Here is a 103,747-nt window from a genome sequence, read left to right as displayed (position 1 = left end):
TGGTGCTCTGGGCTATTTCACACAAAAGAGCCCCACAAACAGGGCTGGTTGATGATAAACCAATTAATACCATATTTCAAACTGCATAAACATTACAAGTTACAGTACTTACAATCTTTATCAGTACCCTTGTAGACAATAAATGTGGATATACACACACACACACACACACATTACAGTATGTGGGTGTGTATGTGTACATTATCTCTAGGGGTAGGTGCTATGGACTATTTCATACACAAGAGCACCCACAAACAGGGCTGGTTGATGATAAACCAATGAATACATTATTTCTAACCGCATAAACATTACAAGTTACAGTACTTACAATCTTTATCAGAACTCTTATAGTCAATAAATGTGGATATGGAGAAGGGAGAGAGAAAGAAAAGGGAGAGAGAAGGGAAAGGGAGAGAGAAGGAAAAGGGAGAGAGAAGAAAGGGAGATAGAAGGAAAAGGGAGAGAGAAGGAAAAGGAAGAGAGAATGGAGAGACAAGGGAGAGGTAGAAACAAGGGAGAGGGAGCGACAAGGAAAGGGAGAGAGAAGGGATAGGGAGAGAGAAGGGAGAGGGAGAGAGAATGGAGTGACACGGGAGAGAGGAGGGAGAGAGAAGGAGAGAGAAGGGAGAGAGAAGGAGAGAGAAGGAAAAGGGAGGGGAAAGGAAAAGGGAGAGAGAAGGAAGAGGGAGAGAGAAGGAAGATGGAGAGAGAAGGAAGAGGAGAGAGAGAAGGAAGAGGGAGAGAGAAGGAAGAGGGAGAGAGAAGGAAGAGGGAGAGAGAAGGAAGAGGGAGAGAGAATGGAGAGACAAGGGAGAGGTAGAAACAAGGGAGAGTGAGCGACAAGGAATAGGGAGAGAGAAGGAAGAGGGAGAGAGAGAAGGGAGAGAGAGAGAGAAGGGAGAGAAAGAGAGTGATGAGGGAGTGACAAGGAAAAGGGAGAGAGAAGGGAGAGGGAGAGAGAAGGGAGAGGGAGAGAGGAGAGAGAGAAGGGAGAGAGAGAGAAGGGAGAGGGAGAGACAGACAGAAGGAAGAGGGTGAGAGAGAAGGGAAAGGGAGAGAGAGAGAAGGGAGAGGGAGAGAGAGAGGTAGAGGGAATTATGAGGGAGTTATAAGGAGAGGGAGAGAGAAGGGAGGGGGAGAGAGAGAGAGAGAAGGGAGTGGAGAGAGAGAGAAGGGAGAGGGAGAGCGAAGGAAAGGGGAGGGGAAAGGAAAAGGGAGAGAATGGAGAGACAAGGAAAAGGGAGAGAGATTGGAAAGGGAGAGAGAAGGAAGAGGGAGAGAGAAGGAAGAGGGAGAGAGAAGGAAGAGGGAGAGAGAAGGGATAGGGAGAGAGAAGGGAGAGAGAAGGCAGAGGGATAGAGAAGGGAGTGAGAAAGGGGAGAGAGAAAGAAAAGGGAGAGAGAAGGGAAAGGGAGAGAGAAGGAAAAGGGAGAGAGAAGGAAAGGGAGAGAGAATGGAGAGACAAGGGAGAGGGAGAGACAAGGAAAGGGAGAGAGAAGGGATAGGGAGAGAGAAGGGGGTGACAAGGAAGAGAGGAGGGAGAGAGAAGGAGAGGGAGAGAGAAGGAAAAGGGAGGGGAAAGGAAAAGGGAGAGAGAATGGAAAGGGAGAGAGAAGGAAGAGGGAGAGAGAAGGAAGATGGAGAGAGAAGGAAGAGGGAGAGAGAAAGAAGAGGGAGAGAGAAGGAAGAGGGAGAGAGAAGGAAGAGGGAGAGAGAAGGAAGAGGGAGAGAGAAGGAAGAGGAGAGAGAATGGAGAGACAAGGGAGGTAGAAACAAGGGAGAGGGAGCGACAAGGGATAGGGAGAGAGAAGGAAGAGGGAGAGAGAGAAGGGATAGGGAGAGAGAGAAGGGATAGGGAGAGAGAGAAGGGATACGGAGAGAGAGAAGGTAGATGTAGAGAGAAGGGAGATGGAGAAGAAGGAAGATGGAGAAGGGAGAGAGAGAGAGAGAGAGAGAGAGAGAGAGAGAGATAGAGATAGAGAGAGAGAGAGAGAGAGAGAGAGAGAGAGAAGAGAGAGAGAGAGAGAGAGAGAGAGAGAGAGAGAGAGAGAGAGAGGGAGAGAGAGTGACAAGGAAAAGGGAGAGAGAAGGGAGAGGGAGAGAGAAGGGAGAGGGAGAGAGGAGAGAGAAGGGCGAGAGAGAGAAGAGAGAGGGAGAGACAGAGAGAAGGAAGAGGGTGAGAGAGAAAGGAATGGTTGAGAGAGAGAAGGGAGAGGGAGAGGGAATGACGAGGGAGTTATAAGGGAGAGGGAGAGAGAAGGGAGGGGGAGAGAGAGAAGGGAGAGGGAGAGAGAGAGAGAAGGAGAGGGAGAGGTTGAGAATGGAAAGAGAGAGAAGGGAAAGGGAGAGAGAGAAGGGAGGTCAGGTGTTCAGGATATCCAAGCTTCAACACAGATGCTTTAATCAGTCCCTGCTTCAGCACAGGTGGCTCAATCAGGGTCTCTGTCTTCAAACAAGCCTCTGTTTGAGCCACTTGTGCTGAAGCTGGAAAATCCTGAAATTCAGACATGTTTCGTGGCTTAAGGACTTGAGTTGAGCAGCCATGTGTTCAAATTCTATTATACTTTTTATTTACATTTGCATCTAGAGTACTCTTTAGAAGCGGTTTGTCTCACTTCAGAGTGGCTAGGATAGGCCGCAAAAGCCATTGAGGTTTACAGGGAAAAAAAGAGGCATAACAAACTAAGGCTGCCATCTCTTTATATCACAAGGTTACTCAGCAAACTTAACAGAAAAAACACAGAGAATACACAGAACTATGCAAAGAGCCACCCACAAACAGGGCTGGTTGATGATAAACCAATGAATACCATATTTCAAACCAAAGAAAAATTAACATGTACAGTATTTAAAGTACGTGAATGTGACCGCAATCACCATTATGAATAGGTATATAGGATCAAACGACAGGTGCTCAAGGGGTATAGATATAATGTTTATCAGAGTTGATCAAAAAAGATTTGATCAGAAGAGTTCCCCTTATATACAGCACTCTATTGTCATTCGTATGGTAAAGGTAGACAACAATTGGTCTTGCAGTATATTACTGCAGATCTGTCAGGTTGGCCAGAATCACTGCGGATATCAGAAAATAATAAAATTTTATTAATTCTACATAGATAATTAAAAACACATATACATGATTAAAAATCCCTTTTTGTGGCTGATATGTAAATAGGATGAGGATTATTTGGATCTATTGCCATATATCATCATATCATGACTCTCAGAGTAATAACAGCAGGTCTGTAATTGATTTGTATGTGGCTAGCTAGCAAACAAATTGGTCTTGCAGTATATTACTGCAGATCTGTCAGGTTGGCCAGAATCACTGCGGATATCAGAAAATAATAAAATTTTATTAATTCTACATAGATAATTAAAAACACATATACATTATTAAAAATCCCTTTTTGTGGCTGATATGTAAATAGGATGAGGATTATTTGAATCTATTGCCATATATCATCATATCATGACTCTCAGAGTAATAACAGCAGGTCTGTAATTGATTTGCATGTGGCTAGCTAGCAAACAAATTGGTCTTGCAGTATATTACTGCAGATCTGTCAGGTTGGCCAGAATCACTGCGGATATCAGAAAATAATAAAATTTTATTAATTCTACATAGATAATTAAAAACACATATACATTATTAAAAATCCCTTTTTGTGGCTGATATGTAAATAGGATGAGGATTATTTGGATCTCTTGCCATATATCATCATATCATGACTCTCAGAGTAATAACAGCAGGTCTGTAATTGATTTGTATGTGGCTAGCTAGCAAACAAATGTTGGCAAAAATCACAGTTTGAGATCATATCATAACTCACAGAGTAATAACAGCAGGTCTGTAAATGTTTTGTATGTTATTAACTCGCAGATAGATACTTGCAAAATTCACCATTCAAACCACAATCACTGTCTAACATATATACTGGTATTGCTGCTCTGAATAGATAATTTACAGGGCAACTCTTCTGATCAAATCTTTTTTGATCAACTGATAAACATTTACAGTATTTACAATCTTTATCAGAACTCTTATAGAGACAATAAAAAGTGGATATATATACACACACACACACACACACACACACAAACACACACACACACACACACACACACAAACACACACACACACACACACACACTACAGTATGTGGGTGTGTATGTGTGTATATTATCTCTAGGGGTAGTTGCTCTGGGCTATTTCATACACAAGAGCCCCACAAACAGGGGTGGTTGAGCCTTTCAGGTACAGACACATCTCAAATAAACACTGATACCTTATGAATATTTCTCTATTAAACAGAAAGTAATCAGCAGCTTTGTGCTTTTTCAGTAACAGACCCTCTTTAATCACAGAAGATTCCCAGAGATAAAAAAATAAAGCAACTTACTGTATTTGAGACACACACCACTCGGTTAAACACTTTGAATTGAAGCCCAGGCCCATCTGACATCACATGATCAGTGACCAATTAGAGAATTTGTAGCAGAGACAAAAAAACTACAGTGCCCATGAAGCTTTGCTGCAAACTCATCCTGGAGTTCAAGAGTTTACAATGATTGATGTCTTACAACTGGGAGTGAGACAAATTGTAACAAAAACTAAATGTATCTATTCTGCTTATTGTAATGTCAGTGTGTGTGTCTGAGGTCCAGGGATATGTCATTTAATTGTGTGTGTGTGTGTGTATGTGTGTGTGTCATCTTAAATCAATCTATTCTTAACAAATAAAAATATTTTACATGTACTAATTCTCTAATTTCTTTTAATTCACTATGAATTGACTGAATTATTTTAGTATTTTTCTCTCCGCTCTTAATTATTGCTTAATTATATATTTTTTCATGTTTGTGGTTCTGAATCCACACATTAGGAAGTATAGACAGTTGCTTTCTTTCTTGCTTGCTTTCTTGCTCTCTTGCACTCTTGCACTCTTGCACTCTTGCACTCTTGCACTCTTGTGGAGAGGGAGTGGCTCAGTGAGTAAAAGACACTGAGTGGCACTGAGAGTTTGAAGCCTGGGGCCTGGTTCAATTCCTGGTGTCAGATCCTTGTGACCTTGGGCAAGTCACTTTATCTCCCTGTGCCTCAGGCACCAAAAACATAGATTGTAAGCTCCATGGGGCAGGGACCTATATTATATTATTATAAATTATATTATTATATTATTGAGCATTTCCCATTTTAAATGCAAAATTACTAACTAATATGTTTTTCTCCTTGTGCTATGAAATGCCTTATTTGAATCCAAAACTCATTGTATGAGGATAGACGCCATTGATTTTTCTTTCATTATTGCACATATGAATGTACAGCTGCAGCAGCAGCGGCCTTTATTCGAACACTTCACGCTGTGTATACTTCAGAATACCCATGTAGTGGCACGTGATCTCTTCCAACCTTCCCGCCTTATCACCCACTATCACTGCTTACTGAATAGCAGTAGGCATTAAGTGCTTGATAAGTGGCTTATGAACGCTTACTGCATAGGCGTGTGTGTGTGTCTGTGTCTATCTGAGGTACTGAGATACAGTAGGTCATTTAATTGTGTGTGTGTGTGCATGTACAAACTAAAAAAAAGTAACAGTGTTATTATAGCAATTACCAGTGTTACAAATATAGAAGTGCAAATAGCTAAAATGTAAGGAATCTACCGTTTTTTTAAAAAAGGGGGGGACTATTCCATTGTGCATTTCACTTAATGTGACTTATTACCTTGCAATTAGATTTCTAGATATCTCTTGTATTTTCTAGGGTTACTCTTTGGGAGTATGTGTGAGAGCAAGAGACGGGTTGAGTGAAAGAAATAGAGTGGGAGTCAGGGTGAAAAAATGGAGAGAAGGGAAAGTGAGAGAGAAGGGAATGTGAGATAGAAGGGAAAATGAGAGAGAAGGGAGAGGGAGAGAGAAGGGAGAGGGAGAGAGAGCAGAGGTAAAGAGTGGTGTTTAAAGCGGGGGCAGTTTTAGTCGGGGAAGTAAGGCAAGGGTCATATCGAGAGAGATAAAGGGGGAGTGAGTGATAAAGGGAGAGAGAAAGGGGGAGAGAATGAGCTCTTAAAACAGGACTGCTTTAATGTTTTTAAAGCCTAAGAAATCAGATCAACATACACTGAAAATGAAGGATTTTTTAAAACCGATCGAATTGGCAGAACCAGACTGAAACAGCTTCGTACAAAGCCTTTTTAGATACAGATTGGACATGCGAGAAGGGCTTGCAGCATAGCAAACCATGCCAATTCGCATCTACTGTAGAGTGCTCTTTCGAAGTGATTTGTCTCACTTCAGAGTTTCTAGACTAGGCCGCAAAATCCTTTACGGTGTACAGGAAAAAAGAGACATAAAATACCAAGTCTATTTCAAAACAATGAATGCAACTTAAAGACTCAACATATCTGGCTGATGAATGCAAGGGTTAAACCTGGGAATACTATATTTTCAGTGTGACATGACCCTATTAAGATGCATTTCTCAAGGTTTACAAGTTACTGTATGGTTATTTTGCTGTTTAAAGTTTTTCTACCTTTTTTTGTTTAATTTCTTGAAATTACCTATGTACTGGTAGGAAGATAAATGTTTGAACAGGGGTTCTCAACTCCAGTACTCAAGCCTGTCCAACAGGTCAGGTTTTCAGGATATCCCACCTTAAGCACATGTGGTTCCATCAGGGGCTCAGTTTTCAACCAAGCCTCTGATTGAGCCAAGATATATGACACATATTACTAATGCAGGAATAAGTCATCAGAAATAGGCCCCTTGTTCAAAACAATATAACCATTTTCTCCTGGGATGTTGGAAGCATTAATATGCCTGATGACGCCATATGCTGGGCACAATGACCGAGATAGCAGCTGAGAGAAAGAGCAGAGAATGTAATAGTGTTTAAAATTGTTTCCCAATAGCTCAGATATAGCGATCAGTGAAAGAACAGTGTCCCATCAGCCGTGGCTGGACTGGATGTCTTGCTCACAAGTGCTATGTAATGTGGAAAAATGTTGCACACCAAAAATCAAAATAAATCTGAGATACTAATACCAGTGGGAGTCCGAGTGAAAAAATGGAGAGAAGGGAGAGTGAGAGAGAAGGGAGCGAGAAGGGAGTGGGAGAGGGAGAAGAGGTAGAGAGAGGTGATTAAAGATTGATTAGTTTGAGTCAGGGGAAGTGAGGCAAGGGTCATATAGAAGGAGATAAAGGGGGAGTGAGTGATAAAGGGAGAGAGAAAAGTTGAGAGATAAAGGGGGAGAGAATGAGCACTAAAAACAGGACTGCTATAACGTCTTGAAAGCCTAAGAAATCAGATCAACATACATAGACCTGAAAATGGAGGATTTTTTAAACCGATCGAATTGGCAGAACCAGACTGAAACAGCTTCTTATCAGCCGTCTACCACTGAGATGTATATTCTTTCAGTGGTAGAGAATGTATCATACCCTCCATTAGCAGTGTCTGATTACAATGGCTGCAGTGAAAGAAGTTAGGGTTAGGGTATCCTGAAAACCTGGCCTGTTTGCGGCTCTCGAGGACTGGAACTGTGCAGGCCTGGCTTACAGCATAGCAAAGTAGGCCAATTCACATAAAGAGAGCTATTTAGAAGTGGTTTGCCTCACTTCAGAGTTACTAGAATAGGCCACAAAATCCTTTGCGGTGTACAGGAAAAAAGAGGCATAACATACCAAGGCTGCCATCTCTTAATATTACAAGGTTACTAGATGCTCTGCAGAATTTTATAAATGCAGTAATTAATTGAAGCCAACTAAAGTGTCACTAATTTTAAATATCTTGGCATTTGGTTTCACTCCCATTTAAAATTTGAGTTGCATATTGATAATCTGACATCCAAAATCATTGCCAAACTGGGTGTACTTTATAGGAACAAATCCTCCCTAGGCCAAGGTGCATGATGGGTTAACTTTTGTATCTTACAGACATGCTTAAATGTAGTTAGTACTGCATTGCTGTGAACAGGACACATAGTGGAAAGTTACCTTAATTAAGAGAAACTCTCCAGAGTTGTATGGGAGTCTCCTGGGCCCTCCCCTAGGTCATGCTTATAGTGCCAGCAACGCGACTGGCGAAGTGACGGGTGACGTCACCTGCGAAAGTTATAATTTAACTTTCGGGGATGTCGCTGGCGACATGGGCATTGATTGGTTCAGAGGCTGTCACATGTGGCGACAGCCTCTGAAAAATCTGATTTCCCCAGCTCCAAATTTTGAGTCGCCAGCGTTACTCCCGTCGCGTCGCACTTACTATAAGCGCTGCCTAACTGGGATGTATACTGAATGCCTGGATGTGTTCTCTGACATATTTGTACAGCAGAGAAATGTGCCAGACTCTCAACTGTGGCAAAGCTGATAGTATACTCAGGACTGCGTGCAGTAAAAATTGATCACATAATAGCAACTATTGGGAGTCCCCTGGTTGTTGATGACATCATGAGCGCTATCCTGAGTGTCATAGAATGCTGAAATATATCCAAAGCTATGTATCCAATAAATTGAGCAGAAAGAGATAGGGGAAACTGTCCAAGCATTGCTGGAGTCAGAGGTAATATGGACCGCAGCCAGTTTGTTCAACTATCTGGGCTGTGGAAATACCAGATGGGTAGTGTAGGGTGGCTGTGCACTGTAGAACCCTAAACACAGTAGTGCCACTGTTGGTCGCTGTCATCGCTGACGTAGTTACTTTGGTGGAACATATGCTGTGAAGTATGTATATACAATTATACCAAGGTACAAAAATAGGAGAATGAGAAAAGGAACATAGAGTAGTACGTCTTTGGCTAAGAGAAGAAGAAACCACTTGATTGTCTCTCTCTCTCTCTCTCTCTTTTTATATATATATAAAAATATAAAAAAGTGTAAAATGGGGGGGTTTGCGAGGTGTGAAATAGGCCTTGCAACACTACCATTTGAGTAAAAGTTGTGCCCTAAAAAAAATGTCATGGTAGGTGTGCTATGGGGTAGGGAGGGGGGCCTGATCCTTGCATTTGTCCTGGGCCCCAAGATTTCTGCTGGCGGCCCTACTGACAAGGGATTCCTCAAATTGGGCCCAGCAGAAGCTACTTCCCAAGCAAGCAATTGCCTTTTTATATTATTTGTTCTGCTTTTTACTATTATCAGTATATATATGTAACATCGCCAAAAGAAGGGTCGTGCGGTCACTGCTGGATTTCATCTCCTGTCTGCACCGCTGATAAGAGGCATAGAGGAATTTGTGAGGGCGGACCCTCGCTCTCGCAGAGGGGAGGGGTTTGATGTCTGTCTGTGTGTGTGTGTGTGTGTGAGAGGGAGAGAGAGAGTGTGTGTGTAAGAGGGAGAGTGTGTGTGTGTGTGTGTGTGTGTGTGTGTGTGTGTGTGTGTGTCACCCACCCTGTTTCCCTCTGTCTCACTTTCTGTCGCCCTCTGTCTCACTTTCTGTCACCCTCTGTCTCACTTTCTGTCACCCTCTGTTTCCCCCTGTCACCCTCTGTCTCACCCTGTCACCCTCTGTCTCACCCTGTCACCCTGTGTCACACCATGTCACCCATTTTCTCCCTGTCAACCTCTGTATCTCTCGGTATCACCCTGTCATTCTCTGTCTCACCCTGTCACCCTCTGCCTCACCCTGTCACCCTCTGCCTCACCCTATCTCACACACTCTCTGTGTCTCACACACTCTCTGTGTCTCACACACTCTCTGTGTCTCACACACTCTCTGTGTCACACACACACGCACACTCTCTCTGTGTCACACACACACTCTTAACAAGGACTAATTGTAGTATAATGTAATACAATAAATAAACATGTCAAAAACGAATGTTGTTCTTACTAGGAATTTATTCAATTTTTTTTAAAGCGGGCCTGGGGCGGGGCTAGGTGATGAGTAGATTTTTTTGTTCAGCGAGTAGATTTTTGGGTGATTTGTCAACCACAATATATATATATATATATGTAAGGGGGCCACTCCCGGCTTCCCTGATGTTCCTTTGCCCCTTGCCTTACCCCTGTGGCAGTGGGGGAAGGGGATGGCGACTTTTCCCAGTTGGCGCCGCTATCTGTGCCGGCGCCGTCGGGGGCCCTGATGCTCGAGCATGCGCAGATAGCCACAGCGGCCATGTTGTGTTTGGTGCGAGGTTCGCGCAATACGCAGAGGTTGGCAAGGGTAGTGGTGGCCATTACAAGTGTACAGGAGATCTGGTAGGTTGCGCAGGTGCAGTTATGTGTAGCGGTGGCCACTACAGCTTTGCACAGGTGCAGTAGAGACCGCGCACACAGTCCCCATAGGAAAGAGGTTCTGAGTGGACTACATCCCCCAGCAGCCTCTGGTGAATGCCCTATGTTCCCTGTCACCTGCAACCAACCAGCCACTGAGACTTGCAGATTCTCTGCAGCAGGGAATTTGATACATTGTTTTGTGCAGTCAGGAAGCAGACTGGGAAGCACGTGAGTGAGTGAGACTTAGGGGACAAAGGGGGAAAGAAGGTGGGCAGAGAGCTGCGAGATTCTGCCCTAGGCCAGAAATCCCCAGGCTAGAGTTGAGGCCCTGACTTCCCACTAGTGAGGGTGGGTGGTCACAGGGACAGGCCCTAGTACAGGAACCTGTCACTTTAGAGAGAGAGAGAAGTGAAGGAAGCAGAGACTGTCGCAGCACCATTACAGAGGTTTAGGATCAGACCTCTTCAAGCACAGCAGCAACCAACCGGGTGGGATCGCCCTGGAAGGTAACCCTGACGTATCTTCACCGTCGGATCCTTTGCGAAGTCTGTTTGCAGGTCCTAGCGCTGGAGCGCTCGGCAGGTAACATCCATAAGTGCACCAACTATAAATCAGTACATAGTGGCTGTGCAGTCACACACACACATACCTTACTTTGGGGGTGGGGTTGTGGTGTGGGGAGTTGGACATGGTGTGGGTACACGGTGAGGGGTTGCATCCTGCGAGACACGTGAGTTACTGTGTCTCCTAGAAGAGAGACACTTAATGTATGACATGCATAGTTATGTTACTGTTAGAAAAGTCACTGTTCTTTTATATGCTGTGTGCGTGATATTATATTATTGTTCTGTGAGGAACAACTCCCGCTCTGCTTGGAGCCATCACAGGTGGAGGCGCTGCACCATATAGTATTGTTCAGGAGGATACACCCCAGGCTCTTATTGGCGGAGGCTCAGGCCTCCTGTGAGCCTCACAGGTAAAGCACCACACTGGGTAATACATATAGCTCCCCTCACATGCACCCTATCTGCGATTGGGTGGGGGAATATGGGTTACATATATATATATATATATATATATATATATATATATATATATATATATATATATATATATAGTACCGACACACTTTATTCGAGTGTGGCCGGTACCGCAAGCCGGGAGATTTCCCGGCTTGCTAGTGGCCGCCCCTCGGCGTGCCGCGCGTCATAGACGCGCGGTCACGTGTCTTCGGGAGCGTGCGCCCCCTGCACGCGCGTCCAGGGGCTCCCCGAGGGAGCCCTGGTGTCCCGCGATCGCGGGACAGCGGCAGGGGGTTCCGGGGGACCCGGCGGACCCGGCAGCGGTAGGGAGAGCGCCCCGATCGGAGGGCGCTCTTCCGCTGCTTCGGCGCGCGCCCGTCACTCTCGGGCGCGCGCCAGGCTACTGCTGCGGCCAAGAACGGGCAAATACTCGAATAAACTTGGCCGCAGCAGTATATATATATATATATATATATATATATATATATATATATATACAGTGGTTGACAAATCACCAAAAAATCTACTCGCCACACAAAAAAATCTACTCGCCACCTAGTACCAAACGTGTGCTGCTTGGGCCAATATTTACTCGCCCGGGGGTTAAATCCACTCGCCCGGGGCGAGCAAATGTATAGGTTTGTCGAACACTGTATATATATATATATATATATATATATATATATATATACTTATTATTAGGCTATAACTGCAGCACTGATTATTGTGCTACCTAGTTCTTGTTGGTTCTTAATAGATTGCTATGAGGGATATTGTTATATGCACTTATGATATAATACACCTCATTTAGCAATCAGGACGCCACACTCCATATATTTTAGCACCCTCCCCATCAGTTACATATGTTGCTGGTACCATGGTTTTTTACCTCACTACTTCTTATTGGGACTCACACTGGTACTGTCATTTAGCGCATGAATATTTATTTTGTTCTAACAAAATTAACACAGTATAGGAAAATATGCATTTGTCAGAGGGAAAGGCCAATAATCTGGAGTCAGGTCACCCTAATGTATATTAAAAATAAACACAGGCCTGTCTGATACTCCCTGATATTATAAAGTAAAGAGGCCACTCTATAATAAATATTTACACAGGCCTTTTTAAGTCTGTCCCTAATAATCTGTAATCAGGAGGTCATTATAAGTGTTAAAACAGTAGTGGTACTGTGATATTAAAGTGACAATCCCATACAAGTTTAATTCAGCCCAAATCCACACAATAATGTTAATAAATGCATTATAAATATCACATGACCATATGTATACTGTCTTAGTTCATGGCTGTGTTATTACATCATTACATGTGTAATTAAATCCGTGACATTCTCAGGCTCCCCCCTTCTGTGACAATCATACAGCCGGGCCGTTACATTGCAACACACTAATCCCGCCCCTAGTGACATCACGTGATCAGTAACCAGTCAGAGAAGCTAAAAGGCAAAGAACTACATTTCCCACAATGCACCTCGTGGAGTGTGGCTAGCAGCTACACCTTCTCTCACTAGTTTGTCTCCTGCGAGCTTCCGTACACAGCGTCTTGTTAGAGTGGGGCGTGGACATGTGTAAACTTCAATGGTGGGAAAATGAGACAGTTTTAGCTGCTAGCTGAGCAGTGGTACAGCGCTCTGTAGAAGGCGCTCTCAGTCGGGGAGTTAAGTCACAGAGGTAAAAGGAAGGGTTCTGCATAGGCCCTGTTTTCCTGTGTGAAGCTGTGCTGGAGCCTGCTTCTCTCCCACTCAGAGCTCCCAGGCAATTGCTGAAGAATCAGGTTGTATTCTTTCTTTTTTTTTTCATTTATTCTTTATTTTTTGGTATACTTTGGTGTGGATCTGTGGGGGAGTATGCTGTGAGTATACAGTGGTTTTTGTAGAGGGTTTGGGTGGTTTTTTTCAGGTTTAAAAACCGTTTTTGTTTTCACCCAGAGGCTGCTGTATTTCAACCCAGCAAAGCTGCAATTTGGCTGGCAGGAATTGCAGTCTCAACCCCTCTTCCCTCCCCCACCTCTGGTTGTTTTTTACTTCCAGTTTTCACTTTAATTTAAAGCCTGATTTCTTTCTTTTTCATTTGCAATTGAGAGCTCTGTGTCTTACTTTAAAACCTTCTTTTTTGTGTATGGTTTCTTGTAAGAGAGAGAGAGTTAAATAATTAAGGGGAGAAGATTTCAGCAGGTTTTAAAAGCTGTTTTCATTCCCTCCCTGTGCAGAGAGATAGTTAATTGCTTCTTAAAAGAAACAGTTACCTCCCTGCATCTCTCTCCCTAAGCACTATTTCCTCCCCTTACTTAGAGGCTTATTTCATCATGCCTGGGGGGAACAGGACTAGTGCAGCAACAGGGGCCACACCTGGACATCGGACTCCTAAAACTGGGGCCCTTAGGAGTAACAACCATAGCCCAAGGCCTGGTACTTCCAGTGCCCTGGCCACACCTCCCCCAGCTCCTCTTGTCAGTTTAACCCCTGCAGTCCCAGGTTCAACTTGGGTGCAGGTGGCAGCTGCAGGCGTCGGCCCCGGCAATAACAATGCTGGGGCCACACCCTGTCTGAGCAGGAAGCTTGGGGTGAGATGCCCAATGTCACCTGGCCTTAGCATGGAGATTTATGTTAGGGCTGTGGCAGACGTTGTGGGTCCCTCTGCTGTGGTGGCGGCCAGCAAGATGTACGGGAAGGGCATTTTCTTTCTCCGTACGCTGGCTGCCACGCACACCCTGGTGCAGAAAGGCATCAGTGTAGGGGGGACCTACATCCCCGTAGAGCCCATGGAGGGGTTAGGCACTAGGATTATTCTCTCCAATGTGCCCCCCTTCATCCCAGATAGCCTCATGCGGCTGCACCTGCAAGTCCTGGGAGACATTAAGTCTCCCATAACAAAAATTCCGCTGGGCTGCAGGGATAGAGCGCTGAGGCACGTGCTCTCATTTAGGCGGCAGGTACAAGTGCAGCTGCCGGGGAGCACAGAATCTGTGGAGGGTTCTTTTAGGGTGCCGTACGAGGGCATAATGTACACAGTGTTCTATGGCACGGAGGGAATTAGATGTTATCTGTGCAAGGAGCTGGGGCACACTCGTAGGAGTTGCCCCAAAGGGAACAGAGGACCTATCCCAACTCCTACACCCACCCCTCCCTCTGCCAAGACACCCCGTACCACTGTGCCCACCACAGCGGGGCCCTCAGGGGCCCAGGTCCCTCCTGGGACCACAAGAGATGTCGCTGTCCCATCTGGAACAGTGACTTCTGCACCTCTCCCTGGAGAGCGGAGAGGAGAGGGGGTCGCCCTGGAGCGACCACCCTCTGTTATCATTGTCTCCCCCCAGGGGGAAATATCCTGTGCCGTTGCGCCCACCGCGGCGGAGCCCTTGGGGGCCCAGCCCCCCCCTGGGACCACAGCAGATGTCGCTGCCCCATCTCGGGCGGTGACATCTGCACCTCTCCCCAAAGAACAGAGGGAGAAAGGAAAGCCCTTGAGGGCCCAGGCCCCCCCTGGGACCACAGAAGATGTCGCTGGCCCATCTCGGGCGGTGACATCTACACCTCTCCCCCAAGAAAAGAGAGAGAAAGGAAAGCCCTTGAGGGCCCAGGCCCCCCCTGGGACCACAGAAGATGTCACTGGCCCATCTCAAACAGTGACATCTGAACCTCTCCCCAAAGAACAGAGGGAGAAGGAAAAGACCTCAAGGGCCCAGGTCCCCCCTGGGATCACAGAAGATGTCACTGCCTCAACTCAAACAGTGACATCTGAACCTCTCCCCCCTACAAAAAGGGAGAAAGGAAAAGTCACCCCACAACAGTCACCCTCTGTTGTCGCTGTCCCCCCCCAAGAACACCTTACCCCCAATTTAAGCACCGTACAGAGTGTGGGGGAGCAGGAGGAAGCTCCTGTTATGGAGGTAGCGGCAATCTCTCCTGGGGAATCAATCCCTAGAAAGAGCAAATTTAAAACAAATAAGAGGGTGATTGAGGAGGTAGAGGAGGGTGAACCGTATTACGTTTACCCTCTGAAGTCTCTGAAGCGGGACGTAACATCAGTTCCGTACAAGGTGGTCCTGTCCAGACCACTAGTTACGAGTAGCCAGTGTAAACCAGATCCCACACACGTACAGCCCCCCCCCCTCGAATTTCTGGAGGGAATACAACTGAAGGTACCCGGCGTCTCTGGGGTGGAAGGCCAAAATGCTCAGCAGCATGAGGCCTTGCCCATAGATATAGACGTTGGGGTGCCTCTCAACGCCCCTCCCGGTTGGAGAGCATCCCCAGGAGAATTGTGCTTTGGTGAATTTGCCTTGCCGAGTGCACCTATCTTTGGAGCCAGCCAAGATCCCCCTCCGGCTGTACCGCCTTCGAGTGTTGCACCTGAGGCGGAGTCAGGTTTTGCGTCACCAGAAGTAGGGGATGGGATAGGGCTGACCCCCATGGTTGAGGATGGAGAGGGGGAGGCAGGTGTAGGTAGGGATGCTTTAGTGAGCACTTCGGATTTCAACTGGAGGCTATCTGACATGAGCCCTCTTAGTGGGGAGTTTTGGTCTTTGTCAAAGATGACTGCCAAGCTAGACTCTCTCCTTGGGGTGCCTACAGAAGAGTGCCCTCCCGTGATTGAGGCGAAGGCCCCTAACATTCCGTTTACTTACACGGCGATAGAGGAGACCAGGAGGGTAATGGGTACCTTTTTGGTTCACAAGGTCACTCCAGAAACCGCTGCCTCTGCCATGCCACCACCAGATACCCCTGAACATCCTATCCCGGGGTTGGAAGTGGAGGATTTAGTGGACCCCCTCGTGGAAACACCGAAGGGGGAACCCACTGTAGAACTGAGAGAGACCCCCGCAGGGGAGGGTGAGGGTCTTAAGCCTTTCAGTCAACAGGAGCTTAGGGAGTTGGGGCTCAGTGAGGAGTCTTCTGGCACCGTGGAGTCGGTGGACTATTTGACCCCTGTTATCCCTGCCAAGGAGCTAGATGCTTTCCTAGAGGATACCCTCTGCAAGCATAAAAACTTTAAGGTGAAGTTGGCCCTTGAGAAGTGGAAAGATGCCTCGGTCATTCTCCACTCTCTCGGAGCTTACATCAGGGCCAACCACAAGGCCAAAATCTCTGGGGCTATCCATATTCGGGTCCTGAAGTTTGAAAAAGTGATGCGAGACCACGTAAAGGCTTCTCAGGGTATAGTACCCTGAGCACCTGTGGGGAACCAAAAAACTCCTGATTACCAATGGCGTTAAGCATCGGTACGCTAAATGTTAACGGCTGTAAGGATGGGTTTCGCAGGTTCCAGGTACTCTCCTTCTTGCAGAAGGGGAAGTATTCTGTGAGTTTCCTGCAGGAAACCCATACCACTCCAGAGGCTGAAGCCAGCTGGCATTTGGAGTGGCGAGGCAGTGTCTTCTTCAGCCATCTCACTTCAACATCTAGTGGGGTGGTGACCCTGTTCTCTGAGTCCTTTCAACCAGAGCTGCTGCTTGCCAAAGCTGTTGTTCCAGGTCGCCTGTTGCATATCAGGGTCCGACACGAGGACTACACGTTTAATTTCCTGAACGTGTATGCTCCTGCCACCGGACCCCTGAGAAGGCAGTTCTTCGTCAGAATGTCTGAATACCTGGAGACAGTCGACGCGGACGAATACGTGGTGCTCGGGGGTGATTTTAACTGTACCCTCGAGGCTCGGAAGGACCGGAATGGTCAGGAGCCACACCCGTGTTCTGCGTCGGCCTTGCGGGAGGTCATCACCCGCTACTCCTTGGTAGACGTCTGGCGAGAACAACATCCTGAGGCATCCACTGAGTTCACCCATGTTAGGGTGTTTAGGGGTGAACGGATGTCCTGGTCCCGGATCGACAGACTGTATATTTCCAGCCACAGCCTGTCGCGAGCCCAGTCCAGTACTATTAGGCTGGCGCCGTTTTCGGACCACAATTGTGCGTCCGTGACGCTGATGCTGCTACCTGCAGCACCTTCGGCCGCTTATTGGCATTTCAACAATTCGTTGTTGGAGGACAAGGGGTTTGCGACGTCGGTCAGAGACTTTTGGATGGCCTGGAGAGGTTGCAGGTCAGACTTTGCCACGTTAGAGCAGTGGTGGGACGTGGGCAAGGTTCATCTGCGCCTCGTATGTCAGGAATACACCAGAGGTGCCAGCGGGCGGCGCGATGCTGAGATCGAGGCCCTCAGGGAGGAGGTGCTCGATCTCGAGAAGCGGCTGTCTGTGGCGGGAGACCAATACCTGCAGAGTATGTACATGGAGAGGAAGTGCGCTCTCCGGGAATTGGAAGATCGGAGAGCTCGGGGGGCGTATGTGCGATCCCGCATCAACTTCCTTCGAGAGATGGATCGCGGGTCGCGCCTCTTCTACACGCTGGAGAAAAAGAGGGGAAACCGTAGACATATCACATGCCTGTTGGCAGAGGACGGTACCCCTCTGACTGACCCGGAGAGCATCCGGGACAGAACCCGGAGATTCTATGTAGATCTTTTCTCTCCGGAGTCCATCCAGCCAGATAAATGCAGGGTCTTATGGGAGGGGCTTCCCACGGTTGGTGAGGATGGAAGGGAGCGGCTTGAGTTACCTTTGACTCTGGCCGAGCTCTCTGAAGCCCTCAGTCTCATGTCCCGCGGAAAAGCGCCGGGGCTAGACGGGCTGACTGTGGAGTTCTTCCGGTTTTTCTGGGAGATGCTGGGACCTGATTTCACCGAGGTCCTAGCCGAAGCCCTGGAGATCGGTGAGATGCCACTTTCGTGTCGGCGGGCAATACTGTCTTTGCTGCCGAAGAAGGGGGATCTCCGTCAGATCTCTAATTGGCGACCGGTCTCACTGCTCAGCACGGACTATAAGATCGTAGCCAAAGCGCTTTCGCTGAGGCTCAAGTCCGTACTAGCAGAGGTGATTCACCCTGACCAGTCCTATACTGTCCCGGGCCGGAGCATTCATGACAACATTTTTCTGGTCCGGGACCTGATGCATTACGCACAGAGGACTGGTCTATCACTCGCCTTCCTGTCCCTAGATCAGGAGAAGGCGTTTGACAGAGTGGATCACCGTTACCTTATGCAGACCCTGCGGGCGTTTGGCTTCGGCCCACAATTTGTGGGCTTTCTCCAGATGCTGTACGCTTCTGCAGAGTGTCTGGTGAAGATTAACTGGTCCCTGACGGCACCTTTTGTGTTTGGTCGGGGAGTGCGTCAAGGGTGCCCCCTGTCTGGGCAACTGTACGCGCTGGCCATTGAGCCCTTCCTCTGCCTACTGAGGAAGAGGCTTACCGGGCTGGTGCTGCAGGAGCCCGACATGCGGGTAGTCCTGTCGGCTTATGCCGATGATGTGCTCCTCGTGGCCCAGGACCTAGATGATCTAGAGCGGGCACAGGAGTGTCAAGAGGTCTACACCGCGGCCTCTTCTGCTCGGATCAACTGGTCCAAGTGCTCCGGCATCTTGGTGGGTCCCTTAAAGGTGGACTCTTTGCCCCCCACGTTTCGTAATATCTCGTGGGGGAGCGATACTCTCAAGTATCTGGGAGTCTACCTGTCTGCTGCAGAGGACCCTGCCCCAGAAAACTTCAGTGATCTTGAAGAACGGGTCATTGCTCGTCTGGGGTCATGGGTGTATCTGTCGAGAATGCTTTCCCTTAGGGGAAGAACCCTGGTGATTAATCAGCTAGTGGCCAGTCAGCTTTGGCACCGGCTGATAGCCATGGGTCCGACCCCCGAATTTATCAACAAGATCCAGAGGAAGTTGATGGATTTTCTCTGGATGGGGAAGCATTGGGTCTCTGTGGGAGTTGCGTGTCTCCCTTTGGAGGAGGGTGGACAGGGAGTGGTGTGTGTCCGCTCCCAGTTACACACTTTCCGCCTCCAATACCTGCAGAGATACCTATTCGCAGATCCGTCTCCGCAGTGGTGCCAGCTGGCAACCTTTTTCTTTCGCCAGCTGCGCAATATGAGGTATGACCGGCAACTCTTTTTCATCAGGCCCGAGGGTTTAGGTAGAAACCTCTCGGAGCTGCCGGCATACTATCGGGACTTACTGAAGGCCTGGAAACTGGTCTCCGCGACCAGGAAGGAACAGGCGGTGGGGGTTGATTTCCTCGCCGAGCCCTTGCTGTATAATCCAGCAGTGGGGGCTCGGATGTTGGATTCACCCTCTATTTGCCGCCGGCTAATCCTGGCGCAGGTGACCAGAGTCGGGGATCTCCTGGACTATGAGCGGCGGGATTGGGTAGGGGCAGAGGTGCTCGCGCCCCGTATGGGGCTGCGTAGTGCCCGCGTCCCTCGTCGTTTGATCCAGGAGATTAAAGATGCCATACACCCCGACTCCCGCACCTTCATTGAGGGGGTATTGCAGACCGGAGAGCCTTGTCATCCTTTCAACTTCGGCTCTCCGGATCTTTGCGTGGAACCAAGGTCACGGCAACCCCCTCGGGCTCTTCTCTCCCCCAACCTCAGCAAGTTGGGGGAAATGTCCCCGGCATGTTTCCGCGGCATGCCGAGGAAAGTCCTGTATTCTCTGGTGCTCCATATAGTGCATTACCTCGCCCTTGTCACCCGCCCAGACACCATCTGGAGGCGGGTATTCCCAGCGAACGAGGATGAGAGACCCCGGTGGAGGGAACTCTATTCATCTTTGGTTCCCCGTCCCGCCGGGGATTTGAGTTGGAGAGTCCTCCACGGAGCACTGAGCACAGGAGAGTATTTGGCACACTTCACGGACTCCCCCGCCACCTGTCCCTTCTGTGGCGAGCGGGAGTCCGTATATCACATTTATTCGAGTTGTGCCAGACTGCAACCCCTCTTTTCCTTCTTGAGGAGCTTGCTCCTGCTGTTCTGGTTGCACTTCTCACCTCATCTTTTTATTTTTGGGTGCCCAGTGTCCCGGGACAATAAGCCTAGGGATCTCCTGGTCAACCTGCTCCTGGCATTGGCTAAGGTAGCCATTTGTAAAACCAGGAAGCAGTGTTTGGAGGGGGGGGTCCCGACAAACATCGTGGTCATGTTCCGGGCGCTGGTGCACTCCCGTATTCGGGCAGAGTACTCGTACGCCGAGTCTACTGGGACGGTTTCAGAGTTTGCCTCCCAGTGGGCGTTAGGCGGGGTGCTTTGCTCGGTATCCACCAATCAGGGTTCTTCAGATTTAACCCTTCTGTTTTAAGTGCACTTCATCAGTGCACTTGTTGGGTTCATTTCATTTTTGTTTGACTGGTTTATCTTTGTTCTACTTGGTAACAAGTAGAATTGCTGTTCAACTGAATTGGCCGGCTTCGCCGGCCAATCAGTTTCAAACCAGATCAAAATAGACTCACTAGTTTGTCTCCTGCGAGCTTCCGTACACAGCGTCTTGTTAGAGTGGGGCGTGGACATGTGTAAACTTCAATGGTGGGAAAATGAGACAGTTTTAGCTGCTAGCTGAGCAGTGGTACAGCGCTCTGTAGAAGGCGCTCTCAGTCGGGTGAGTGATTTTTCAATGTGTGTGTTTATTTTATTTCATTTCTCATTTTACTTTCACTTTAAGTACTGCATGCTTATTTTTTTCTGTGGGCATTTAGGGATTTAAGTGCTCTGTGAGCCGAGTCCTCCATTGAAGGAGGAGCTATGAGGCCAACCTATCACAGCTACTGTACCATCTTCAGTTGCTTTCAGTATACTGATTAATCCACGGCACAGAATATGCAACTTCAAATACATCTATCAACTGTCTATATGTTAAGCCCCCGGACAAAGCATTTGCTTGTTAGTTATACACTAGTTTCATACAAGCACTTCACACAGGGGGCTTCAACTTAGGTAGTACTTGACCGGCCGGTCTGAGTGTTCTCATTTCCATATATTTCTTGCCTCTACACTTTATTTACATACTTTGTACTTATTACTGCAGTGTAGCATTTTCCCCCACACCTTAAGGTTCAGTTTATAACAGCTTTGTAGGTCACCACTGCTCCTCATTTTAACCATTTATGTGTATGTGATTAATAAACCTTTATTGATACAATTTGTGTATGATTCTTTTTTTCTGTGTTAGTTTTCATATGTGTGTGTGTGTGTGTGTGTGTGTGTGTGTGTGTGTGTGTGTGTGTGTGTGTATATATGTATATATTTATGTATATATATTTGTGTGTGTGTGACCTTGGGCAAGTCACTTCATATCCTCTGTGCCTCAGGCACCAATGTCATAGATTGTAAGCTCTATGGGGCAGGGACTTGTGTCTGCAAAATGTCTCTGTATAGCGCTACGTAAAACTAGCAGCGCTTTAAAAGAACATGCTGTTATTATTATTATATATAAATGTGTATGTATTTATTTATATAGCACTATTAATGTATATAGCGTTTCACAGTAGTAATACATGTGAAAATCCTATAAATAACAAATACAAATATCAGGTCATGGGAATAAGTGATTTGGACATAAAAGTAACATTTCGGAAGTGTGGACAACTAATACATCTTGTAGATTGCCTTTACAGTGTGATGTCATTGATTCAGTAGATTGTGTGCAGACCAGGACTGCAGTACAGTGTCACTCACATGGATGACTTGCGTGGTAGAAGCTCAAGAACAAGGATGTCAAACTCCAGTCCTCGAGGGCAGCAAACAGGCCAGGTTTTCAGGATATCCCTACTGAAAACCTGGCCTGTTTGGGACCCTCGAGGACTGGAGTTTGACATGCATGCTCTAGACGGAGCACAGCTGTGGGTGGGAGGTGGATTTGCTTTGCATCAAATGGTTTGGAGCAAGGTTTATTGTATGTATTATCATAATAACAATGCAATGCTTAACTTTTATTTCAGGAGGGATGACTGCAGAACAGAAGTGAATATTGAAGCCATGTGTTCCTTTTCTTGCAAAAGAGAAAATTTGAAGGACAGTTGAACAGAATGAAAATTACTACACAGAGACAGATAAGCAATGTGTATATTTCTCATTTACCATTTAGTATTTGTCGTTTTATTGACTCCACACAATCCGGCTGCTACGGGTTTCACATTGAACATTTTCATCTCTACTCTACCCCTTCCTGTGATCTGAACCATGCAAGTTTTCATTGATTCAATACATCATGAGTAGAGTGTGGCTACAGTATGAAGTAAAGACCCAAGGACCACATCTACTACCATTCATAACAAGAACATGTGCAGTAGCGCACAGCTGCAGTTCTATGTGATTGTTATGAAAGGTTGAGGTGGTTCAATTCTATGAATCTGGAGTGGGATGGATCCTGTTTGCATCACATGGTTTCATCTAGGCCAGTAGATTATATAACTCTCAGTACAGGTTACACATGGCATCAGTATTAGTGATGTAAAGAGGAGGAAAGCTTCAATGTGGAGAACAAAGCCAAGTAATGTTGAAGTTACTCCTTTTACCATTTACTTGGTCAGTCTGTACTGTCTACTCCCCACACAGCTGCTAAGGGTCTTCCATTTTAAATACTTTCACCTCCTATTCTGCACTGCTTTGCTGCCCATTATTTAGAGATGCGTTCCAGTCATGTTTACCACTCTGAATCTCTCTGCAGTCATTGATTCAGCACATCATGGGTAGAGCATGGCTACAGATACAGAAAGCTTTTATTATTTTACCGGCTGATCATCCATAATATTGCATTAAAACATAGAATATCACTTAATTTCCAAAAGATTCAGTGATGCTGATAATGCAGAATCTCACAACATTTCCCATCATAATGCCATAATGCACCAGAGGAAGAAATAATCCTTGCTATATCTGTACATTGTGTGACGTATTACCTCCATGACCATTGAGAGCAAGTACATCTTCTGTATAGAGCGGCTGTGTTATGATGCAGTTATTGATCATCATTGACATAATCACAAGAATCTTATGCAAAGGGAAATTGTCCGCAGCGAAGTGAGATGTGTGCCTGTTTTAAGTCCTCCAGCTTAACGCCCCTACACCTCCCACTACACAGACATACTTACTTATGCATACACTGACATCTGGCATACCTACACACACCCCAGGGCCACTTCCTTCCCCTGATGTCAGGGAGAGGATTGGCATGCAGAGTGCAGTAAGTCTCCACGTTACTCTGGCCAACAGTCTTGGCCTACCCCCAGCATCTGTCACCCACAACATCTGTTCCCTCCTTGTAAAGTGCTGAACTATCTCACCTGGGTCAGTGCTATAGCTGATCACAGTGCCCGATCATGATGTCACTGTGACAGGCAGCAGTGCAGATTGACCGGTCAATCAATGCAGTGCCGCACCATATGCACTAAATGAGATTTCCGTGCCCCCTGTCAGGTTACTCCCTGGGCAGTGACCCTGCTCACCCCCTCCCCTAGTTCCACCTCTGACCACAATTATCTCTCTTGGAGAGTGTAGCAAATTGGTGTTGGTGGAATCTCACCTCTGCCATGCATGGTCACAATCTGGGCACAGGACCCAAATAGTGGGCAATGTGGCACTTCTTACAGTAGAGAATAAGTAAATATATTCTTTACTTGTGTATTAAGGACCTTATTTGCATTAAAATTCAGTCCCCATGGGACCAAGACTTTCTGGCTTACTGAACAAAGTGGAATTGTTTCGTAGAGGGTGGAGAATTGTATTTTATCTGAAATTACCCCCTCTGCACAAAATACAAACAATTATACACATACATGTACCTTGTGGAAGTTGTTGCCCTCTATCTTCCTGTGGTCTCTCCCTGTTTCTCACCGTGCCTCCTCCCATTTCCTTGCACCTCTGCGTCTCCGCATATATCCCTATACTCAGAGCCGGCTCCGGTCAGTGACATGGGATGCCCAAATATGAGCATATCCATACATGGGCATCCATGCCACTGACCGGAGCCCACTCTGTTGCGGATATGGAGAGAGACTGGGAGATTTACATCCCCTTATAATTCATATGGTGCATAGTACCGGCACGTATTGTTTTACCGTTACTGTGTACCTTCCTACTTTCACACTGGTACAGTATGTGCTGCAGTGGGACTGAGAGGGATATATTGGTAACACATAGTTATTGTTGGGGGAATTCAATCCATTTTGAAAATAGTAATGCAATGTTTTATACTTTTTTTTTTGCAGTAATGAAGAATGAAAAAGTTCTGTTAAAATTGAATTGGAGGTGAACTGGAATCATCATCAACTCTGCACCAGTGTGAATTGATGTTCTTTAATGTTCTGATAAGGTACATGCAACATCTCTTCCTCAACCCCTACACCACTCTCTGCCTCTTGCCTCTCTCTCTCCACCTCCCTGCTAAGCGTATTAACCCATCTAATGTAATCCACATTCCATGTCTCACTTTACTCTTCACTTCTCACGTGCCCTCTGGAATGTCTGCTCTCTGACTAACAAGGTCTATTTGTACATGACCTCTTCTGCTCTCATCATCCACCACTTCTCATTCCCCTCACCCCTGTCCTACTCGATACCTCAGCTTAATTGAACTCTCTCCTCTGACATCTACCCTTATCTCTAACCTCTCCTCACTTTCTGCTTAAACTAACTATCTTGTTAACTTTTACAATGCTATCATCTCCTCCTCCTCCCTCCTCCCTCCTCCATTATATATTTATATGCCCCTTCTAGGCTCTGACACACTCATCCCTCTAAGGCCATGATTATCATGGGCACATGCTTGGTCATCCACAGTGCGTGCGAGCGATGCAGAGCCGCCTCGGACCTCAGTGCAGGGATTGCTGCATACCCCAGCATCTGTCACCCACAAACAATACACACACTAATACTCCCCACAATACACACTATAATACCTCCTCAATACTAATCTCTCCAATAATATTATAGCTCCAAACACAATATACACAACACCCTTACACAAGATACACAATCTAGTACTCTCCTCTGCACCTCTACACACAATATAATACTCCCACACACACAATATACACACTACCCTCCTACCCCCATAAAATACAACCAATAATACACACACACTTTGTGGATGTTGGGACCAGCTCCCGGCATGCACCAGTGAAAGAGAGAGGCCAGCAGAAGCTCGGAAGAACTCCCTCTCTCCATCCGTGCCTCCCTCCGTTTCCCATCTTCTCCCTGTCTCTCTCCCTCCCTTTCCTTGCATCTCCCTGCGTCTTTACGTATACCCAGTCAGTGACGGCTCTGGTCACGTGATGCCTTAATATGGGCTTATCCATATATGTTCATCCACGTCACTAATGTGATGCCCGCACTGTTGCGGAGCTGGTACTTACGACGCGCACTTATTGTTTTATCAGTACTGCGTACCTGACTCTACCGGCCTACTTTCAACACTAGTACAATAAGTGCTTCACTACGAGTGAGTGGGGAATATTGGCATCACACAGTCACTGTTGAATATGCCATTCAATCCATTTTGAAAATAGTAATGCAATGTGGTTTTGTTTTGTTTGCTTTTTGCAGTAATGAAGAATGGATAAGTTATATTAAAATTAAATTGGAGGGGAACTGGATTCAGCATTTCATCATGAACTCTGCACTTGTGAGAATTTACCTTCTTGAATGCCCTGAGAGGTACACGCAACTTTAAGACTATAATCTGCTGTGCAAGCTTTCGTGCTATACCTCCCCCTCAGGTTTTGATTTATACATTTGCTCCCTCAAGTCATGTCCTCTAATATTTGAAAGCTCTCTCCTAGCATTTTCTCTCTACCACAGAACGTCATCCCAATGTAACCTCTCTCTTGTTCTCTCTGCTTGCTGTTTCCTCACTTTTCTGTTAAACTTTTCTAATTTCTCTAACTTCCACACTCCTGCTTTTATCCACATGTTCTCCTCTTTCCTTCCCCTACCTTTGCATGTGTCTACACACTGCACCATTTGTACAGACCTCTATTGCAGCTATTTCTGCACTGCTCAATGAAAAGCACTCATGTACATCCTATTCTCTGCGCCCCCTCTCTCTCTGCGCCCCCTCTCTCTCTGCGCCCCCTCTCTCTCTGCGCCCCCTCTCTCTCTGCGCCCCCTCTCTCTCTGCGCCCCCTCTCTCTCTGCGCCCCCTCTCTCTCTGCGCCCCCTCTCTCTCTGCGCCCCCTCTCTCTCTGCGCCCCCTCTCTCTCTGCGCCCCCTCTCTCTCTGCGCCCCCTCTCTCTCTGCGCCCCCTCTCTCTCTGCGCCCCCTCTCTCTCTGCGCCCCCTCTCTCTCTGCGCCCCCTCTCTCTCTGCGCCCCCTCTCTCTCTGCGCCCCCTCTCTCTCTGCGCCCCCTCTCTCTCTGCGCCCCCTCTCTCTCTGCGCCCCCTCTCTCTCTGCGCCCCCTCTCTCTCTGCGCCCCCTCTCTCTCTGCGCCCCCTCTCTCTCTGCGCCCCCTCTCTCTGCGCCCCCTCTCTCTGCGCCTATCTGTCTCATTCTCTCTACGTCCCTCTCTCTCTACATAGAGCTATCTCTGTCTCTCTCTACACCTATCTCTGTGTCTCCTTCTATGTTTGCTGATGTGTGGGATATCTCTTATAATCTTGAACCTGCTCATATACACATCGGGCCTCCCTGCCTCTGCCTCCCTGCTAAGAGTGTTAACCTATCTAATGTAATCCACATTCCTTTCCTTACTTTTCTCTTCCCTTCTCCTATGCCATCTGGAATGTCCGTTCTCTGACTAACAAGGCTCTAGTTGTACATGACCTCTTCTGCTCTCATCATTCACAATCAGTCATTCCCCTCACCCCATCTTACCTGTCCCACTGATTTGCCTCTGCTTAATTAAACTCTCCTCTGACATCTACTCTAACCTCTCTGCTCTCTCTCTCTTTCCGCTTAAACTAACAATCTTATTAACTCTTACAATGCTATCCTCCTATCTATATGCCCCCTCTAGGCTCTGACACACTTGTCCCTCTAGCCCACACCCTTGGCTAAATTCCCAAACATGTTCATCACACTTCCACTCGCTGTTCTTAATGCCTATGAAGGAAATCACACAATTGATATTTGATTTTTCTACAGTAAAAATGTCTCCAGTCCTGTATAAAGCTGCTCTCTGGGGCCAAACCACACTACTTTTTTTTCACATTCATCAACACTCAAATTTAATTTACGCTGTCTTTTTTCCCCCTGTATTTGACTCCCTCCACTAACCTTCTCCTCACACTTGCCATCCTTCCTTCACTTCTCCTCAAGCATTTGACTACTTCAGAGGCAAGGTGGATGCCACCCACAAGGAGATTCCTTCTGTCCCTTCCCCCTTCTCTCCTTCTACCTAATTCTCCTTCTGCATTTGACTCCTTTTCTTCTCTTACAGAGCTGGAAGCTAATCATCTTCTCTTCTCCCTCTACCACATGCCCTCTAGATCGTATCCCCTCACACCTTACTGCATCTCTTAGTCCCCACTCTCACCCACATCTTCAATTCCTCCCTATTCTCTGGCTCTTTACCCTCTTACTTTAAGCCTGTAGTGGTCACTTTTTTCTCAGAAACAACCTACACCCTATGTGCCTTACTAACTACCGCCCTGTATCCCTCCTGCTGTTTGTCTCCTAATTGCTAGAATGTCAACATTCTTAAATCACATGCCCTCCTGGATCCTTTACAACCTGCCTTTCGTACAGCTCGTTCTACAGACTGTGCTTAAAGCAAATTCCCAAGGTCACTTTTCCCTACTAATCCTACTTGATCTATCTGCTGCGTTTGATGCTCTCAATCACTCTCCTCCTTCATATTCTAAACTCTCTCTTGGTATCCGTAACACAGTTCTATCCTGGTTTTCATCATAACTTTCCTGTCACACATTCTCCATCTCTGTTGCTAACATGTCTTCGTCTTCTATTGATCTGTCTGTGGGTATACATCAGGGCTCTGTTCTGAGATCTCTCTTTCTCTCTACATACTATCATTTGGTGACCTCATCAACTCTTTGTGACAATCCTATAAATAACAAATACAAATATCAGGTCATGGGAATAAGTGATTTGGACATAAAAGTAACATTTCGGAAGTGTGGACAACTAATACATCTTGTAGATTGCCTTTACAGTGTGATGTCATTGATTCAGTAGATTGTGTGCAGACCAGGACTGCAGTACAGTGTCACTCACATGGATGACTTGCGTGGTAGAAGCTCAAGAACAAGGATGTCAAACTCCAGTCCTCGAGGGCAGCAAACAGGCCAGGTTTTCAGGATATCCCTACTGAAAACCTGGCCTGTTTGGGACCCTCGAGGACTGGAGTTTGACATGCATGCTCTAGAAGGAGCACAGCTGTGGGTGGGAGGTGGATTTGCTTTGCATCAAATGGTTTGGAGCAAGGTTTATTGTATGTATTATCATAATAACAATGCAATGCTTAACTTTTATTTCAGGAGGGATGACTGCAGAACAGAAGTGAATATTGAAGCCATGTGTTCCTTTTCTTGCAAAAGAGAAAATTTGAAGGACAGTTGAAGAGAAGGAAAATTACTACACAGAGACAGATAAGCAATGTGTATATTTCTCATTTACCATTTAGTATTTGTCGTTTTATTGACTCCACACAATCCGGCTGCTACGGGTTTCACATTGAATATTTTCATCTCTACTCTACCCCTTCCTGTGATCTGAACCATGCAAGTTTTCGTTGATTCAATACATCATGAGTAGAGGGTGGCTACAGTATGAAGTAAAGACCCAAGGACCACATCTACTACCATTCATAACAAGAACATGTGCAGTAGCGCACAGCTGCAGTTCTATGTGATTGTTATGAAAGGTTAAGGTGGTTCAATTCTATGAATCTGGAGTGGGATGGATCCTGTTTGCATCATATGGTTTCATCTAGGCCAGTAGATTATATAACTCTCAGTACAGGTTACACATGGCATCAGTATTAGTGATTTAAAGAGGAGGAAAGCTTCAATGTGGAGAACAAAGCCAAGTAATGTTGAAGTTACTCCTTTTACCATTTACTTGGTCAGTCTGTACTGTCTACTCCCCACACAGCTGCTAAGGATCTTCCATTTTAAATACTTTCACCTCCTATTCTGCACTGCTTTGCTGCCCATTATTCAGAGATGCGTTCCAGTCATGTTTACCACTCTGAATCTCTCTGCAGTCATTGGTTCAGCACATCATGGGTAGAGCATGGCTACAGATACAGCAAGCTATTATTATTTTACCGGCTGATCACCCATAATATTGCATTAAAACATAGAATATCACTTAATTTCCAAAAGATTCAGTGATGCTGATAATGCAGAATCTCACAACATTTCCCATCATAATGCCTTAATGCACCAGTGGGAGAAATAATCCTTGCTATATCTGTACATTGTGTGACGTATTACCTCCATGACCATTGAGAGCAAGTACATCTTCTGTATAGAGCGGCTGTGTTATGATGCAGTTATTGATCATCATTGACATAATCACAAGAATCTTATGCAAAGGGAAATTGTCCGCAGCGAAGTGAGATTTCAGCCCCCAAACGTCTGTAATATTAATGCAATGTCTTACTTTTGTTGCAGTGAACACTGAAGAGACGGATCTACTACAACACTGTACAGGATGAGCATACGCTACAAGCAGCAAAATTATCTTGCAGTTGACAGTATGTTGTTCTGGTAATGTGCACAATTATTATTTATGGGCTACACACCACAGTGCTGGACATATTCTGTTAACTTCAACTCTACTCCTAACATGGAGATGTCTTCCTGGTGTTACTGATTCAGTACATCATATGCACAGTGTGGTTATGATATGATGGATTGATTTAATGAACCCACCAACCAATGATGACATCTGCATCATCTTCTGTAAAGTGCAGCTACAGCATGATATTATCAGCATTTGGTGCGGTATAATCAGAGGTATCTATGTGCTTTTGTGCCTGTTTTAAGTCCTCCAGCTTAACGCCCCTACACCTCCCACTACACAGGCATACTTACTTATGCATACACTGACATCTGGCATACCTACACACACCCCAGGGCCACTTCCTTCCCCTGATGTCAGGGAGAGGATGGGCATGCAGAGTGCAGTAAGTCTCCACGTTACTCTGGCCAACAGTCTTGGCCTACCTCCAGCATCTGTCACCCACAACATCTGTTCCCTCCTTGTAAAGTGCTGAACTATCTCACCTGGGTCAGTGCTATAGCTGATCACAGTGCCCGATCAGGATGTCACTGTGACAGGCAGCAGTGCAGATTGACCGGTCAATCAATGCAGTGCCGCAACATATGCACTAAATGAGATTTCCGTGCCCCCAGTCAGGTTACTCCCTGGGCAGTGACCCTGCTCACACCCTCCCCTAGTTCCACCTCTGATCACAATTATCTCTCTTGGAGAGTGTAGCAAATTGGAGTTGGGGGAATCTCACCTCTGCCATGCATGGTCACAATCTGGGCACAGGACCCAAATAGTGGGCAATGTGGCACTTCTTACAGTAGAGAATAAGTAACTTTATTCTTTACTTGTGTATTAAGGACCTTATTTGCATTAAATTCAGTCCACATGGGACCAAGACTTTCTGGCTTACTGAACAAAGTGGAATTGTTTCGTAGAGGGTGGAGAATTGTATTTTATCTGAAATTACCCCCTCTGCACAAAATACAAACAATTATACCCATACAAGTACCTTGTGGAAGTTGTTGCCCTCTATCTTCCTGTGGTCTCTCCCTGTTTCTCACCGTGCCTCCTCCCATTTCCTTGCACCTCTGCGTCTCCGCATATATCCCTATACTCAGAGCCGGCTCCGGTCAGTGACATGGGATGCCCAAATATGAGCATACCCATATATGGGCATCCATGCCACTGACCGGAGCCCGCTCTGTTGCGGATATGGAGAGAGACTGGGAGATTTACATCCCCTTATAATTCATATGGTGCATAGTACCGGCACGTATTGTTTTACCGGTACTGTGTACCTTCCTACTTTCACACTGGTACAGTATATGCTGCAGTGGGACTGAGAGGGATATATTGGTAACACATAGTCATTGTTGGGGGAATTCAATCCATTTTGAAAATAGTAATGCAATGTTTTATACTTTTTTTTTTGCAGTAATGAAGAATGAAAAAGTTCTGTTAAAATTGAATTGGAGGTGAACTGGAATCATCATCAACTCTGCACCAGTGTGAATTGATGTTCTTTAATGTTCTGATAAGGTACATGCAACATCTCTTCCTCAACCCCTACACCACTCTCTGCCTCTTGCCTCTCTCTCTCCACCTCCCTGCTAAGCGTATTAACCCATCTAATGTAATCCACATTCCATGTCTCACTTTACTCTTCACTTCTCACGTGCCCTCTGGAATGTCTGCTCTCTGACTAACAAGGTCTATTTGTACATGACCTCTTCTGCTCTCATCATCCACCACTTCTCATTCCCCTCACCCCTGTCCTACTCGATACCTCAGCTTAATTGAACTCTCTCCTCTGACATCTACCCTTATCTCTAACCTCTCCTCACTTTCTGCTTAAACTAACTATCTTGTTAACTTTTACAATGCTATCATCTCCTCCTCCCTCCTCCTCCTTCCTCCTCCCTCCTCCATTATATATATATACCCCTTCTAGGCTCTGACACACTCATCCCTCTAAGGCCATGATTATCATGGGCACATGCTTGGTCGTCCACAGTGCGTGCGAGCGATGCAGAGCCGCCTCGGACCTCAGTGCAGGGATTGCTGCATACCCCCAGCATCTGTCACCCACAAACAATACACACACTAATACTCCCCACAATACACACTATAATACCTCCTCAATACTAATCTCCCCAATAATATTATAGCTCCAAACACAATATACACAACACCCTTACACAAGATACACAATCTAGTACTCTCCTCTGCACCTCTACACACAATATAATACTCCCACACACACAATATACACACTACCCTCCTACCCCCATAAAATACAACCAATAATACACACACACTTTGTGGATGTTGGGACCAGCTCCCGGCATGCACCAGTGAAAGAGAGAGGCCCGCAGAAGCTCGGAAGAACTCCCTCCATCCGTGCCTTCCTCCGTTTCACATCTTCTCCCTGTCTCTCTCCCTCCCTTTCCTTGCATCTCCCTGCGTCTTTACGTATACCCAGTCAGTGACGGCTCTGGTCACGTGATGCCTTAATATGGGCTTATCCATATATGTTCATCCACGTCACTAATGTGATGCCCGCACTGTTGCGGAGCTGGTACTTACGACGGGCACTTATTGTTTTATCAGTACTGCGTACCTGACTCTACCGGCCTACTTTCAACACTAGTACAATATGTGCTTCACTACGAGTGAGTGGGGAATATTGGCATCACACAGTCACTGTTGAATATGCCATTCAATCCATTTTGAAAATAGTAATGCAATGTGGTTTTGTTTTGTTTGCTTTTTGCAGTAATGAAGAATGGAAAAGTTATATTAAAATTAAATTGGAGGGGGACTAGATTCAGCATTTCATCATGAACTCTGCACTTGTGAGAATTTAACTTCTTGAATACCCTGACAGGTACACGCAACATTAAGACTATAATCTGCTGTGCAAGCTTTCGTGCTATACCTCCCCCTCAGGTTTTGATTTATACATTTGCTCCCTCAATTCATGTCCTCTAATATTTGAAAGCTCTCTCCTAGCATTTTCTCTTTACCACAGAACGTCATCCCAATGTAACCTCTCTCTTGTTCTTTCTGCTTGCTGTTTCCTCACTCCTCTGTTAAACTTTTCTAATTTCTCTAACTTCCACACTCCTGCTTTTATCCACATGTTCTCCTCTTTCCTTCCCCTACCTTTGCATGTGTCTACACACTGCACCATTTGTACAGACCTCTATTGCAGCTATTTCTGCACTGCTCAATGAAAAGCACTCTTTAATATCCTATTCTCTGTGCCCCCTCTCTCTGCGCCCCCTCTTTTGGCGCCTCCTCTCTCTGCGCCCCCTCTCTCTGCGCCTATCTGTCTCATTCTCTCTACGTCCCTCTCTCTCTACATAGAGCTATCTCTGTCTCTCTCTACACCCATCTCTGTGTCTCCTTCTATGTTTGCTGATGTGTGGGATATCTCTTATAATCTTGAACCTGCTCATATACACATCGGGCCTCCCTGCCTCTGCCTCCCTGCTAAGAGTGTTAACCTATCTAATGTAATCCACATTCCTTTCCTTACTTTTCTCTTCCCTTCTCCTATGCCATCTGGAATGTCCGTTCTCTGACTAACAAGGCTCTAGTTGTACATGACCTCTTCTGCTCTCATCATTCACAATCAGTCATTCCCCTCACCCCATCTTACCTGTCCCACTGATTTGCCTCTGCTTAATTAAACTCTCCTCTGACATCTACTCTAACCTCTCTGCTCTCTCTCTCTTTCCGCTTAAACTAACAATCTTATTAACTCTTACAATGCTATCCTCCTATCTATATGCCCCCTCTAGGCTCTGACACACTTGTCCCTCTAGCCCACACCCTTGGCTAAATTCCCAAACATGTTCATCACACTTCCACTCGCTGTTCTTAATGCCTATGAAGGAAATCACACAATTGATATTTGATTTTTCTACAGTAAAAATGTCTCCAGTCCTGTATAAAGCTGCTCTCTGGGGCCAAACCACACTACTTTTTTTTCACATTCATCAACACTCAAATTTAATTTACGCTGTCTTTTTTCCCCCTGTATTTGACTCCCTCCACTAACCTTCTCCTCACACTTGCCATCCTTCCTTCACTTCTCCTCAAGCATTTGACTACTTCAGAGGCAAGGTGGATGCCACCCACAAGGAGATTCCTTCTGTCCCTTCCCCCTTCTCTCCTTCTACCTAATTCTCCTTCTGCATTTGACTCCTTTTCTTCTCTTACAGAGCTGGAAGCTAATCATCTTCTCTTCTCCCTCTACCACATGCCCTCTAGATCGTATCCCCTCACACCTTACTGCATCTCTTAGTCCCCACTCTCACCCACATCTTCAATTCCTCCCTATTCTCTGGCTCTTTACCCTCTTACTTTAAGCCTGTAGTGGTCACCCTTTTCTCAGAAACAACCTACACCCTATGTGCCTTACTAACTACCGCCCTGTATCCCTCCTGCTGTTTGTCTCCTAATTGCTAGAATGTCAACATTCTTAAATCACATGCCCTCCTGGATCCTTTACAACCTGCCTTTCGTACAGCTCGTTCTACAGACTGTGCTTAAAGCAAATTCCCAAGGTCACTTTTCCCTACTAATCCTACTTGATCTATCTGCTGCGTTTGATGCTCTCAATCACTCTCCTCCTTCATATTCTAAACTCTCTCTTGGTATCCGTAACACAGTTCTATCCTGGTTTTCATCATAACTTTCCTGTCACACATTCTCCATCTCTGTTGCTAACATGTCTTCGTCTTCTATTGATCTGTCTGTGGGTATACATCAGGGCTCTGTTCTGAGATCTCTCTTTCTCTCTACATACTATCATTTGGTGACCTCATCAACTCTTTGTGACAATCCTATAAATAACAAATACAAATATCAGGTCATGGGAATAAGTGATTTGGACATAAAAGTAACATTTCGGAAGTGTGGACAACTAATACATCTTGTAGATTGCCTTTACAGTGTGATGTCATTGATTCAGTAGATTGTGTGCAGACCAGGACTGCAGTACAGTGTCACTCACATGGATGACTTGCGTGGTAGAAGCTCAAGAACAAGGATGTCAAACTCCAGTCCTCGAGGGCAGCAAACAGGCCAGGTTTTCAGGATATCCCTACTGAAAACCTGGCCTGTTTGGGACCCTCGAGGACTGGAGTTTGACATGCATGCTCTAGAAGGAGCACAGCTGTGGGTGGGAGGTGGATTTGCTTTGCATCAAATGGTTTGGAGCAAGGTTTATTGTATGTATTATCATAATAACAATGCAATGCTTAACTTTTATTTCAGGAGGGATGACTGCAGAACAGAAGTGAATATTGAAGCCATGTGTTCCTTTTCTTGCAAAAGAGAAAATTTGAAGGACAGTTGAAGAGAAGGAAAATTACTACACAGAGACAGATAAGCAATGTGTATATTTCTCATTTACCATTTAGTATTTGTCGTTTTATTGACTCCACACAATCCGGCTGCTACGGGTTTCACATTGAATATTTTCATCTCTACTCTACCCCTTCCTGTGATCTGAACCATGCAAGTTTTCGTTGATTCAATACATCATGAGTAGAGGGTGGCTACAGTATGAAGTAAAGACCCAAGGACCACATCTACTACCATTCATAACAAGAACATGTGCAGTAGCGCACAGCTGCAGTTCTATGTGATTGTTATGAAAGGTTAAGGTGGTTCAATTCTATGAATCTGGAGTGGGATGGATCCTGTTTGCATCATATGGTTTCATCTAGGCCAGTAGATTATATAACTCTCAGTACAGGTTACACATGGCATCAGTATTAGTGATTTAAAGAGGAGGAAAGCTTCAATGTGGAGAACAAAGCCAAGTAATGTTGAAGTTACTCCTTTTACCATTTACTTGGTCAGTCTGTACTGTCTACTCCCCACACAGCTGCTAAGGATCTTCCATTTTAAATACTTTCACCTCCTATTCTGCACTGCTTTGCTGCCCATTATTCAGAGATGCGTTCCAGTCATGTTTAGCACTCTGAATCTCTCTGCAGTCATTGGTTCAGCACATCATGGGTAGAGCATGGCTACAGATACAGCAAGCTATTATTATTTTACCGGCTGATCATCCATAATATTGCATTAAAACATAGAATATCACTTAATTTCCAAAAGATTCAGTGATGCTGATAATGCAGAATCTCACAACATTTCCCATCATAATGCCATAATGCACCAGTGGGAGAAATAATCCTTGCTATATCTGTACATTGTGTGACGTATTACCTCCATGACCATTGAGAGCAAGTACATCTTCTGTATAGAGCGGCTGTGTTATGATGCAGTTATTGATCATCATTGACATAATCACAAGAATCTTATGCAAAGGGAAATTGTCCGCAGCGAAGTGAGATTTCAGCCCCCAAACGTCTGTAATATTAATGCAATGTCTTACTTTTGTTGCAGTGAACACTGAAGAGACGGATCTACTACAACACTGTACAGGATGAGCATACGCTACAAGCAGCAAAATGATCTTGCAGTTGACAGTATGTTGTTCTGGTAATGTGCACAATTATTATTTATGGGCTACACACCACAGTGCTGGACATATTCTGTTAACTTCAACTCTACTCCTAACATGGAGATGTCTTCCTGGTGTTACTGATTCAGTACATCATATGCACAGTGTGGTTATGATATGATGGATTGATTTAATGAACCCACCAACCAATGATGACATCTGCATCATCTTCTGTAAAGTGCAGCTACAGCATGATATTATCAGCATTTGGTGCGGTATAATCAGAGGTATCTATGTGCTTTTGTGCCTGTTTTAAGTCCTCCAGCTTAACGCCCCTACACCTCCCACTACACAGGCATACTTACTTATGCATACACTGACATCTGGCATACCTACACACACCCCAGGGCCACTTCCTTCCCCTGATGTCAGGGAGAGGATGGGCATGCAGAGTGCAGTAAGTCTCCACGTTACTCTGGCCAACAGTCTTGGCCTACCTCCAGCATCTGTCACCCACAACATCTGTTCCCTCCTTGTAAAGTGCTGAACTATCTCACCTGGGTCAGTGCTATAGCTGATCACAGTGCCCGATCAGGATGTCACTGTGACAGGCAGCAGTGCAGATTGACCGGTCAATCAATGCAGTGCCGCAACATATGCACTAAATGAGATTTCCGTGCCCCCAGTCAGGTTACTCCCTGGGCAGTGACCCTGCTCACACCCTCCCCTAGTTCCACCTCTGATCACAATTATCTCTCTTGGAGAGTGTAGCAAATTGGAGTTGGGGGAATCTCACCTCTGCCATGCATGGTCACAATCTGGGCACAGGACCCAAATAGTGGGCAATGTGGCACTTCTTACAGTAGAGAATAAGTAACTTTATTCTTTACTTGTGTATTAAGGACCTTATTTGCATTAAATTCAGTCCACATGGGACCAAGACTTTCTGGCTTACTGAACAAAGTGGAATTGTTTCGTAGAGGGTGGAGAATTGTATTTTATCTGAAATTACCCCCTCTGCACAAAATACAAACAATTATACCCATACAAGTACCTTGTGGAAGTTGTTGCCCTCTATCTTCCTGTGGTCTCTCCCTGTTTCTCACCGTGCCTCCTCCCATTTCCTTGCACCTCTGCGGCTCCGCATATATCCCTATACTCAGAGCCGGCTCCGGTCAGTGACATGGGATGCCCAAATATGAGCATACCCATATATGGGCATCCATGCCACTGACCGGAGCCCGCTCTGTTGCGGATATGGAGAGAGACTGGGAGATTTACATCCCCTTATAATTCATATGGTGCATAGTACCGGCACGTATTGTTTTACCGGTACTGTGTACCTTCCTACTTTCACACTGGTACAGTATATGCTGCAGTGGGACTGAGAGGGATATATTGGTAACACATAGTCATTGTTGGGGGAATTCAATCCATTTTGAAAATAGTAATGAAATGTTTTTTACTTTTCTTTTTTTTCAGTAATGAAGAATGAAACATTTCTGTTAAAATTGAATTGGAGGTGAACTGGATTCATCATCAACTCTGCACCAGTGTGAATTGATGTTCTTTAATGTTCTGATAAGGTACATGCAACATCTCTTCCTCAACCCCTGCACCACTCTCTGCCTCTTGCCTCTCTCTCTCCACCTCCCTGCTAAGCGTATTAACCCATCTAATGTAATCCACATTCCATGTCTCACTTTACTCTTCACTTCTCACGTGCCCTCTGGAATGACTGCTCTCTGACTAACAAGGTCTATTTGTACATGACCTCTTCTGCTCTCATCATCCACCACCTCTCATTCCCCTCACCCCTGTCCTACTCGATACCTCAGCTTAATTGAACTCTCTCCTCTGACATCTACCCTTATCTCTAACCTCTCCTCACTTTCTGCTTAAACTAACTATCTTGTTAACTTTTACAATGCTATCATCTCCTCCTCCCTCCTCCTCCTTCCTCCTCCCTCCTCCATTATATATATATACCCCTTCTAGGCTCTGACACACTCATCCCTCTAAGGCCATGATTATCATGGGCACATGCTTGGTCGTCCACAGTGCGTGCGAGCGATGCAGAGCCGCCTCGGACCTCAGTGCAGGGATTGCTGCATACCCCCAGCATCTGTCACCCACAAACAATACACACACTAATACTCCCCACAATACACACTATAATACCTCCTCAATACTAATCTCCCCAATAATATTATAGCTCCAAACACAATATACACAACACCCTTACACAAGATACACAATCTAGTACTCTCCTCTGCACCTCTACACACAATATAATACTCCCACACACACAATATACACACTACCCTCCTACCCCCATAAAATACAACCAATAATACACACACACTTTGTGGATGTTGGGACCAGCTCCCGGCATGCACCAGTGAAAGAGAGAGGCCCGCAGAAGCTCGGAAGAACTCCCTCCATCCGTGCCTTCCTCCGTTTCACATCTTCTCCCTGTCTCTCTCCCTCCCTTTCCTTGCATCTCCCTGCGTCTTTACGTATACCCAGTCAGTGACGGCTCTGGTCACGTGATGCCTTAATATGGGCTTATCCATATATGTTCATCCACGTCACTAATGTGATGCCCGCACTGTTGCGGAGCTGGTACTTACGACGGGCACTTATTGTTTTATCAGTACTGCGTACCTGACTCTACCGGCCTACTTTCAACACTAGTACAATATGTGCTTCACTACGAGTGAGTGGGGAATATTGGCATCACACAGTCACTGTTGAATATGCCATTCAATCCATTTTGAAAATAGTAATGCAATGTGGTTTTGTTTTGTTTGCTTTTTGCAGTAATGAAGAATGGAAAAGTTATATTAAAATTAAATTGGAGGGGGACTAGATTCAGCATTTCATCATGAACTCTGCACTGGTGAGAATTTAACTTCTTGAATACCCTGACAGGTACACGCAACATTAAGACTATAATCTGCTGTGCAAGCTTTCGTGCTATACCTCCCCCTCAGGTTTTGATTTATACATTTGCTCCCTCAATTCATGTCCTCTAATATTTGAAAGCTCTCTCCTAGCATTTTCTCTTTACCACAGAACGTCATCCCAATGTAACCTCTCTCTTGTTCTTTCTGCTTGCTGTTTCCTCACTCCTCTGTTAAACTTTTCTAATTTCTCTAACTTCCACACTCCTGCTTTTATCCACATGTTCTCCTCTTTCCTTCCCCTACCTTTGCATGTGTCTACACACTGCACCATTTGTACAGACCTCTATTGCAGCTATTTCTGCACTGCTCAATGAAAAGCACTCTTTAATATCCTATTCTCTGTGCCCCCTCTCTCTGCGCCCCCTCTTTTGGCGCCTCCTCTCTCTGCGCCCCCTCTCTCTGCGCCTATCTGTCTCATTCTCTCTACGTCCCTCTCTCTCTACATAGAGCTATCTCTGTCTCTCTCTACACCCATCTCTGTGTCTCCTTCTATGTTTGCTGATGTGTGGGATATCTCTTATAATCTTGAACCTGCTCATATACACATCGGGCCTCCCTGCCTCTGCCTCCCTGCTAAGAGTGTTAACCTATCTAATGTAATCCACATTCCTTTCCTTACTTTTCTCTTCCCTTCTCCTATGCCATCTGGAATGTCCGTTCTCTGACTAACAAGGCTCTAGTTGTACATGACCTCTTCTGCTCTCATCATTCACAATCAGTCATTCCCCTCACCCCATCTTACCTGTCCCACTGATTTGCCTCTGCTTAATTAAACTCTCCTCTGACATCTACTCTAACCTCTCTGCTCTCTCTCTCTTTCCGCTTAAACTAACAATCTTATTAACTCTTACAATGCTATCCTCCTATCTATATGCCCCCTCTAGGCTCTGACACACTTGTCCCTCTAGCCCACACCCTTGGCTAAATTCCCAAACATGTTCATCACACTTCCACTCGCTGTTCTTAATGCCTATGAAGGAAATCACACAATTGATATTTGATTTTTCTACAGTAAAAATGTCTCCAGTCCTGTATAAAGCTGCTCTCTGGGGCCAAACCACACTACTTTTTTTTCACATTCATCAACACTCAAATTTAATTTACGCTGTCTTTTTTCCCCCTGTATTTGACTCCCTCCACTAACCTTCTCCTCACACTTGCCATCCTTCCTTCACTTCTCCTCAAGCATTTGACTACTTCAGAGGCAAGGTGGATGCCACCCACAAGGAGATTCCTTCTGTCCCTTCCCCCTTCTCTCCTTCTACCTAATTCTCCTTCTGCATTTGACTCCTTTTCTTCTCTTACAGAGCTGGAAGCTAATCATCTTCTCTTTTCCCTCTACCACATGCCCTCTAGATCGTATCCCCTCACACCTTACTGCATCTCTTAGTCCCCACTCTCACCCACATCTTCAATTCCTCCCTATTCTCTGGCTCTTTACCCTCTTACTTTAAGCCTGTAGTGGTCACCCTTTTCTCAGAAACAACCTACACCCTATGTGCCTTACTAACTACCGCCCTGTATCCCTCCTGCTGTTTGTCTCCTAATTGCTAGAATGTCAACATTCTTAAATCACATTCCCTCCTGGATCCTTTACAACCTGCCTTTCGTACAGCTCGTTCTACAGACTGTGCTTAAAGCAAATTCCCAAGGTCACTTTTCCCTACTAATCCTACTTGATCTATCTGCTGCGTTTGATGCTCTCAATCACTCTCCTCCTTCATATTCTAAACTCTCTCTTGGTATCCGTAACACAGTTCTATCCTGGTTTTCATCATAACTTTCCTGTCACACATTCTCCATCTCTGTTGCTAACATGTCTTCGTCTTCTATTGATCTGTCTGTGGGTATACATCAGGGCTCTGTTCTGAGATCTCTCTTTCTCTCTACATACTATCATTTGGTGACCTCATCAACTCTTTGTGACAATCCTATAAATAACAAATACAAATATCAGGTCATGGGAATAAGTGATTTGGACATAAAAGTAACATTTCGGAAGTGTGGACAACTAATACATCTTGTAGATTGCCTTTACAGTGTGATGTCATTGATTCAGTAGATTGTGTGCAGACCAGGACTGCAGTACAGTGTCACTCACATGGATGACTTGCGTGGTAGAAGCTCAAGAACAAGGATGTCAAACTCCAGTCCTCGAGGGCAGCAAACAGGCCAGGTTTTCAGGATATCCCTACTGAAAACCTGGCCTGTTTGGGACCCTCGAGGACTGGAGTTTGACATGCATGCTCTAGAAGGAGCACAGCTGTGGGTGGGAGGTGGATTTGCTTTGCATCAAATGGTTTGGAGCAAGGTTTATTGTATGTATTATCATAATAACAATGCAATGCTTAACTTTTATTTCAGGAGGGATGACTGCAGAACAGAAGTGAATATTGAAGCCATGTGTTCCTTTTCTTGCAAAAGAGAAAATTTGAAGGACAGTTGAAGAGAAGGAAAATTACTACACAGAGACAGATAAGCAATGTGTATATTTCTCATTTACCATTTAGTATTTGTCGTTTTATTGACTCCACACAATCCGGCTGCTACGGGTTTCACATTGAATATTTTCATCTCTACTCTACCCCTTCCTGTGATCTGAACCATGCAAGTTTTCGTTGATTCAATACATCATGAGTAGAGGGTGGCTACAGTATGAAGTAAAGACCCAAGGACCACATCTACTACCATTCATAACAAGAACATGTGCAGTAGCGCACAGCTGCAGTTCTATGTGATTGTTATGAAAGGTTGAGGTGGTTCAATTCTATGAATCTGGAGTGGGATGGATCCTGTTTGCATCATATGGTTTCATCTAGGCCAGTAGATTATATAACTCTCAGTACAGGTTACACATGGCATCAGTATTAGTGATTTAAAGAGGAGGAAAGCTTCAATGTGGAGAACAAAGCCAAGTAATGTTGAAGTTACTCCTTTTACCATTTACTTGGTCAGTCTGTACTGTCTACTCTCCACACAGCTGCTAAGGATCTTCCATTTTAAATACTTTCACCTCCTATTCTGCACTGCTTTGCTGCCCATTATTCAGAGATGCGTTCCAGTCATGTTTAGCACTCTGAATCTCTCTGCAGTCATTGGTTCAGCACATCATGGGTAGAGCATGGCTACAGATACAGCAAGCTATTATTATTTTACCGGCTGATCACCCATAATATTGCATTAAAACATAGAATATCACTTAATTTCCAAAAGATTCAGTGATGCTGATAATGCAGAATCTCACAACATTTCCCATCATAATGCCATAATGCACAAGTGGGAGAAATAATCCTTGCTATATCTGTACATTGTGTGACGTATTCCCTCCATGACCAATGAGAGCAAGTACATCTTCTGTATAGAGCGGCTGTGTTATGATGCAGTTATTGATCATCATTGACATAATCACAAGAATCTTATGCAAAGGGAAATTGTCCGCAGCGAAGTGAGATTTCAGCCCCCAAACGTCTGTAATATTAATGCAATGTCTTACTTTTGTTGCAGTGAACACTGAAGAGACGGATCTACTACAACACTGTACAGGATGAGCATATGCTACAAGCAGCAAAATGATCTTGCAGTTGACAGTATGTTGTTCTGGTAATGTGCACAATTATTATTTATGGGCTACACACCACAGTGCTGGACATATTCTGTTAACTTCAACTCTACTCCTAACATGGAGATGTCTTCCTGGTGTTACTGATTCAGTACATCATATGCACAGTGTGGTTATGATATGATGGATTGATTTAATGAACCCACCAACCAATGATGACATCTGCATCATCTTCTGTAAAGTGCAGCTACAGCATGATATTATCAGCATTTGGTGCGGTATAATCAGAGGTATCTATGTGCTTTTGTGCCTGTTTTAAGTCCTCCAGCTTAACGCCCCTACACCTCCCACTACACAGGCATACTTACTTATGCATACACTGACATCTGGCATACCTACACACACCCCAGGGCCACTTCCTTCCCCTGATGTCAGGGAGAGGATGGGCATGCAGAGTGCAGTAAGTCTCCACGTTACTCTGGCCAACAGTCTTGGCCTACCTCCAGCATCTGTCACCCACAACATCTGTTCCCTCCTTGTAAAGTGCTGAACTATCTCACCTGGGTCAGTGCTATAGCTGATCACAGTGCCCGATCAGGATGTCACTGTGACAGGCAGCAGTGCAGATTGACCGGTCAATCAATGCAGTGCCGCAACATATGCACTAAATGAGATTTCCGTGCCCCCAGTCAGGTTACTCCCTGGGCAGTGACCCTGCTCACACCCTCCCCTAGTTCCACCTCTGATCACAATTATCTCTCTTGGAGAGTGTAGCAAATTGGAGTTGGGGGAATCTCACCTCTGCCATGCATGGTCACAATCTGGGCACAGGACCCAAATAGTGGGCAATGTGGCACTTCTTACAGTAGAGAATAAGTAACTTTATTCTTTACTTGTGTATTAAGGACCTTATTTGCATTAAATTCAGTCCACACGGGACCAAGACTTTCTGGCTTACTGAACAAAGTGGAATTGTTTCGTAGAGGGTGGAGAATTGTATTTTATCTGAAATTACCCCCTCTGCACAAAATACAAACAATTATACCCATACAAGTACCTTGTGGAAGTTGTTGCCCTCTATCTTCCTGTGGTCTCTCCCTGTTTCTCACCGTGCCTCCTCCCATTTCCTTGCACCTCTGCGTCTCCGCATATATCCCTATACTCAGAGCCGGCTCCGGTCAGTGACATGGGATGCCCAAATATGAGCATACCCATATATGGGCATCCATGCCACTGACCGGAGCCCGCTCTGTTGCGGATATGGAGAGAGACTGGGAGATTTACATCCCCTTATAATTCATATGGTGCATAGTACCGGCACGTATTGTTTTACCGGTACTGTGTACCTTCCTACTTTCACACTGGTACAGTATATGCTGCAGTGGGACTGAGAGGGATATATTGGTAACACATAGTCATTGTTGGGGGAATTCAATCCATTTTGAAAATAGTAATGAAATGTTTTTTACTTTTCTTTTTTTTCAGTAATGAAGAATGAAACATTTCTGTTAAAATTGAATTGGAGGTGAACTGGATTCATCATCAACTCTGCACCAGTGTGAATTGATGTTCTTTAATGTTCTGATAAGGTACATGCAACATCTCTTCCTCAACCCCTGCACCACTCTCTGCCTCTTGCCTCTCTCTCTCCACCTCCCTGCTAAGCGTATTAACCCATCTAATGTAATCCACATTCCATGTCTCACTTTACTCTTCACTTCTCACGTGCCCTCTGGAATGACTGCTCTCTGACTAACAAGGTCTATTTGTACATGACCTCTTCTGCTCTCATCATCCACCACCTCTCATTCCCCTCACCCCTGTCCTACTCGATACCTCAGCTTAATTGAACTCTCTCCTCTGACATCTACCCTTATCTCTAACCTCTCCTCACTTTCTGCTTAAACTAACTATCTTGTTAACTTTTACAATGCTATCATCTCCTCCTCCTCCTCCTCCCTCCTCCATCATATATATGCCCCTTCTAGGCTCTGACACACTCATCCCTCTAAGGCCATGATTATCATGGGCACATGCTTGGTCATCCACAGTGTGTGCGAGCGATGCAGAGCCGCCTCGGACCTCAGTGCAGGGATTGCTGCATACCCCCAGCATCTGTCACCCACAAACAATACACACACTAATACTCCCCACAATACACACTATAATACCTCCTCAATACTAATCTCCCCAATAATATTATAGCTCCAAACACAATATACACAACACCCTTACACAAGATACACAATCTAGTACTCTCCTCTGCACCTCTACACACAATATAATACTCCCACACACACAATATACACACTACCCTCCTACCCCCATAAAATACAACCAATAATACACACACACTTTGTGGATGTTGGGACCAGCTCCCGGCATGCACCAGTGAAAGAGAGAGGCCCGCAGAAGCTCGGAAGAACTCCCTCCATCCGTGCCTTCCTCCGTTTCACATCTTCTCCCTGTCTCTCTCCCTCCCTTTCCTTGCATCTCCCTGCGTCTTTACGTATACCCAGTCAGTGACGGCTCTGGTCACGTGCTGCCTTAATATGGGCTTATCCATATATGTTCATCCACATCACTAATGTGATGCCCGCACTGTTGCGGAGCTGGTACTTACGACGGGCACTTATTGTTTTATCAGTACTGCGTACCTGACTCTACCGGCCTACTTTCAACACTAGTACAATATGTGCTTCACTACGAGTGAGTGGGGAATATTGGCATCACACAGTCACTGTTGAATATGCCATTCAATCCATTTTGAAAATAGTAATGCAATGTGGTTTTGTTTTGTTTGCTTTTTGCAGTAATGAAGAATGGAAAAGTTATATTAAAATTAAATTGGAGGGGGACTAGATTCAGCATTTCATCATGAACTCTGCACTTGTGAGAATTTAACTTCTTGAATACCCTGACAGGTACACGCAACATTAAGACTATAATCTGCTGTGCAAGCTTTCGTGCTATACCTCCCCCTCAGGTTTTGATTTATACATTTGCTCCCTCAATTCATGTCCTCTAATATTTGAAAGCTCTCTCCTAGCATTTTCTCTTTACCACAGAACGTCATCCCAATGTAACCTCTCTCTTGTTCTTTCTGCTTGCTGTTTCCTCACTCCTCTGTTAAACTTTTCTAATTTCTCTAACTTCCACACTCCTGCTTTTATCCACATGTTCTCCTCTTTCCTTCCCCTACCTTTGCATGTGTCTACACACTGCACCATTTGTACAGACCTCTATTGCAGCTATTTCTGCACTGCTCAATGAAAAGCACTCTTTAATATCCTATTCTCTGTGCCCCCTCTCTCTGCGCCCCCTCTTTTGGCGCCTCCTCTCTCTGCGCCCCCTCTCTCTGCGCCTATCTGTCTCATTCTCTCTACGTCCCTCTCTCTCTACATAGAGCTATCTCTGTCTCTCTCTACACCTATCTCTGTGTCTCCTTCTATGTTTGCTGAAGTGTGGGATATCTCTTATAATCTTGAACCTGCTCATATACACATCGGGCCTCCCTGCCTCTGCCTCCCTGCTAAGAGTGTTAACCTATCTAATGTAATCCACATTCCTTTCCTTACTTTTCTCTTCCCTTCTCCTATGCCATCTGGAATGTCCGTTCTCTGACTAACAAGGCTCTAGTTGTACATGACCTCTTCTGCTCTCATCATTCACAATCAGTCATTCCCCTCACCCCATCTTACCTGTCCCACTGATTTGCCTCTGCTTAATTAAACTCTCCTCTGACATCTACTCTAACCTCTCTGCTCTCTCTCTCTTTCCGCTTAAACTAACAATCTTATTAACTCTTACAATGCTATCCTCCTATCTATATGCCCCCTCTAGGCTCTGACACACTTGTCCCTCTAGCCCACACCCTTGGCTAAATTCCCAAACATGTTCATCACACTTCCACTCGCTGTTCTTAATGCCTATGAAGGAAATCACACAATTGATATTTGATTTTTCTACAGTAAAAATGTCTCCAGTCCTGTATAAAGCTGCTCTCTGGGGCCAAACCACACTACTTTTTTTTCACATTCATCAACACTCAAATTTAATTTACGCTGTCTTTTTTTCCCTGTATTTGACTCCCTCCACTAACCTTCTCCTCACACTTGCCATCCTTCCTTCACTTCTCCTCAAGCATTTGACTACTTCAGAGGCAAGGTGGATGCCACCCACAAGGAGATTCCTTCTGTCCCTTCCCCCTTCTCTCCTTCTACCTAATTCTCCTTCTGCATTTGACTCCTTTTCTTCTCTTACAGAGCTGGAAGCTAATCATCTTCTCTTCTCCCTCTACCACATGCCCTCTAGATCGTATCCCCTCACACCTTACTGCATCTCTTAGTCCCCACTCTCACCCACATCTTCAATTCCTCCCTATTCTCTGGCTCTTTACCCTCTTACTTTAAGCCTGTAGTGGTCACCCTTTTCTCAGAAACAACCTACACCCTATGTACCTTACTAACTACCGCCCTGTATCCCTCCTGCTGTTTGTCTCCTAATTGCTAGAATGTCAACATTCTTAAATCACATGCCCTCCTGGATCCTTTACAACCTGCCTTTCGTACAGCTCGTTCTACAGACTGTGCTTAAAGCAAATTCCCAAGGTCACTTTTCCCTACTAATCCTACTTGATCTATCTGCTGCGTTTGATGCTCTCAATCACTCTCCTCCTTCATATTCTAAACTCTCTCTTGGTATCCGTAACACAGTTCTATCCTGGTTTTCATCATAACTTTCCTGTCACACATTCTCCATCTCTGTTGCTAACATGTCTTCGTCTTCTATTGATCTGTCTGTGGGTATACATCAGGGCTCTGTTCTGAGATCTCTCTTTCTCTCTACATACTATCATTTGGTGACCTCATCAACTCTTTGTGACAATCCTATAAATAACAAATACAAATATCAGGTCATGGGAATAAGTGATTTGGACATAAAAGTAACATTTCGGAAGTGTGGACAACTAATACATCTTGTAGATTGCCTTTACAGTGTGATGTCATTGATTCAGTAGAGTGTGTGCAGACCAGGACTGCAGTACAGTGTCACTCACATGGATGACTTGCGTGGTAGAAGCTCAAGAACAAGGATGTCAAACTCCAGTCCTCGAGGACAGCAAACAGGCCAGGTTTTCAGGATATCCCTACTGAAAACCTGGCCTGTTTGGGACCCTCGAGGACTGGAGTTTGACATGCATGCTCTAGAAGGAGCACAGCTGTGGGTGGGAGGTGGATTTGCTTTGCATGAAATGGTTTGGAGCAAGGTTTATTGTATGTATTATCATAATAACAATGCAATGCTTAACTTTTATTTCAGGAGGGATGACTGCAGAACAGAAGTGAATATTGAAGCCATGTGTTCCTTTTCTTGCAAAAGAGAAAATTTGAAGGACAGTTGAAGAGAAGGAAAATTACTACACAGAGACAGATAAGCAATGTGTATATTTCTCATTTACCATTTAGTATTTGTCGTTTTATTGACTCCACACAATCCGGCTGCTACGGGTTTCACATTGAATATTTTCATCTCTACTCTACCCCTTCCTGTGATCTGAACCATGCAAGTTTTCGTTGATTCAATACATCATGAGTAGAGGGTGGCTACAGTATGAAGTAAAGACCCAAGGACCACATCTACTACCATTCATAACAAGAACATGTGCAGTAGCGCACAGCTGCAGTTCTATGTGATTGTTATGAAAGGTTGAGGTGGTTCAATTCTATGAATCTGGAGTGGGATGGATCCTGTTTGCATCATATGGTTTCATCTAGGCCAGTAGATTATATAACTCTCAGTACAGGTTACACATGGCATCAGTATTAGTGATTTAAAGAGGAGGAAAGCTTCAATGTGGAGAACAAAGCCAAGTAATGTTGAAGTTACTCCTTTTACCATTTACTTGGTCAGTCTGTACTGTCTACTCTCCACACAGCTGCTAAGGATCTTCCATTTTAAATACTTTCACCTCCTATTCTGCACTGCTTTGCTGCCCATTATTCAGAGATGCGTTCCAGTCATGTTTAGCACTCTGAATCTCTCTGCAGTCATTGGTTCAGCACATCATGGGTAGAGCATGGCTACAGATACAGCAAGCTATTATTATTTTACCGGCTGATCACCCATAATATTGCATTAAAACATAGAATATCACTTAATTTCCAAAAGATTCAGTGATGCTGATAATGCAGAATCTCACAACATTTCCCATCATAATGCCTTAATGCACCAGTGGGAGAAATAATCCTTGCTATATCTGTACATTGTGTGACGTATTACCTCCATGACCATTGAGAGCAAGTACATCTTCTGTATAGAGCGGCTGTGTTATGATGCAGTTATTGATCATCATTGACATAATCACAAGAATCTTATGCAAAGGGAAATTGTCCGCAGCGAAGTGAGATTTCAGCCCCCAAACGTCTGTAATATTAATGCAATGTCTTACTTTTGTTGCAGTGAACACTGAAGAGACGGATCTACTACAACACTGTACAGGATGAGCATACGCTACAAGCAGCAAAATGATCTTGCAGTTGACAGTATGTTGTTCTGGTAATGTGCACAATTATTATTTATGGGCTACACACCACAGTGCTGGACATATTCTGTTAACTTCAACTCTACTCCTAACATGGAGATGTCTTCCTGGTGTTACTGATTCAGTACATCATATGCACAGTGTGGTTATGATATGATGGATTGATTTAATGAACCCACCAACCAATGATGACATCTGCATCATCTTCTGTAAAGTGCAGCTACAGCATGATATTATCAGCATTTGGTGCGGTATAATCAGAGGTATCTATGTGCTTTTGTGCCTGTTTTAAGTCCTCCAGCTTAACGCCCCTACACCTCCCACTACACAGGCATACTTACTTATGCATACACTGACATCTGGCATACCTACACACACCCCAGGGCCACTTCCTTCCCCTGATGTCAGGGAGAGGATGGGCATGCAGAGTGCAGTAAGTCTCCACGTTACTCTGGCCAACAGTCTTGGCCTACCTCCAGCATCTGTCACCCACAACATCTGTTCCCTCCTTGTAAAGTGCTGAACTATCTCACCTGGGTCAGTGCTATAGCTGATCACAGTGCCCGATCAGGATGTCACTGTGACAGGCAGCAGTGCAGATTGACCGGTCAATCAATGCAGTGCCGCAACATATGCACTAAATGAGATTTCCGTGCCCCCAGTCAGGTTACTCCCTGGGCAGTGACCCTGCTCACACCCTCCCCTAGTTCCACCTCTGATCACAATTATCTCTCTTGGAGAGTGTAGCAAATTGGAGTTGGGGGAATCTCACCTCTGCCATGCATGGTCACAATCTGGGCACAGGACCCAAATAGTGGGCAATGTGGCACTTCTTACAGTAGAGAATAAGTAACTTTATTCTTTACTTGTGTATTAAGGACCTTATTTGCATTAAATTCAGTCCACATGGGACCAAGACTTTCTGGCTTACTGAACAAAGTGGAATTGTTTCGTAGAGGGTGGAGAATTGTATTTTATCTGAAATTACCCCCTCTGCACAAAATACAAACAATTATACCCATACAAGTACCTTGTGGAAGTTGTTGCCCTCTATCTTCCTGTGGTCTCTCCCTGTTTCTCACCGTGCCTCCTCCCATTTCCTTGCACCTCTGCGTCTCCGCATATATCCCTATACTCAGAGCCGGCTCCGGTCAGTGACATGGGATGCCCAAATATGAGCATACCCATATATGGGCATCCATGCCACTGACCGGAGCCCGCTCTGTTGCGGATATGGAGAGAGACTGGGAGATTTACATCCCCTTATAATTCTTATGGTTCATAGTACCGGCACGTATTGTTTTACCGGTACTGTGTACCTTCCTACTTTCACACTGGTACAGTATATGCTGCAGTGGGACTGAGAGGGATATATTGGTAACACATAGTCATTGTTGGGGGAATTCAATCCATTTTGAAAATAGTAATGAAATGTTTTTTACTTTTCTTTTTTTTCAGTAATGAAGAATGAAACATTTCTGTTAAAATTGAATTGGAGGTGAACTGGATTCATCATCAACTCTGCACCAGTGTGAATTGATGTTCTTTAATGTTCTGATAAGGTACATGCAACATCTCTTCCTCAACCCCTGCACCACTCTCTGCCTCTTGCCTCTCTCTCTCCACCTCCCTGCTAAGCGTATTAACCCATCTAATGTAATCCACATTCCATGTCTCACTTTACTCTTCACTTCTCACGTGCCCTCTGGAATGACTGCTCTCTGACTAACAAGGTCTATTTGTACATGACCTCTTCTGCTCTCATCATCCACCACCTCTCATTCCCCTCACCCCTGTCCTACTCGATACCTCAGCTTAATTGAACTCTCTCCTCTGACATCTACCCTTATCTCTAACCTCTCCTCACTTTCTGCTTAAACTAACTATCTTGTTAACTTTTACAATGCTATCATCTCCTCCTCCTCCCTCCTCCTCCTCCCTCCTCCATCATATATATGCCCCTTCTAGGCTCTGACACACTCATCCCTCTAAGGCCATGATTATCATGGGCACATGCTTGGTCATCCACAGTGTGTGCGAGCGATGCAGAGCCGCCTCGGACCTCAGTGCAGGGATTGCTGCATACCCCCAGCATCTGTCACCCACAAACAATACACACACTAATACTCCCCACAATACACACTATAATACCTCCTCAATACTAATCTCCCCAATAATATTATAGCTCCAAACACAATATACACAACACCCTTACACAAGATACACAATCTAGTACTCTCCTCTGCACCTCTACACACAATATAATACTCCCACACACACAATATACACACTACCCTCCTACCCCCATAAAATACAACCAATAATACACACACACTTTGTGGATGTTGGGACCAGCTCCCGGCATGCACCAGTGAAAGAGAGAGGCCCGCAGAAGCTCGGAAGAACTCCCTCCATCCGTGCCTTCCTCCGTTTCACATCTTCTCCCTGTCTCTCTCCCTCCCTTTCCTTGCATCTCCCTGCGTCTTTACGTATACCCAGTCAGTGACGGCTCTGGTCACGTGATGCCTTAATATGGGCTTATCCATATATGTTCATCCACGTCACTAATGTGATGCCCGCACTGTTGCGGAGCTGGTACTTACGACGGGCACTTATTGTTTTATCAGTACTGCGTACCTGACTCTACCGGCCTACTTTCAACACTAGTACAATATGTGCTTCACTACGAGTGAGTGGGGAATATTGGCATCACACAGTCACTGTTGAATATGCCATTCAATCCATTTTGAAAATAGTAATGCAATGTGGTTTTGTTTTGTTTGCTTTTTGCAGTAATGAAGAATGGAAAAGTTATATTAAAATTAAATTGGAGGGGGACTAGATTCAGCATTTCATCATGAACTCTGCACTTGTGAGAATTTAACTTCTTGAATACCCTGACAGGTACACGCAACATTAAGACTATAATCTGCTGTGCAAGCTTTCGTGCTATACCTCCCCCTCAGGTTTTGATTTATACATTTGCTCCCTCAATTCATGTCCTCTAATATTTGAAAGCTCTCTCCTAGCATTTTCTCTTTACCACAGAACGTCATCCCAATGTAACCTCTCTCTTGTTCTTTCTGCTTGCTGTTTCCTCACTCCTCTGTTAAACTTTTCTAATTTCTCTAACTTCCACACTCCTGCTTTTATCCACATGTTCTCCTCTTTCCTTCCCCTACCTTTGCATGTGTCTACACACTGCACCATTTGTACAGACCTCTATTGCAGCTATTTCTGCACTGCTCAATGAAAAGCACTCTTTAATATCCTATTCTCTGTGCCCCCTCTCTCTGCGCCCCCTCTTTTGGCGCCTCCTCTCTCTGCGCCCCCTCTCTCTGCGCCTATCTGTCTCATTCTCTCTACGTCCCTCTCTCTCTACATAGAGCTATCTCTGTCTCTCTCTACACCTATCTCTGTGTCTCCTTCTATGTTTGCTGAAGTGTGGGATATCTCTTATAATCTTGAACCTGCTCATATACACATCGGGCCTCCCTGCCTCTGCCTCCCTGCTAAGAGTGTTAACCTATCTAATGTAATCCACATTCCTTTCCTTACTTTTCTCTTCCCTTCTCCTATGCCATCTGGAATGTCCGTTCTCTGACTAACAAGGCTCTAGTTGTACATGACCTCTTCTGCTCTCATCATTCACAATCAGTCATTCCCCTCACCCCATCTTACCTGTCCCACTGATTTGCCTCTGCTTAATTAAACTCTCCTCTGACATCTACTCTAACCTCTCTGCTCTCTCTCTCTTTCCGCTTAAACTAACAATCTTATTAACTCTTACAATGCTATCCTCCTATCTATATGCCCCCTCTAGGCTCTGACACACTTGTCCCTCTAGCCCACACCCTTGGCTAAATTCCCAAACATGTTCATCACACTTCCACTCGCTGTTCTTAATGCCTATGAAGGAAATCACACAATTGATATTTGATTTTTCTACAGTAAAAATGTCTCCAGTCCTGTATAAAGCTGCTCTCTGGGGCCAAACCACACTACTTTTTTTTCACATTCAACAACACTCAAATTTAATTTACGCTGTCTTTTTTTCCCTGTATTTGACTCCCTCCACTAACCTTCTCCTCACACTTGCCATCCTTCCTTCACTTCTCCTCAAGCATTTGACTACTTCAGAGGCAAGGTGGATGCCACCCACAAGGAGATTCCTTCTGTCCCTTCCCCCTTCTCTCCTTCTACCTAATTCTCCTTCTGCATTTGACTCCTTTTCTTCTCTTACAGAGCTGGAAGCTAATCATCTTCTCTTCTCCCTCTACCACATGCCCTCTAGATCGTATCCCCTCACACCTTACTGCATCTCTTAGTCCCCACTCTCACCCACATCTTCAATTCCTCCCTATTCTCTGGCTCTTTACCCTCTTACTTTAAGCCTGTAGTGGTCACCCTTTTCTCAGAAACAACCTACACCCTATGTGCCTTACTAACTACCGCCCTGTATCCCTCCTGCTGTTTGTCTCCTAATTGCTAGAATGTCAACATTCTTAAATCACATTCCCTCCTGGATCCTTTACAACCTGCCTTTCGTACAGCTCGTTCTACAGACTGTGCTTAAAGCAAATTCCCAAGGTCACTTTTCCCTACTAATCCTACTTGATCTATCTGCTGCGTTTGATGCTCTCAATCACTCTCCTCCTTCATATTCTAAACTCTCTCTTGGTATCCGTAACACAGTTCTATCCTGGTTTTCATCATAACTTTCCTGTCACACATTCTCCATCTCTGTTGCTAACATGTCTTCGTCTTCTATTGATCTGTCTGTGGGTATACATCAGGGCTCTGTTCTGAGATCTCTCTTTCTCTCTACATACTATCATTTGGTGACCTCATCAACTCTTTGTGACAATCCTATAAATAACAAATACAAATATCAGGTCATGGGAATAAGTGATTTGGACATAAAAGTAACATTTCGGAAGTGTGGACAACTAATACATCTTGTAGATTGCCTTTACAGTGTGATGTCATTGATTCAGTAGATTGTGTGCAGACCAGGACTGCAGTACAGTGTCACTCACATGGATGACTTGCGTGGTAGAAGCTCAAGAACAAGGATGTCAAACTCCAGTCCTCGAGGGCAGCAAACAGGCCAGGTTTTCAGGATATCCCTACTGAAAACCTGGCCTGTTTGGGACCCTCGAGGACTGGAGTTTGACATGCATGCTCTAGAAGGAGCACAGCTGTGGGTGGGAGGTGGATTTGCTTTGCATCAAATGGTTTGGAGCAAGGTTTATTGTATGTATTATCATAATAACAATGCAATGCTTAACTTTTATTTCAGGAGGGATGACTGCAGAACAGAAGTGAATATTGAAGCCATGTGTTCCTTTTCTTGCAAAAGAGAAAATTTGAAGGACAGTTGAAGAGAAGGAAAATTACTACACAGAGACAGATAAGCAATGTGTATATTTCTCATTTACCATTTAGTATTTGTCGTTTTATTGACTCCACACAATCCGGCTGCTACGGGTTTCACATTGAATATTTTCATCTCTACTCTACCCCTTCCTGTGATCTGAACCATGCAAGTTTTCGTTGATTCAATACATCATGAGTAGAGTGTGGCTACAGTATGAAGTAAAGACCCAAGGACCACATCTACTACCATTCATAACAAGAACATGTGCAGTAGCGCACAGCTGCAGTTCTATGTGATTGTTATGAAAGGTTGAGGTGGTTCAATTCTATGAATCTGGAGTGGGATGGATCCTGTTTGCATCATATGGTTTCATCTAGGCCAGTAGATTATATAACTCTCAGTACAGGTTACACATGGCATCAGTATTAGTGATTTAAAGAGGAGGAAAGCTTCAATGTGGAGAACAAAGCCAAGTAATGTTGAAGTTACTCCTTTTACCATTTACTTGGTCAGTCTGTACTGTCTACTCTCCACACAGCTGCTAAGGATCTTCCATTTTAAATACTTTCACCTCCTATTCTGCACTGCTTTGCTGCCCATTATTCAGAGATGCGTTCCAGTCATGTTTAGCACTCTGAATCTCTCTGCAGTCATTGGTTCAGCACATCATGGGTAGAGCATGGCTACAGATACAGCAAGCTATTATTATTTTACCGGCTGATCACCCATAATATTGCATTAAAACATAGAATATCACTTAATTTCCAAAAGATTCAGTGATTCTGATAATGCAGAATCTCACAACATTTCCCATCATAATGCCATAATGCACAAGTGGGAGAAATAATCCTTGCTATATCTGTACATTGTGTGACGTATTACCTCCATGACCAATGAGAGCAAGTACATCTTCTGTATAGAGCGGCTGTGTTATGATGCAGTTATTGATCATCATTGACATAATCACAAGAATCTTATGCAAAGGGAAATTGTCCGCAGCGAAGTGAGATTTCAGCCCCCAAACGTCTGTAATATTAATGCAATGTCTTACTTTTGTTGCAGTGAACACTGAAGAGACGGATCTACTACAACACTGTACAGGATGAGCATACGCTACAAGCAGCAAAATGATCTTGCAGTTGACAGTATGTTGTTCTGGTAATGTGCACAATTATTATTTATGGGCTACACACCACAGTGCTGGACATATTCTGTTAACTTCAACTCTACTCCTAACATGGAGATGTCTTCCTGGTGTTACTGATTCAGTACATCATATGCACAGTGTGGTTATGATATGATGGATTGATTTAATGAACCCACCAACCAATGATGACATCTGCATCATCTTCTGTAAAGTGCAGCTACAGCATGATATTATCAGCATTTGGTGCGGTATAATCAGAGGTATCTATGTGCTTTTGTGCCTGTTTTAAGTCCTCCAGCTTAACGCCCCTACACCTCCCACTACACAGGCATACTTACTTATGCATACACTGACATCTGGCATACCTACACACACCCCAGGGCCACTTCCTTCCCCTGATGTCAGGGAGAGGATGGGCATGCAGAGTGCAGTAAGTCTCCACGTTACTCTGGCCAACAGTCTTGGCCTACCTCCAGCATCTGTCACCCACAACATCTGTTCCCTCCTTGTAAAGTGCTGAACTATCTCACCTGGGTCAGTGCTATAGCTGATCACAGTGCCCGATCAGGATGTCACTGTGACAGGCAGCAGTGCAGATTGACCGGTCAATCAATGCAGTGCCGCAACATACTGCTGCGGCACAGTTTATTCGAGCATTTGCCCGTTCTGTGCCGCAGCAGTAGCCTGGCGCGCGCCCGAGTGTGACGGGCGCACGCCGAAGCAGCGGAAGAGCGCCCTCCGATCGGGGCGCTCTCCCTACCGCTGCCGGGTCCGCCGGGTCCCCCGGAACCCCCTGCCGCTGTCCCGCGATCGCGGGACACCAGGGCTCCCTCGGGGAGCCCCTGGACATGCGTGCAGCGGGCGCACGCTCCCGATGACGCGTGACCGCGCGTCTATGACGCGCGGCACGCCGAGGGGCGGCCACTAGCAAGCCGGGAGATTTCCCGGCTTGCGGTACCGACCACACTTCAATAAAGTGTGTCGGTAGTGTATGCACTAAATAAGATTTCCGTGCCCCCAGTCAGGTTACTCCCTGGGCAGTGACCCTGCTCACACCCTCCCCTAGTTCCACCTCTGATCACAATTATCTCTCTTGGAGAGTGTAGCAAATTGGAGTTGGGGGAATCTCACCTCTGCCATGCATGGTCACAATCTGGGCACAGGACCCAAATAGTGGGCAATGTGGCACTTCTTACAGTAGAGAATAAGTAACTTTATTCTTTACTTGTGTATTAAGGACCTTATTTGCATTAAATTCAGTCCACATGGGACCAAGACTTTCTGGCTTACTGAACAAAGTGGAATTGTTTCGTAGAGGGTGGAGAATTGTATTTTATCTGAAATTACCCCCTCTGCACAAAATACAAACAATTATACCCATACAAGTACCTTGTGGAAGTTGTTGCCCTCTATCTTCCTGTGGTCTCTCCCTGTTTCTCACCGTGCCTCCTCCCATTTCCTTGCACCTCTGCGTCTCCGCATATATCCCTATACTCAGAGCCGGCTCCGGTCAGTGACATGGGATGCCCAAATATGAGCATACCCATATATGGGCATCCATGCCACTGACCGGAGCCCGCTCTGTTGCGGATATGGAGAGAGACTGGGAGATTTACATCCCCTTATAATTCATATGGTGCATAGTACCGGCACGTATTGTTTTACCGGTACTGTGTACCTTCCTACTTCCACACTGGTACAGTATATGCTGCAGTTGGACTGAGAGGGATATATTGGTAACACATAGTCATTGTTGGGGGAATTCAATCCATTTTGAAAATAGTAATGAAATGTTTTTTACTTTTCTTTTTTTTCAGTAATGAAGAATGAAACATTTCTGTTAAAATTGAATTGGAGGTGAACTGGATTCATCATCAACTCTGCACCAGTGTGAATTGATGTTCTTTAATGTTCTGATAAGGTACATGCAACATCTCTTCCTCAACCCCTGCACCACTCTCTGCCTCTTGCCTCTCTCTCTCCACCTCCCTGCTAAGCGTATTAACCCATGCCCTCTAGATCGTATCCCCTCACACCTTACTGCATCTCTTAGTCCCCACTCTCACCCACATCTTCAATTCCTCCCTATTCTCTGGCTCTTTACCCTCTTACTTTAAGCCTGTAGTGGTCACCCTTTTCTCAGAAACAACCTACACCCTATGTGCCTTACTAACTACCGCCCTGTATCCCTCCTGCTGTTTGTCTCCTAATTGCTAGAATGTCAACATTCTTAAATCACATTCCCTCCTGGATCCTTTACAACCTGCCTTTCGTACAGCTCGTTCTACAGACTGTGCTTAAAGCAAATTCCCAAGGTCACTTTTCCCTACTAATCCTACTTGATCTATCTGCTGCGTTTGATGCTCTCAATCACTCTCCTCCTTCATATTCTAAACTCTCTCTTGGTATCCATAACACAGTTCTATCCTGGTTTTCATCATAACTTTCCTGTCACACATTCTCCATCTCTGTTGCTAACATGTCTTCGTCTTCTATTGATCTGTCTGTGGGTATACATCAGGGCTCTGTTCTGAGATCTCTCTTTCTCTCTACATACTATCATTTGGTGACCTCATCAACTCTTTGTGACAATCCTATAAATAACAAATACAAATATCAGGTCATGGGAATAAGTGATTTGGACATAAAAGTAACATTTCGGAAGTGTGGACAACTAATACATCTTGTAGATTGCCTTTACAGTGTGATGTCATTGATTCAGTAGATTGTGTGCAGACCAGGACTGCAGTACAGTGTCACTCACATGGATGACTTGCGTGGTAGAAGCTCAAGAACAAGGATGTCAAACTCCAGTCCTCGAGGGCCGCAAACAGGCCAGGTTTTCAGGATATCCCTACTGAAAACCTGGCCTGTTTGGGACCCTCGAGGACTGGAGTTTGACATGCATGCTCTAGAAGGAGCACAGCTGTGGGTGGGAGGTGGATTTGCTTTGCATCAAATGGTTTGGAGCAAGGTTTATTGTATGTATTATCATAATAACAATGCAATGCTTAACTTTTATTTCAGGAGGGATGACTGCAGAACAGAAGTGAATATTGAAGCCATGTGTTCCTTTTCTTGCAAAAGAGAAAATTTGAAGGACAGTTGAAGAGAAGGAAAATTACTACACAGAGACAGATAAGCAATGTGTATATTTCTCATTTACCATTTAGTATTTGTCGTTTTATTGACTCCACACAATCCGGCTGCTACGGGTTTCACATTGAATATTTTCATCTCTACTCTACCCCTTCCTGTGATCTGAACCATGCAGGTTTTCGTTGATTCAATACATCATGAGTAGAGGGTGGCTACAGTATGAAGTAAAGACCCAAGGACCACATCTACTACCATTCATAACAAGAACATGTGCAGTAGCGCACAGCTGCAGTTCTATGTGATTGTTATGAAAGGTTGAGGTGGTTCAATTCTATGAATCTGGAGTGGGATGGATCCTGTTTGCATCATATGGTTTCATCTAGGCCAGTAGATTATATAACTCTCAGTACAGGTTACACATGGCATCAGTATTAGTGATTTAAAGAGGAGGAAAGCTTCAATGTGGAGAACAAAGCCAAGTAATGTTGAAGTTACTCCTTTTACCATTTACTTGGTCAGTCTGTACTGTCTACTCTCCACACAGCTGCTAAGGATCTTCCATTTTAAATACTTTCACCTCCTATTCTGCACTGCTTTGCTGCCCATTATTCAGAGATGCGTTCCAGTCATGTTTAGCACTCTGAATCTCTCTGCAGTCATTGGTTCAGCACATCATGGGTAGAGCATGGCTACAGATACAGCAAGCTATTATTATTTTACCGGCTGATCACCCATAATATTGCATTAAAACATAGAATATCACTTAATTTCCAAAAGATTCAGTGATGCTGATAATGCAGAATCTCACAACATTTCCCATCATAATGCCATAATGCACAAGTGGGAGAAATAATCCTTGCTATATCTGTACATTGTGTGACGTATTACCTCAATGACCAATGAGAGCAAGTACATCTTCTGTATAGAGCGGCTGTGTTATGATGCAGTTATTGATCATCATTGACATAATCACAAGAATCTTATGCAAAGGGAAATTGTCCGCAGCGAAGTGAGATTTCAGCCCCCAAACGTCTGTAATATTAATGCAATGTCTTACTTTTGTTGCAGTGAACACTGAAGAGACGGATCTACTACAACACTGTACAGGATGAGCATACGCTACAAGCAGCAAAATGATCTTGCAGTTGACAGTATGTTGTTCTGGTAATGTGCACAATTATTATTTATGGGCTACACACCACAGTGCTGGACATATTCTGTTAACTTCAACTCTACTCCTAACATGGAGATGTCTTCCTGGTGTTACTGATTCAGTACATCATATGCACAGTGTGGTTATGATATGATGGATTGATTTAATGAACCCACCAACCAATGATGACATCTGCATCATCTTCTGTAAAGTGCAGCTACAGCATGATATTATCAGCATTTGGTGCGGTATAATCAGAGGTATCTATGTGCTTTTGTGCCTGTTTTAAGTCCTCCAGCTTAACGCCCCTACACCTCCCACTACACAGGCATACTTACTTATGCATACACTGACATCTGGCATACCTACACACACCCCAGGGCCACTTCCTTCCCCTGATGTCAGGGAGAGGATGGGCATGCAGAGTGCAGTAAGTCTCCACGTTACTCTGGCCAACAGTCTTGGCCTACCTCCAGCATCTGTCACCCACAACATCTGTTCCCTCCTTGTAAAGTGCTGAACTATCTCACCTGGGTCAGTGCTATAGCTGATCACAGTGCCCGATCAGGATGTCACTGTGACAGGCAGCAGTGCAGATTGACCGGTCAATCAATGCAGTGCCGCAACATACTGCTGCGGCACAGTTTATTCGAGCATTTGCCCGTTCTGTGCCGCAGCAGTAGCCTGGCGCGCGCCCGAGTGTGACGGGCGCACGCCGAAGCAGCGGAAGAGCGCCCTCCGATCGGGGCGCTCTCCCTACCGCTGCCGGGTCCGCCGGGTCCCCCGGAACCCCCTGCCGCTGTCCCGCGATCGCGGGACACCAGGGCTCCCTCGGGGAGCCCCTGGACATGCGTGCAGCGGGCGCACGCTCCCGATGACGCGTGACCGCGCGTCTATGACGCGCGGCACGCCGAGGGGCGGCCACTAGCAAGCCGGGAGATTTCCCGGCTTGCGGTACCGACCACACTTCAATAAAGTGTGTCGGTAGTGTATGCACTAAATGAGATTTCCGTGCCCCCAGTCAGGTTACTCCCTGGGCAGTGACCCTGCTCACACCCTCCCCTAGTTCCACCTCTGATCACAATTATCTCTCTTGGAGAGTGTAGCAAATTGGAGTTGGGGGAATCTCACCTCTGCCATGCATGGTCACAATCTGGGCACAGGACCCAAATAGTGGGCAATGTGGCACTTCTTACAGTAGAGAATAAGTAACTTTATTCTTTACTTGTGTATTAAGGACCTTATTTGCATTAAATTCAGTCCACATGGGACCAAGACTTTCTGGCTTACTGAACAAAGTGGAATTGTTTCGTAGAGGGTGGAGAATTGTATTTTATCTGAAATTACCCCCTCTGCACAAAATACAAACAATTATACCCATACAAGTACCTTGTGGAAGTTGTTGCCCTCTATCTTCCTGTGGTCTCTCCCTGTTTCTCACCGTGCCTCCTCCCATTTCCTTGCACCTCTGCGTCTCCGCATATATCCCTATACTCAGAGCCGGCTCCGGTCAGTGACATGGGATGCCCAAATATGAGCATACCCATATATGGGCATCCATGCCACTGACCGGAGCCCGCTCTGTTGCGGATATGGAGAGAGACTGGGAGATTTACATCCCCTTATAATTCATATGGTGCATAGTACCGGCACGTATTGTTTTACCGGTACTGTGTACCTTCCTACTTTCACACTGGTACAGTATATGCTGCAGTGGGACTGAGAGGGATATATTGGTAACACATAGTCATTGTTGGGGGAATTCAATCCATTTTGAAAATAGTAATGAAATGTTTTTTACTTTTCTTTTTTTTCAGTAATGAAGAATGAAACATTTCTGTTAAAATTGAATTGGAGGTGAACTGGATTCATCATCAACTCTGCACCAGTGTGAATTGATGTTCTTTAATGTTCTGATAAGGTACATGCAACATCTCTTCCTCAACCCCTGCACCACTCTCTGCCTCTTGCCTCTCTCTCTCCACCTCCCTGCTAAGCGTATTAACCCATCTAATGTAATCCACATTCCATGTCTCACTTTACTCTTCACTTCTCACGTGCCCTCTGGAATGACTGCTCTCTGACTAACAAGGTCTATTTGTACATGACCTCTTCTGCTCTCATCATCCACCACCTCTCATTCCCCTCACCCCTGTCCTACTCGATACCTCAGCTTAATTGAACTCTCTCCTCTGACATCTACCCTTATCTCTAACCTCTCCTCACTTTCTGCTTAAACTAACTATCTTGTTAACTTTTACAATGCTATCATCTCCTCCTCCTCCCTCCTCCTCCTCCCTCCTCCATCATATATATGCCCCTTCTAGGCTCTGACACACTCATCCCTCTAAGGCCATGATTATCATGGGCACATGCTTGGTCATCCACAGTGTGTGCGAGCGATGCAGAGCCGCCTCGGACCTCAGTGCAGGGATTGCTGCATAACCCCAGCATCTGTCACCCACAAACAATACACACACTAATACTCCCCACAATACACACTATAATACCTCCTCAATACTAATCTCCCCAATAATATTATAGCTCCAAACACAATATACACAACACCCTTACACAAGATACACAATCTAGTACTCTCCTCTGCACCTCTACACACAATATAATACTCCCACACACACAATATACACACTACCCTCCTACCCCCATAAAATACAACCAATAATACACACACACTTTGTGGATGTTGGGACCAGCTCCCGGCATGCACCAGTGAAAGAGAGAGGCCCGCAGAAGCTCGGAAGAACTCCCTCCATCCGTGCCTTCCTCCGTTTCACATCTTCTCCCTGTCTCTCTCCCTCCCTTTCCTTGCATCTCCCTGCGTCTTTACGTATACCCAGTCAGTGACGGCTCTGGTCACGTGATGCCTTAATATGGGCTTATCCATATATGTTCATCCACGTCACTAATGTGATGCCCGCACTGTTGCGGAGCTGGTACTTACGACGGGCACTTATTGTTTTATCAGTACTGCGTACCTGACTCTACCGGCCTACTTTCAACACTAGTACAATATGTGCTTCACTACGAGTGAGTGGGGAATATTGGCATCACACAGTCACTGTTGAATATGCCATTCAATCCATTTTGAAAATAGTAATGCAATGTGGTTTTGTTTTGTTTGCTTTTTGCAGTAATGAAGAATGGAAAAGTTATATTAAAATTAAATTGGAGGGGGACTAGATTCAGCATTTCATCATGAACTCTGCACTTGTGAGAATTTAACTTCTTGAATACCCTGACAGGTACACGCAACATTAAGACTATAATCTGCTGTGCAAGCTTTCGTGCTATACCTCCCCCTCAGGTTTTGATTTATACATTTGCTCCCTCAATTCATGTCCTCTAATATTTGAAAGCTCTCTCCTAGCATTTTCTCTTTACCACAGAACGTCATCCCAATGTAACCTCTCTCTTGTTCTTTCTGCTTGCTGTTTCCTCACTCCTCTGTTAAACTTTTCTAATTTCTCTAACTTCCACACTCCTGCTTTTATCCACATGTTCTCCTCTTTCCTTCCCCTACCTTTGCATGTGTCTACACACTGCACCATTTGTACAGACCTCTATTGCAGCTATTTCTGCACTGCTCAATGAAAAGCACTCTTTAATATCCTATTCTCTGTGCCCCCTCTCTCTGCGCCCCCTCTTTTGGCGCCTCCTCTCTCTGCGCCCCCTCTCTCTGCGCCTATCTGTCTCATTCTCTCTACGTCCCTCTCTCTCTACATAGAGCTATCTCTGTCTCTCTCTACACCTATCTCTGTGTCTCCTTCTATGTTTGCTGATGTGTGGGATATCTCTTATAATCTTGAACCTGCTCATATACACATCGGGCCTCCCTGCTAAGAGTGTTAACCTATCTAATGTAATCCACATTCCTTTCCTTACTTTTCTCTTCCCTTCTCCTATGCCATCTGGAATGTCCGTTCTCTGACTAACAAGGCTCTAGTTGTACATGACCTCTTCTGCTCTCATCATTCACAATCAGTCATTCCCCTCACCCCATCTTACCTGTCCCACTGATTTGCCTCTGCTTAATTAAACTCTCCTCTGACATCTACTCTAACCTCTCTGCTCTCTCTCTCTTTCCGCTTAAACTAACAATCTTATTAACTCTTACAATGCTATCCTCCTATCTATATGCCCCCTCTAGGCTCTGACACACTTGTCCCTCTAGCCCACACCCTTGGCTAAATTCCCAAACATGTTCATCACACTTCCACTCGCTGTTCTTAATGCCTATGAAGGAAATCACACAATTGATATTTGATTTTTCTACAGTAAAAATGTCTCCAGTCCTGTATAAAGCTGCTCTCTGGGGCCAAACCACACTACTTTTTTTTCACATTCATCAACACTCAAATTTAATTTACGCTGTCTTTTTTTCCCTGTATTTGACTCCCTCCACTAACCTTCTCCTCACACTTGCCATCCTTCCTTCACTTCTCCTCAAGCATTTGACTACTTCAGAGGCAAGGTGGATGCCACCCACAAGGAGATTCCTTCTGTCCCTTCCCCCTTCTCTCCTTCTACCTAATTCTCCTTCTGCATTTGACTCCTTTTCTTCTCTTACAGAGCTGGAAGCTAATCATCTTCTCTTCTCCCTCTACCACATGCCCTCTAGATCGTATCCCCTCACACCTTACTGCATCTCTTAGTCCCCACTCTCACCCACATCTTCAATTCCTCCCTATTCTCTGGCTCTTTACCCTCTTACTTTAAGCCTGTAGTGGTCACCCTTTTCTCAGAAACAACCTACACCCTATGTGCCTTACTAACTACCGCCCTGTATCCCTCCTGCTGTTTGTCTCCTAATTGCTAGAATGTCAACATTCTTAAATCACATTCCCTCCTGGATCCTTTACAACCTGCCTTTCGTACAGCTCGTTCTACAGACTGTGCTTAAAGCAAATTCCCAAGGTCACTTTTCCCTACTAATCCTACTTGATCTATCTGCTGCGTTTGATGCTCTCAATCACTCTCCTCCTTCATATTCTAAACTCTCTCTTGGTATCCGTAACACAGTTCTATCCTGGTTTTCATCATAACTTTCCTGTCACACATTCTCCATCTCTGTTGCTAACATGTCTTCGTCTTCTATTGATCTGTCTGTGGGTATACATCAGGGCTCTGTTCTGAGATCTCTCTTTCTCTCTACATACTATCATTTGGTGACCTCATCAACTCTTTGTGACAATCCTATAAATAACAAATACAAATATCAGGTCATGGGAATAAGTGATTTGGACATAAAAGTAACATTTCGGAAGTGTGGACAACTAATACATCTTGTAGATTGCCTTTACAGTGTGATGTCATTGATTCAGTAGATTGTGTGCAGACCAGGACTGCAGTACAGTGTCACTCACATGGATGACTTGCGTGGTAGAAGCTCAAGAACAAGGATGTCAAACTCCAGTCCTCGAGGGCCGCAAACAGGCCAGGTTTTCAGGATATCCCTACTGAAAACCTGGCCTGTTTGGGACCCTCGAGGACTGGAGTTTGACATGCATGCTCTAGAAGGAGCACAGCTGTGGGTGGGAGGTGGATTTGCTTTGCATCAAATGGTTTGGAGCAAGGTTTATTGTATGTATTATCATAATAACAATGCAATGCTTAACTTTTATTTCAGGAGGGATGACTGCAGAACAGAAGTGAATATTGAAGCCATGTGTTCCTTTTCTTGCAAAAGAGAAAATTTGAAGGACAGTTGAAGAGAAGGAAAATTACTACACAGAGACAGATAAGCAATGTGTATATTTCTCATTTACCATTTAGTATTTGTCGTTTTATTGACTCCACACAATCCGGCTGCTACGGGTTTCACATTGAATATTTTCATCTCTACTCTACCCCTTCCTGTGATCTGAACCATGCAAGTTTTCGTTGATTCAATACATCATGAGTAGAGTGTGGCTACAGTATGAAGTAAAGACCCAAGGACCACATCTACTACCATTCATAACAAGAACATGTGCAGTAGCGCACAGCTGCAGTTCTATGTGATTGTTATGAAAGGTTGAGGTGGTTCAATTCTATGAATCTGGAGTGGGATGGATCCTGTTTGCATCATATGGTTTCATCTAGGCCAGTAGATTATATAACTCTCAGTACAGGTTACACATGGCATCAGTATTAGTGATTTAAAGAGGAGGAAAGCTTCAATGTGGAGAACAAAGCCAAGTAATGTTGAAGTTACTCCTTTTACCATTTACTTGGTCAGTCTGTACTGTCTACTCTCCACACAGCTGCTAAGGATCTTCCATTTTAAATACTTTCACCTCCTATTCTGCACTGCTTTGCTGCCCATTATTCAGAGATGCGTTCCAGTCATGTTTAGCACTCTGAATCTCTCTGCAGTCATTGGTTCAGCACATCATGGGTAGAGCATGGCTACAGATACAGCAAGCTATTATTATTTTACCGGCTGATCACCCATAATATTGCATTAAAACATAGAATATCACTTAATTTCCAAAAGATTCAGTGATGCTGATAATGCAGAATCTCACAACATTTCCCATCATAATGCCATAATGCACAAGTGGGAGAAATAATCCTTGCTATATCTGTACATTGTGTGACGTATTACCTCAATGACCAATGAGAGCAAGTACATCTTCTGTATAGAGCGGCTGTGTTATGATGCAGTTATTGATCATCATTGACATAATCACAAGAATCTTATGCAAAGGGAAATTGTCCGCAGCGAAGTGAGATTTCAGCCCCCAAACGTCTGTAATATTAATGCAATGTCTTACTTTTGTTGCAGTGAACACTGAAGAGACGGATCTACTACAACACTGTACAGGATGAGCATACGCTACAAGCAGCAAAATGATCTTGCAGTTGACAGTATGTTGTTCTGGTAATGTGCACAATTATTATTTATGGGCTACACACCACAGTGCTGGACATATTCTGTTAACTTCAACTCTACTCCTAACATGGAGATGTCTTCCTGGTGTTACTGATTCAGTACATCATATGCACAGTGTGGTTATGATATGATGGATTGATTTAATGAACCCACCAACCAATGATGACATCTGCATCATCTTCTGTAAAGTGCAGCTACAGCATGATATTATCAGCATTTGGTGCGGTATAATCAGAGGTATCTATGTGCTTTTGTGCCTGTTTTAAGTCCTCCAGCTTAACGCCCCTACACCTCCCACTACACAGGCATACTTACTTATGCATACACTGACATCTGGCATACCTACACACACCCCAGGGCCACTTCCTTCCCCTGATGTCAGGGAGAGGATGGGCATGCAGAGTGCAGTAAGTCTCCACGTTACTCTGGCCAACAGTCTTGGCCTACCTCCAGCATCTGTCACCCACAACATCTGTTCCCTCCTTGTAAAGTGCTGAACTATCTCACCTGGGTCAGTGCTATAGCTGATCACAGTGCCCGATCAGGATGTCACTGTGACAGGCAGCAGTGCAGATTGACCGGTCAATCAATGCAGTGCCGCAACATATGCACTAAATGAGATTTCCGTGCCCCCAGTCAGGTTACTCCCTGGGCAGTGACCCTGCTCACACCCTCCCCTAGTTCCACCTCTGATCACAATTATCTCTCTTGGAGAGTGTAGCAAATTGGAGTTGGGGGAATCTCACCTCTGCCATGCATGGTCACAATCTGGGCACAGGACCCAAATAGTGGGCAATGTGGCACTTCTTACAGTAGAGAATAAGTAACTTTATTCTTTACTTGTGTATTAAGGACCTTATTTGCATTAAATTCAGTCCACATGGGACCAAGACTTTCTGGCTTACTGAACAAAGTGGAATTGTTTCGTAGAGGGTGGAGAATTGTATTTTATCTGAAATTACCCCCTCTGCACAAAATACAAACAATTATACCCATACAAGTACCTTGTGGAAGTTGTTGCCCTCTATCTTCCTGTGGTCTCTCCCTGTTTCTCACCGTGCCTCCTCCCATTTCCTTGCACCTGTGCGTCTCCGCATATATCCCTATACTCAGAGCCGGCTCCGGTCAGTGACATGGGATGCCCAAATATGAGCATACCCATATATGGGCATCCATGCCACTGACCGGAGCCCGCTCTGTTGCGGATATGGAGAGAGACTGGGAGATTTACATCCCCTTATAATTCATATGGTGCATAGTACCGGCACGTATTGTTTTACCGGTACTGTGTACCTTCTTACTTTCACACTGGTACAGTATGTGCTGCAGTGGGACTGAGAGGGATATATTGGTAACACATAGTCATTGGTGGGGGAATTCAATCCATTTTGAAAATAGTAATGCATTGTTTTTTACTTTTTTTTTTGCAGTAATGAAGAATGAAAAAGTTCTGTTAAAATTGAATTGGACGTGAACTGGATTCAGCATTTCATCATCAACTCTGCACCAGTGTGAATTGACGTTCTTTAATGTTCTGACAAGGTACATGCAACATCTCTTCCTCTACCCCTACACCACCCTCTGCCTCTTGCCTCTCTCTCCACCTCCCTGCTAAGCGTATTAACCCATCTAATGTAATCCACATTCCTTGTCTCACTTTACTCTTCCCTTCTCACGTGCCCTCTGGAATGTCTGCTCTACGACTAACATGGTCTATTTGTACATGACCTCTTCTGCTCTCATCATCCACCACTTCTCATTCCCCTCACCCCTGTCCTACTCGATACCTCAGCTTAATTGAACTCTCTCCTCTGACATCTACCCTTATCTCTAACCTCTCCTCACTTTCTGCTTAAACTAGCTATCTTGTTAACTCTTACAATGCTATCATCTCCTCCTCCCTCCTCCTCCATCATCTATATGCCCCTTCTAGGCTCTGACACACTTATCCCTCTAAGGCCGTGATTATCATGGGCACACGCTTGGTTGTCCACAGTGCGTGCGAGCGATGCAGGGCCTCCCCGTCGCCTCGGACCTCAGTGCAGGGATTGCTGGAGCGACAGGCATGCGCTAACTTTGCCATCTGTTGCGTGCTTACTATAGACGCAGCCTAACCCATGCATTGGTTTAATTCACAAGCACGCTCTCATCACACTTCATCACATCACACTGCTGCTCTTAACACCTATGGAGGAAATCTCACAGTCTGATTTTCTACACTAAACCTTTGTCCTGTTCTGTAAAACTCTGCTCCTTTTTTTAAGGTCAAACACTACTTTTTCCTCACTCATCAACACTCCAATTTCATTCACACTGTCTTCTATGTATTTGAGTCCCACCACTGACTTTCTCCTCCCACTTAACATCCATCCTTTATTTCTCCTCAAGCCTTTGCTCACTTGAGGCAAGGTGGATGCCATCCACAAGTAGATTCGTTCTCTCCCTTCCCCCTCTCTCTTTTTCTATCTAGATCTCATTGCACTCTTGACTCCTTTTCTCCTGTCACAAAGCTGGAACCTGATCTTCTCTTCTCCCTCTACCACATGCCCTCTCAATCCTATATTCTCACTCTCACCCACATCTTCAATTCCTCCATATCCTTTGGCTCTTTCAACTCTTCCTTTTAAGCATGCAGTGGTCACCCCTATTCTCAAAAATAACCTTGACCTTGTGTGAATTTCTAACTATCGCCCTGTATCCGTCCTACCATTTGCCTCCTAATTGCTAGAACGTCTTGTGATCTCCCGTTTGATCAACATTCTTAAATCACATGCTCCTCTGGGCCCTTCACAATCTGCCTTTCCCAATGTAACCAATTATGTACATAAAGAAAATTCCCAAGGTCCATTTTACTTACTAATCCTGCTTGATCTCTCTTCTGCTTTTGATACTGTCAATCACTCTTCTCATTCATATTCTAAACTCTTTCTTCGTATCCGCAGCAAACTTATATCCTGGTTTTCATCATACTTCTCCATCACACATTCTCCATCTCTGTTGCTAACGTGTCTTTGTCTCCTGTTGTTTTGTCTGTTGGTATACCTCAGGACTCTGTTCTGGGACCTCTCTCACTACATACTATCACTAGTTGACCTTATCAACTATTTTGGCCCTTGATATCATCTCTATGCAGATGATACACACACCTATCCACCCTACCGTCACTCCTGCAATTTAGTTCCTAGTTTCGGGTCGCCTCCTGGCTATATCCTCCATGGATGACACTCTTCTGCCTTAAACCTAATGTCTAAAACTGAGCTCCTCATATTTCCCCCTAAATCTGGCCTAATATCACCTTTCTCCATCGCAGTAAACAGTACTACCATCATCCTGTCATGAAAGCACATTGCCTAGGAGTAACATTTGACTCTTCCCTTTCCATCTTCATTCACGACACTGGCTAAAGTTTGTCGATTCTTTCTCTGTAATATTTCCAAGATTTGCCCTTTTCTCTGTCAATCTACTGCTAAAACGCCAATGCATGCCCTTATCGTATGGGTTAACATACTGCTAACAGGGCTCCCTGCTTCACAACTTTCTCATTTGCAATCTATCCAAAACTCTGCTGCTTGAATAATTTCCCTTTCTCCCACAACAGTATCTGCTCATCTCCTCCTCCTCCTTAAATCCCTCTCCTTGCTTCCCATCAAGTTTCAGATCACCTACAAAGTTCTCCTCCTTACCTTTTTGTTAAGGTTCTCTATTAGTGGTGTACCGAGTACCCGGCGTTACCCGACACATTTCCAGCTACCCGGACATTACTCGAAACCGGCCACTGAGAAGTGGACTTGGCCGGGTAATACCCGGCGTCGGGTAATGTCAGGGCAGCTGGAAATAATCTTTTATACTTACCTTTCCTAAGACATCTAGGATCAGCAGCAGCAGTCCTCTGATGTTGGCAGCATCAGAGGTGTCTTCACCTGGCGGGGGGAGCTGCAGGAATCACTTCCACAGCACCGAAGCAGGTAAGCTGTGTCTGTGAGCCTGCAGCTCCCCCGCCGGCTGAAGACACCACAGATGCTGCCACCGTCACAGGACTGCTGCTGATCCTAGATGTCACCGCCACCCGGAAGGTAAGTGCCAAACCGTGTACCCGACCGGGTAGAACCTTTCATTTTGGCCGGGTACCCGTTACCCATTTTTTTATAGTTGAGGACCCAGTCCAACACTATTCTCTATTCATCTGCTCCTTCCTACATATCATCTTTGGTCTCGTTATGCCCTTCCTCGTCTCCTAAGCTCTACTAATAGCTGTCTCCATTATACTTCTTACACCTCTACTGCGCACTCGCTCTCTTGCCTGAAACCCTTTCCCATCAATTTACCTGTGAAACTCACACACACTCAGTATATGCCAACATACCCTCTTCCACCCACATTTAAGATCAACCTTAAAATTCACAACTTAAATGAAGCATTTCAATAGCTTTTACTCGTTGCTACTGTCACTCATTCAGTCACTAACTATTGTTCCCAAGAAGTGCTTTATACTACAAGTACCCACCATTAAGGACAAGCATTGTCATCTACTGCACTTGTTCCCCCACCTGTTGTCTCTCTGTAAGTCTCCTTACATTTCTCTTAGATTGTAAACTACCCAGGACAGGGATTTACTTTCCTATTGTCTGTTTTTGTTTGTTGAACTTATGAACTTATTGTATAATAATTTCCTGTACTTTTTGGTCTCTCTTGTAAAGCGCTGAGTACACAATGGGTGGTATATAAATAGAGATATATGCAGAGTCTAGAGACAAGGCACACGTGTATAGGTAGCTACAGTTTATCCGGGACCGTATGCATCCTTGAAGTGCCTGTCCCAGTTATTTTCTATTGATTGCAATGTAGGAGTGTCTGTCCTGTCTTATTTTTTTTATTATTATTATTATTATTATATATACAAAGATATATACAAAGATTGTTTCCTGTCGTTAGCATGACATTGTGTGACACAGTGTGATGTCATTGATTCAGTAGATTGTGTGCAGACCGGGACTGCAGTACAGTTTCACTGACATGAATAACTTGTGTGGTAGAAGCTCTAGAAGGAGCACAGCTGTGGGAGGGAGGTGGATTTGCTTTGTATCACATGGTTTGGAGCAAGGTTCATTGTATGTATCGTCAATAATAATTATAATAATAATAATACAATGCTTAACTTTTTTATTTCAAGAGGAAAGACTGCAGAACAGAAGTGAATATTGAAGCCATGTGTTCATTTTCTTGCAAAATAGAAAATTGAAGGACAGTTGAAGAGGAGGAAAATGACTACACAGAGACAGATAAGCAATGTGTATATTTCTCATTTAGTATTTGTCGTTTTATTGACTCCAAAAAATCCGGCTGCTAAGGGTTTCGCATTGGACATATTCACCTCTACTCCACCCCTTCCTGTGATCTGTACCATGCAGATTTTTGTTGATTCAATACATCATGAATAGAGTGTGGCTACAGTATGAAGTACTGACCCAAGGACCACATCTACTACCATTCATAACAAGAACATGTGCAGTAGCGCACTGCTGCAGTTCTATGTTATTGCTATGAAAGGTTGAGGTGGTGCAATCATATGAATCTTGAGTGGGAGGGATCCTGTTTGCATCATTTAATTTGATCTAGGCCAGTAGAGTATATAACTCTCAGTACAGGTTACATATGGCATCAGTATTAGTGATTTAAAGAACAGAAAAACAGGAGTGGAGAACAAAACCAAGTAATGTTGAAGTTACTACTTTTTACTATTTACTTGGTCAGTCTGTACTGTCTACTCCCCACACAGCTGCTAAGGGTTTCCATTTGAGATACATTCACCTTCTACTCTGCACTACTGTGCTACCCTCTATTCAGAGATGAGTTCAAGTCATGTTTACCACTCTAAATCGCTCTGCAGTCATTGATTCAGCACATCATGGGTAGAGCATGGCTATAGATACAGCAAGCTTTATTTTACCCTAATATTGCATTAAAAAATAGAATATCACTCAGTTTCCTACAGATTTACTGATGCTGATAATGCAGAATCTCACCCTCCCATCATAATACACCAGAGGAAGAAATAATCCTTGCTATATATGTACATTGTGTGACATATTGCCTCCATGACCATTGATGGCAAATACATATTCTGTATAGAGCAGCTGTGTTATGATGTAGTTGTTATTGATCATCATTGAGATATAATCACAAGAATCTTATGCAAAGGGAAACTGTCATTAGCATAGTGGGATTTCAGCCCCCAAACTTCTGTAATATTAATGCAATGTCTTACTTTTATTGCAGTGAACACCGAAGAGACGGATCTACTACAACACTGCACAGGACAAGAGTATACACTACAAGCAGCAAAATGATCATGCAGTTGACAATATGTTGTTCTGGTAATGTGCACAATTATTATGTATGGGCTCCACACCACAGTGCTGGACATATTTTGTTAACTTCAACACTACCCCTACCATGGAGATGTCTTCCTGTGATTGGTGTTACTGATTCAGTACATCATATGCATAGTGTGGCTATTATATGATGGATTGATTTAATGAACCCACCAAACACTGATGACATCTGTATCATCTTCTGTAAAGTGCATCTACAGCAGGATATTATCAGCATTTGGGGTGATATAATCAGAGGCATCTATGTGCTTTTGTGCTGGGTAAAGTCCTCCAGCTGAACCGCCCCCCGCCCCCCTACACCTCCTGCCACACAGGCAAACTTACTTACACACACAGCACACTTACTTATGCACACTGACACTTGGCATACCTACACACACACACCCCACAGCCACTGGCATGCATGCAGAGTCCTGGGCATGCAGGATGGGCATGCAGAGTACAGAATATCTCCACCTTGCTCTGGCCCGTACTCTTGGCCTACCCCCAGCATCTGTCACCCACAACCTCTGTTCCCTCCCTGTAAATTGCTGCACTAACACACCTTGGTCAGCGCTGCAACCGATCACAGCACCGGATCATGTCACTGTGATAGGAAGCAGTGCTAATTGACCGGTCAATCAATGCCACGTGGCAACATACGCACCAAAAGAGATTTCCATGCCCCCTGACAGGCTACTCCCTGGGCAGTGACCCTGCTCATCTTCCACCTCTGATCACAATATTCTCTCTTGGAGAGTGTAGCAAATTGGAGTTGGGGGAATTTCACCTCTGCAGTGCATGTAGAGTCCTGTATGCAGAGTACAGAAAGTCTCCACCTTAGTCTGGCCCGTACTCTTGGCCTACCCACAGCATCTGTCACCCACAAATAATACATACACTAATACTCCCCACAATACACACTTTAATACCTCCTCAATAATAATCTCCCCAATAATATTATAGTCTTAAACACAATATACACAATACCCCCTAACACAAGATACCCAATCTAACACTCTCCTCTGCACCTCAACATAATATACACACTATAATACCCTACACACAATATAATACTCCCACACACATACAATATACACACTGTCCTCCTACCGCCATAAAACACAACCAATAATACACACACACTTTGTGGATGTTGGGACCAGCTCCTTGCATGCACCAGTGAAAGAGAGAGGCCTGCCATCCGTGCCTCCCTCCGTTTCCCATCTTCTCCCTGTCTCTCTCCCTCCCTTTCTTTGCATCTCCCTGCATCTTTGCGTATACCCAGTCAGTGACGGCTCCGGTCACGTGATGCCTTAATATGGGCTTATCCATATATCTGTTGCAGAGATGGAGAGAGACCTGGAGATTTTACATTTCCTTATAATTCATATTGGTACTTAGTACGGGCACTTATTGTTTTATCAGTACTGGGTACCTGACCGTACTGGCCTACGAGTGAGAAGGCAATATTGGCATCACACAGTTACTGTTGAATATGTCATTCAATCCATTTTGAAAATAGTAATGCAATGTGGTTTTGTTTTGTTTGCTTTTTGCAGTAATGAAGAATGAAAAAGTTATATTAAAATTAAATTGGAGGGGAACTGGATTCAGCATTTCTTCATGAACTCTGCACTTGTGAGCATTGACCTTCTTGAGTGCCCTGACAGGTACACGCAACTTTAAGACTATAATCTTCATCAACTGCTGTGCAAGCTTTCGTGCTATACCTCCCCCTCCGGTTTTGATTTATACATTTGCTCTCTCAATTCATGTCCTCTAATATCTGGAGGCTCTCTCCTAGCATTTCTCTCTACCACAGCACGTCATCCCAATGTAACCTCTCTCTTGTTCTTTCTGTTTACTGTTTCCTCACTCCTCTGTAAAACTTTTCTAATTTCTCTAACTTCCACACTCCTGCTTTTATCCACATGTTCTATACACTTTCCTTCCCCTACCTTTGCATGTGTCTACACAAAGCACCATTTGTACAGACCTCTATTGCAGCTATTTCTGCACTGCTCAATGAAATGCACTCCTGCACATCCTATTCTCTTCCACCTTCCCTCATTCTCTACGCCCCCCTCTCAAAGCCCCCTCTCTCTATGTCTCCTCTCTCTACGCCTATCTGTCTCATTCTCTTGACGCCCTTCTCTCTCTACATATCCCTATCTCTGTCTCTCTCTACACCTATCTCTGTGTCTCCTTCTATGCTCGCTGATGTTGGGGGATATCTCTTATAATCTTGGACCGGCTCATATACACATCAGGCCTCCCTACTAAGAGTGTTAACCTATCTAATGTAATCCACATTCCTTTCCTTACTTTTCTCTTCCCTTCTCCTGTGCCCTCTGGAATGTCCACTCTTACTAACAAGGCTCTAGTTGTACATAACCTCTTCTGCTCTCATCAGTCACAATCAGTCATTCCCCTCACCGCATCTTACCTGTCCCACTGATTTGCCTCTGCTTAATTAAACTCTCCTCTGACATCTACTCTAACCTCTCTTCTCTCTTCTCTCTCTTTCTTTCTGCTTAAACTAACAATCTTATTAACTCTTACAATGCTATCCTCCTATCTATATGCCCCCTATAGGCTCTGACACACTCATCCCTCTAACCCACACCTTTGGCTAAATTCCCAAACACACTCATCACACTTCCACTCGCTGTTCTTAATACCTACGGAGGAAATCTCACACTTTGTTTGATTTTTCTACAGTAAAAATGTCTCCTGTCCTGTATAAAGCTGCTCTCTAGGGCTAAATACACTACTTTTTTCCACACTCATCAACACTCAAATTTAATTTACGCTGTTTTTTTTCTCTGTATTTGACTCCCTCCACTGACCTTCTCCTCCCACTTGCCATCCTTCCTTCACTTCTCCTCAAGCATTTGACTACTTCAGAGGCAAGGTGGATGCCACCCAAAAGGAGATTCCTTCTGTCCCTTCCCCCTTCTCTCCTTCTTCCCAAATCTCCTTCTGCACTTGACTCCTTTTCTTCTCTTACAGAGCTGGAAGCTAATCATCTTCTATTCTCCCTCTACCACATGCCCTCTAGATCGTATCCCCTCACACCTTACTGCATCTCTTAGTCCCCACTCTCACCCACATCTTCAATTTCTCCCTATTCTCTGGATTTTTGCCCTCTTACTTTAAGCCTGTAGCGGTCACCCTTTTGTCAGAAACAAACTACACCCTATGTGCCTTACTAACTACCGCTCTGTATCCCTCATGCTGTTTGCCTTCTAATTGCTAGTGTCAACATTCTTAAATCACATGCCCTCCTGGATCCTTTACAACCTGCCTTTCGTACAGCACGTTCTACAGACTGTGCTTAAAGCTAATTCCCAAGGTTTTTCCCTACTAATCCGACTTGATCTATCGGCTGCGTTTGATGCTCTCAATCACTCTCCTCCTTCATATTCTAAACTCTCTCTTGGTATCAGTAACAAAGTTCTATCCTGGTTTTCATCATAACTTTCCTGTCACACATTCTCCATCTCTGTTGCTAACATGTCTTCGTCTTCTATTGATCTGTCTGTGGGTATACATCAGGGCTCTGTTCTGAGATCTCTCTTTCTCTCTACATACTATCATTTGGTGACTTCATCAATGCTTTTGGCCTTAGATATAATCTCTATGCGGATGATACACACACAAATCTATCCACCCCTGTTCTCACTCCTGCAATCCAGTCCCTACTCTTGGGTTGTCTCCTGGCTATATGCTCATGGATGGCACTCCACTGCCTTAAACTTAATGTCTAACACTGGGCTCATATTATCCCCTTTCTCCATCACAGTAAACAGTACTACCATCTATCTTGTCATCAAACATGTTGCATAGGAGTAACATTTGGCTCTTCAATTCCATCTCCATTCACATGCACGGCTATGGGTAAAATGTGTTGCCTCTTTCTCTGTAATATTGCCAAGATCTTCCCTTTCCCCTCTCAACCTACTGCTAAAACTCCAATGTATACTGTTATCCTATAGGTTATTTTAACATACTACTAACAGGCCTCCATGCTTCACAACTTTCTCCTATGCAAAACTCTGCTGCTTGAATTATCTCACTTTCTCCCACAACAGTCTCTGCTCATCTCCTTAAATCCCTGTCCTGGCATCCCATCAAGTTTTTGTATCACCTACAAAGTTCTCCTCCTTACCTTTTTGTTAAGGCTCTCCATTAATCTGCTCCTTCTTGCATATCATCTTTGATCTCTCGTTATGCCCTTGCTTGTCTCTTGCACTATAACCATAACTGTCTCCTGTAAACTTCTTTCACCTCTACTGTTCTCTCACTTGCCTGAAACCATTTTCCATCACTGCACCGTACATGTGAAACTTCCTCACACTCAGTATATGCCAACATAACCTCTTCCACCCACATGTAAGACCAATCTTAAAATTCACGACTTAAATCAAGCATTTAAAAAACTTTGACTCGTGGCTACTGTCCCACACCCACAGTCACTGCTAACAACTATTGTTCCCAAGATGTGCTTTCTACTAATTGTACCCACCATTAAGGACAAGCATTGTCATCTACTGCACTTCTTCCCCCAACTGCTGCCTCTCTTTAAGTCTTCTAACATTTCTATTAGATTGTAAAGTTCCCAGGGCAAGGATTTACTTTCCTATAATCTGTTTTTATTTGTCGCACTTATTTTTTAATTATTTTTCCCCTCTCCCCTAATGATATACATATAGGTTTTCCTGTCATTTGCATGACAGAGTTATTATGGTTAACTATTGCATCATGTAGACTGCCTTTTCAGTGTGATGTAATTGATTCAGTACTTTGTGTGCAGACTGTGACTGCAGTACAGTGTCACGAACATTAATGACTTGTGTGGTAGAAGCTCTAGAAGGAACACAGCTATGGGAGGGAGGTGGATTTACTTTGGATCACATGGTTTGGCGCAAGGTTCATTGTATGTATGATCATAACCATGCAATGCTTAACTTTTATTTCAGGAGGGAAGAACAGTGAATATTGAAGCCATGTGTTTCTTTTCTGTCAGAAGAGAAATTTTGAAAGACAGTTGAAGAGGAGGAAAATGACTACACAGAGACAGATAAGCAATGTGTATATTTCTCATTTAGTATTTGTCGTTTTGTTGACTCCACACAATCCAGCTGCTAAGGGTTTCGCATTGGACATATTCCCCTCTACTCTACCCTTCCTGTGATCTGTACCATGCAGGTTTTTGTTGATTCAATACATCATGAGTAGAGTGTGGCTGCTGTATGAAGTATTGACCCAAGGACCACATCTACTACCATTCATAACAAGAACATGTGCAGTAGCGCACTGCTGTAGTTCTATGTGTTTTATTAAAGGTTGAAGTGGTGCAATCATATGAATCTGGAGTGGGATGAATCCTGTTTGCATCATATGGTTTCATCTAGGCCAGTAGAGTATATCTCTCAGTACAGGTTACACATGGCATCAGTAGTAGTGATTTAAAGAACAGAAAAAACAAGAGAAACTTCAATGTTGATAACAAAGCCAAGTAATGTTGAAGATACTCCTTTAACTATTTATTTGATCAGTCTGTACTGTCTACTCCCCACACAGCTACTAAGTCTTCCATTTGAGATACATTCACCTCCTACTCTGCACTGCTGTTCTGTCCTCTATTCAGAGATGAGTTCCAGTCATGTTTACCACTCTGAATCACTCTGCAGTCATTGATTCAGCACATCATGGGTAGAGCATGGCTACAGATACAGTAAGCTTTATTTTACCGGCTGATCATCCATAATATTGCATTAAAACATAGAATATTACTCAGTTTCCAAAAGATTCAGTGATGCTAATAATGCAGAATCTTACAACACATCCCATCATAATGCACCAGAGGAAGAAATAATCCTTGCTACACTACCGACACGTTTTATTGAAGCACGGCTAGCACCGCAAGCCGGGCGATGCCCCGGCGTGCTAGCCGCACTCCCTCAGCGTGCCGCGCATCACCGATGCACGGTCACGCGTCATCGGGTGCCTGCGCCCCCTGCACGCGCGTCCAGGGCTCCCCGAGGGAGCACTGGTGTCCCGCGATGTGGGGGACAGCGGCAGGGGGTTCCGGGGGACCCGACGGACCCGGCAGCGGAAGGGAGAAAGCCCCGATCGGAGGGCGCTCCTCCGCTGCTTCGGCGTGCGCCCGGCACCCTCCGGCGCGCGCCAGGTTACTGCTGCGGCCAAGAACGGGCAAATGCTCGAATAAACTCGGCCGCAGCAGTATATCTGTACATTGTGTGACGTTTGGCCTCCATGACCATTGATAGCAAATACATATTTTGTATTGAGCGGCTGTGTTATGATGTAGTTGTTATTGATCATCATTGAGATATAATCACAAGAATCTTATGCAAAGGGAAAATGTCTGCAGCATAGTGGGATTTCAGCTCCCAAACTTCTGTAATATTAATGCAATGTCTTACTTTTATTGCAGTGAACACTGAAGAGACGGATCTACGACAACACTGCACAGGACAAGAGCAAACACTACAAGCAGCAAAATGATCTTGCAGTTGCAAGTATGTTCTGTAATGTGCACAATTATTATTTATGGGCTACACACCACAGTGCTGGACATATTCTGTTAACTTCTACCCCTACCATGGAGATGTCTTCCTGTGATTGATTCAGTACATCATATGCACAGTGTGGCTATGATATGATGGATGGATTTAATGAACCCACCACCCACTGACATCTGCATCATCTTCTGTAAAGTGCAGCAGGATATTATCAGCATTTGGGGTGGTATAATCTGGGGCATCTATGTGCTTTTGTGCCTGGATAAGTTCCTCCAGCTGAACCACCCCCCTATACCTGCCACACAGGCATACTTACAGAGCACACTTACTTATGCACACTGACACTTGGAATACACACACACACACACACAGACACTGTCATGCATGCAGTGTCCTGTATGCAGAGTACAGAAAGTCTCCACCTTACTCTGGCCCGTACTCATGGCCTATCCCCAGCATCTGTCATCCACAACCTCTGTTCCCTCCCTGTAAAGTGCTGCACTAACACACCTGGGTCAGCGCTGCAGCTGATCACAGTGCCGGATCATGATGTCAATGGGATAGGCAGCAGAGCTGATTGACAAGTCAATCAATGCAGCTCCGCAATATATGCACCAAAAGAGATTTCTGTACCCCCTGTCAGGCTACTCCCTGGGCAGCGACCCTTCTCACCCCTCTCATTCCACCTCTGATCACAATAATCTCTCTTGGAGTGTGTAGCAAATTGGAGTTGGGGGAATCTCACCTCTGTAGTGCATGGTCACAATCTGGGCACTGTACCCAAATATTGGGCAATGTGGCACGTCTTACAGTAGAGAATAGAATAAGTAACTATATTCTTTACTTGTGTATTAAGGAACTTATTTGCAATAAAAATTCAGTCCACCTGGGACCAAGACTTTCTGGTTTTCTGAACAAAGTGGAATTGTTTTCCTATAATTTTATATTCTCTGAAATGTAACATCACAATAAAGTACTCCTATTTTTTTCCTTTGTGCTTTTTTATGGACTATTCCTTTATGTATTTCACTTAATGGGACTAATTACCTTACGATTAGATTTCACTTGTATTTTCTTGGGTTACTCTTTGGAATTTCTCTCTGTGTTCATTTATACTATCTTATTTAGAGCAGTCTTTGCCATTGGACCCCATTTCTTGCCAGAGAGATCTGTAACACAGAGTATTGAAGAGAGTACAGAACAGTGGTGAAGTAGATTTTTATGCTTCTAGGCAGCCTCCCTTCTCACCATGTATTCTGCCCCCGACGGTCTCTTGCACTGCTCCCTCCTACACCCACTCTCCTCACTCTTCCCTCCCCTCCCCGCTATCACTCAATGACCCCCTCTCATTCAATCCTGCTCCCTTACTCCCCCCTCACTCATTCTTCCTTCTGCACACACAATCCTCCCGAATATCACTCCCAAACAACACACACACTAATTCTCCCCACAATACACACTATAATACCTCCTTGTGACGATAGCTTCCACAGGCTTATTAATATTACACAAAAATAATTGGGTTTGAACTGAACGAGGCTTAAGATATAATAAATTGTATTTATTCCTTAGAATATAGGTGAACACAACAGATAATACAGTAACGAACAAGAAGTACACTTACTTAAGGGTTGGGGAATGAGAAGTATGATGTAGCATTTCTTTCAGCAGTGAGGAAATCATTCAGGTGATATCAGGTAACCATATCAGCAAACGAAGACAAAGGATATATGGGTGGACAGCAGTTTATAAACCATTCTCCTTCTATTCTTAACCTTAAGCACAGGGGATTGGTTTACAATTACCTCCAGCCACTCACTAACGTGGGAAAGCATTCTGACCCATGCCCCCCTGCTAGTTGGCACATGCGCAGTAGAACTCTGGGGGTCTCATTTCTGAAGCCCCACATTTACGTCAGGAATGCCAGACAGTCTACCATTTGGAGTTCTGGCAGGAAAACCTTTGTTGAAAGGTGTTAACTGGAACACTTAAGACCTGCCCTGGTTTGGGCTTCGGATAAACAGTGAGGGTGATAAAACTCTTTGAACAGCACTTAAATCCTAGACATAGCGGCGTCCCCAGGGCCATCTGCTACCTTATGGCCCAAAAGAATCTCTTCTGGGTCTTTGTCCATACCTTAAGATACACTATTAAGCATAAAACATAAACGTATTAAAATATCCGGTTCCGTTAGGTTTAGCAGGTCCAAACTTCCCAGTTCGCATTGCCAGAACTGGGACACCATATGGTCCAAAAAGCGACTTGCTACGACCTAAGAAACCGAAGTTACACCAATGCACATTAAATCATTTTAATACAAAAATCTCCATTGAAAAAGAAATCTCAGCTTTTCACTAAATCCCCATTGAAAACAACGGGCAGCTCCGCCATAGACTTTCAATGGTAAATCGCCGCCATTGAAGTCAATGGGGGTTTTCTGCCATTGAAGTTTATGGGAAAAGTCCCGAACTTCAAGGGGGTCCATACTCCGTCGGGTTGGTCCAAGCGGGTCAAGGATGGTTCTGCAGCGATGCCGGAGCAGTGGCTACAGATACCCCAAACCCTGATCCGCTGAACCCTCCGGAACCGGAGATATGGATTCCTAAAATTCAGCATTTCTCACTTAGTCATTTTTCTGAGCCGTTTCTGCCGCCGCCGGCAAAGCCTATGGCGCGACCCGCTCTATCTGGTTCGACCCTTATCGGGGGTCCAGGATTCGGGGACCCGGTGGTGGTCGAGTGGGGGGACGCTTAGGAACTAGGGGCAAAAAGAATTTTATCCCTAGGTGCCCTAAAACAGTTTATTTCCCCGCTAATTGACGTTGAACTTGACCCAGTGATTTTAGCTCTTTTGAAGGACATTGTATCCGCTTTGCGGTTTGCGGTCTGGACGGCAGCCAACTAGGTTACCTCGAGGCATCTCCATTGAAGTCAATGAGCCCATTGACTTTCAATGGGAAACCGCCGCTCTCCCTCTCGGACGCCACCTGCTGGTCACTACAGGAAACAGGACGAAAACAGCACAAATTCCTATTGAAATGCATTGAGCCCTAATGGCGGCCAATGGGGACCTGCAAAATGGTGCCCGAAAAGGCGGGAAACTTACACAAAGAGCTATAATCATTAAAGAATTATTAACCCTTGTGCTCCCGGATGGATTCTAGTGTGTGTGTGATGCAAACACTGAGTAACCAGACATTACAATGGAACAGGGGAAAATACATTTACATGTCATAACAAGGGTTACATCACATTTCTGGACCTCAGCCCAGTTAACCCCTTGTCTCCCTGGTGCGGTCAGGGGTGGCCAAATGGGGTGCAACCCCTTTAATACCGGGCCACCCCCTCTCTCCCTCTACACCTCCCCTTCTTAATGCGTGTCCTGTGGCCCACTGGCCCTGACGGGGAGTGGGGCACTGCTGGCACCATTAATGAATTCAGTCTCAGAGGGATAGTCCTGGCGTGAAAGTCCATCAGCATTGCTGTTTTCACTACCCTTTTTGTGCTGAATGGTGAATTCAAATTCTTGCAAAGCCAAGCTCCATCTCAGCAGTTTGGCATTTTCCCCTGATACCCTCTGTAGCCAGCTCAGGGGATTGTGGTCGGTAATGACCGTGAAAGCGCTCCCATAGACATAGGGCTGGAGCTTTTTGAGTGCCCACACAATGGCCAAGCACTCCTTTTCAATGGTGGCATATGCCACCTCCCTGGGGAGCAGTTTGCGACTGAGATACACCACAGGGTGCTCTTTGCCGTCGTCCCCCACCTGGCTCAACACAGCCCCCACACCAAAGTCTGAGGCATCAGTCTGAATAAGAAAATGCTTGGTATAATCTGGGGCAGCCAGGATGGGGGCCTCAGCAAGCGCAGCTTTCAGTGCCTGGAAAGCAGTTTCACAGCAGGAGACCAGGTAATAAGCACAGGCAGTTGCTTCTTAGTCAGATCAGTCAGGGGTTTGGCCACGGCGCTGTACTGTGGGACAAATTTCCTGTAGTACCCTGCGGTGCCCAAAAAGGCCATGACCTGTTTCTTGGTTTTTGGAACAGGCCACTGAACTATGGCTTCTACCTTGGCTGGCTCTGGCTTGAAATGCCCTCCACCCACCCTGTGCCCTAAGTACAGGACTTCTGCCATACCTACCATACACTTAGTGGGTTTTAAGGTAAGCCCAGCCTCCCTGATTCTATCCAGCACCGCAGCTACATGTCCTATGTGGGATTCCCAGGAATTACTAAAGACAGCAATGTCATCTAAGTAAGCCCTGGCATAGCTCTGCATCCCTTCCAGTAACCTATTGACCAGGCGTTGGAAGGTAGCCGGGGCATTCTTCATCCCAAATGGCATCACCAAAAACTCATAGAGGCCACTTGGAGTGAAGAATGCTGACTTCTCCCTAGCCTCCAGGGTCAGGGGAATCTGCCAGTAGCCTTTGCTCAGATCCATGGTGGTCAGATACTTTGCCCCCGCGAGTTCATCTAGTAACTCATCCATGCGGGGCATGGGGTAAGCATCTGACACCGTCCCAGCGTTGAGCAACCGGTAGTCCACACAAAACCGGGTGGTTTTGTCCTTCTTAGGCACTAGGACTACTGGACTTGCCCAAGGGCTCTGGGACGGAGTAATTACCCCTAGGGTCAGCATCTCCTCAATCTCTCTCTCCATACTTGTCTTGACCTCTGCTGACACTCTATAAGCGTGCTTATGCAGAGGCTGCAGGTCCCCTGTGTGTACTGTGTGTTTGGTGAGATGTGTGGTCCCTGGCATGTCAGTGAAGAGGGCGCTATACTGAGCTAGCATGTCCCTGGCTTCTCCCTTCTGCCTAGCACTCAACTGTGCCCCGATCTCTACCTGCTCAACAGTGTTTCCTTGCTTTGCCTCCCCTAGGAGATCAGGCAGAGCATTGCTCGCCGGATCCTCCAGCAGTGGGCTACAAATGGCCATTACTGCTCCCATACTCGGTGCTCTGTATTCCTTTAACATATTAATGTGATATGTCTTGTGCCTCTCAGGCGCTACCTGTACAACATAGTTGCACTCATTCACCTTTCGGATAACCGGGTACGGTCCCGACCAGGCAGCCATCAGCTTGTTCTCCCGAGTGGGTTTGAGAACAAGCACCTGCTGTCCTGGGATGAATTCTCTGCTACGGCCTGCTGGTCATACCATTGCTTCTGCTTGGTCTGAGCAGCCCTGAGGTGGTCCTGGGCCACCCCGATAAGCATCTCTAACCGGTCTCTGAGATCTACTACATACTGGATCACTGAAGCATCAGTAGCAGTAGTCTCCCCCTCCCATCCCTCACGGAAGAGGTCCAGAGGTCCACGTACCCTGCGGCCATATAGTAGCTCGAAGGGGGAGAAGCCTGTAGATTCTTGCGGTACCTCTCGGTATGCAAACAGCAAGTGCTGCAGGTGAATCTCCCAGTCTTTCCCCTCCACCTCTATAAAGGTCCGAAGCATCTGCTTCAGGGTACCATTAAACCTCTCACATAATCCGTTTGTTTGGGGATGGTAAGGGGAAGTGCGCTGGTGCTGTACACCGCAGGCATCCCAGAGACAATGTAACAGTTCACTCATGAACTGCGACCCCTGATCAGTTAGGATCTCACTAGGGAAACCTACCCTAGCAAAAATGTTCAGCAAAGCTGCTGCCACTGTCTTGGCACTTATGGTGCCCAGCGCTACCGCCTCAGGGTACCGGGTGGCAAAATCCACCACCGTGAGGATGTAGCACTTCCCTGACCTGCTAGGAATCATGAGGGGTCCTATCAGGTCCATCGCTACCTTCTGGAAGGGTTCCCCTATTATCGGTAGGGGTCTCAGGGGTGCCTTCACACGGTCGCCCGCCTTACCTACTCGCTGGCAGGCATCACAGGAGCGGCAGAAATCAGCCGCATCCCTGGATGCCCCCGGCCAGAAATAACGCTGCAATAACCGGGCTCGCGTTCTGGTGACCCCCTGATGTCCCGCTAACGGAATAGAGTGAGCTACCCGTAACAATTGCTGTCGGTACCCCTGGGGTACTACTAGCTGTCGCTTACCGGTCAATCCCTTCTCTATTCTCGGGTTCCCTTCTTCTCTGTATAGGAGTCCCTTATGCCATAGGCAGCGCTCAGTGCCCTCCCCTGCCTGAGATTCGGACGCCCGAAGTCTCACGCCGGCCAGGGTAGGGTCTGCCTTCGCTGCCTCCCTAAACTGGGCTCCTAAATCTGCCCCCCCCCCAGTCATGTCATTGTCAGGGGAAGGGGACACGGTAAGGGGGAACAGTAAGTCAGCCTGTGGTTGCAACTGATCCTGGCTTACCTCCCTGGGCTCCTCTGTGCCCTCCGCTAACGTTGGTCCCAAAGGCTGGGGGACTGGGGTGGCCACCGCCGACATTGCCGCGGTCTGGCTCCGGGTAACCGCCGCCACTGCAGCGGGCTGGGGCACACGGTCGTAGGTGCAGGTCATCGGTCCCAGGTCATTGCCCAAAAGAATTTCAGCATCCAAACCTGGTAAAACCCCCACCTCCCGCACACCCTTGCCCACCCCCCAATCCAAAAAAATGCGGGCCACCTGCAGGAAACGTGGCTCTCCGTCAGCCACAGTGATCTGTATCCCAGGGCCTGGGATCAATTCCTCTGGCCGGACCATATCAGGTCGGACCAGGGTCACTGCAGCTCCTGAATCAAGTAAGCCAACTGCTTGCCGGTCACCGACTGTGACCGGGGTGAGATGCTTGCTCCTGCCGTCCGTCTGCTGCAGGTCTGCGCTGTGATGTCCTCCGCTCCTGGCTGTAGGCACTGAAGAAACCGGGGTAGGGGTGACATGGGACGTCTCGCTGGGAGTTGTTTCCATGACCGGTCCTGGTTCTTTGGTGGAAGCCACCCGCACGCGGGCTACCGGCTTTGCAGCTGGGGTGCGTTGCCCTCGATAGGGTCCGTTGGAACGCAGGGGTTCCGGGCAATCTGGTCTGATGTGACCAGTGCTGTTGCAATTGTAGCACCGGCGCTCATGCCGGAGCTCTCCCGCCTTCTGTGACCCGCTGCCCGCAGGCGGCTTTTGGGTCCACTGGGGGGTACTCACAGCTTTCTTGGCCGGCGCCGGTGGGGTTACCGCTTTGGCTGGTACCTTGGCGGTCATCTGGGACCGGCTGACCACATAGTCATCTGCCATCCTCGCCGCCTCGGTGTAGGTCTTGGGCTTTTTATCATACACAAAAGCCCTCACCGCCGGCGGGCACTGCTGCATGAGCTGCTCCTGAAAGATGAGGTCCAGCAGGCGTTGGTAAGTCTTGGCCTCAGAGCCCTCCACCCAGTGTAACCCATACAAAGCCATGCGGGTCACATAAGTGACATAGGTCTCCTGAGGGTGCCTCTCCTCCAGCCGGAACTTACCCCGGTAAGCTTCAGGGGTAAAACCATGCTGAAACAGCAAAAGTTCTTTCAGGTGGTCATAGTCATCAGCAAACTCCTCTGTAAGCGCCATCAAAGTCTGTTTAGCCAAGCTGGAGAGTAGCGGGTCCAGGCGTGCAACCCTATGCTGGGGAAGCACCCCGTACCACCGGCACTGCGTTTCAAAGTTCCTTAGAAACATGTCAATCCGATCAGTGCCCTCCACATACTTGGTGAGACTGTGCTTGTCCAGTTGGAGTCCATCTCTGGGGGGTCGGACCGGGGGGCAATAAGCGGGTCTGTTCATTGCCATAGAGATAAACGTTAGGGTTAGGGTTATAGGGGAATACGAAAATTTAGGTATGTGACTCAGTTGGGTACTAACCAATCAGAGAAGAGTTAGGGTTGAAAGTTAGGGTTGAAAGTTAGGGTTGAAAGTTAGGGTTGACACTTAGGATTATTTTTCTATTTTTGTTTGGCCCAGGGTTATAGGGGAATACGAAAATTTAGGTATGTGACTCATTTGGGTACTAACCAATCAGAGAAGAGTTAGGGTTGAAAGTTAGGGTTGAAAGTTAGGGTTGAAAGTTAGGGTTGAAAGTTAGGGTTGAAAGTTAGGGTTATTTTTCTATTTTTGTTTGGCCCAGGGTTATAGGGGAATACGAAAATTTAGGTATGTGACTCATTTGGGTACTAACCAATCAGAGAAGAGTTAGGGTTGAAAGTTAGGGTTGAAAGTTAGGGTTGACACTTAGGATTATTTTTCTATTTTTGTTTGGCCCAGGGTTATAGGGGAATACGAAAATTTAGGTATGTGACTCATTTGGGTACTAACCAATCAGAGAAGAGTTAGGGTTGAAAGTTAGGGTTGAAAGTTAGGGTTGACACTTAGGATTATTTTTCTATTTTTGTTTGGCCCAGGGTTATAGGGGAATACGAAAATTTAGGTATGTGACTCATTTGGGTACTAACCAATCAGAGAAGAGTTAGGGTTGAAAGTTAGGGTTGAAAGTTAGGGTTGAAAGTTAGGGTTGAAAGTTAGGATTATTTTTCTATTTTTGTTTGGCCCAGGGTTATAGGGGAATACGAAAATTTAGGTATGTGACTCATTTGGGTACTAAACAATCAGAGAAGAGTTAGGGTTGAAAGTTAGGGTTGAAAGTTAGGGTTGAAAGTTAGGGTTGACACTTAGGATTATTTTTCTATTTTTGTTTGGCCCAGGGTTATAGGGGAATACGAAAATTTAGGTATGTGACTCATTTGGGTACTAACCAATCAGAGAAGAGTTAGGGTTGAAAGTTAGGGTTGAAAGTTAGGGTTGAAAGTTAGGGTTGACACTTAGGATTATTTTTCTATTTTTGTTTGGCCCAGGGTTATAGGGGAATACGAAAATTTAGGTATGTGACTCATTTGGGTACTAACCAATCAGAGAAGAGTTAGGGTTGAAAGTTAGGGTTGAAAGTTAGGGTTGAAAGTTAGGGTTGACACTTAGGATTATTTTTCTATTTTTGTTTGGCCCAGGGTTATAGGGGAATACGAAAATTTAGGTATGTGACTCATTTGGGTACTAACCAATCAGAGAAGAGTTAGGGTTGAAAGTTAGGGTTGAAAGTTAGGGTTGAAAGTTAGGGTTGAAAGTTAGGGTTGAAAGTTAGGATTATTTGGGTTAGGGTTAGGGTTAGGGTTAGGGTTAGGGTTAGGGTTAGGGTTAGGGTTAGGGTTATAGGGGAATACGAAAATTTAGGTATGTGACTCATTTGGGTACTAACCAATCAGAGAAGAGTTAGGGTTGAAAGTTAGGGTTGAAAGTTAGGGTTGAAAGTTAGGGTTGAAAGTTAGGGTTGAAAGTTAGGGTTGACACTTAGGATTATTTTTCTATTTTTGTTTGGCCCAGGGTTATAGGGGAATACGAAAATTTAGGTATGTGACTCATTTGGGTACTAACCAATCAGAGAAGAGTTAGGGTTGAAAGTTAGGGTTGAAAGTTAGGGTTGAAAGTTAGGGTTGAAAGTTAGGGTTGACACTTAGGATTATTTTTCTATTTTTGTTTGGCCCAGGGTTATAGGGGAATACGAAAATTTAGGTATGTGACTCATTTGGGTACTAACCAATCAGAGAAGAGTTAGGGTTGAAAGTTAGGGTTGAAAGTTAGGGTTGAAAGTTAGGGTTGAAAGTTAGGGTTGAAAGTTAGGGTTATTTTTCTATTTTTGTTTGGCCCAGGGTTATAGGGGAATACGAAAATTTAGGTATGTGACTCATTTGGGTACTAACCAATCAGAGAAGAGTTAGGGTTGAAAGTTAGGGTTGAAAGTTAGGGTTGAAAGTTAGGGTTGAAAGTTAGGGTTGACACTTAGGATTATTTTTCTATTTTTGTTTGGCCCAGGGTTATAGGGGAATACGAAAATTTAGGTATGTGACTCATTTGGGTACTAACCAATCAGAGAAGAGTTAGGGTTGAAAGTTAGGGTTGAAAGTTAGGGTTGAAAGTTAGGGTTGAAAGTTAGGGTTGACACTTAGGATTATTTTTCTATTTTTGTTTGGCCCAGGGTTATAGGGGAATACGAAAATTTAGGTATGTGACTCATTTGGGTACTAACCAATCAGAGAAGAGTTAGGGTTGAAAGTTAGGGTTGAAAGTTAGGGTTGAAAGTTAGGGTTGAAAGTTAGGGTTGAAAGTTAGGGTTGACACTTAGGATTATTTTTCTATTTTTGTTTGGCCCAGGGTTATAGGGGAATACGAAAATTTAGGTATGTGACTCATTTGGGTACTAACCAATCAGAGAAGAGTTAGGGTTGAAAGTTAGGGTTGAAAGTTAGGGTTGAAAGTTAGGGTTGAAAGTTAGGGTTGACACTTAGGATTATTTTTCTATTTTTGTTTGGCCCAGGGTTATAGGGGAATACGAAAATTTAGGTATGTGACTCATTTGGGTACTAACCAATCAGAGAAGAGTTAGGGTTGAAAGTTAGGGTTGAAAGTTAGGGTTGAAAGTTAGGGTTGAAAGTTAGGGTTGAAAGTTAGGGTTGACACTTAGGATTATTTTTCTATTTTTGTTTGGCCCAGGGTTATAGGGGAATACGAAAATTTAGGTATGTGACTCATTTGGGTACTAACCAATCAGAGAAGAGTTAGGGTTGAAAGTTAGGGTTGAAAGTTAGGGTTGAAAGTTAGGGTTGAAAGTTAGGGTTGACACTTAGGATTATTTTTCTATTTTTGTTTGGCCCAGGGTTATAGGGGAATACGAAAATTTAGGTATGTGACTCATTTGGGTACTAACCAATCAGAGAAGAGTTAGGGTTGAAAGTTAGGGTTGAAAGTTAGGGTTGAAAGTTAGGGTTGAAAGTTAGGGTTGACACTTAGGATTATTTTTCTATTTTTGTTTGGCCCAGGGTTATAGGGGAATACGAAAATTTAGGTATGTGACTCATTTGGGTACTAACCAATCAGAGAAGAGTTAGGGTTGAAAGTTAGGGTTGAAAGTTAGGGTTGAAAGTTAGGGTTGAAAGTTAGGGTTGAAAGTTAGGGTTGACACTTAGGATTATTTTTCTATTTTTGTTTGGCCCAGGGTTATAGGGGAATACGAAAATTTAGGTATGTGACTCATTTGGGTACTAACCAATCAGAGAAGAGTTAGGGTTGAAAGTTAGGGTTGAAAGTTAGGGTTGAAAGTTAGGGTTGAAAGTTAGGGTTGACACTTAGGATTATTTTTCTATTTTTGTTTGGCCCAGGGTTATAGGGGAATACGAAAATTTAGGTATGTGACTCATTTGGGTACTAACCAATCAGAGAAGAGTTAGGGTTGAAAGTTAGGGTTGAAAGTTAGGGTTGAAAGTTAGGGTTGAAAGTTAGGGTTGAAAGTTAGGGTTGACACTTAGGATTATTTTTCTATTTTTGTTTGGCCCAGGGTTATAGGGGAATACGAAAATTTAGGTATGTGACTCATTTGGGTACTAACCAATCAGAGAAGAGTTAGGGTTGAAAGTTAGGGTTGAAAGTTAGGGTTGAAAGTTAGGGTTGAAAGTTAGGGTTGACACTTAGGATTATTTTTCTATTTTTGTTTGGCCCAGGGTTATAGGGGAATACGAAAATTTAGGTATGTGACTCATTTGGGTACTAACCAATCAGAGAAGAGTTAGGGTTGAAAGTTAGGGTTGAAAGTTAGGGTTGAAAGTTAGGGTTGAAAGTTAGGGTTGACACTTAGGATTATTTTTCTATTTTTGTTTGGCCCAGGGTTATAGGGGAATACGAAAATTTAGGTATGTGACTCATTTGGGTACTAACCAATCAGAGAAGAGTTAGGGTTGAAAGTTAGGGTTGAAAGTTAGGGTTAGGGTTAGGGTTAGGGTTAGGGTTAGGGTTAGGGTTATAGGGGAATACGAAAATTTAGGTATGTGACTCATTTGGGTACTAACCGCGTGTTAGGGTTAGGGTTAGGGTTAGGGTTAGGGTTAGGGTTAGGGTTAGGGTTATAGGGGAATACGAAAATTTAGGTATGTGACTCATTTGGGTACTAACCAATCAGAGAAGAGTTAGGGTTGAAAGTTAGGGTTGGGTTAGGGTTAGGGTTAGGGTTAGGGTTAGGGTTAGGGTTAGGGTTAGGGTTAGGGTTAGGGTTAGGGTTAGGGTTAGGGTTAGGGTTAGGGTTATAGGGGAATACGAAAATTTAGGTATGTGACTCATTTGGGTACTAACCAATCAGAGAAGAGTTAGGGTTGAAAGTTAGGGTTGAAAGTTAGGGTTGAAAGTTAGGGTTGAAAGTTAGGGTTGAAAGTTAGGGTTGACACTTAGAATTATTTTTCTATTTTTGTTTGGCCCAGGGTTATAGGGGAATACGAAAATTTAGGTATGTGACTCATTTGGGTACTAACCAATCAGAGAAGAGTTAGGGTTGAAAGTTAGGGTTGAAAGTTAGGGTTGAAAGTTAGGGTTGAAAGTTAGGGTTGAAAGTTAGGGTTATTTTTCTATTTTTGTTTGGCCCAGGGTTATAGGGGAATACGAAAATTTAGGTAAGACTCATTTGGGTACTAACCAATCAGAGAAGAGTTAGGGTTGAAAGTTAGGGTTGAAAGTTAGGGTTGAAAGTTAGGGTTGAAAGTTAGGGTTGACACTTAGGATTATTTTTCTATTTTTGTTTGGCCCAGGGTTATAGGGGAATACGAAAATTTAGGTATGTGACTCATTTGGGTACTAACCAATCAGAGAAGAGTTAGGGTTGAAAGTTAGGGTTGAAAGTTAGGGTTGAAAGTTAGGGTTGAAAGTTAGGGTTGAAAGTTAGGGTTGAAAGTTAGGGTGGACACTTAGGATTATTTTTCTATTTTTGTTTGGCCCAGGGTTATAGGGGAATACGAAAATTTAGGTATGTGACTCATTTGGGTACTAACCAATCAGAGAAGAGTTAGGGTTGGGTTAGGGTTGAAAGTTAGGGTTAGGGTTAGGGTTAGGGTTAGGGTTATAGGGGAATACGAAAATTTAGGTATGTGACTCATTTGGGTACTAACCAATCAGAGAAGAGTTAGGGTTGAAAGTTAGGGTTGAAAGTTAGGGTTAGGGTTAGGGTTAGGGTTAGGGTTAGGGTTAGGGTTAGGGTTAGGGTTAGGGTTAGGGTTGACACTTAGGATTATTTTTCTATTTTTGTTTGGCCCAGGGTTAGGGTTAGGGTTAGGGTTAGGGTTAGGGTTATAGGGGAATACGAAAATTTAGGTATGTGACTCATTTGGGTACTAACCAATCAGAGAAGAGTTAGGGTTGAAAGTTAGGGTTGAAAGTTAGGGTTGAAAGTTAGGGTTGAAAGTTAGGGTTGAAAGTTAGGATTATTTTTCTATTTTTATTTGGCCAGGGTTATAGGGGAATACGAAAATTTAGGTATGTGACTCATTTGGGTACTAACCAATCAGAGAAGAGTTAGGGTTAGCGTTGAAAGTTAGGGTTAGGGTTGACCCTTACGATTATTTTTGTATTTGTGTTTGGTGAAAAAAGAATAGAACATTTTTAGTTATGTGACTCATTTAGGTACTTGGCCAATGAGAGTTAAGTTCTGAACAATTTAGGGAGGGTGTGGTTTGGGGTTGAAAGTGTGGTAAGAAAAAGTGTAAGTGGGTATGAACGTGAGGGAGGTTGTGGGTAGGTGGGTGAGGGAGGTTTAGGGATGTATGGTGGGTGTGGGTAAGGAGGTTGAAGGTTTTTGAGGGAAGGTGGATGATGAAGAGAGTGGGTAGGTGGTGTTGAAGGTGGATTAGGGAGGGTGAGTAAATGTGTCTGGGAGGGGTGAGGATGAAGGTGGGTGAAAAAAGTGTGGGTCAGTTCAGGTATGGGTGAGTGGGCAAGGGTGAGGCTGGGTATTGGTGTGCAGGTAAGGGTGGTGAAGGTGAATTTTAATATGGATGATGAGGGTAGAAGGTGGGGTGAGGGAGGTTGGGTGAAGGAGGGTGTGGGAAGGTGATGTTGAAGGTGGGTGAGGGATGGTTAATATGGGTATAGGAGGCTTTGTAGGTAAGGTTGAGGCCAGTAAGGTAGAGTGAACATGGGTGAGGGAGGGTGAGGATTAAGGTGGAAGAGGGAGGGTGTGTTTAAGTGGGGTTAAATGTTGGTGAATGTAGGTGAGGTAGGGGGATGAGTGAAGGTGTGGGTGAGTGAAGGTGTTGGTGAGGGGGCAATGGTGGGTGGGTGAAGGTGGATGAGTGTGAGGGTGAAGGTGGATGAGGTGGTGGGTGATAGTGAACATGGGTCAAGAGCGGGTGAGGGAGGGCATGGAATCAGTCTGTGAGCCTGCCCTTTCTATTTTGTTGTATATATTCTATTCCCTATCCAATTGACATGTTGCATTTATATGCAGTTAGTCATTCAAAAATTTGAAAACTCTTGCATTCGTTGCATGTTAGCGAGAGGCACCCTTAGAGGTAAAGAGCTAGCTTTTACCTCACTACTAAGTACTTGGACATTGAGGACTAGATCCGTTTTGTACAGAGCGGAGCTTCTCCTCTGCTGTATGCTAGGAGTGAAGAAGCACTACTGTCTATCGTCCGTAAAGGGGTATGCTTTCTTCCCCCAATTTACAGTCGAGCTAGCGCTGCAGATGGGACAGTAGCGAAGAGTTCACTGCCTGACTCTAAAAGGGCACACTCGTGTAAAGGGGAGAGAAATCAACTCAAAGCTTTATATCCTGAGAGATAAAAGCAATGCATTGTGTAGGTGTACTCACCTTACCTCAACTACTTACCTCCTTGTTAGTATGTCCTTTGTGAACATCATCTTGATAGACGAAACTTACCTATTTTCATACTGCAAATAAATTTTACCCAAGATAAGTGAAAAAATATAATGCAATCCCCTTTAGAGCAATGCAGTTGAGGACCCTCTTTCACTGATGGACTAAATAAACAATGCTTAGACTGAGTGAGAGAGGGGTTTGTGAGAGAGAGGGGAGAGTGGTAGTCCTTGAAAGAGAGAGAGAAAGAAAGGACATTTGTGAGAGTAAAATACAGGTGATTTAGAAGGAGCAGGGATGCTAGTCAGGGAGAGTAATAGAGAGCAGGGAGAGAAAGAGAGGGGGTGAGAAAGAAAAAGAGAGAGAGAGAAGTGGAAGAAAGAAATGTGTGTGAGAGCAAGAGACGGGTTGAAGTGAAAGAGATAGAGTGGGAGTAAGAGAGAAAAAAATTGAGAGAAGGGAGAGGGAGAGAGAAGGGAGAGGGAGAGAGAAGAGAGGGAGAGAGAAGGGAGAGAGAGAAAGCAGGGAGAGACAAGTGTGAGAGAGGAGGGACAGAGAAGGGAGAGGGAGAGAGAAGGGAGAGGGAGAGAAAAGGAAAAAGGGAGAGAGAAAATGAAAAGGGAGAGAGAAGGAAATGGAGATAGAAGGAAAAGGGAGAGAAAATGAAAAGGGAGAGAGAAGGAAAGGGAGAGAGAAGGGATAGTGAGAGAAAAGGGAGAGGGAGAGAGATGGAAGTGACAAGGGAGAGAGGAGGGAGAGAGAAGGGAGAGGGAGAGCGAAGGAAAGGAGAGGGGAAAGGAAAAGGGAGAGAATGGAGAGACAAGGAAAAGGGAGAGAGCATGGAAAGTGAGAGAGAAGGAAGAAGGAGAGAGAAGGAAGATGGAGAGAGAAGGAAGATGGAGAGAGAAGGAAGAGGGAGAGGGAAGGAAGAGGGAGAGAGAGAATGGAGAGACAAGGGAGAGGTAGAAACAAGGCAGAGGGAGCGACAAGGGATAGGGAGAGAGAAGGAAGAGGGAGAGAGAAAAGGGATAGGGAAGAGAGAGAAGGGATAGGGAGAGAGAGAAGGGATAGGGAGAGAGAGAAGGGATACAGAGAGAGAGAAGGTAGATGTAGAGAGAAGGGAGATGGAGAAAGAAGGAAGATGGAGAAGGGAGAGAGAGAGAAGGGAGAGAGAGAGAGTGATGAGGGAGTGACAAGGAAAAGGGATTGAGAAGGGAGAGGGAGAGAGAAGGGAGAGGGAGAGAGGAGAGAGAGAAGGGAGAGAGAGAAGGGAGAGGGAGAGGGAGAGAGAAGGAAGAGGGTGAGAGAGAAGGGAAAGGGAGAGAGAGAAGGGAGAGGGAATGACGAGGGAGTTATAAGGGAGAGGGAGAGAGAAGGGAGGGGGAGAGAGAAGGAAGATGGAGAGAGAAGGAAGATGGGGAGAGAAGGAAGATGGGGAGAGAGAAGGAAGATGGAGAGAGAAGGAAGATGGAGAGAGAAGGAAGATGGAGAGAGAAGGAAGATGGAGAGAGAAGGAAGATGGGGAGAGAAGGAAGAGGGAGAGGGAAGGAAGAGGGAGAGAGAAGGAAGAGGGAGAGAGAATGGAGAGACAAGGGAGAGGTAGAAACAAGGGAGAGGGAGCGACAAGGGATAGGGAGAGAGAAGGAAGAGGGAGAGAGAGAAGGAAGAGGGAGAGAAAGAAGGAAGAGGGAGAGAGAGAAGGGATAGGGAGAGAGAGAAGGTAGATGTAGAGAGAAGGGAGATGGAGAAAGAAGGAAGATGGAGAAGGGAGAGAGAGAGAAGGGAGAGAGAGAGAGTGATGAGGGAGTGACAAGGAAAAGGGATTGAGAAGGGAGAGGAAGAGAGAAGGGAGAGGGAGAGAGGAGAGAGAGAAGGGAGAGAGAGAAGGGAGAGGGAGAGGGAGAGAGAAGGAAGAGGGTGAGAGAGAAGGGAAAGGGGAGAGAGAGAAGGGAGAGGGAATGACGAGGGAGTTATAAGGGAGAGGGAGAGAGAAGGGAGGGGGAGAGAGAAGGGAGAGGGAGATAGAAGGGGGGTGACAAGGGAGAGAGGAGGGAGAGAGAAGGAAAAGGGAGGGGAAATGAAAAGGGAGAGAGAATGGAAAGGGAGAGAGAAGGAAGATGGAGAGAGAAGGAAGATGGAGAGAGAAGGAAGATGGAGAGAGAAGGAAGATGGAGAGAGAAGGAAGATGGGGAGAGAAGGAAGAGGGAGAGGGAAGGAAGAGGGAGAGAGAATGGAGAGACAAGGGAGAGGTAGAAACAAGGGAGAGGGAGCGACAAGGTATAGGGAGAGAGAAGGAAGAGGGAGAGAGAGAAGGGATAGGGAGAGAGAGAAGGGATAGGGAGAGAGAGAAGGGATACGGAGAGAGAGAAGGTAGATGTAGAGAGAAGGGAGATGGAGAAAGAAGGAAGATGGAGAAGGGAGAGAGAGAGAAGGGAGAGAGAGAGAGTGATGAGGGAGTGACAAGGAAAAGGGATTGAGAAGGGAGAGGAAGAGAGAAGGGAGAGGGAGAGAGGAGAGAGAGAAGGGAGAGAGAGAAGGGAGAGGGAGAGGGAGAGAGAAGGAAGAGGGTGAGAGAGAAGGGAAAGGGAGAGAGAGAAGGGAGAGGGAATGACGAGGGAGTTATAAGGGAGAGGGAGAGAGAAGGGAGGGGGAGAGAGAAGGAAGATGGAGAGAGAAGGAAGATGGGGAGAGAAGGAAGAGGGAGAGGGAAGGAAGATGGAGAGAGAAGGAAGATGGAGAGAGAAGGAAGATGGAGAGAGAAGGAAGATGGAGAGAAAGGAAGATGGGGAGAGAAGGAAGAGGGAGAGGGAAGGAAGAGGGAGAGAGAAGGAAGAGGGAGAGAGAATGGAGAGACAAGGGAGAGGTAGAAACAAGGGAGAGGGAGCGACAAGGGATAGGGAGAGAGAAGGAAGAGGGAGAGAGAGAAGGAAGATGGAGAGAAAGAAGGAAGAGGGAGAGAGAGAAGGGATAGGGAGAGAGAGAAGGTAGATGTAGAGAGAAGGGAGATGGAGAAGAAGGAAGATGGAGAAGGGAGAGAGAGAGAGAGAGAGAGAGAGAGAGAGAGAGAGAGAGAGAGAGAGAGAGAGAGAGAGAGAGAGAGAAGGGAGAGAGAGTGATGAGGGAGTGACAAGGAAAAGGGAGAGAGAAGGGAGAGGGAGAGAGAAGGGAGAGGGAGAGAGAGAAGGGAGAGAGAGAGAAGAGAGACGGAGAGACAGAGAGAAGGAAGAGGGTGAGAGAGAAAGGAATGGTTGAGAGAGAGAAGGGAGAGGGAGAGGGAATGACGAGGGAGTTATAAGGGAGAGGGAGAGAGAAGGGAGGGGGGAGATAGAGAAGGGAGTGGAGAGAGAGAGAGAAGGGAGAGGGAGAGCGAAGGAAAGGGGAGGGGAAAGGAAAAGGGAGAGAATGGAGAGATAAGGAAAAGGAGGAGAGAGCATGGAAAGGGAGAGAGAAGGGATAGGGAAATAGAAGGGAGAGAAAGGCAGAGGGATAGAGAAGGGAGTGAGAAAAAGGAGAGAGAAAGAAAAGGGAGAGAGAAGGGAAAAGGGAGAGAGAAGGAAAAGGGAGAGAGAAGGAAAAGGGAGAGAGAAGGAAAAGGGAGAGAGAATGGAGAGACAAGGGAGAGGGAGAGACAAGGAAAGGGAGAGAGAAGGGATAGGGAGAGAGAAGGGAGAGGGAGAGAGGAGGGGGTGACAAGGGAGAGAGGAGGGAGAGAGAAGGGGAGAGGGAGAGAGAAGGAAAGGGGAGCGGAAAGGAAAAGGGAGAGAGAATGGAAAGGAGGAGAGAGAAGGAAGAGGGAGAGAGAAGGAAGAGGGAGAGAGAAGGAAGAGGGAGAGAGAAGGAAGAGGGAGAGAGAAGGAAGATGGAGAGAGAAGGAAGATGGAGAGAGAAGGAAGATGGAGAGAGAAGGAAGAGGGAGAGGGAAGGAAGATGGAGAGAGAAGGAAGAGGGAGAGGGAAGGAAGAGGGGAGAGGGAAGGAAGAGGGAGAGAGAATGGAGAGACAAGGGAGAGGTAGAAACAAGGCAGAGGGAGCGACAAGGGATAGGGAGAGAGAAGGAAGAGGGAGGGAGAAAAGGGATAGGGAGAGAGAGAAGGGATAGGGAGAGAGAGAAGGGATACGGAGAGAGAGAAGGGATACGGAGAGAGAGAAGGTAGATGTAGAGAGAAGGGAGATGGAGAAAGAAGGAAGATGGAGAAGGGAGAGAGAGAGAAGGGAGAGAGAGAGAGAGAGAGAGAGAAGGGAGAGAGAGAGTGATGAGGGAGTGACAAGGAAAAGGGAGAGAGGAGGGAGAGGGAGAGAGAAGGGAGAGGTAGAAACAAGGGAGAGGGAGAGAGAAGGAAGAGGGAGAGAGAGAAGGGAGAGAGAGAGAGAAGGGAGAGAAAGAGAGTGATGAGGGAGTGACAAGGAAAAGGGAGAGAGGAGGGAGAGGGAGAGAGAAGGGAGAGGGAGAGAGGAGAGAGAGAAGGGAGAGAGAGAGAAGGGAGAGGGATAGACAGAGAGAAGGAAGAGGGTGAGAGAGAAGGGAAAGGGAGAGAGAGAGAAGGGAGAGGGAGAGAGAGAGAGTAGAGGGAATGATGAGGGAGTTATAAGGGAGAGAGAGAGAGAAGGGAGGGAGAGAGAGAGAGAGAGAGAGAGAGAGAGAAGGGAGTGGAGAGAGAGAGAAGGGAGAGGGAAAGCAAAGGAAAGGGGAGGGGAAAGGAAAAGGGAGAGAATGGAGAGACAAGGAAAGGGAGAGAGAAGGGATAGGGAGAGAGAAGGGAGAGGGAGAGAGGAGGGGGTGACAAGGGAGAGAGGAGGGAGAGAGAGAGGAGAGGGAGAGAGAAGGAAAAGGGAGCGGAAAGGAAAAGGGAGAGAGAAGGAAGATGGAGAGAGAAGGAAGATGGAGAGAGAAGGAAGATGGAGAGAGAAGGAAGAGGGAGAGGGAAGGAAGAGGGAGAGAGAATGGAGAGACAAGGGAGAGGTAGAAACAAGGCAGAGGGAGCGACAAGGGATAGGGAAGAGAGAAGGAAGAGGGAGAGAGAAAAGGGATAGGGAGAGAGAGAAGGGATAGGGAGAGAGAGAAGGGATACGGAGAGAGAGAAGGGATACAGAGAGAGAGAAGGTAGATGTAGAGAGAAGGGAGATGGAGAAAGAAGGAAGATGGAGAAGGGAGAGAGAGAGAAGGGATAGGGAGAGAGAAGGGAGAGGGAGAGAGGAGGGGATGACAAGGGAGAGAGGAGGGAGAGAGAAGGGAGAGGGAGAGAGAAGGAAAAGGGAACGGAAAGGAAAAGGGAGAGAGAATGGAAAGGGAGAGAGAAGGAAGATGGAGAGAGAAGGAAGATGGAGAGAGAAGGAAGATGGAGAGAGAAGGAAGATGGAGAGAGAAGGAAGAAGGAGAGAGAAGGAAGAGGGAGAGGGAAGGAAGAGGGGAGAGAGAATGGAGAGACAAGGGAGAGGTAGAAACAAGGCAGAGGGAGCGACAAGGGATAGGGAGAGAGAAGGAAGAGGGAGAGAGAAAAGGGATAGGGAGAGAGAGAAGGTATAGGGAGAGAGAGAAGGGATACGGAGAGAGAGAAGGGATACAGAGAGAGAGAAGGTAGATGTAGAGAGAAGGGAGATGGAGAAAGAAGGAAGATGGAGAAGGGGAGAGAGAGAGAAGGGAGAGAGAGAGAGAGAGGAGAGAGAGAGAGAGTGATGAGGGAGTGACAAGGAAAAGGGGAGAGAGAAGGGAGAGAGAAGGGAGAGGGAGAGAGGAGAGAGAGAAGGGAGAGAGAGAGAAGGGAGAGGGAGAGACAGAGAGAAGGAAGAGGGTGAGAGAGAAGGGAAAGGGAGAGAGAGAGAAGGGAGAGAGAGAAGGGGAGAGGGAGAGAGAGAGGTAGAGGGAATGACGAGGGAGTTATAAGGGAGAGGGAGAGAGAAGGGAGGGGGAGAGAGAGAGAGAAGGGAGTGGAGAGAGAGAGAAGGGAGAGGGAGAGCGAAGGAAAGGGGAGGGGAAAGGAAAAGGGAGAGAATGGAGAGATAAGGAAAAGGGAGAGAGCATGGAGAGGGAGAGAGAAGGGAGAGGGAGAGAGGAGAGAGAGAAGGGAGAGAGAGAGAAGGGAGAGGGAGAGACAGAGAGAAGGAAGAGGGTGAGAGAGAAGGGAAAGGGAGAGAGAGAGAAGGGAGAGGGAGAGAGAGAGAGAGAGAGGTAGAGGGAATGACGAGGGAGTTATAAGGGAGAGGGAGAGAGAAGGGAGGGGGAGAGAGAGAGAAGGGAGAGAGAGAGAGAGAGAGAGAGGGAGAGAGAGAGAGTGATGAGGGAGTGACAAGGAAAAGGGAGAGAGAAGGGAGAGAGAAGGGGAGAGGGAGAGAGGAGAGAGAGAAGGGAGAGAGAGAGAAGGGAGAGGGAGAGACAGAGAGAAGGAAGAGGGTGAGAGAGAAGGGAAAGGGAGAGAGAGAAGGGAGAGAGAGAAGGGAGAGGGAGAGAGAGAGGTAGAGGGAATGACGAGTGAGTTATAAGGGAGAGGGAGAGAGAAGGGAGGGGGAGAGAGAGAGAGAAGGGAGTGGAGAGAGAGAGAAGGGAGAGGGAGAGCGAAGGAAAGGGGAGGGGAAAGGAAAAGGGAGAGAGCATGGAGAGGGAGAGAGAAGGGAGAGGGAGAGAGGAGAGAGAGAAGGGAGAGAGAGAGAAGGGAGAGGGAGAGACAGAGAGAAGGAGAGAGGGTGAGAGAGAAGGGAAAGGGAGAGAGAGAGAAGGGAGAGGGAGAGAGAGAGGTAGTGGGAATGACGAGGGAGTTATAAGGGAGAGGGGAGAGAGAAGGGAGGGGGAGAGAGAGAGAGAAGGGAGTGGAGAGAGAGAGAGAAGGAGAGGGAGAGCGAAGGAAGATGGAGGAGAGAAGGAAGATGGAGAGAGAAGGGAAGATGGAGAGAGAAGGAAGATGGAGAGAGAAGGAAGATGGAGAGAGAAGGAAGATGGGGAGAGAAGGAAGATGGGGAGAGAAGGAAGAGGGAGAGGGAAGGAAGAGGGAGAGAGAATGGAGAGACAAGGGAGAGGTAGAAACAAGGGAGAGGGAGCGTCAAGGGATAGGGAGAGAGAAGGAAGAGGGAGAGAGAGAAGGGATAGGGAGAGAGAGAAGGGATAGGGAGAGAGAGAAGGGATACGGAGAGAGAGAAGGTAGATGTAGAGAGAAGGGTGATGGAGAAAGAAGGAAGATGGAGAAGGGAGAGAGAGAGAAGGGAGAGAGAGAGAGTGATGAGGGAAGTGACAAGGAAAAGGGATTGAGAAGGGAGAGGGAGAGAGAAGGGAGAGGGAGAGAGGAGAGAGAGAAGGGAGAGAGAGAAGGGAGAGGGAGAGGGAGAGAGAAGGAAGAGGGTGAGAGAGAAGGGAAAGGGAGAGAGAGAAGGGAGAGGGAATGACGAGGGAGTTATAAGGGAGAGGGAGAGAGAAGGGAGGGGGAGAGAGAAGGAAGATGGAGAGAGAAGGAAGATGGGGAGAGAAGGAAGAGGGAGAGGGAAGGAAGATGGAGAGAGAAGGAAGATGGAGAGAGAAGGAAGATGGAGAGAGAAGGAAGATGGAGAGAGAAGGAAGATGGGAGAGAAGGAAGAGGGAGAGGGAAGGAAGAGGGAGAGAGAAGGAAGAGGGAGAGAGAATGGAGAGACAAGGGAGAGGTAGAAACAAGGGAGAGGGAGCGACAAGGGATAGGGAGAGAGAAGGAAGAGGGAGAGAGAGAAGGAAGAGGGAGAGAAAGAAGGAAGAGGGAGAGAGAGAAGGGATAGGGAGAGAGAGAAGGTAGATGTAGAGAGAAGGGAGATGGAGAAGAAGGAAGATGGAGAAGGGAGAGAGAGAGAGAGAGAGAGAGAGAGAGAGAGAGAGAGAGAGAGAAGGGAGAGAGAGTGATGAGGGAGTGACAAGGAAAAGGGAGAGAGAAGGGAGAGGGAGAGAGAAAGGGAGAGGGAGAGAGAGAGAAGGGAGAGAGAGAGAAGAGAGAGGGAGAGACAGAGAGAAGGAAGAGGGTGAGAGAGAAAGGAATGGTTGAGAGAGAGAAGGGAGAGGGAGAGGGAATGACGAGGGAGTTATAGAGGAGAGAGAGAAGGGAGGGAGGAGAGATGAGAGAAGGGAGAGTGGGAGGGAGGGGAGAGAGAAGGGAGAGGGGGAGCGAAGCGAAGAAGGGAGGGGCAGGGGAAAAGGAAAGGAGAGATGAGAGGAAGAAAGGAGAAGAGCAAGGGAGAGATGGAAGAGAGAGACGGAAGAGGGGAGAGAGAAGGAAGAGGGAGAGAGAAGGGATAGGGAGAGAGAAGGGAGAGAAAGGAAGAGGAATAGAGAAGGGAGTGAGAAAAGGGGAGAGAGAAAGAAAAGGGGAGAGAGAAGGGAAAGGGAGAGAGAAGGAAAAGGGAGAGAGAAGGAAAAAGGGAGAGAGAAGGAAAAGGGAGAGAGAAGGAAAAGGGAGAGAGAATGGAGAGACAAGGGAGAGGGAGAGACAAGGAAAGGGAGAGAGAAGGGATAGGGAGAGAGAAGGGAGAGGGAGAGAGGAGGGGGTGACAAGGGAGAGAGGAGGGAGAGAGAAGGGAGAGGGAGAGAGAAGGAAAGGGGAGCGGGAAAGGAAAAGGGAGAGAGAATGGAAAGGGAGAGAGAAGGAAGAGGGAGAGAGAAGGAAGAGGGAGAGAGAAGGAAGAGGGAGAGAGAAGGAAGATGGAGAGAGAAGGAAGATGGAGAGAGAAGGAAGATGGAGAGAGAAGGAAGAGGGAGAGGGAAGGAAGAGGGAGAGGGAAGGAAGAGGGAGAGAGAATGGAGAGACAAGGGAGAGGTAGAAACAAGGCAGAGGGAGCGACAAGGGATAGGGAGAGAGAAGGAAGAGGGAGAGAGAAAAGGGATAGGGAGAGAGAGAAGGGATATGGAGAGAGAGAAGGGATATGGAGAGAGAGAAGGGATACGGAGAGAGAGAAGGTAGATGTAGAGAGAAGGGAGATGGAGAAAGAAGGAAGATGGAGAAGGGAGAGAGAGAGAAGGGAGAGAGAGAGAGAGAGAGAGAGAGAGAGGAGAGAGAGAGAGAGAGAGAGAAGGGAGAGAGAGAGTGATGAGGGAGTGACAAGGAAAAGGGAGAGAGGAGGGAGAGGGAGAGAGAAGGGAGAGGTAGAAACAAGGGAGAGGGAGTGACAAGGGATAGGGAGAGAGAAGGAAGAGGGAGAGAGAGAAGGGAGAGAGAGAGAGAAGGGAGAGAAAGAGAGTGATGAGGGAGTGACAAGGAAAAGGGAGAGAGAAGGGAGAGGGAGAGAGAAGGGAGAGAAGGGAGAGAGAGAGAAGGGAGAGGGATAGA

General features: G+C 45.5%; 4 long non-coding RNA genes across 4 annotated transcripts; all 4 read left to right on the top strand.

Moving 5' to 3' along the window:
• Nucleotides 1-20,576: 20,576 nt before the first annotated feature.
• On the top strand, nucleotides 20,577-22,133 carry LOC142475466 (uncharacterized). The gene is made up of 3 exons (XR_012790941.1): nucleotides 20,577-20,677; nucleotides 20,775-20,948; nucleotides 22,017-22,133. It is a non-coding gene; the product is annotated as an uncharacterized LOC142475466 (long non-coding RNA).
• Nucleotides 22,134-25,634: 3,501 nt separating this feature from the next.
• Nucleotides 25,635-42,769, top strand: LOC142475465 (uncharacterized). Its single transcript, XR_012790940.1, has 11 exons — nucleotides 25,635-25,731; nucleotides 28,509-28,628; nucleotides 29,649-29,744; nucleotides 31,187-31,290; nucleotides 32,528-32,638; nucleotides 35,038-35,157; nucleotides 36,178-36,273; nucleotides 37,718-37,821; nucleotides 39,059-39,169; nucleotides 41,569-41,690; nucleotides 42,709-42,769. It is a non-coding gene; the product is annotated as an uncharacterized LOC142475465 (long non-coding RNA).
• A 1,497-nt stretch (nucleotides 42,770-44,266) lies between these two features.
• On the top strand, nucleotides 44,267-57,750 carry LOC142475464 (uncharacterized). Its single transcript, XR_012790939.1, has 9 exons — nucleotides 44,267-44,352; nucleotides 45,577-45,687; nucleotides 48,086-48,205; nucleotides 49,226-49,321; nucleotides 50,766-50,869; nucleotides 52,101-52,211; nucleotides 54,610-54,729; nucleotides 55,750-55,845; nucleotides 57,652-57,750. It is a non-coding gene; the product is annotated as an uncharacterized LOC142475464 (long non-coding RNA).
• A 1,133-nt stretch (nucleotides 57,751-58,883) lies between these two features.
• LOC142475463 (uncharacterized) lies at nucleotides 58,884-80,815 on the top strand. Its single transcript, XR_012790938.1, has 12 exons — nucleotides 58,884-58,981; nucleotides 60,002-60,097; nucleotides 61,904-62,007; nucleotides 63,239-63,349; nucleotides 65,734-65,853; nucleotides 66,874-66,969; nucleotides 68,412-68,523; nucleotides 72,152-72,269; nucleotides 73,258-73,355; nucleotides 74,915-75,025; nucleotides 78,338-78,447; nucleotides 79,819-80,815. It is a non-coding gene; the product is annotated as an uncharacterized LOC142475463 (long non-coding RNA).
• Nucleotides 80,816-103,747: the final 22,932 nt, after the last annotated feature.

This window comes from Ascaphus truei, unplaced genomic scaffold (genome assembly GCF_040206685.1).
Source record: "Ascaphus truei isolate aAscTru1 unplaced genomic scaffold, aAscTru1.hap1 HAP1_SCAFFOLD_1223, whole genome shotgun sequence".
Classification (NCBI taxonomy): domain Eukaryota; kingdom Metazoa; phylum Chordata; class Amphibia; order Anura; family Ascaphidae; genus Ascaphus; species Ascaphus truei.
This window is presented reverse-complemented; position numbering and strand designations above follow the sequence as displayed.